Genomic DNA, 144,179 nt, shown 5'->3' on the forward strand with positions numbered 1-144,179 from the left:
GTGCATATGCATAGTTTTGTCACATATGTTACACCCTGTTGCAGTGCACACACAAGTTGTCATGTATGCAAGGTTAAAATCTATGTCTCACAGAATCACGTATAAAATGTAACTTTAATTATTTATATATTTGAAAAAAAAATAACAATCTTTATTAATGGGACAAATAAACAATTGCACTGTCTGTCCTTAGAGGCGCAGACAGTGACCCAATCAAGGCCAACAACCGGTTGGCTGGCTAGTTTACTGGTCTATACGTATTTATCTCTCTCTCTCGACGCATTTCTCCCAGACAATTACCCGGGTTCCTCAGGAGATTCAAGACCACAATAGAAAGGTATCAACAATTTACAATACACAACTGGTATAATGACCAAATAGATAAATCAGGGGGTATTAATCAGGCTATAGCTCTTATCTCCAATAATACACTTATTAACATATTAGACTGCAGTACCTGACCTCCAATCTCCAATAAATGTTGAAGTGTCATTCATACAGTACAATTTAAATGTAGGTCACTCAATATGTAACAACATGCTAGACGCATATATGAAAATTGAGTTATATCAGTCACCATACACCCATTCAGTTTGCAACATATGATCAGGACACCACCGAGAGTATAGATAAGAGACACCACTGAGTCCCTGCCAAGACTACCCACGTGTGACACCAGAATCAGCACTGGCACACGCGGGGGTGGGAGTCTTCTGATCATGCACTGGTCATCATATAGTTGTGTATTGTAAATTGTTGATATCCATCTATTGTCGTCTTGAATCCCCTGAGGAACCTGGTTAATTGGAAGAAACGCGTCGAGAGAGGGATGAATATGTATAGACCAGTATACTAGCCATCCAACATGGTGTTGGCCTTGATTGGGTCACTGTCTGCCCCTCTGAGGACAAATAGTACAACTGTTTATTTGTGCCACAAGTAGAATCTGTTGGCAAAATAAAAATTTGTATTATTGTATTTTTCTACAATAAAGGATTTCGTTTCAACGAAAGAGAGAGTACCAAATGTCTTTTTTTTTCAATTTTTCTGGCATTGAAGTATGTGTACCAAGAGAAATGGTTTGGAGAAAGCCAAGTGTATCCCATGCGTTTTTCAGTGTTTGGTCAAAAAAAAGGGGGGTATTTTAATGGTTCAAAAATAATGTATAACATAACTCTTGTAGTGTTGAACCTTCTTTCCTATTTGGGGCAAACATAAGAAGTTAACACAGAAGGAGTCATCTGGCCCTCGGCTTTTCTCAGTGGGAACTTAGGATAAAACTTTTTGTCATCTCACTAGGTGTGGTTCTGTCATCATCAGTATATTTTTGCTGGTTTAATGGGGTCTTATTGGATTTTAAAAATAAAAACATGGCTGCTTTCTTCCAGAAAAAGTACCGCTCTTGTACATAGGTTTCACATAGAATGGCAGTTTAGTTCCATTGAAGTAAATGGAGCCGAACTGTAATACCACACTCAGGTGGGGAGGAGGGGGGAGCCGCTATGTGTATTATCTTGAGCCCTCGTAACTTGCTGTTTGAAATTCCTAATCATTACAGGCTAAGGAGTCCAGTAGGCGGTGTCACTCAATGGACTGGACTCTTTAGCATGGAAACGTTAGAGATTTCAATCAATAGGTTGTAAGCCATGTACTGGGATGGGCTCCCCAGGATATATATTGTGTTGCCCAGATATATGTTGTATGAATACACACGCAAAAATTTTACCTACTAGCAAGCTCAGATAGGCCGGTCGCCATATACCTACTAATCCCCTAAATAAACTGAAACAATGATGTATGGGCACGGCTCATGGACGTTTATTGTGTAGCACAGCAGCTCACAATCTTATAAACCATTTACACAGTCCCTCAAACTACAAATAACAATATAAGAAGACAAATGGCCGAGTATGCTGTGAGGTTCCTTCCACAATATAATGTGGCCTGTGACAGACCATAGCCCTCACTAAACTATCTACAGGCCCAATATCTGTCCCAGAAAGTTTGGCGTGCACGCTTACTGAGCAGAGTCTCCTTTAGATAGATGGCTGATCACAGTTACTGAACGAGGGGGTCCCTCTTGCCAAAGTCATGTAACAAAGATGGCGGTCTTTCTCTCCACAACTGGATTTGACCTAGCTCTTTTGCTGTCTGAGCAAATCTCACAACAGGACTCAGTCACAGACTAGTATAGCTGCTCTCCACAGCAGTTATGGGATCCTAGAAGAAGGATACTTCATGTGGATGGCATCAGCTCTCTTATTCTGCATCTACTACAGCCAGCTCTCTCATCAAAATGGCTGCTCCAGACTTACCTCATCTTCTTCCCTCCGGTCACATCTATCAACTGTCAGGTTCGTCTCCCTTGACAACAGCAAAGCCTTAACAACACAGGCTGTGTACTGCAAAACAGCGACATCTTGTGGCCAAATGCAGAATGTCAGTTTAAAACCATATATCATACATATAATTATATACAGTTACATCTCTCTGGTTGTTTTACCATCTCACATGTACAAGTTATACTGAATCTTTTCCCATGAAGTTAAATAACAATCTGCTCAGCTCCTTTTTCTCTATAACATGATGCCAATAGCTTAGGTAGCATTTTCATGATGATGGGTTCCCTTTAAGATTAAGATAACTGCTAGATTAAGATAATAATATGATATGATATATAATATGCTTGGAATTCCACAGGATACCAGAAGTAGAGGTGACTTTTTTTTCATAGTGGAAATAAAGATAGTTTCTTTTTGTTGTTTAATAGGTTGTGACATAGCCTCGGAGCCCTTATCTCTGTGAGCATAAAAATTTAGAAGTTAAGTGGCAGAATGCACATTTAAGAGGAATTTTAGCTCTCTTTCCCGACTTTTGAGATTCTCTCGTGCAGAGATGCGTACAGAACTTCTGTGCACATTTTTAGGAGCAGAGGTTTACTCTAAAGCTGAGTTAACTTAAGGTTCTTCTTGTTTGTTTTTAACTTTAAAGCCTATGGCTACAAGCTCCCCCCTGACAAACGCATTATAAGAACCCCACAATATTGAGTTAGGCATTATAAGGCATTGCCTTTATTTTTAGCATAGAGTCAGTTTGGCGGAGAAGTCATCCACATGTTTTTGCCTCTAGTGAATGGTTTGTTGTGGTACCAAGTACAAGTCTTTAACCCCTTAACGACATCGGGCGTAAATTTACGCCCTCGCAGCCTGGTACTTAACGCACCAGGGCGTAAATTTACGCCCGATGTTTACCCGACCGCTGCGTGTAAACACGCGGCGATTGGGTAATGATGGCTGCTGTTACTAACACCACCATAGCTTGTCGGCTCGGGGGGGGGGGGGGGGGGGGTTAATCACCGATGATGGGATCGTTTGGGAACTGATCTTCCCACTGCTGGATAAAGGTTATCACCTGTACGTTGATAACTTTTATACCAGCATTCCCCTGTTTCGGTCCCTCGCTGCCCGAGCTACTGTAGCTTGCGGCACGATCCGAAAAAATCAAAGAGGCCTCCCAAGTCATCCAGTTAGAGAAACGATCAGAAGGGGGGAGAGCAGGGCCTATGCCTGTGAAAACATGTTGTTGGTCAGATATAAGGACAAGCGCGATGTCCTTATTCTGACCACAATTCACAGGAATAGCGTCACCCCTGTCACTGTACGTGGTACCACAAACGTGGTGAACAAACCTGATTGTATTCTAGACTACAATCAGTATATGGGAGGAGTTGATCTCTCAGATCAAGTCCTCAAACCATATAACGCCACGCGAAAAACAAAACGTTGTACAAAAAGGTGGCCGTACATCTGGTACAAACAACGATGTACAACGCTTTTGTGTTGTACCGATGTGCCGGCCACCTGGGGAAATTCCTTGATTTGCAGGAAGCAGTGATCAAAGCCCTGATATTCGGCAGCCACGGAGCGGGCCCCAGCGCTTCTGCATATGAAGGACCCCGTATCGTACAGGGACAACATTTTCCAGGTAAAGTCCCCCACACTGGAAAAAAGGGGAGATCCCAGAAGAAGTGCAGAGTCTGCCACAAAAGGGGCATCAGGAAGGACACCATTTACCAGTGTGACACCTGTCCTGATCACCCCGGCCTCTGCATAAAGGATTGCTTCAAGGCGTACCACATGTCCTTGGAGTTCTAAATTTTCAATATTCTGTCCCTTATTCTTATTTCAGGGGTCACGTTGATCCAGGGATTATTCTGATCGCCATTGTGGAGTCGGGAAGGAATTTTTCCCCTGTGATGAGGCTACTGTTTTCTGCCTCACGAGGGTTTTTTGCCTTCGTCTGGATCAACACAGGTTGGATTTGATGGACACCTGTCCTTTTCAACCTTATAAACTTCTAATTGGCCTAATACCCCCAAATAAATTAGAAAGGTCTATTTTCCCCAGCTAAATAGGTATGGCCGCCATTCCCATTAGAGGATGCCATGATGCAATTAGAAAGCCCCTGTGCGGACAGGACAGTACAAACCCCCCACAAGTGACCCCATTCTGAAAACTACACCCCGTAATGAATCTAACCAGGGGGGCAGCGGGGATATGGACCCCTAGTGATGGCCACATTAGTGCTGTGAAAGTGAAAAAAATAGTATTTTTCATCTTCACAGCACATGTTCTACATATGTGCCCATCACCAGTAGGGTCCATATCCCCACTGCCCCCCTCATTAGATTCCATATGGGGTGTAGTTTCCAGAATGGGGTCACTTGTGGGCAACATGGCCTCCATCCTCCAATCCAGCCTCTAAATGGCACTCTGTCCCTTTGGTGGCTTGCCCTGTGCCCATATGGCACATTATGTCCTCATGTGGGGTATTTTCGTATTCAGGGGAAATTACCCTACACGTTTTGCATTTATTTTCTCTTTTAACCCCTTTTGGAAATTAAAAAAATTAAGGCTGGACCAACATTTAGTGTAAAAAAAAATTATAATGTTTACACTAAATCATTGATCTAGTCTTTATTTTTTCATTTTCACAAAGGGTTAAAAGATAAAATAAACACAAAATGTGTAGAGCAATTTCCCCCAAGTACGGAAATACCCCACATGTGGACATAAAGTGTCATGCAGGTGCAGGGTAAGCCTCCAAAAGGAGGGAGCGCCATTTGGCTAGAATGGATGGTGAATGCCATGTTGCATTTACAAAGGCCCTGTGTTGCCAAGACAGTGGAAACCCCCCAAAAGTGACCCCATTCTGGAAACTACACCCCTCAAGGAATCTAATAATGGGTGCAGTGAGGATATTGACCCCTTGATGATGGGCACATTTGTGCCATGAAAGTGAAAAAATGAAATTTTTCACTTTCACGTCACATTGTTTCACATTTGTGCCCATCACCAGTGGAGTCCATATGCTCTTTGCACCCCTTGTTAGATTCCTTGAGGGGTGTAGTTTCCAGAATGGGGTCACTTGTGGGAGTTTACCACTGTCTTGGCAGCATAGGGTCTTTGTAAATGAAACATGGCCCTTGAAATTCATTCCAGCCAAATCCAGCCTCCAAAAGCCAAATGGCGCTCCTTCCCTTTGGAGGCCCGTCTTGCGGCCACATGGCGCTTTATGTCCACATGTGGGGTGTTTCCGTACTTGAAACAAACTGCTCTACACGCTTAGAGTGTTTTTCTCTTTTAAATCCTTGTGAAAAGGGAAAAAATCAAGTATAGGCCAACATGTAGTGTAAAAAAATTTTAATTTTTACACTAAATCATTGATCTAGACTTGTTTTTTTTATTTTCACAAGGGGTTAAAAGAGAAGAAAAAAAACAAAACGTGTAGAGAAATTTCCCCCGAGTACGGAAATACCCCACATGTGGACTTAAGGCACTAAGCGGCCGCAAGACGAGCCTCCAATGGGAAGGAGCGCCATTTAGCTTTTTGGGGTTGGATTTCGGTAGAATGGATTTCGAGGGCCATGTTGCATTTAAAAAGTCCCTGTTCCGCCAAGCCAGTGAAAACCCCCCACAAGTGACCCCATTATGGAAACTACACCCCTTAAGGAATGTAACAATGGGTGTAGTGAGCATATGGACCCCACTGGTGAAGGGTATAAATTTGGAACAATGTGGCGTGAAAATGAAATATTACATTTTTTACACTATAATGTTGGTCTAGCCTTGAATTTTTCATTTTCACAAGGGGTTAAAAGAGAAAAAAAGCCACAAAATGTGTAGAGCAATTTCCCCCGAGTCCGTAAATACCTCACATGTGGACATAAAGCCCCATGTGAGCGCAGCGCAAGCCTCCTAAGGGAAGGAGCGCCATTTGGATTTTGGAGGTTGGATTTGGCTGGAATGGATGTCGCATTTACAGAGCCCTCGTGCTGCCAAAACACTGGAAACCCCCCAAAAATGACCCCATTCTGGAAACTACACCCCTCAAGGAATCTAACAAGGGGTGCAGTGAGGATATGTACCCCTGGATGACGGGCACATATGTGCCGTAAAAGTGAAAAAATGAAAATTTTCCCTTTCACTTCACATTTTTCTACATTTGTGCCCATCACCAGTGGGGTCCATATGCTCACTGCACCCCTTGATAGATTCCTTGAGGGGTGTAGTTTCCAGAATGGGGTCACATGTGGGGGGTTTCCAGTGTCTTGGCAGCACGAGGGCTCTGTAAATGCGACATGGCCCTTGAAATCCATTCCAGTGAAATCCAGCTTCCAAAAGCCAATTGGCGCTCCTTCCCTTTGGAGGCTCGGCCTGCACCCAAATTGCGCTTTATGTCCACATGTGGGGTATTTCCGTACTCGGGAGAAACTGCGCTACACATTTTGTTGTTTTTTTTTCCTTTCATCCCTTTGTGAAAATGAAAAATTGAAGGCTAGAACGTTTTAGTGTAAAAAATAAATTTTTCTTTTTTCACGCCATATTGTTAGGAAAATCAGTGAAGCACTTGTGGGCTCCAGATGCTCACCGCACCCCTTGTTACATTCCTTGAGGGGTCTAGTTTTCTAAATGGTGTCCCTTTAGGGGTGTTTTTTACGTTTTGGCACCCCAGAGCCTCTTCCAACCTGAAGTGGTACGGTCAGAAATGACCAAATATAACGGAGCCATTGAAATTCACTAGGCGCTCCTTTGTATCTGAGGCTTGTAGTTCCGTCAAACAATGCATTAGGGCCACATATGGGGTATTTCTATAAACTGCAGAAACAGGGCAATCATTATTGGGGTGAATTTTTCTGGTAATAAGTTTATTAATATGAAAAATATTGGATTACAATAAAATCTCTGCACAGAAAATTAAAATTTTCAAATTTCTTACACACTTAGCTTTTATTTCTGTGACTCTCCTAAAGGGTTAAAACACTTTCTGGATGTGCTTTTGCAGAGTGTGGGGGTGCAGTTTCTGAACTGGGGTGTTTTGTGGGGCTTTCTAACATACAGGCCCCTCAAATACACTTTAAACCTAAACAGGTCCCTAAAAATATCTGATTTTGAAATTTTACTAAAAATTTGGAAATTTGCTGCTTATGTTTTAAGCTTTCTATTGTCTAAATAAATGAAAGATCGTTTAATAAATGCCGCCAACATAAAGTAGACATGTTGCTAATGCTATTTAATACATAATTAATATGGTATAACCACTTTCTGTATAAGCAAAAAAGTTTCAAAGTTGGAAAAATGCATTTTTTAGGGAGCAGGTGCGGCAAAGACCATGACGTTGTTAGATTTAATATGAGGCCTGAACTGATCAGTTGGGTGTATTTAATAACATAACAGAGCATATGAATATTAGAGCAGCCAAGTTAAATGATAAAAAAAAAAAAAAACTGGGTGTTGTACTCGACCGGTGAGATGCTGTGATGTTACTGGTGACGCCACTTCTGTGATGGTTGGTCGGTTGTGTTGTATAGCTCAGCCAGGGACGGTATTGTCATATTGCCAGTGCTAGTCCAGCACACAGGTGTGGTGTTGGTACCTGCTTTTAGTGTTGTGGCTGGCTGTACTTCCCCAAAATGGTTAGTGACCTGCTGGGCTGTGATGGGTCCCTTGGACTCTTATCGCGGTAGTCCTGACCTACCCAGACTAGTGGTACTGCCACCCACAGAAAGGGAGAAAATGACCCAAGGTGTGTCATTTGTGTATAGGTGCTGGTGCAAAGTAAGAGATGAGTCCCAGTGATAAAAATAGAACAGCTTTTACTGTGCAGTCTCTGAATAGTAGAAAACACTTTGGCAGCAAATAGATAATCTTGATACGGACTTGTGAATGAGAGTGATACTTGTACCTGTGTTTAGACCACCTTCTGCCCTACAGTGTCGAGCTTACCATCCTAATAGGGTGATACAAGCCCCAGCCATGGTTACCTGGGTGAAGTTAAGTGTTCGAGGGTGTCCTGGTTTCATCTGCACTGCAAGATGGAATATGTAGACCTTCTGGTAGCTTTGTTCTATCCAGGCTCGTTCCAGGCACTTTGTAGAGTTGTTCTCAGTGTGGGCTGCGTTTATCCCTGACTTTTCTTCCTCTTGTAGTGTCTAGCACTGCATAGTGGAAATAGTGTGTAGACTGGAGAAACTGAGTGTCTCTGGTTGCTTCATACACGTGTGTCTTAATAACTGTAACAATAATAACTGTAATCCTTTGCTTACTTCAGCTGTGCAACACATAACAAAGCTTAAAACACTGACACCTAGTGGTGAAACTATAGAATGCTACCTTCCTCAACACTGAGCTGAAGAGAGAACTTTACGACAGGTGCTTAGGGTACTGTGGGACGTCACATAAGCAGTGGCAATGACTATAGTAAATAGTGAGTGTGCAGTGATACTGGGGATTGGACTTTCAGAGTTTTATAATGAGTTATGTCTGAATAATTTTGAATAAATAAGATATCTGCATTAGGTTTCCTCAAAGGACAAAACATTGGCTTAGTTATTGAGGTGTGTACATCCCTCTTAAGTGATGTTAGCCATGGCTATAGAGAAGATATAGACTTTATATCCTTTAACCCCTTACATACCAGTACTTTATGGAGGTCAGTGCCTTCCTGCATTCCTACGTACTGGTACGCAATAATGCTCAGAGGTTCTATGAAGAGAGTTCAGGAGTTGAGAAGAGAGTGAGGACCGTCTGCTATCGACAGTCAGGTCCACACATTTCATGACAATCATGCTGCTGCCCGCCATTAACCCCTTAAATGCTTAAAGCCTATGGATGTATCCATGTTTTCCAGGCAGTCTTTCAAGCAGCGGGATTCAAATGCTGACGGTTTGAGTTCATGCAAACCCAAACTTTCGGCAGGCTCGCTCACTTCTATTCAGCACTGATGCCTACTTGTGGTTTGGTGCTAAACTAGTAATAGATTTTACTCTATCATAATAAAAACTACACTAAACTACAATGTAAGGGAAAGAGTCAAATTCGGAAGGGGTTAAATGAAAAATATCCGTCATTGTACGTGTGGTTGGATGATTGATTTCAGCCTATTTCCATGAAGGGTGGCGATAATCCCGGAGCTGATTTTATTTATTCACGTCCAATACAGATCTTTACTCTCTAAACCCCCAAATCTATGACATTCTAAATTTACCTTCCCTTTGAGATAACATTTAGTCATTGGAAAGCATGAATTATATATGACTTACGCCATTTTGATGTATGAATTCTTTGACTTGATGTCTTCCCTTAATACTACTGTAATATACAATGAAATTCCAATCAATAGATGCATAAAAATGGATTTGATAGGTGTGATTTAAAGGGGGGGGGGGATTCTGCCTTTGTTTAATCAAGTCAAATAATGTGGAGTTTCTGAGTGTAGGCCCCGGCAAATAGATGTATATTTCATGGCAAGTAGCTTTGATTTATTCAAATCCATTGCCATACTCTATGCATTGACTCGTCTCATGAGGGCAAAGAGATAAGCAGGTGTGGAATGAAGAAAATCAGACTTCCCTCCGGCATACTAGTGATTTCCTGACATTAGTAGAGCACAGCGGCAGAATTCAGTGACATCTCCTTTCTGCCCTTCAGTCTTCCAGATCCTCGCTGTATATATTTGTTCCTTCAGAATAGAATGCTAGTCTTGATTGGTTCCAAACTGCATCTTAAAACACTTCTCGTCTGCTTTGATATTAACAGGCATGAATTTATAGGAACAAATCTACGCTCAAGTGAACATCCTCGGAATAATAAGTATGTTATATTTCTTAAGCAACGTTGAATGGTGGAACCGGCTCTAGATTATAATCAGGAATGTGGTCTTATTATACCTAAGCTAAATGGGTGTGATGTTAGAGTCCACCACAGCCATACTCTTACTTCAGTTAAAGGGAACCTGTCATCACTTTCATGCTGCCCGAACCATGAGTCTTAAAGGGAACCAATCAGCTTAATTGGGCTGATATGGTCCCCTGGAACACTCTATGAAGCTCCTGTGCAGCCGCAACACATACATGCCGTGGGCTGCACAGGGGCTTTGTACAGTGCTCCAGGGAAATAATTGGGCTGATTGGTTCCCTTTAAGGGGGTTTTTCTAGAAAAATTAACTTGTCCCCTATCCACAGGATAGGGGACAAGTAAGAGATCACAGGGAGTTCCTGACGAGTACGGTACGGCACGAGTTCTGTGGCTCTATTCATTTGTATGGAGGTGCTGGAGACAGCGGAGTACAGTACTGTTCTGGCTTGGCCCTTTTCAGCAGCTCTGTTCATTCCTATGGAGGTGCTGGAGAGAGCCGATTAAGCGCTCTTCGGGCTAACTCGGCTCTTTCCGGCACATCTATATTAATAAATAGAGCCACAGGTCATGTGTCGTACCACAGAAACTAGGAGCTGATACAGAGATCGGCTGGGGGTTCAGAGGTCAGACCCCCTGTGATCTCTTACTTGTCCCCTATGCTGTGGATAGGGGACGAGTTAATTTTTCTTGGAATACCCCTTTAAGAGCAGTCACTTGCGGCTCCACCCAATAACCATATGAAGCTTCAAAGTTCAGATTGCATTATTTCCTTGCTGGTCCATCATATCGTGTTGGCAATGACATCTTGAGAATGAGAGAAATGTGTAGATCCACACTCACTGAATTGGCCCTTACACACTGAGCAATAGGTGAGAAATAGCAAGGAATTGAAGAGGAAAGTTTACCGTTTGAAATTCCTCGCCCATTCTGCTCTGGCAGAATAGGAGCAGAATTCAAGCGGAATTCAAGCAGAATTCAAGCTCCATTGACTTCTATAGGATTCCTCTAGTGGAAGCCACCCAAAGAATTGACATGTCAATTCTTTGGGCAGAATGCGGATTTGGGCAGAACGCGGAGTTTTCCTGACAGACATTACGCCATGTGAACAAATGAGCAGAAAGCCCATTCAACACAATATTAAATTGAAATGTTCATTTTTTTACAGGCAGAATTTTGAGTGGAATCCGCGTGCATTTGTACATGACATTCTGTGCGTATTCTGAGTGTAAATGCACCCAATAAGAGTATTCTTTGATATTATCCAGTCAGTCCAGTCTCTTTTAAAAACTATTCAGATCACTAGTCCCTTTAAGGCATACCGCCGGAGTTCTAATGTGTCTGGAAGAAACCTATGACATTTTTTCATTTTATTTTTTGTATATTTCCTCTAACCATCCTTTTAAGCGACAACATTAGAACAAAAAAATGTAATAGATTAATTGGCACCCTCCCCTCTGCCAAGCAGGGGGCACCTGATTAAATGATTGAGTCTCTCATTTACTTCAATGGGGTTCATTATTCAAGTAGAGTACTTGAGCATTTTAGTGGTTGCTCAACACTAATCTAGAGTCAGGCTGACTGCATTGTATCCCACAGCCGCAGGAGGGTGTGTGGGAAAGAAGACAAAGGACAAACATGATGAGGTGGTCTTAAAGATACTCAATTGGGGTCAAGTCGTGAAAATTTAGGGGCCAGGGTATTACTTGGAAGTCTTGTTCAGGCTCATCCAACCAATGTCAGTCATTTCTAGCTACGTGCCAAGTCACATTATCATTGCTGGAAGATCCCATCTGCCCCAGGAAAGACAATGAGCATGTATGGGCATATGGAATCTACAAGAATGTATGTACACTCTGCTTAACTGAGAGCGCCTCCATGTGGATGAGTGGTCCATAGAAGAGAATGCCAAGAAAACATTCCCCAGACCATAACGCTACCACCACCAGCTTGTACTCTTCCAGCAATGGCTGCAGGGTGTTTGTTCTATGATGTTTCTCGCCAAACATCGCGAACATCCATCTGCTCAATGAAGAAAAAAACGTGACTCATCGGAGAATGCAAACCTTTGCCAACCAGCGGAGGTCCAATTTTGATACTGCTGTGAACAGCGAGGACTTCTCTGCCAATGCAACTTGGTTAGGAGAGATACAGTGATCATCTTTCTATTCCGAAGCCCCATATTCAGTAGGTTCCACTAAATTGTTGTTTTAGACGCATGTATGGTAGCCCTCTGAATCATTTCACCATCATAGCCAATAGAGATGAGCGAACCGGGTTCGAGTCGATCCCAACCCGAACGTTTGGTATTTCATTAGCGGGGGCTACTGAACTTGGATAAAGCTCTAAGGTTGTCTGGAAAACATGGATACAGTCAATGACTATATCCATGATTTCCATATAGCCTTAGGGCTTTATCCAAGTTCAGCAGCCACCGCTAATCAAATGCCGAAAGATCTGGTTCGGATCGACTCAAGCATGCTCCAGGTTCGCTCACCTCTAATAGCCAACATTCACAACTCATATACAGCTCTGCTGCTTCCTCGTCACTTTTTCGCAATGCTGCCATTTGTCCATCATTACTTTCACCACAGAAGCACAAGAACAGTTCACAAACAGTGCAGTGTCAGAAATAGCACAACCCTTGGGCTAGAAGCCATTATTCGTCCATCATTTTTTTTCATAGACTGTATAATATCTTCACAAAGAAATGTAGCTGCACCAACGTTATATCTAGGGGATGTTATAATTAGTGATCCAATGTAATACAACAATAAAATATTGCTCTTCAACTTACATGTTGTAAATTGTAAATTCAAAGAAGAAACAGAAGAAACAGCATGTGCAGCAATATAGTCACCCCTAGATAATACTTGGTTGCACATCCCTTGGCATTGATGATAGCCTCCAAACATTTCCTGTAGCCATCTATGAGTTTCTTCTGGTATTTTCTCCCACTCTTCCTTTGCAGTTTATTCAGGCTCTTGAAGGTTTGTAGGGTCCTTTTTCCCAATGGCAAATTTCGGCTCACCCCAAAGATTTTCAACTGGATTGAGGTCAGGACTTATTGCAGTCTTTTTTTCCTTTCATTGTCATTGTCTTGCTGGGGGACCCATGATCTTTAGTTGAAACCAAGTTTTAGGTCATTTCTTTCTAAAATCTCTTGATAGTTCTCTTATTTCTTGATTTCTGTGATAGGGTCAAGGCCTCCAGTACTAGATGCAGCATGGCAACCCCACAGCATTATGGATCCTTCACCATGCTTAGCTGTTGGTAGGGTGTCCTTTTCCTTACAAGCTTCATTGCAATGTCTGTAAACAAGCTGTTGCTTTGTATTGCCAAAAAAACGTTTTGCCAGAAGGAATGTGGTTTGTCAGGGTAGTCTTTGGCAAAAATCACTTGTTCTTTTTTATGTATTTTCTTCAGCAATGGGTCAATGCTTGGCCTTCTCCCGTAACGTTCTGCTTGGCTTTGTGTGCGGCAAATGGTACTTGTTGAAACCATGGTGCCCAGGCTGTTCCAGGTTGGCCTTCAGGTCTTTGGATGTTTGACATGGGTTTTTTTTCAGGGTTCTCACAAAACTTCTCTTGCAGATTTTCCTCTTTTCCTCATGTCCAGGAAGGTTCTTGACAATTGCTTGCTGGCAAACTTCTTAATAACATTGCGCATTGTTATTATTAGAGATAGCATTATACCAGTTGGAAGTCTTGTGTTTGCCAATAATACCAGTTCTGATGTCCTGAGACAGCTCCTTTGTCTTCACCATTGTGACAAAGGACCAAGCCCTAATGTGGATTTTTTATACACTTAAAGGGGTTATCCAGCGTGGGGGCACTTTTTTTTAACACAAGCGAGCCAAAATGTGTTTTCAATTTAAATGTAAAGGGTACAAGTACCAATGCCACATTAAAGGAGAAGTCTGTCCATATTTAAAATCTGGCAGCCGGCAAGGGGGGAGGGGAATTTGATCAGGAGTAGGAACGTACCTCTCCCTATGCCCACATTGAGCGGCGAGACTGGCCTTGGGACTCCCACCTGAAGGCATTTCCCCATTGGACTTGGGGGAAATTCCTGTCCCAACTGATGGACTGGCTGCTCAGCCAATTAGTGACTGGAGCAGTGCCCCGCCCCGGTCACTGATTGGCTGAGCTGACAGTCCATTACCCGGGTCATGACATGTCAGTACCGGAGATACCGGAGCCCAGCGTGGGTCACAAAGGGTCCCCCCTGCCCCTGCCAGCTGCCAGATTTGAAAAAAGGCCGGACTTCTCCTTTTAACTTCACGAGATCCAATGTACCTGTGTAGACATCCTATTACTTACCATATATACCCATAAAACCAGTGCACCATGTGGCTTCCTTCATAAGCTACACGCTATTGACATGGAAAGTAGGATGTGGTCATAATAACGAGTCTTGACTGTGAATAATTACTAATAATGAGAATATTACACTGCATAATCTACATGCAGATACCGTACAGTACCATTTCATATCTCGGTACAGTGTCTCTGACAATGCCTCTTAGTAATAGGGACTACTAATGAACTAGATCGAGTCAAGGGTAAATCTGATAGGAGAAGAGAATAGCGGCGGATCGATTCATGTGCATTTATATTAGCGATATTTTAAGTACTTTACCGGTTGACTAAAAGACTTTTCACTGCGTCGTCTACGCGTCTATTCTCTTTCATCTGCCAATGCTGTCATTGTCATAAGTGCCTCAATCTACAATTATTCCTCCAGTGAAGTATGTCGTTTCAAAGGGGAATGAAATTACAAGAATTTCAATTAGATTTTCTCCTATATCTCATTAAATGCACAATTGCACATGGCATAATAAATTAGATTTTGCGTCATATTCCCTGCCTTTTCTTTATCAAGATGGAGAAGGGGGAAAAAAAAAAAGATAGACCAGCTTCTCCTCCCATCACTTAATTTCCGACGAAAAACGTGAAAACACATATTTGCCTAATGTTATTTAAGCCTGAATTGTTGTAGGCAGCAGGATGGGAGTCTGGCGACCGACCCAATTATCCATTCCAAAGCTCCTTGTGTATTAGAAGGGGGGGATGCTGGTTGGAAACTGCCAGAAACGCTAACTGGTAGAAAAGCCTGTCAGATTTTACAGTTGCAGGTGGCATGGCTCTTTATCTGGAGGTGGCTGCTCATGACTTTTTGAAGTTTAATATACCACTCTCCATTTCAAATAAATGCTGAAACTCCATCAATGTGCGCGTTACAAGGGCCGAACAATAGACTGCGGCACATAAAAGCCAGTCGCCAAGCGGGAGTTTTTTTTTTTTTTTTACTACGCTGAATTTATACTGTAAAGGTGAGAGTTAAAAAGAAGCATTGAAACTTGTGGGTTTTCGGGAGAAAAAAAAAAAAGTGCTCTTTAAATGTAAGCGTACTGATCCATGAAATAGACGGAGATGTGTGCCAAGTGCGGGCTCCATGGGATTCGTCGCAACAATCTGTAAAAATATGATATTTCTATACGATGGTTCAATACCCTCAAAATTATTTCGATATTGTGACTGTGTCTTTCGCCTTAAGAGTCAAATCTTTAGTAGAATATATATTTTCAGTGTTGTTTTAAGTACCAGCTACCATCTAAGATTTAGTACTGTTTAAAGGAGCACCTGTCACCAATCCCCAGTAGAGCAGGGCCGTTTCTAGTGGTGGCCCGCCCTATCAGCTGCCCAGATCGCCGCCACCCCGCCCGGCGTGCGCCCCCCCGGGCCAGTCCCTCCAGGCAGCCGGATCTAGTACAGTGAGCTTCCGGCACAGGCAGACACCTGCCCGGAAGCTCACTGCTGTAGCCCCGCAGTGCCCGGACTTCTCTCTTCTGTTTGGCAGTGGACATGTGACGTGATCACATGACCGCCGCTGAAGAGAGAAGTCCGGGCGCTGCGGGGCTACAGCAGTGACCTTCCGGGCAGGTGTGTGACAGTCTACCTGTGCCGGAAGCTCACTGTGCTTACAAGATCAGCTGCCACACAGAGGGAGACGCTGCCGCAGGATCCAGGAGAGGTGAGTGTATTTTTTTTTCTTCTCATAACTGCTAGAATGTGGGGGCTACAATCGGGCCAATAGTATGGAAGGCTACACGGGGGGGGGGAGGCTACATGGGGGGAGGGCTATACTATGGGGGGCTATTTGGATGGGGGGCTACTCGGGGGGAGCTATACTATAGGGGGCTACTCAGGGGGAGAACTATACTATGGGGGGCTACTCAGGAGGAGGGCTATACTATGGGGGCTACTTGGATATACAGGAGCACAGGGGGATTATTACTATGGGGTGAGCACAGGGGGGATTATTACTATGGGGATAAAGCACAGGGGGATTATTACTATGGGGGGAGCACAGGGGGGATTATTACTATGGGGCAGAGCACAGGGAGGGATTATTACTATGGGGGGAAGCACAGGGGGATTATTACTATATGGGGGCACAGCAGGGGATCCTACATACAACCCACATACCTACTGACTTCACTGCACATGACACAAAAAAGTGGAAGTTGTTGTAAAAATGCGGAGCCTAAGATGTTTGTCTGGCAGGTTCAGAAGAGATGAATTGTAGCTGCAAGAAATCATCATGAAGGTCTGGGCCAGAAGGAAAGGAAAAGAGAAGTGACGCCTCAGATCCAAGAAGATGTCACCTGTAAGTAACAGAATTACTTTTTTTTTGGGGGGGGGGGCGCTTTTAGCAAGGTTCGCCCTGTAGTCCAAATTACCTAGAAACGGCCCTGCAGTAGAGTCACTTGGATTAAGCATTTTACAGTCCACCTTAACACTACACAACATGTACGGTATTTGGCAGTCGTAACTAGATTTCCTAGATGACTTTTTTATGCTCACTTGTTTCTGGCTAATATAAAGTTTACACATAACCCTCTATTAACAGCAGACACCTTCTTTCCTGTTTTTAAAAAAAATACCCCTAAAGCCCTTTTAGAAGGGCCCATAGGGTGTAGATAACAATTGAGGGATCGTTGCCCTGTAGTTAGTTGTTAAAAGAGTACTTTGATAGTATTTCAAAAAAATGCATGTCTTCCAATACTTATCAGCTGCTGTATGTCCTGTAGGAAGTGGTGTATTTTTTCTAGTCGGACACAGTGCTCCCTGCTGCCATGGCATGTCCATGGCAAATCCCTATAGAAAACCTCTCCTGCTCTGGACAGTTCCTGACATGGACAGAGGTGGCAGCAGAGAGCACTGTGTCAGACTGGACAGAATATATCACTTCCTGCAGGACATACAGCAGCTGATAAGTACTTGAATAAAGTAAATTACAAATCAGCATAACTTTCTAAAACCACTTAGTTTGAAAGATTTTTTTTTTTACCCTCTGGAGTACCCCTTTAACCCCTCACATGGTCTGAAGGTTGTGTGACTGGCCCTTTAAATTCATTAATGTTGATTGCACAGGACGATGTGCTTCCAATAATAATAATTTAAATTGCCTCACAAAATATGCGATCAGCCAACGAACAAGGGTTCCCGATTCCCAATGTCTGTAATATATATATATATATATATATATATATATATATATATATATATATATACATATGCATACATACATGTTTTTTCTTTGCTAATTGTTCTACCTTGCACTTTATTCTTTCTTTTTATTTTTTAATCACATTATGAACTTATGTTAACTGGAATGTATTGCCTAAATTTATTTTATTGATTAGAGTCATTGATATTGAGACATATTATACTTTTGAAACCTGATCCTTTTTTCTTATTGTGATTATTTTATTTAATTTTTGTACATTATTATGGAGCAGACATCTTGCCTAAACAACAAGACCTATGAACATAGAAAACCATAGACATGAGCTGCTCTTTGATATGAATGGGAAATGTTATTAGGCATACTGTGTGACCTTTGAAGAGATGGAGGCTGAGCTGTGAGCTTCTTTTTTTTTTCCCATCCACCTATCATCTTTTGTCATTGTTCACTGTAACAGCCTTTCTATCCCAGGAAGTCTCAGCTTAGGGATAGGCTTAGTGGCCAGAAAGGAATCTGCACATTTTAAGGATTACTTTATTTTCATGTGTATAAGACTACTTTTAAACCTAGAAAAATCTTCTCAAAAGTCAGGGGTCGTATTATACGCCCGGTGTCGTATTATAGGGCGGGTTCTGAAAAACTTCGGAACTGGACTGGAGAATCTGCTGTGGACGCATATGGTGGGGGAAGCTAAAAAAACGGCCACATTACAGTCCTATGTGGTGACCGTATGAAGAGCAAAGCAAGGTGTAGTATCCAGGGTATGGAAAAAAGAGGTACGGTAGAGTGTGGCTGTGCCCAGAAAAACACACCTTCCTCTGTATCCTACCGTGTAGTCTTATATATCGAGTATATCCTAAACTCAATATTTTAACTGGGGTCGTCTTATACGGCCAGTCATGTTATATGCCAGAAAATACGGTATTTTAATATATAGATTGTAAAATGGAAAATAAGAGGGAAAAAAACAACAAAATTCTTAAAAAAGATGTGTTTAATAAAAATAAAAATAAAAACTTAAAGGTGTGGTGTCATAAAGCAAAGGAGGTCAAATCAGATGTGTACAACTACATACAGTATACAGTGGTACCTTGTTTTAAGAGTAACTTGGATTGAGAGCGTTTTGCAAGAAGAGCTCATAGTTTTTCAAAATTGTAACTTAGTTTGAGTACGTTGCTTTGGTTTAACCCTTTGAGGACCAGGCCCAAAATGACCCAGTGGACCGCGCAAATTTTGATCCCGTTTTTCCCTCCTCCCCTTCTAAGAGCTCCAGCACTTTCAGTTTTTTATCTACAGGCCATGTAAGTGCTTATTTGTTACAGGAATAGTTGTACTTTGTAATGGCGTCATTCATTTTACCATAACATGTATGATGGAATCCCAAATATATTATTTATGAAGATATAAATTGGTGAAATCGCAAAAAAGAATGCAATATGGTAACGTTTGGGGGGTTCCTGTGTCTACGTAATGCACTATATGGTAAAAGCGACATGATACTATTACTCTATAGGTCAGTCTGAACACAACCATATGCAGGTTACACAGATTCTCTAATGTTATATATTTTTTTTAAATGAAATCCTTTTTTTTGGCAATTAATTATAAATAAAATGGGACTATTGTGACGCTTATAACGGTTTTATTTTTTCACCTACGTGGCTGTATGGGGTGTCATTTTTTCCACCATGATCTCTAGTTTTTATTAATACCATATTTGTGAAGATCGGACGTTTTGATCACTTTTTATTAATTTTTTTATATATATAATGTAACATAAAATCGGTAATCCGCGCACTTTTTTCCCTCTTTTCGTGTACGCCGTTTACCGGTCGCAATGACGCTTGTTATATTTTAATAGATCGGACAATTACGCACGCTACGGTATAATATATGTTTATCTATTTATTTATTTTTATATGTTTTATTTATATAATGGGAAAGGGGGGTGATTTCAACTTTTATTGGGGGAGGGGTTTTGGGGTAGTGTGTTAGTGTTTTTAACTTTTTTTTTTTTTACACATTTGAAGTCCCTTTGGGGGACTTTTACATTCACTACTTTGATTTATACACTGATCATTGCTATGCCATAGGCATAGCATTGATCAGTGTTATCGGCGCTCTGCTCATTGAGCCTGCCTGTGCAGGCTTAGTGCAGCAGATCGCCGATCGGACCGCACGAAGGCAGGTGAGAGACCTCCGGCGGCCCGTTTTACCGATCGGGACCCCCGCAGTCACACTGCGGGGGTCCCGATCGGTAAGTGACAGGGGACGCGGCGGTCGCGGCGTTTAAGGAGTTAATGACACGTGGCAGCGCGATCGCTGCAGCGTGTCATTACCGGTGAGGTCCCGGCTGCTGATTGCAGCCGGCCCCCACCTGCTATGAAGCGCGCTCCGCTCCGGAGCACGCTTCATAGCGTGAGAAACACCCAGGGCGTACAGTTACGCCCTAGGTCGTCTGGGGACAGACTTCCATGGCGTAACTATACGCCCTGGGTCGTCTAAGGGTTAAGAGCGTCCTGTACTGGGTGGGAGTGGGGGAGGGGCATGGTCTGCATAGCAGGGTCTACGGCACTGTACTCTGACCCAGGAAGTCTCCCTCACCTTCCAAATCATAGCAGATCCACTTCAGGCTGGGGCTTGCATCAGAGGACAGGACTGTGGAGGTAATCTCTTCATAGCTGTAACCCCTCTCTCCCCGGACAGAGAGTGCTGCATGTATGTGCCCACATCTGTCCTGCTCATTCCTTCCTGCTCCCTGCAGTCTCTGTCCGCCCTTGTGTTTCCCATCCTCTCCATTACTGTACAGTAACTTATATCACATATTCTGCTGTTTCTGAATGTTTGTTTCATTTGTTTTACATGTTATTCAGAATAACAAATTATTATTTTTGGGGTGTGGAACCAATTGTCTGCATATCAGTGATTTCTTATGGGCAAAGGTGCTTTGCTTTAAGAGTGATTTGGATTACAAGCACCGTCCTAGAATTCCCATTACTTGCTTGGGAAGTGAAAATAAGCAAAGATATTACAATACAAAATTTTTTTTTTGAAAGTTTAACATTAAACGTGTTCTAAATAATAGGTCATTTTCTAACGAAAAAGATGATGGGGAAAAAAAGGTTAAAAAAAAAAAACTGCAAATGGAAATGGTCCAAAAGTCAGTAACACACTGAGTGAATCCAGCCTAAGGGACACTGTTTGGCTCAGTGACCGGACTACCCCTACCGCCATTCATTAATGTAATAAACACTCAGACACAGGCTGACTGGATTAAATGGATTATATGTCCAAATTGAAATTAAATGCAGGAAATCCAATCCCATCAATAAACGAGGTAAAATAAGTTATATCTCACTGCACAATCACTAGCACAATGTTCTAATTACTTGCACTTTTTAACGATTCTTTCCAGAAGTGCTGACACCAACAAGAAGAGCTCGGACTATTCAAGGTTATTCGGTAAGGCTTCAGCCGTCTACACAAGCTACTACGCTCTATGGGAAATTCTGAATGAAAAAACTCAGAATATACTGCTAGTATCCTATTAGATGATGTCTGGCATCATGAGCCATGGCACTGCCGCTAGGTCAATCCACCATGTGCCGCTAGAAGCGTGTGTGGTCATCATTCTTCAGGCTATTGACATCAGCGTTTCAGTAACAAGTGTCAGAGTATGGCGTCATCTATAGTATTGAGCGAGCACTAGAGTTATTTTTTTAATGCTCAATTGCTCAACTCGAGTAACGAACCCTATTGAAATCAATGGGAGATTTGACTGTTTAACCAGGTGCCCCCTGCTCAGTACCTGGTAAACCTGTTTATTTTTTTCATTAATATATTTGTATATCTCCTCCCTCAAAGAGATACAATTGCCGGCATACCACCGGAGTTCTAGTGTGTTTTACAGAAACCTGTTGCCTTTTATATTAAACATTTTGTATATTTCCCTATAAGGGATGAAATTTAAGAAATAAATTGAATAAAAAATTATAGTTTACTATGGCGGGAGATATAATTGACAGCCATTTGGCCGTCAGTTATTGAAGGTGTGTGGCCCCTTTTACCTGAGCACCTTGTGGATCGAGCTTGATGCTCCACTAAGCATGTTCGTTCAACCCTAGTCATCTACCTACATTGTTTTCTATTTGCAAAGTTGACCTGACTTTTGCTTGGTCTCTTATCCTCATTAGTCCCTCCACTGTGGTTAAATCTACTTACTTGTACTTATATATGGACCTTTTTTATGAAAACGATTGTGCACACTGAATAAGAACTTTGAGAACAGATATCATTAGAAAAGACATTAGGGAAAGCTGTCTATGTCAGTAGCGCTGCAGCTCCCTGTGGTAGAGCAAGCAGTTATCCCAGCTTAATTACATGCATTAGAATAGACACTTTGGAGGTAGACCCACATCTGCTTGCAGCAACAATAGTTACATGTGCGGCAAAGCAATAGGCGTTGCCATTGGCCAAGATATCTTTGGCGGTGTTGTGGCTGCTAGGTGGGTGTGGGGTCACTTGGGCACTTGTCACGGTAGCCTGGAGTGGCATTGGTACCCACCCCCGGTCAGACAGGAACTGCTTCCACAGGTTTGGATAACCCAAGTGTAACCTGGTGAGGAAGTGCAGAATGATAGACAGAGTCTAGTAGCTTAACCAGAATAATGTCCATTTCCTTAGGTTCTTCAGTGCAATATAAGAAAAATAAAGCTTTGGTAACGGCAGTTGAGGTAAGAGGTAGAAGAAGTTGTAACTATAGAACTGTGAGTAGAGGAGCGTCTTGAGGGCCTTGTCCAAGATAGTTGTGTACTCTGCTGTGAAAGCGTAGTTGAGAGAAAAAGAAGATACTCATACTCACGTATCTGACCGCCTAATGCCCTACAGTGTCGGGATACCCATCCTATTAGGGTAGTACGAGGTCCAGGTCACTGAATTGGGTTAAGCAGGCTTCCCGAAACTGTTCAGAATAGCTGTGTGTTACGGCAGGATACGTAGGCATAATCTGCAGCTTTGTCCCGCTGGGGTCAGGACCAAACTCAGGTATACTGCCCTGTATCTTGTAGAGAGTATCCCTGGCGTGGACAAGGGGATCCTTAGAAGACATCCTTTCCTCCTGAGGGGTCTAGCACCGCATGCTAGCGGTGGTTACTTGCATAAGAAGAGAATACCTCTTTTTGTCTCTGACAAGGGTCTGTCCTGGCCTAAGCCAAGCCCTGGCTTCACAGCAGACACACTGTCTATATCTATCTCTCTCACTGATCTAAAGAAAAAGAAAACTGTCCCACGGGGAACCAACCTTTTATAGGGGAAAACAAGCTTACTTTTGATTGGTGGGGCTATGTGGTGCAAAGAGAGAAGAAAGAGGATAGGACAGAAAAAAGAGACAAACATGCCTGCACCTGTGACAGGCGGAAAATAAGCATGTGAAAAACACAGGTAACCCAATGCTTCCTTTAGCTGTGTGCAACATAAAGCACAAAAACACAGAAGTGACCCCTAGTAGGGTAAAACACATAATACACTTGGCCATATCCCACTGTGGGAACCTGAGTGAGTTACTTTGCCTAGGTGCAATAAAGACTTAGTGGCACAACTGTGCTGGGACACTACACATGTACTTGCACCAGGATCAGGGCTTGAGCAGCCCTGCAGTTCCCAACACAGCCATTGGTGGCAGCAGAGGGGCTTTACTGCTGCCACTAAATGAAAAAATGCATCAGGAGATTCTCACAATGTACACCTCCAGCATGGATGGACTCCAGTGTATATACCTGCCACCCATAATCGATCATAGGATGTCTTGGATTATTAGGGTGTCTTGTATGGAATATTACAGTCTATTCCATATCAGAGCTAGCTAGCTACAAGTTGATACAGGCACTGCTTCCTAATCTTCCCTATAGGCTTCCTATAGTAAGAAAGTGAAATTATTTGACCTTAATTTTACCAGATACATGATACATAAGAAGATGTTATATTTTTTTTATTTTTACGTCAGTCAGTTTAAGTGATAATTAGTAATGAGTCTCAGGTCTTTATAGCACAATAAAGAGTTATACGAGAGCTATAAGAACATACTTGGATGGAATTACCTGTTTAATAACAGTAATAAAAAATACTTGGCTGCCTTCATTTATCGTGCATTTGATAAACTTTTATTCATCAGGTCCAATTCCATTTCATAAGAAAATTCAACGAACAGTATATACAACTTGTAAGAAGAAATCTGGACTAAATGCCTGCATTTTTCCTAAACATATTCTGAAAAACTTAAAGGGGTACTCCAGAGGAAAAAAAAAATTCAAATCAACTGGTGTCAGAAAGTTATACAGATTTTAAAATGACTTCTATTTAAAGAAGGAAAGCCTTCCAGTACTTATCAGCTGCTGTATCTCCTGCAGGAAGTGGTGTATTCTTTCCAGTGCTCTCTACTGCCACCTCTGTCCATGTCAGGAACTGCAGAGCAGGAGAAGTTTTCCTCCTGGATTTCAATAGTAATTACCAAAGACACAATAAGATGCCAGTACAGACCCCCATGCCAATATAATAACATGAACAATCAACATTTGGTATATTTTGTTGTCTGACTCTGACCTCACATACATAGCCGAGGCTGACTGTATCGTTCTGAGGTGTAATAAGCTTCACATTGTAAATATGTACAGGTTAGGCAGTGTCGGACTGGGGTACCCTGGGCCCACCAGGGAATTTGAATCTGGGGGCCAACCCTACAAACACCAGATATAACCAGCGCTAAACCTTTCACATTACTATAGTGACTTTGCACAGAGCTGTGTATGTGAGCAGCGAAGCTAGCTTACTGCTAGTAACTTGTTAGTCACTGTATGCAAACAGCATAGTGTGCCACTTACATTTCTTGAAAGAAGAAGTGAAACTTAACAAATCTCAGGCAGGGGGGTGCGGGAACATAATAAAGTAAACTTACCACCACCCTTCTGCGACTTCTCGAGCTGTAACGTCACAAATCGGCTAATGGATCGGCTGCTCAGCCAATCAATCACTGGGGAGGCACACCACTGCAGTCACTGACCGGCTGGGTGGGCAATCAATGACAGATGTGCAGCTCCAGAAACTGCTCCAAGGCTGCAATTTGCAGACTGCAGCCCCTCTCTCTCCCCTTCTTCTGTGTACCGACTGCCAGCAGCAGCACAAAGAACAGATGGAGGCAGCCTGAGAGGACGAGGTAGAGGAGAGCAGTGCTGGGGTATTATATGTCCTTCTGGAGCTGCTAAACAGGGAGACCTACCTCCTCCTCAGAGGCTCATCAAGGGGTAGGGCCCACTGAGGGATTTCTCTTCTCGCCTGTGGGCCAGTCCGAGTCTGAGGTTAAGAGATGTCAAGTACAAGGTCACACCTGCAGAACATTTGCTCTTCTGAGGGTCCCAAGACAATCCCTAAAGGAACTGTATAATATCTCAGAAACCGGAGTAACTGCTTTGATTGATATGAATTAGAAATAATTTGAAAGTAAAAAGGTTTTTTACATTTTTGCTAGAGCTCAGTCTCAGAGTCCAGTGAGTGGTTTTACTCCTTTATACATTTAGTAAAAAAAAAAATTATTATTATTTTTTTTTTTTAAAGTGTTCATTAATTTGAACCTAAACCCTTCTGTGTTGATCTGGAAGAATGTAAAAAAATCCTTTTGAGGTGAATCCTAGTATGAGGGTCAGGACAATATGAAGGTAGGAAGAAGCAGAGAGGACAGATGACCATGCCCCATTATAACCGCAGTGGCGGGGGATTGGGGGAAGGTGAGTATGGGATATTCTTTATATGCAAAGAAATTATTCACAGAGAAATCCTTTTAACATTGTTTTTCCAGGACTACTTGGAGTCTCTATATAGTCTAGGATTACTATTTGCTTTTATGTTGATATTTTATATGATGAATGCGGTAGTTAAAATGGTAACCGTGAACATTTTCAGCCATCGTAGACGTCTGTAAACGGTTAATGGAGAAGTGGTAACTGCTTTATGCCAGCCAAGTGAAATATGCTTTTAAATAGGGTTGAGAGACTTTGCTTGAGGGATCTGAAGTTAATGTTAATCTTTCACTGTAACGTGAAGGGTGCATCCCCACCTCTCCTTATAGTCCCTGGATTGTGACAGCGCTAAAATGATTCAGTTAAGTCGTCTTTGCCAGCAAGATTATTTACTGCTCATTTGGCCTCTGGGTTTCTCCTTGGATCTGTCCTCAGTTGCCATTCTCTTTTTCCTGCCTCTCTGACATTTTCTCCTTCATGGTTCCAAGCTATTCCCGAACCGCAAAGGTAGTTTAAATTCTGTCTAAAATACCAGCTCCCTCAGGCAAACAATCTGTGCCCGGACTGTTAAATGGGCCCCAACGTCCTGGATCTTTATCATTAATGCAACCATAAAAGTCCAATCCAATAGGTCACAGGAATAGATTTTAATGCTGGAAAGTTATAGATGATCTCATCTCAGCGCACAGAGATAACCACGGGGAGATCTTCTCTATTGATACCAAGTGCAGGGTCTGTATTATGGGCTGTTCAGGGCACATTCGGGATATATATTTAGCACAAAGTGTACTATATATATTTCATGTTTTTTTTTTTTGTTCTTGTTTTTCATTGTCTAAGTTGTAGATTTATATTGAAGACATGAAAAATAAGAAGGAATACATTGGAAATAAAGGGGTACCCCAGCCACATTTTTTTATATATATAGACAGGGGTACCTTGGTTTAAGAGTAACTTAGATTGAGAGCGTTTTAAAAGAAGAGCTCACGGTTTTTCAAATTGTAACTTGGTTTAAGAGCATCGCTTTGGTTTAAGAGCTCCCTGTACTGGGTGGGAGGGGGAGTGGGAGAAGGGCATGGTCTGCCTAGCGGGGTCTACAAGCACTGTACTCTGACCCAGGAAGTCCCCCTCACCTTCCAAATCATGGCAGATCCACTTCAGGCTGGGGCTTACCTCAGGGGACAGGACTGTGGAGGAAATCTCTCCATAGCTGTAACCCCTCTCTCTCCGGACATAGAGTGCTGCATGTATGTGCCCACATATGTCCTGCTCAGTCAGTGATTGCCTGAGAAGGTTGTCAATGCCGAGTCTGTCTCTAAAGTAGCAGCAGGAGCGTTTAGCGGAGGACATAAAGATCTCGCAGGAGGACCCCAGGGGAGCATAGTAAGGTAAGGGTACCTGTCATGAAAAATAACTTTTAACATGTCACCAGGCAGATCAAAAAATATTGATCACCAAAGTATATATTTCTACTGGTCTATGTCCATTCTTTATATTTACTGCTTCTTCTTGTTCTCTAGTAGAGTCTTCTTTGCAGCAATTTGACCATTAAGATCTGATTCCCGCAGTCCCTTCTGAATAGTTAATGTTGCGATGTGTCTGGTCCTTAATCTTTGTGAAGCATTTATGTGGGCTCCAACCTGAGGGGCTAGTAATTTTTGGTATCTGAGGCTGATAACTATCGGCCATCAGTATAAAATGTATGGGGTTTTCCTGACCGACCACCAACAGATGATGTTAGTGGAGATAGGGGTCGGACGTGATGAAAAATCACTGCCCAATTTCATTGTTCTGGGAGAGGTAAGAGCTCCCTGGCTGCAGCCTAGAACAGTAAGTGAATAAACACTGTATGGGACTGTGTTGCCATCTTACTTTTGCAAAGTTTTTGATGGTTTAAAAAAAAATAAAAAATTAAAGGGGACAAAAATCCCACAACGTAACCTTCAACAAGTGCTACTCAATAACTAAAAACCATTCCAGGTGACCACCTCTTGAAGATTATTGAAAGAAGGGCAAGAGTGTGTAAAGCCTTCATCAAAGCAAAAGGGACTACGTAGAAGAATCTAAAATATAAAACACCTTCTAACATGTTTATACCTTTTTGGTTTACTACTAGAGATAAGCGAACCGAACCTGCGAAACCCAAATTTGTTTTGAACTTTGCCAAAAACTAGATTATCTACCGAACTGAACTTTTTGCAAAGTTCGCAAGGGTTCGCCAAGATGGCGCTGTTCACGTAATAAAATAAAAAAAAAAAAAATTAAACATATACTCACTTGTCATTTGTCCCCCGGTGTCTCCTGGTGGCTCTCCTGTGGTCAAGGCCCGCTCAGCCAATCATTGGCTGACTAGGACAGGGCAGCAAAGCGGCCTGTGATTGGCTGAGCGGCCTCTAGTCCCTAGAGTGGCAGCCTGCTCGGCCAATCACAGACCTTGGTGCTTTTCTGTCCTAATCAGCCTTTAGATTTAAGTATAAGGAGCCGCCTTTAGAAAGCGTATTAAAACAGCTAAATACCTGCTGTCTTTCAGCTGTTTTAGTGCGGTTCGTTAAAGTTTGGTTTGGCACAAACCCGAACTTAAAATTAAAGTTTTGCGAACCTGCTCGAAACTTTTGAAAAGTTTGCTCACCTCTATTTAATACTCCAAATTTTCATGTCTTCAATATGAATCTACAATGTAGGGAAAATAACAAGCTATAAAATGAAAATGGTATCCATGATAGGGGTTAGTTAAGCAGATACTTCCCAGAGATGTTAGCTGCCATGAGATAAAACGTACAATGAGTGGTATAGGTTTTTTACAGTCGGTTCATAATGGTGACAGATGCCACTTTATATCCTCTGTCTTGGCCTCCATAACATATAAACATAAAGGTCTATACACTAAATAGAAGCTATAAACTTGCTGTGAACGGCCCCTTAGTGAGATTGCTTAGGTTAGCATCACTTTCACCTTTATATAAAGCAAGCAGAGGATCATACAGGGTAAAGTGCAACATGGTCGATTGTTTTATGAAAGAGATAAAATCTTATGTTATCTAATCAGTGCTGGGCAGTATGGCAGTATTGTATACACATATAGTCTACAGGGTAATGGGTCCTCTTCATTTATTAAAGAGGAACTCCAGTTTGACACAGTGCTCTCTGCTGCCACCTCTGTCCATGTCAGGAACTGTCCAAAGCAAGTGAGTTTTTCTATGAAGATTTGCTACTGCTCTGGACAGTTCCTGACATGGACAGAGGTGGCAGCAGAGAGTACTGTGTCAGACTAGAAATAATACATCACTTCCTGCAGGACATGCGCCAGCTGATAAATACCAGAAGACTTGAGATTTTTAAATAGAGGTAATTTTTAAATCTGTATAACTTTCTGACACCATTTAAGGCCCAAGTGGCCTCATCTGATACAAAGCGGACAATAGTTTTTTGGACAATTTTCTTTTTGTTACGAGGCTTATGCGGCTTTACTGTTTGTAATCCTAAATACAGGTCATAAAGCAACTACAGTAAAGGGAGAAGGATGAGCGGAAGTTTAGACTTACTGAACTTTCCTCTACAGTGTATACAGCCTTTTGTCTACATTTGGTACTTACAAACTACTGTAAACTGAGTATTGTATTTTAGACTTTCTATATAAAGTGTGTGGGAATACTTGTATTCTTTTAGATATTTAAAGGGGTACTCCGGCCTGGCTGTATTTTTCACATATGGCCGGGAGGGGGTACGGGGCACCGTGTTCCAGCACTGGAACCGGGGAGGTAAGTGACCTCCGGCATCCATAACCACCCCCTCCCCGGCCAATCTGAAAAATACGGCTGGGCTTGAGTACCCCTTTAATGTATAAAAGGAATATTTTAGAAATAGTTACCCCTCCCGTTCTTTTTCTGTTCTTGTGGGTAGTTATACAGTATAGTCTGACAACAGTAGAAATAGCTTTCTAAGATGACGTTGTTAAACCCTACAAAATTCTGCATCAATCTATAAATATTGAGTGAAGTGCTGTATATTATAGTAACTTACACAAAAGACTTGAAGATATTGTGAAATTCTGATATTATTGGAATGGCATCCTTTTTATTCTTTCTTCCAGAGGGAGGTAGAACAGAGGGATGTTTAAAGGGGTTATCCAGTGCTACAAAAACATGGCCACATTCTTTCAGAGACAACACTGCTCTTGTCTCCAGTTCAGGTGCGGTTTGCAATTAAGCTCCATTCACTTCAATGGAACTGAGCAGCAAAACCCCGCCCAAGCTGGAGAGAAGAGAGGGACTGTCTCTGGAAGAAAGTAGCCATGTTTTTGTTGCGTTGGATAACCCCTTTAAATATAGTGGGGTTTTTCTCTTCATCTCACTCTGAAGGTGGAGGTGTAGTGGTGTCTGTGTGTGTGTTGGTGGTGGGTGGTCGTGGTGGACAGTAGCGGATTATAATAGGTCCATTTTGGGTGGCAGCCCAAGGCCACGAGCTCCTGGGGGGCCCATGGCCACCCAAACAGACTTATACTTTCAGTGGTGTATTGTCTCTTGGCTACAGTTCTGCCATGATTTTCAAACAATCGCTGCTTTTTTACACCAATTTTGCATAATCAAGGTAAAACTGAAGCCAGGAGACAATTCAGTAACATTAGAGAACATACTGAAGGACCTAATCATGTGATTATGATGTCACCACAGGTCCTGTACAGTCTGCACTATAGAGGAAAAAGACTAAGGGTCCATTTACACAGAAAGATTATCTGACAGATTATCTGCCAAAGATTTGAAGCCAAAGCCAGGAATGGATTTGAAAAGAGGGGAAATCTCAGGCTTTCCTTTATGACCTGATATCTGTTTATAGTCTGTTCCTGGTTTTGGCTTCAAATCTTTGGCAGATAATCTGTCAGATAATCTTTCTGTGTAAATAGACCCTAAGGGGGAGATTTATCAAACATGGTGTAAAGTGAAACTGGCTCAGTTGCCCCTAGCAACCAATCAGATCCCACTTTTCATTCCTCACAGACTCTTTGGGAAATGAAAGGTGGAATCTGATTGGTTGCTAGGGGTAACTGAGCCAGTTTCACTTTACACTATGTTTGATAAATTTCCCCCTAAATCTAGTGCTGCCATAGTTACTGTGAGGTGGGGGGCCCAAGCTTGGTCAACAGCCCGGGGCCTATGGTAAAGTTAATCCGCCCCTGGTGGTGGTGTGTGTGTGGTGGGTGGGTGTGGTGGTAGGTGGGTGTGATAGTGAGTGTGTGGTGGTGCGTGTGTCTGTGTGTGTGGTGGTGGGTGGGTGTGATGCTGGGTGAGTGTGGTGGTGGAGGAGATGCAAAGTGTGTATGTGTGCAAACAAATATATGCACTTGTGTTGAGGAAGCACTAAAATGCTCGAGTGCTTGTTATTTGAGTAACAAACCCCATTGAAATCAATGGGAGACTCAAGCATTTAACCAGGCACCCTCTGCCCGGCAGAACCTGGTCTACTTTTTAACCATTAAATTTTTTCATTCTATTTTTTTCTATACTTCGGCCCTTGAAGGGATTTTGTAATGAAATATACAAAAAAAAAAAAAAAAAAAGAGAAGGAAAAAATGCAATAGACACATAAGAACTCCAGTGGAAGTTTTAATTCAGGACTCAGGAGATATAATTGGCAGTCAAATGATCATTCGGCCATCAGCTATTCGAAGTGCATGGTCATGTTTACCCAATCGCCTGGTCGAGCATCGAGCTCAACACTAACGTGCACACAATTAATTAAAAAAAAGGAGGCATCACCAAATAAAGTGGTTGACCAGGGAGCAGAAGGCGGCACTCACCCACAGAGATTCCATGTATCGGGAGTTATCTTCTGCTTCCCGGACAACCCCTTTAACTTCTTAAACTGGCTGGGATAGCCACTTTGCGCTAGTGGAAATTTAAAAAAAAAATCCTTGAAAAGGACCATCTTGATGTAGAATATTGGTTATCGTTAGATCATTAGTAACATCCAGGCATTAAAGAGGTTATCCAGACAGCGAGAAGGTCCTACCTCTTCAGCTCTCTGGCGTTCCACTTGCCCGTCTGTGCTTCTAACTTCTGCAGATAAATGGAGGGCAGGAGCATGTTGAGAGTATTGCTCTCTGGTACCATGGGGCATCTATTGATCACTGCCTGCATCATGCTTCCCCCCTCTCTCGTCAGTTCATATGGGAAGACAGAAGAAGTGCAGCGCAAGAGAACAGAAGTAGGACCTTAGGACCTTTTCTGCTCTCCAGATATCCTCTTTAAATAATTCATTAAAAAAACACGGTTGTGCAACAACCTACTGGTGACGATTTTTTTTTTATTATTAATTTATGAGGATTTTTCTACAACTTTTTGTGATTCCGTAATTTTTTCCCCAACTCTACTAAAAATACATGCCATTTAAAAAGAATTTTCCTTTGGTTGTAGTATGTTTCATTTTCAAACATTTTTTTGCCTCCAATTAGTGATTTTTATTTTTTTTTACTTGTTAGAAAGTGAAAACTCTAAGTAAACATCCTCTAATTGTGGCTAGTCCTTGATTTTTGTCAAGGATTGTAAATGAAATGTTTTCCGATTTTTTTCTAAACGATATCCTGCATGTTTTCTGCATTCCGGTATTTAATAAAAATGACTATAAAAACCCTGAAATTACAATAACAAAAATACAAAAACCCTCTACAATAACAAAAAGACATAATGCAGTACAAACTCCAACCTGCTTCTGTACATTTGACTCTTTATTCTTTATAATGGCCGCACCGGTGAACCTACAATTATATCCGCAGTAATAGTCCTCATACCCGCATAAAAGGATGTACCATTTACTAAGCTGCACTGAAAAAATAATTTGGTCCAAGCACGGTGTGAGGAAAAGAATGCTGCTATCACTGCTTGCATCGTACGTGCTCTGTTTATAAATGAGGGGATTTGCTTGAGTGTATGTTGTGGGGGAAGGTAGTATAGACTGAATGACTTCAAGAGAAGGGAGATATTTGTACTGTCACTTACAAATATGGATACTTTTCCATGGCGTCGCGAAGACAGCGACATACGGCTGTGATGATTTCACCACTCGGAGAAGGTAATTATAAAAAATTACATAGTAGACATGAAATAAACAACTATAAAGAAACATATTCCTATTTGGATACAGTTCTCAGATATGAGATGAATCTTGATACCTGTAATGTGGCTGCGTTAATCTAAACACATCTGAACGTCGATGCTAAACGATAACGGCCTGATCAATACCGTGAACGAGTGCAGATCTGCTAGATTGGCACTCGTTTACTGGGCCTATTACACGGCCGATAATCGCTTAGCAAGGGCTGCATGGACATCATTAGCGATGTCCGTGCAGCCTTTGCCCAAACAGTATATATTACCTGTCCACCTTAGCAATCTTCTCTTGTTCTCTTCTTTCCCCCTGGTCGTGCATGTGGCAGCTTCAGAGCGACTCGTCTTAGCTGACAGGGTGCTCAGCCAATCACTGGCTGGGACCACCGCTGAGCGGCCTGTAAGCTCGAATGGACCACTCTGAAGCTGTAGCACACGGGACCGTAAATTTCCCAGTACTACCAGTACAGTGCAAACATTTAGGTAAGTGTAGAAAAAATAAGAATGCTGTCAATAGTAGGGCTCTGTTCTTGCTTCGGGAACATATCTGGTAAAGCGGCAGTGATAGCCCACTCACTGACTGAGATGGGACAGCATCATTGCCATCAAAGTTGGTAAGACTCAAGTGGTCTTCTGCAGCCAAAAGGTGGAAGTCACAACTCGCCTTCGCAGAGCCTTGATCTCTAGATCATCCAGTTTCTGTGAAGAGGCAGAAAGGTACAAGTAAGTCTACATCCATATGAGGATCTGAAGTTAGTTCTTCAAGATGTCCAGAACAATCTCCCTGCTGAGTTCCTTCATAAACTTTGTGCTCGTTTCCTAGAAGAACTGATGCTGAAGGCAAAGGTAATACTGCTCTAGACTATTAGAGTCTCTCTCTGTTCAAAACTTTGACATGTTCTCAAAGTGTTGAAATTTTTATCTCATCCATACATTTCTTGTACATACCTTCATATGTCTCCCCTACTTCCAGACTTGGTGAGTACTGACAACTCTTTCGTTCTCCTCCAGATAAACTTACATTTCATCCATTTTTTTCTTCTGTTGTTGTCATGTCTGTGCCTCCTTTGACCTTGTTGTGGTCCTCAGCTCGTAAAATACGGACTAGACTGTACTTTTGGCTATGGTTCAAAGGTTGAATTCCATGTTTCATTTACTTCAGTCTGAATTTGATCTTATTCCAGTACTTGCTGTGTGGTGATTGACAGGTTCCACCACACCCATCTGGATTTCTGCTAGCCTTGTCCTGGAATGCAAGTAGTTAGTCTGAGTGGTGATGGACAGTTGCTTTCCCCACTTATCCTTTTCCTTGTCAGTCTGAGGTCTGTGTAGCTGGTCCAATCACAATCAGGACCGGGTTTACATCCCATGAACAGTTCACCAGCTCACAACTGTTTGCTAGATATTTAGTCGCACTGAGCAAGCCCGATGATTGTTGAGCGAGGGCTGCAGGGACACAGTTACCGATGTCCTTGCAGCCCTTGCAGCATTCCTTACCTGGCAGGACTTCTCCTCTGCTCCAACTTCCTCCCCGGGCACAGCATCAGCAGCTCTGGAGCGGCCTGACTGAGCTGTCAGACCGCTCAGCCAATCACTGGCCGCGGCGGTCCTGGCCTGTGATTGGCTGAGCGGTCTGACTGCTCAGTCAGGCTGCTCCAGAGCTGCTGATGCTGTGCCGCGGGACCCGGGGAGGAAGCGGAGCAGAGGAGAAGTCCTGCCAGGTAATGTATGGTGCTGCTTCTCAAATCGTCGGTCGCCCGCCGCGCACCACTATTCCACTGTAGCGATGCACGGTGGGGGACTGATGATTTTAGGTCTGGCCTTAAATAAACGATTGTTTTCTCTATTCCACCGAGCGATAATCGACCGAATGGGGCCGATTCGGCTGATTATTGCTCCCGTGGAATAGGCCCCTTAGTCTCAGGTAAGGGACTGTCACTAAGTTACCCGCAGTCACCTAAGGCTGTCTTATGGCAAGTAGGCAGGGACGGCCGGAAGGACCAGATCAGGGCTCCCTGCCCGTGTCTATCCTGTCCTCTTTCTGGTCGCTGTATTATAATCATGACCTCCAGTACATTACTAGAGTTCTTAGAGGCTCATTCTAATTGAAGACAATCATGCTGTATATCATTTACATGCTTTAGTTTTGGTGATGTGAGTGTCTTGCCCTGATTTTCTGCCTCGTTTTGTCCCATAACCTTACACGCTCTATGACACCACCAGTGGCCTTTATCATGCACTCAGATGCACATATTATACGACATACATGCATATTCAATAAGCATGCTTCTACTAGACTCTCTGCCTCTTCTTTTTGCCTTTCTAGTTGTCTTTTTTTTTATACAGACTCTACAGTGTTTTTTTCCATCTGTGAGATTATTGTGCATGTTTATATTTGTTTGTTTGTTTTTGTCATTCCTTTTACTTTGTTTATTACCATTTATGTGCCCTTTTTTACAGTTTGAGCAACACCTTAAAGAGTACCATAGTTTTCATACTTTCTATGACATAAGCTAGCTTCCTTCCTTAAAGCACTTCTACTCAAATGTTAAAAAAAAAACTGATGAGCACCCCATCGTACCTTCCTAATTTCTACTGCTGTTCATACTTGGAAAGACTTGGCTTGTTTTTCAACATGTACTTTTGTTTGCCACCTGCCCTGACCTTCTGCCTGATTATCTGTCTGCTGCCTGTCCTGACCACAACCTGTCTGATTACAAATTACACAGGGCCCTATTACACGGTACAATTATCATGCGAAAAAATCGTTAAATCGTTCAAATTTAAATGATAATTGTTCTGTGTAATTGCAGACAACTATCAAAAAATTGTTCGTATGTCGTTGATTTAGATCTGAACCTAAAATTATCGTTAATCGTTTGCTAATGGTTCGCTGTAATTCCACATTCAGTTCCGCATTTGTTCACTAATCGTTCAGTGTAATTGCACATTGTTCATTGTTTTGCTGGGATCAGAAGGAGTAAACGATCATAGTAATGATCACCATAACGATCGTAGTGACGATCGTAACTAACGATTATCGTTCTGTGTAATATGGTGAACGATTTCAGGTTAACGATAAACAATCTCATTCGCGATCGTTTATCATTAGTCGTTAATCGTTAAAAATTGCTCAGTGTAATCGGACCCTTACGGTCCGTTTACACGAAGCGATAACTCGCCCAATTGATCGTTTAACGATTTTGAAGCATAGATTTTACTTTTATAACGATCATCATTTAAATCGTTAGAAAAATCGTTATTGCGATTGTTTTTAAGGTCGCTTAAGCCCATCTCACACATAGGGGTGAATCTTTGAAAGACTGTTTACACAAAGTGATTTGCGAATTTTTAGCAAACGACCAACGACAATTTGAGAACATGTTAAAAGATCACAATGAACGATTTCTCGCTCTTTGCTTGATCGTCCGCTGTGTTTACACGAGCCGATTATCACTCAAATGCGACAGAACAGGGCCCGGACTCTCCCCATTGCATGGTGTGGTGGGTCGGCACTCACCATGCATTGTCTATGGGAATGCCGAACATACCCAAGCACATCCAGTTGATCGGTGCTGTTGATCGGTGAGTTTTCGGTGCTGGACCACCCTATAGATACTAAATTTAGTTTGCAAGGGCTTGGAATCTTTTAAAGACTTGATGGTGTTACATTGGCACGCAAGGCAAAACAGGTGCAGAATCAAGTAGCGATTATAACACATTTTGCCAAGACAAGGAAATGGGGGTAGGGATATCTAGAAGGTTAAGTTTTATGTCATGAACCGGCAAAATGGAGAATTTTACCTTACCTTTATTAGGGCAGATTCTAACTTTTATGATGTCTGAGGTAAAAACTAAGATGTCCCTTCACTATCGTCATTGAAAATAAAAGTTTGTATGGTGAAAATCTGCAACATATAACAGTACCAGCTAAGTGTCCTGTATGCCTCTATATAATAGTCATACAGTTACCAATCTGCAATCCTAGTTGTGATTGTCTTGTGTTACATCTGTGTCCAACTATGATTTATAGGTCATGGGGTCAATGGAGCGTAAGACTGTAGACTGTAGGATTTATGGACACTCAACGAATATGCCACCATTGAGGGGTTCTGCAATCTGTGGCGAGTTAGTCATCTTGCCTCATGGCAGATACAGCCCTGATGTCTATCCACTCTATGTAAACCAATAATGGTGGTATATTTTGTGTTCAATTACCCCTCCATGTTACAAATTAAATCTCCAACATGATACACAATGTTTCATCAAAACACTTATATAAAGAATAAAAATATTGCAGCTCTAGCTAAAAGGAAATAACTGCAATTGTGGACCAATAATAACTAAGAAATTCTTTATAAGGTTTCTGTAACTTTGTCATTATGGTGGGAAGAGATTTGTAGAAAATAGAGCACTGACTTGAAATGAAGACTATTAAAGAAAATCACTCAAAAGAAAAAAAAAATTGGCCAGTTTGCGGTATTTTGTCCATCATTACAATGTTCTTCCAGAGTTGCTATGTGTCCAGAAAAGACTGTTGCCACCACATGCTGTCAGGAGGATGGTTTCTTAGGCAACTACACATCCAAAATCCAGATTTCAGAGAGCTTTTGGCGTACACAGTGTGAAATGTTTTGAACATTACCATTTGATATCAACGGCATAATTCTAAAATTTTGATCTTATTGACAACTAGGTTTCCAATGAGGCGACTGCTGTTTTGATTATTCTGGAAAAAAGATAAAACAATTGTGCCGTGGCTTACATATTTTTATAGAATGAGGTGATTTACAGGTTAAAACACAAAGATCTAAAAAAAAAAAAACTAAAATATTTTAGGGCTCCATCGTGGTCAATGCCGGCAGCTTCTACTTGCAGAGTTTCAGTGTCAGGAGAGGGTGGGGGTGTGCGGCTCTCTGCACTGCACTCTCTTGAAGCACTGACAGCATCCCTGATCACTGGCCCAGCTAGTTCTTAGGGGCGCGCTGACAGCATCCCTGGTTATTGCCACAATTGGGGCCTCACTTCACCTGGCCAAACAGCTTAAAGCGACTCTGTACCAACAATCCCCCCCCCCCCCCTAACCGCTTGTACCTTTAGTTGGCTGCATTTAATCCAAGATCTGTCCTAAGGTCCGTTCGGCAGGTGATGCAGTTATTGTCCTAAAAAACAAGTTTTAAACTTGCAGCCCTGTGTCAAATTGGCATGGCCTAGAGTACACCTGCCCTAGGATTGCAACACCCTTCCGTCCCTCCTCCCCACCCTCCTCATTATTAGGAATGCCCCTGGAACATTTTCTCCTATTCATCACCTGTGTGAACAATGCACATGGGCTGGATCGTTAAGGCACCTGTGCAGTCTTCTGACAGGTGATGGTGAGGTAGAATGGTGAAGAGGGTGGGGAGGAGGAACGGATGGGCGTTGCAATCCTAGGGAATGGGTACTCTAGGCCACGCCAATTTGAGCATCCCTAGCCAAACGGGACCCCATGACAGATCTTGGATTAAAAGCAGCTATCTGACGGTACAAGTGGTTTGGGAGGGTCAGATTGTGAGTAAAGAGTTGCTTTAAGGTGTCTGCAATCATAGTAATGCTGACTGACAGCCAGCACTGCCAGTCAGCTCTGTTTGTGGGCTGGAGTCTCTGCCCCAATTTACGCCCTGGGGCTGGGACTCTAGCCTCCATAACACTATTGCTCCCATCATGCTCCTTTGCCTGCTTGTTTACTTGTTACTTGAGTTAATTGTGTTTGTTTGTTCTGTCTTTGTCTCTGTGTTTCACCAGTCCAGGTCAGAGACTGTTCCAGATTGTGGTAAGTAGTCAGGGACAGTGGGGCGGGTGCAAGTGCAGGGCCTCACCTGTACTGTGTCTTAGGATCCCAGCCTAACATCCAGACAGGTGAGGGGACTTTGCGCCATGTTGTATTATGCCAACTCTTTTTAAAAAAGTTAAGCAAAGTGTTGGGCTTTCAGGGGTATTTATTAAATTCTCCCTTTACGTAAGATTGTGTGTTTTACTCTAAAATGTTATTGCTATAATGGTAAGTTCCATAGATGTTTGCACCACACTTGCTATGCTCCTTGGCATTATGGTGTATGGAGAGCTGGCAGACAATTGGGAGGCAAAACACCACCAAACCATGCCATACGCGCTAGGAAACACAGTAACTTGAATCCCAGTTTGCAGAAGCTAGAGGCGCCAAATGTCAGTGCGGGCACATGCAAACAACCTACCCTGTGTTCCTGAAAATAAGACATCCACTGAAAAAAGGACCTAGTAGAGGATTTGCTGAATTGCTAAATATAAGGCCTCTCCAAAAGTAAGACCTTGTAAAGTTTTTGTCCGCCATTGTCTCCTACCTTCTCCATCCTTTACAGAGCAGCTCCATGCAGGACATGAAGACTGTCACCTGCCACCAATCCCGATGTTCCCTTCCATGGCCGTCACTTGTAAATGTGAAGGCAAGGCACCAAGAGGCCTGTTGCCTGCCCTCAGAATAAATAACCAACGCCGCATTTGATCATTGGCATTCAAACAATCCATCCACATCACATTGGACCCCACTATGTCCGCTTAAACTCTGCAATATATATAACAAGATGTGTGTAACGTATGAGAGATACCTTGGTACCTTGTACTGTAGCACGTGGATTCTTGTTCCTTGTAGCAACAGGAATGAATACTCAAAGGAGTGAAGACTTTAACTGCAAAATTCGCTGTTATCCTAGCGCCGGCTGCCATTAAGTGCGCTGTCCTTGCTGTGCTGTATGAATGTACTGTGGTGAGCTCCCCCTGGTGGCCAGAAGCCACCATACCTTACGCCATGTCCCTGCTGTGCATTTGACATGTGAATTCTTCTTCAAGGAAAAATAAGACATCCCCTGAAAATAAGACCCAAGAGAGAGAGACTGACCACAGTAGTGACACCCATGAGATTATCCATCGAAGAGCATGAAGAGGCCCTTGAGAAATAATAAAGTATGATCCCTGACTCCAATTCCCCTGGTTTCAATGTCTACTGGAACTTTAGGACCCTGATGTTTGTTTATCCCAACATTGCACTATAATTTCTACATCAAAGCTAAACAACCTTGAAGACAGTGTTTACACATGATGTTTTTGATGCATTTTACAGCAATGTTACAATAATATGCAGTGAATTACACATTTGTGGTAAAATAAATGACATTTCTTCACTGCACTGCAAAATAATTGCAGGGGATGTAGCCACACTCCGACCCTGGTGCATCATGGGTCTAATGGTCCCACATAGTGGAGAACCAGTGCTTGAGAGACCCTGCTGGATGGGTGTAAGGGTCTCACATAGGGGAACACCGAGGATTGGTAGACCCTGCTGGATGGGTCTAATGGCCAGACATATGGGAGCACCAAGGGTCTGGAAACCCTGCTGGGTGGGTCTAATGGCCTCACACAGAGGAGCACCAAGAGTCTGGAGACCTTGCTGGGTGGGTCTATTGGCCTCACATAGGGGAGCACCAGTGGTTAAGAACCCTGCTGGATGGGTATAATGGTCCCACCTAGGGGAACACCAAGGACTTTGAGACCCTGCTGGATTGGTCTAATGGCCCCACAAATAGGAGCACAAAAGGTCTGGAGACCCTACTGGATGGGTATAATGGCCCCACATAGGGGAACCCCAGTGTTTGAGAGATCCTGGTATAGATGTTATATAAAGTTGCAGGAACTTATAGTTATGATTCTGCATTGAGAACAACAATTTAAAGGGCATGTGCTACCTATTCTTGCTTTACAGCAAGCCTCATGGACATAGATAGAGAGTGGACAAAGTGGAGAATGCATGTTCTGGTAAAAATTTTATTAGACATAACATGTTTCGAAGCCATCTATTTTTTCCATATAATTAACAATAGACAGACTCTGTCCTCTTGAGATGAATGGGAAACATTACTGAGCATGCTCTGTGACTTCTGAAGAGGTCATTCCACAGGGAGACGCTATTGTCTGCTCTATCTACTGGTGTCACATGACGCTGTAATGCTGTACAGATCACTTTACAGCAGCCTTCTCTTATCACTACAGACACAACAGGAAGTCTCCGCTTAGTTTTAGCCCCAGTGGTGAGAATGAATACTGCACAATTTCAGGATTATTTTATAATATAGATAGAAAAATGGAAAATTAGAAAAAAAATGCCTGTCAATTAATTAATTTCCGCCATGGACAGTAGTGGAACGTTAGTGGATCAACGGCGTAATATCAATGTTCTCCCAGGACAGCAGTGGACATTGGTAAATGAGCACCCAGTGAGTTATTAAGATGGACACTGTGTTCACTGTGACTTTCTATAAAACACACCCAGCACCCAGTGACTTGGTATAATGCACACCCAGCACCCAGTGACGTCCTATAATGCACACCGAGCACCCAGTGACTTCCTATAATACACACCAAGCACCCAGTGACTTCCTATAATACACACCCAGCACCCAGTGACGTCCTATAATGCACACCGAGCACCCAGTGACTTCCTATAATACACACCGAGCACCCAGTGACTTCCTATAATACACACCCAACACCCAGTGACGTCCTTTAATGCACACCGAGCACCCAGTGACTTCCTATAATGCACACCCAGCACCCAGTGACTTCCTATAATGCACACCCAGCACCTAGTGACTTGGTATACTGGACAATGACTTCACTGCTACCACAGAAAACTACCCACAATCCACCCTCCTCTCCTCTCTGTCCCTATCTCTCTGTATTTCTCTTCCTGCTCTAACTGCCTGCTGCAACCTGCTCTCCACTATACACAGCCGACTGGCCGCCTCCAGGAGGCCATTCACCTTTTATAAAGGGGGGTTGCTGACATCACAGTGGGGTTGGCAGCTGATTGGACGGGAACAAGGGATTATGAATAATCCCTAGTTCCCGCCAAAAGACAGTTCTGTAAGATAACATGTGTAACCGCCATGTTTAGTGAATTTGCAAAGCAAATCTGGCAAATTCGAAATTCCCTAAAGCTGGGTTCACACTACATTTTTGCAATCCGTTTTCCGTTGACTTCCATTATAAAAAAAAGGATTAAAAGGGATCTGTTTTTTTTTAACGTACACAAAAATGTAGTCAACCTCCTTTTTGTGTCTGTTAACTCCTTCAAGACAGAGCCCTTTGATGCACAAAAGTCCGGGTCAAATTAATGCAATGTTCCTCCCCGCATTCTAAAAACCATAGCGCTTTTATTTTTCCACCACAGGGCTGGTTGGGGTGTCATTTTTATTCATTTATTTATTTTTATTTTTATAATGGGTAAGGGGGTCTTTTAAACTTTTATTGGGAGGGGTTTATAAGGGTTTTTTTAATACTTGTATAAAACTTTTTTTATTAGACTTTTTTTTAACACTTTTATCACTGTAATAGATGCAATCATTAGATTGCATATACTGATCTATGCAATGCCATAGCATAGCATAGATCAGTGTTATTAGCAATCTATGTATAGAGCCTGCCTGAGACATGGATTGACGAACCGACAGGACGGAGGTAAGGAGCTTAATCCCGCCTGTCGGCACATGCGGGTCGGGTCCCGATCACTCAGTGACAAATGCTTGATCTGTCACTGAACACCTTCAACTGTGATCGCTGTAGATCACGGCGTTTTAGGGGTTAATAAGAGTCAGCTGCGGGATCGCAGCTGACTCACATTCCCTCCGGCCCTTGACTCATGTGAGTCACTGATGTGAGTGGGATCGCTCTCCCTGCAGCTCTCCCGCTCACATCAACAACCCTGTCAGTCAGGAACGTATATATACATTCCTACTGCATGGGGTATGTGCAGTAAGAACGTATATATACAGATTACTGACGAGATGGGGTTAAAAAAAATGGATCCGTTTTGATCCATATCTTTTATAATGGAAGTCAACGGATCAAAATGGATGCACACAAATGCATCCATTTTTTTTTCATCAGTTTTTTTTTTTAATGAAAAAAAGGATAGAAAAACGGATTGCAAAAACGTAGTGTGAAGCCAGCGAAATTAATGCCCGATTCGCTTTGCTCACCTCTAGTATGAATATATTCCTATAGTAAGTAATGTAAGTTCATAATTCTTTGGGCTTCACATTCTGTTTTTGATACGTTTTATCCCACCGGGCATTGAGGGGAAGTAAACAGCAAACTAGGTGCACAGTAAGAACCCTCTTGTTATCATAGCACAACCTGCACATTACAGAATAACAAGGTCGGTAGCTCTAACCGCTCCCAAACCTCCGCCGGCACAAATGAAACGCGATTACTCCTCAAATATATTCCAAAAGCTCTGACCACTACGATGGCGAGTTTGGGAAAGAGTCATTTAATGGCATCCTTCCATATCCCATTGCCTGTTTCTTTTTTTTTTTTTCTTTTTTTTACAAATATGGATAATGGCAGTCCTGATGCTGCCAGTTACACATGCTTCTTGGGTGCGGGAAACAAAACTAACAGGTTCAACTTGCAGCCCTTGGAGGTTTGTCCCATGCATTATAAATTAAAGCTCCATTTCATTGTGTAAGTCACTGATCACAGGTCGTAGATGGGGGATGTCTGCCAATGAGCGTAACCTCTCATGCGAGACGGCAGAAGGAGGAGGCAGAAAGTCAAATCAGGCTTAAAGCTTTTCCATTTTTTTTTTTTTTTGGGTTTTGGAAATGCTGTTGCAGCCCCTAGCGTCCATCGGGGGAACAGAAGCAGAGGATTTTCTCTTCTGCAAGCCTATGCTGTATATAACATCCTGCCTGGGAATGAAGGCGTTTAGCTTATTGCTCTTCCAATTAAAGCGTAAATAAGCTGGAAGGAACGATCCTATTTTCTATAAAAAAGGCTTTGCTGATCTTCTGTTAGGATGTAGGAAACACTGGCTTCTTTACATGTATTTGTACCTATATTATTGGATACACTGTAATATAGTAATTCTTATGCATTCACCATATTCATAATATAAATGGGCGTACTTGAATCTGAATTTTCGTTATGAAGCCTCGCGGACGTTAGGGCCTCTTCTTGTCGCCTCTGTCCATGTTGCGGTGACCTTGCATTAGATAGGGTCTCCTCTTATTAGTCATATCCTGTTTTCCGTGTCACTCATAGAGGGTTTTCTCAGGGAGCAGATGCTTTTGCTCATGTGCCAAGATCCAGCGCAGATGTTTTAGCTCTGTCATGTGTGATGTTATATTTTATACTCTGCGGGCTCATCTACATTGAAATATTAGGATTTGCCTCTATTTAAGGAACAAACACGCGGTCTCTGAGAGCCTTTCTGCTCACTAAATAGACACTGTACTTAATAGCATTTTTTTACATGGCCAGGCAGATACAATAGACATACAGTAGTACCCACATAAGTAACATGCCCCTAGTATGTACTGTGTGTTCTACCATGGAAATTAAAGGGGTTATCCAGTGCTACAAAAACATGACCACTTTTGCACCACTCTTGTCGCCAGTTTTGGTATGGTTTGAAACTCAGTTCTATTAAAGTACTGTATTTTCTGGCGTATGGTACGTCACACTGCCTGTGCCGGGAACGGTACAGGAGGCGCGTCGGAAAAGGGCCCCAGGTGAGTTAAATGTTTGGGTTTTTTGTTATAATGGTAGCCCCATACAGTGGGGATAGGGCCATTTTTGAGCCCCCCCCCCCCCACACCATAAAGGGCGGCCATACCCCGCGTATAAGATGACCCCCGACTTCTAAGAAGATTTTTCTGGGGTTAAAAAGTCGTCTTAAACGCCGGAAAATATGGTAAATGGAGCTTAATTGCAAACCACACCTGAACTGGAGACGAGTGGGGAAAAAGTGGCCATGTTACTAGTATGTATTGCCAATGTTAATATTTAGAACTCTATTGTTTTTTAGGATTATTATGGTTTATGGCCCATCCTCCAAATAGGCCATGGATATCTGATGTGTGCAATTGAGTGTGGAATCTACAACAAGCACCCCCCATGATCGGCCTAATGCTAAAGCCATGGCACCCGCAACACTCAGTGAACATATTTAGCTGCAAGCTGATGGTTTCACACTTTGGCTAGTGGCCTTGATGGGTCACTGCAGCTCATGTCCTATTCACGTCAATGGGAATGTAGTGAAGGTGATCTATGCCCATTAGTGTAGTGCTCCTTCCAGTGAACATGACCAACAGGTTACCTTCTTTAGACAGTGTTCACTCTATTCTTTTGCTGCTGCCACCCCAGGTTCTGCCCATAGGGGGCGTGCATGCTTCTTTCTGATCTGATTACACCCAAATTCTTGCCTTAGCAATCACCTGGTATATCAGACAGCCACACCTAATCCACCTGTTCACCGGGGGTGGGGGGTGTAGTGTAGGTTTAGATTTCTGCTTGTTGACTGAGAATGAAAACATTCTAGTTCCATCCAGACTCTAAGAACAGCCGTAACACTTACAAATACACAAAGACAGGTACATGTGCCTGCATTCACTGACAGTAAGCAGAGGTAGAACTATAACTTTTCATATTACAGAAACCATGGCTCAGGGCACATGTAAGTCTATGGAAGCAGCACAGGTGCATGGAGATGATGCAGATGATATCTCCTGGGGGTCGGGTTACCAAGTCAATAGACAGCTAACCCAGCCCCCAGAGAGGAGATCACATGTCCTGTAACTACAAAGGGAGGGGGAAGGGGAGATAAGCATGGTCAGAGTGGACCCAGAGTAGAGGATTTTAGACATCCAGAGCATATAAGAATGAGAAAAAAAGGGAAAGGGTGCAAAATAGGTAATACATGTATATTAGACATAGGGTGGTAATGGGAATAGGGATCATTTAGAATATTGTTTTTGTTACCAAGATAACCCCTTTAAGCACATCTGACTAGAGATGAGCACAACTTGAGCAAGTCTAATCCTTCAGTGTTTGAATACTGGTGGTTGAAAAAGTTGAATATAGGCCTAGGGAGTCCTGGAGAACATGGACACAGCCACAGACCATAAGCAGTATCAATGTTTTCCGGGTTTTCCTAGGGCTGCATCCAACTTCTTCAGCCACCAGTAATCAAATGGTCTGCAATTGTAAAGGCCGTTCCTAGCAATGGGTCTTGATTATTTGTGTGCCCCATGCAACATGGCGGAACTTTCCTCATATAACCATTAATTTGATAGCTTGCTAAGGCGTTTGAGTGCATGTACTTCTGCACATGGCTCTCATACGCTACACAAAATAAAATTGATATTTAGTTTCTATTTTATCCCATATGATATTATATTGCATATCATTAACGTGTCTATCGATCATCTGATTTCCATCATTTCTCGACTTTTCCTTCTTGTTCTTACAATTTCAGTGTTTAGTAGTGTCTGCGCCAACTCCTAACAAACTATCCCTCTATACATAAATGTTTGTTCTATATATTGATACAAAGAATTGCTGGATCACTAGATTGGGCTTTACTGACAATCGTCACTTTCATCTTCGCAGCAGGTAATAATAGTAATGACTCCATTTATCCACAATTTTACACTGGATAATAAAGCCTTTTTACTGTAGAAAGCCCATATATCCTTTACCGAGATGTAAGAGCCGTAACATAAATAAAAATATTTTTCTCGAACCAGAAATTGCCAGCAGCTTTGTGGTTCTATGTGAACTGGTCACCTATACAGCTTCAGTACGGTCACAGAAGAAAAGTGCATTGAAGTTGAGCTAGACCGACATCCAAGTCAGGGTGCAAAATGGAACTTAGAGACAGGGCATCACTTAAAGGAAGAGGAAGATGAATCGAGAGATGGGTCTTTCTCAGAATGAGGATAATCAATGTTTACTTGAAAGAAAAGAAGCAGATGAGATGGGAACTTTGAACATTTCTGTTATGTTAGAATTCAGAGCTGGAGAAGAGCATTGAGAATTACAGAAGTAAGATCAAGGCGGCAAGTGATAGGACAGGAGCGGATATAAAGGGAGATGCCCCATCCTCGGCGCCTGCATCAACAAGAACGAAGGGAAATAAAAATACAAGGTAACCGTGTTTGTTGTAAGGGAGAATGTGACAATATTTTGTATACGAGTAGAGCAAGACGAATTAGAAAATTTCAATTTTGAGTTGACATTTTGGAGGGTTCAAAACCAATGACTAGTTTTCCGTAGTGCTGTGGTCTCAAGTTTAAAAGTTTCCTCAAAGCTATTTATTTTGGCGTGTAATTGGCATCAGTTTATGATATACAGTCTTGTGTTATTTCTTCTGAAGGGGCAACTTGTTTCTTAAAATGTCAAAAAATCTAGAGTTGCAGCCCGGGCTCCGACCAATAGGATTCAGGATGAACAATTGGCTGCTTAAAGGGAATTTTCCATCTCCCCTTTTTCAACGATTCAGCCCCCCGATGTCTCGTTCACTTAGGTTTGGCATTACACATGTCTCCAGAGACAATCCACACCCTGGGGACCCTTTTCAATTTGGGGCAAAAAAAAAGTCTTTCAGTGACTCACAGGTGATGTTGTCTTCTAAGGCGCCACTTTCCTTTTCCTCCCCTTCTGGCCTGGACCACCATGATGATTTCTTGCAGCAACAATTCGTCTCTTCTGAACCTGGCAGACAAACATCTTAGGCTCCACACTTACAACTTCCACTTTTTTGTGTTATGTGCAGTAAAGTCAGTAAGAATGTGGGTTGTCCCCACAGCCCCCTGCGGTGCCCACATAAAGTAATAATGCCCCCTGCTGTGCCCCCATACAGTAATAATGCCTCCTGCTGTACCCTTGTGCTGCCCCCATAGTAATAATCCCCCTGTGCTCTCCCCATAGTAAACCCCCCCTCCTATGCTGTCCCCATATTAATAATCCCCCCTGTGCTCTGCCCCCATAGTAATAATACCCCCTGTGATGGCCCCACAGTAATAATCCCCCCTATTCTTTCCCAAAGTAACCCCCCCCCATGCTGTCCCCATATTAATAATCCTCCCTGTTCTGTCCTATAGTAAAAATCCCCCCATGCTTTCCTAATATTAAAAATCTCCCCCTGTTCTGTCCCATAGTAAAAATCCCCCCATGCTGTCTCCATATTAATAATCCCCCCTGTGCTGCCCCCATATTAATAATCCCCCTGTGGTCTGCCCCCCATAGTAATAACCCCCCCCCTGTGCTGTCCCCATTTAAAAATTCCACCCCCCATGCTCTGCCCCATAGTAATAATCACCCCCTGTGCTGCCCCTATAATACCAATCTCCCTCGCTTTGCCCCTCCCCCCCTTATTGCCAAACACACACACACACAAAAAAAAAATGTTATACTCACCTTAATACATACACACAGCGAGTCCCTCTCTCTTCTTCTCCTCCAGCCTGTGAGGAGCAGACAGCCACCGCACCTGCACACATCTTCTCCCTCTAGCAGGCGCAGTGATGTGACGTTACTACATCTGCTGGAGGGTGAAGATGTGTGAGGGGGCGTCGGCCGCCACCTGACAGGTGATCAGCGCTCGGCTGGGGGGGGCTGCGGGCATTAGGCTGGTCTGGATAGATGATGGGGTGGGCGGGCGCACGGCCTGGGGGTGCGTGCAGCAAAATGAGGTCTGAGGGGTGCCACCAGCGCCCCCAAGCTGTGCGGTCGCCCGACCTCTAGAAGCGTCCATGCTCCCGCCCTCAGTCAGGGGGACGTGGTCGGGTTCCTGGGCAACTGGTGTGAACACGACAGCGAGACAAAGTGGTAAAACTTCAAAAGAAAGCGATTTTGCTAAGGCAATGCATTTGAAAAATTGCTCTTTTTTTCGGTGATGGGAATACTTACTTGCCACATATTTGTCCGCTAATGGACTACTTGAGATACTATACTATACATTTTTTCTCTTTGATGACATTCATTGTTTTGTTAACTAGTGATTCTGGTGGGAGATCGGTGCCCCCTACTGGTTTATGGCATAAAAGAAAAAAATTTAGGTAGATGTTAAATCATGTCTCTGAGACACACCAACATTGAGAGTGGTTGCCATCAGTGTACGGTGTGAATAAATCAGTCCTAGGCTTCTCCTTACTAAGCTCCTGGAATTGTCTATCGGCATACAGTACCTCCATGGAGCATGCTCACCCATGCTGGTGCAAACTCTATCTTGCTGCTAAACATCGCTCTGGCTCAGGTTGGGGGTCAGCAGTCTGGGTCATGCACAAGGCAGGCAATGAGATGCAGAGGATCAGGCAGAGATGAAGTTAAGAAACTGGCGCAGGAACCCTATAACCAGCGATCTTTTGCTATGTATTAACAAGGCACAATGCAGCCCATTCAATGCATCAATGACCTGTTCACACAGGGTGATGTCCGGCCCAAAACAATGCGCAAAGAATTCCCTGGAAAGCTCATTTACCCGATGATCAGACCATGTAAAAACACCATATGGAACCTTTCCTCAGCAAAGGTTTTAAATAGCCAATAGCCTCTGGTCATTGGCCAAGAACAGACTTAGGTGATGGTTCAATAAGAAACAGAAAGGGAGCAGGTGCGCCCCCTACAGGCAGAGCCAAGAACAACACGAACCAGGCAGTATGGGTTGGTGGTAATCCAGCAGCTGTGCATTTTGGGAGTAGTAGTAAACCAGCAGAGGCAGCCTCCAGTGTTAGACCCTGCACCACCATTGGTATTAATACTTTATATATGCAGAACGACTGTCACTACTTTGTATTTATGCTCCGCAGGTGTATTATTCTGCTAATTATTCATAAAGATGGGTACTATTACTGCATTTAAACACTGGTTGTTTTGCTGAATCTGTGCAAAAGACCTAAACATTTCAGACAATCACTGTACACAATGGATTTGCCATTGTAATTACCTATTAGAAAGCCCTTACCATGCTGTCATTTTTTTTACATGAGTCATTGCACTAAAAATGCCTGAATATCCTCAGCCTATTGCTTAGCAACAGGCACAAACCAGGTGACACAATACGGCTTTGTGACCCTCATTACAGGAAAATGGCTAGTGGCATGCGTTAAGATCCACTGAAAATACTTCCGCTCCAGTGACACCATGAGGAAGAGGGCACCAGTTTCAGCCTTCGAGAAAAAATATCCCATTAGGCGTGTATTTACTGTAAGTAGAGTCCCACACAAAGAAGCGTATGTTCAGGAAATGGATATGTGTCTGTGGTATTTTGAGGCATAAAGTCATTGTAACTAAAACAATTTGCAAATAGTTATGGCCAAACATACAGATAAAATATAAATGTATCAATGAGCTTCTGCCATGTGTTCAAAGTCAATTGATTCCTTTACTTGGCCTGGCCCATGTGGGGTGGTAATTGGAATAATTTGGGGTCATCACCCTTATAGAGTCTTACCCCAAGGTATGTCATGTGTTAATTGTGAAAATTTTCAAATTTTTCCCTATATTACACTGCTGGTTCAGGTAATCCACTGCAGCAGATAACATATTCTCTTGGGGTTAGACTGCTCTCTGTTCTCTTGGGGGGGGGGGGGGGTGTAAAGTAACACCCTTCCTTGCTGAGGCGGGGGCAGTGTGCTTTTTATTTGGGGGAAGTACTCATACTTACCTTCCTGGGTTCACATCTTCTCTATACACCAGACCAAGAACAAAGCACTTGCTGTGTGCCAGCTAGGCACCTGCAGTTAGCCAATCAGTGGCTGCGGTGATATCCCGCCTCAGCCACTGACTGGCTGAGAGGAAACTGTAGGAGCCAACCCTGCACACAGCAGTGTGAGTAGAGAACAGTCTGGCCCCCAGGAGGTTAAGTGAGGATGCTATTCTATGCATCCCCACTTAACCCCCTGAGAGCCAGACTGTAAAACCAGGTTTGTTTAGAACCGATTTGAGTCTAACCGAATCGGCGACCCAACAGTCTGCGAACCAGTTTACTCATCTCTACTTAGAATTTGTCCCTAATGCATACAAGCCCTTACATACGGTATATATTGTCAGTCATTTCCAGAAAGATTCATTAGATTGATTTATAGATTCCATGTTCAGTTCTTTCCCAAGCTTATTAAGACTTCTTCGAGTCTACTGTAAATCTCATGAGCTGTTTATTTTTTACGCTTCTGTCTTTAATTGGCCAAGCGTGACATGCGGGATGGAATATGTGTTAGATAACATTGGAAACTGGGCTTCCTTTTAGCTATGGAGGCACATGCCTGAGCAGATGTATTTATTGGAAACCTAAACCAATGTTTTGCTGCGTATAAAGAAGCTCTGGATGGCGAAATAGGAACATTTCATGCAGTAACACTTTATGGTTCAGTGTGTTCTTTTTTGATCGGCTAGAGTTTTAATTCTCCCACAACTACAATGGCAGGAAACACAATAAATGGTTTATTTGATTTTTCTGCCTGTTTATTTTCCTCTGTAAGGAGAGAGAGCGATAATTACGGATCTATGCGTCCTTCCCCCCTTTTGGAGAAGGACAATCCAACTGGCGTGCGTGTGGAGGGGATACGAGAATGGTTCATAGCAGCTTCTGAAGAGATGGGCAGATGTGATGGACAGATGGGTGGACTATTAAAACCAACTATATTATTAGCAGCTTTTCTATAGCTTGAATGTCAGCCAACAGAAAACATACTTGCCAAACTAGCCCTGTAAACCATCCCCTGGGGTGTCAGGAATATGAATTGTATGTTATTGTGGCACATGAATCAGTTGGATTTCTGTATACATCTGGAACATCCTCTGATCGTCCTATAGGCTTATTACTTGTACTAGAACATAAAAAAGAATTACATTATTAGCGTGCTCATAACATGGTCATAAAATACTTAAAATGCTCATAGTAGTAGAAGAAGGAAAACAGAGGACGGAGTTTCTCTAAGGAAATTGAATAAAGACTTGAGGAAATAGGCAGATGATAGACACAATGCTCACAATGTTGCGGCACAAAGCAGTATTTGTGCATGTAGAGTATATCACTCAAAGTAACAGCTAAAGCCTTACAATCTTACTTGTAGGTGTAGCTACCATGGAAGCAGATCACGCAACTACTACTGGGCCCATGCGGCAGGGTGTCCCGGCCCCCTCAGCGAAACCTGGTCTGCCTCTATGGTGGATATGACTCACAGCACCCACTAAGAGGGCTCCTTGCCCTGCCAGTCTCTCTTATGGCTGGTCGAGGCATTACACCTCCACCTACAAGAGGGCCCCCCAATGCACATACATAACCCGACGCAGTCTCTCAGCATTCCGTTCTTCTATCACCCCAGGACGCCAGTGACGTCACTCATGCTCTAAGTATCTGAGAGAACAGAACACCACATGACTGTATGGAGTATGGTGGGGGGCCGTACAGAATTCATGGGGACCCATGCCCTTATTATAGATAAGGCTATCGACTGGCATTCAACACTGATCGGGTAAGCAGATGTGGTACCATTTCAAAGGAGTTTTCTGGGCAAAATGGACTAATTGGTGGAGTACCAACACCCAGCACCCCCTCCGATTGGCTGTTCGACATCCTCACTACAAGTGATGAGGAACCAAAAGTGAACGGGGCCACAATCTGTATGTCTCCATTCACTGCGTAGTGGTATTGACGTGTAGGTGCAGCTCAGGTCCTATTTACTTCAACAGGAGCTGAAATGTACACATGGCCACCATTACAAAGCGAATGGCAACAAACAGCTTCTGGTCCCATTCACTGTGCAGTGATTACGTCAAACGTCGATCAGAGAAGAAGTGGAGAATTTATTAGGATTGGTGTATAAATATGTCAGTCTTAAAGCTTAAAACTTTCAAAATCTAAACAAAAAATTAGATGTGATATAAAGCAAGTTTGCAATTTACATTCTTTTTTTTCAGTTATCATGGAGCACATGGCATTTCCTGTTTTCTGAATCTTTTTTTCTTTTTTCATCTGAGCACTCAGATGAGAAGGCAGTCATGAGATTGATGGACATATTGTGTTCTGTACTGGCTGGAATTCCTGTGGTTAGTCTGTTTTTTTAACCAGGACAAGCCAAAAAATCTGCCCTTAGGAGACTGGACCTGGATTTCTGGTAAGTACAGCTTTGTTTTACAGCATGATAACAACAACAAAAAATGAATGTAAATTGCAAACTTGCTTTATATCACATCTACTGTTGATTTAGATTTTGAAAGTTATAACGACAGGGACATTTTAACACGAGAGCCCCCCTCCAAATCAACAATAGATTTATTAAGAGGTGCATATACTAAGGATGTCATAATTTGTATATTTTGTGAAGCCATAACAATATGGCGCTGACCTCCTAAACACATAGAAATGTTTACATTACTTAAAGCTAACGTAAGTAGACACTAGTTGTCGACAGATAAAGACCACCAGGTCCATCTGCCCTTTTAGCATTTACTTTCTTTTTATCTCAGGATAGATATATGTTTAACCCAGGCAGGTTTACATTCAGTTATTGTAGATATACCTACCACATCTGCTGGAAGTTTGTTCTAAGCATTTACTACTCTTTCAGTAAAGTAATATTTTCTTTTGCAGTTTCTGACCTTTCCCTTATTTCCTCCAAACTATACAGATTTAGATCTGGGTATGTTTTCTCAATACCCCTTTGGTGGGTCATTTTGTCAGAAATCACTACCCCTAAATCCTTCTTTTCTGAAGTCTTTCCTTGCACCGAATACCGATATGATACTCAAATAGAGGATTCTTCCTCTCAATTGCAGGAAACATTGCACTTCAGTGTTCATTGTTTTGACCCCATATCTAGTAATGCAACGTTTCGGCTGACCCTCAGCCTTTCTTGAGGCTGAGTGTCAGCCAAAACATTGCGGGAAGTAGGATGTTGCTGTCTCCATGCTTTTATTGGACTTTGTCTGGACGGTTGGGATCCCGTTTGGTTATGTGTGCACCCTGCAAATTTTTGCCTATTTGCCTAACCTGTGCTGTTCCAACACCAGTTGGTTTTGACAGGACACTGGAGGGACACTGAGCATCCCTCTGCCATCATCCTCTCCAGCAGCCACAGCCCGCACAGCTCTGGGAGTCGGGTCGTGACATCACCATATTATCCAGGAAGTGACATTACCATGTTATCCAGGAAGTGAAATCACCATTTTATCCAGGAAATGACATTACCATGTTATCCAGGAAGTGAAGCCTTGATGCAGTAATAAGTGCAGGGAAAAAAAACACTTTATAAGCATTGCCCATTATAAGTGTATATTGGTGATTTGTATAACTTTTCAGGGGCAATACAATACTTTAATAAAAAATTTCGCCGGACTTCTTTAATGTCTGGACCCCAGAAAAGCTTCTTGGTCTATTTTTTTTTTTTTTTTAACTTCATTTTGCCCATTCTGATCATGTATTAACCATCATAATGAAGGGAAAAGAAAATTGCTGAAACTCACCATTGTAGGATCGCAAGGACACAATAAACCACCAGCCTGGCTGGTAGAAACAGGCAGAGTCCCGAAACAGTCTGTCCCAGAAGTAGCACACCTGCTGATCCCCTTACCCTGCATGCTTCCTTGGAAATAAACCACTTGCTCCTACAAGGGTGAGTGCCAGCAGTTTTTTTCCCCTGCATTGTTGGATTCTATTGTCTACTCTGAGCACTGCCGCGATCTATTATTACTGAATCATGGCCACTTATACTTTCATCGGACTCTGTGCAGGGCTGGTGCGAGTCGTCTGTTTCTTCCAGCAGTTATTAACCATCATAATGATAAGGGGCCAGAGCGAAGCAAAAAGGATGACAGATAAAAACATAGCTTATTGTTAAGAAGATGAATCACACATGTACAAGAATCCATTGTGCGTTCGCTAAAGTTGAGAATCATTATACTTTAATCCTATGATGTAATCGCCCGTCTTTCAAATCATGAGTGCCAGACAATATTTCTGTAAGCAAAGACAATGATGTGAGAGCGATAATGACTAATTCCTCTAAATTACTTGAAGCATTACTTACTCCACACAGTGATAGCAAGACTCTCCTACAGCTAGAAAAGTTTAGTTAAATTTGTTGTTTTGTACCTAAATGCCGACACAGATGGGTTTATTGGCTTCCCATTGGCCCCCGGCACTTACATACCCTATCAGTCCTTCTAAACTAAACTGGAGGGATGATAATACAACCTTCTTGCTCACACAGACACACAGGGGGAGATTTATCAAACATGGTGTAAAGTGAACCTGGCCCAGTCGCCCCTAGCAACCAATCAGATTCCACCTTTAATTTTCCAAAGAGTCTGTGAGGAATGAAAGGTGGAATCTGATTGGTTGTTAGGGGCAACTGAGCCAGTTTCACTTTACACCATGTTTGATAAATCCCCCCCCCCACAGTGCGGAGAGAAACGCACTGCAGCAATGTCATCTTGCCGCCAGTTCTTCTGATCGGTCCCGGTCTGAACACTCAGAACGCTGATCAAAACTTTTGACAATGTAGGCTTTAACCATGGGTCTCCAGAGTTCCCCTTTAACACAAAAGTTCACTGACATTTTTCCCCTCCTCTGCGGATGTTACTGAATGTGTTCAACAAAACGCATTGACAACTTTTTGTGTCTTATTAATTTACTCAGTTTGCATTGGTCTATACGTCTTGTGTAGATAACAATCGGACTACTATTTAATAATAATCAATAATAATGAATAAATAAAATACACTGTTCCTTAAACGGGTTCCCTAGCAAAAAGAAAAATCTTTTTTTTCCCTTTTTTAAATCAAGTGGTGTCAGAAAGTTATATAAATATTAATAATTTACTTCTATTTAAAAATCTCAATTCTATTGTAGTATACTGTATATAAGATATAAGGCAATTTTTTCTTTCTTTTTTCAAATCCGCTAGTGTTATACAAGATTAGTTATACAGATTTGTGAATTTCTTCTATTTAAAAATCTCAAGTCTTCCAGTATTTATCAGCTGCTATATGCCCTGCAGGAAGTGGTGTATATTATCCAGTCTCACACGGTGCTCTCTGCTGCCACCTCAGTCCATGACAGGAACTAACCAAAGCAATAGCAAATCCATAAAAGACCTCTCCTGCTCTGCACAGTTCCTGACATGGACAGAGGTGGCAGCAGAGAGCACTGTGTCAGACTGGAAAGAATACACCACTTCCTGCAGGACATACAGCAGCTGGTAAATACTGGAAGACTTGAGATTTTTAAATAGAAGAAATTCACAAATCTGTATAACTAATCTTGTATAACACTAGCTGATTTGAAAAAAGAAAAAAATGTCATATATCTTATATATACTACAATAGAATTCAGGTTACACACCTCAGACATGTTTACTCCTCTCACATACAGACACTCTATATAGAGCAGAGCCATAGGCTCTCTATGAGCTACAGATAATTTGTCTCCAAAAGGCACTGTATTGTGAAAATATCCATTATCTGGGGGGGGGGGGGGGGATGTTAAACATATATAAAAAAACATTTATATACAATGCAAAAGAAAAAAATGGACGTCTATCGATGCCTTATTGTGGCTCGAGGTTATACGGAACATTAATGCACCTAGTGCACTTGAGCACTTAGGTTGAAAGAGCCGTTAGTTAGAAAATTCTACTTATCGTTCACTTAGGAAGCTAACAAAACCATCTGAACATACAATGAGGGCCCATTTAGATGGTCCACTCTCCGCACTAATATGTTACTCTGGCGGAGACTTGTCATAAAACAAGAAGAAAGACACCAATGGGTAATGTCATTTCCCATAGAATACAGATTGAATATGAGCAAGATTAAAGATTTCCGTTGTTTTGATCTTGGCGTGAGAGTTCTTAGCAGATGCAAGGGCATTGTTATAGAACACTAGCGGAATGATATGCCCGGCATTGTCACAGGTGTGCTCGGAATGGGACGCTACTCATGGCACATCCAGCCAATGGGTTGGAAACAGATTGTTGAGAAAAGAGGATGATGAAGGCTGACGGGACTTGTTCGGAGTAGCAGATGGGCTTCAGTGAAAGAACAGCTGAATGAAACAGTTATACTAAAAGACACTGAAAGGCAGATGATAGCTTAGGCCATGCCAGCGGAAACAAAGAGACGCAACGAAAAGGGACTGAAATACTTAAAGGGGTAATCCCACAAAAGATATGGTTTATAGTTAAACCCAGCCTCAAATTATGAATTCTTTTATAGGTTTATCTCAATAGAGGTAGTAATCCCGACACTACTATGGGGCGTCTAACCGTCTAACTCAGCTCAACTAGTCCACCATGTAGCAGGTCCACATCAATTCCTCGGGTGGTGCTCAGCATGTAACAGATCAAAATCCTGTGCAAGAAAACAACGTTGCGGCACTCACTGATAGAGGATAAGAACGACCTTTATTCTATAGCTGGGTCTTAGAGGGGAGACTCGGGCAACGGACCGTTTCATGCAACACCTATGCGCTTCATCAAGGCCCTAGGGCCCAACACCTTGATGAAGTGTACAGGTTTTGTGTGAAACGGTCCAAGCCCGAGTCTCTCCTCTCAGACCCAGCTATGGAACAAAGTTCGTTTTTATCTTCTATCAGTGAGTGCCGCAACTTTGCTTTATTGCACTGGTTTATACTCATATTCCTATGGCCAGATATTCAAAGACTATGCTGTAGCTACAGAGGTGGTGAGGCCAGGTGCCAGAAAGTCATACAGATTTGTAAATTACTTCTATAAAAAAACTAAAACTCAAGTCTTCCAGTTGTTATCCTGCTGTATATCCTGCAGGAAGGGGTGAATTCTTTCCAGTCTGACACAGTGCTCTCTGCTGCCACCTCTGTCTGTGTCAAGAACTGTCCAGAGAAAGAGAGGTTTTCTATGGAGATTTGCTACAGCTCTGGACAGTTCCTGCTCTTCCTGACAGAGTTGGCAGCAGAGACTAGAAAGAATATATCACTTCCTGCAGGACATACCGCAGCTGATAAGGATTGGAAGCGCTGGGAGACTATAGATGTAATTAACAAATCTATACAACTTTCTGACACCAGTGTATTTGAAAACTTTTTTTATTGGAGTTTCCCTTTAAGCTACTGAAAAGAAACAGCAGGTGGCAATATACCCATATTATTTCAAAAAAAAAAGTGTAATAACATAAAATGTTCATGGTTTAAGCTAAATTTAAAGGGTCTGTGCACCTTGTCCTGTGTAAATAGGTGATGTGTAGCCAACATTAATGATTTTAAAGGTACAGTCGTACAACTGATAAGACTTTCTAAACCAGTGCTTCTCAAACTGTGAGGCGGGCCTCACCAGTGAGGCGCCCCCTAGTTGTTGGTGAGGCCCAGCTGGGGAGGCAGTTTTCACAAAAGTGACTATGATCTGCACAAACCTTTTGCTGTTTCAAAAATATTAATTTTAGCAACAATATTAACTTTTTTTGTACTTGCTTTATTAGTATATAGAGCTTGGGAGATGGGTGAAAGGTAGCCCTAGCATTATTTTCAGCTTTTAAATGGACTTTTGCACAGATGGTGAGGCCCAGGCACCCTCTTGGTCAGTCTGGTGAGGCCCAGGCATCTCCTTGGTCTGTTGGGTGAGGCTCCAGTAAAAAAAGTTTGAGAAGCACTGTTCTAAACTATTCCCATTCCCAATACTATTCTAAACTATTCCCATTCCCAATACCACCCTATGCTCCCTGTTTTGTTTTTTTCATATTTACCCACTCTGGATGTCTAAAATGATCTTCTCTGTGTCCACTCTGACAATGCAATCTTCCTTTTGTAGACACAGGACATGTGATCTCTCTGGGGGGGCGGGGTTAGCTGTCTATTGACCTGCACCTGTTCTAGTTAAAATGCTGCTTCCATAGACTTACATGTGTCCTTGAGCCTAAGTTTCTGTAATATGAAAAGGTATAGTTCTGTCTCTGCTTGTTGTCAATGAATGCAGGCATATGTACCTATCTTTGTGTCACAGCTCTGTATATTGTAAGTGTTACAGATGTTCTTAGAGTCTGGATGGAACTTGAAAGGTTACTATGCAATAGTAATGACAGCAGTGGGCAGGAAAGAAAGCTAAGGGGGCGAGTACATAAATGAACCAATCAGGGAAATGCATGATGGGAAATGTAGATTTCCTGGCCGGCGCCATCTTGCATATATATCAGGTTTTATAAAAAACTTGTAACTCAGGAATGGCAGCAGCTAGAAAGATAGGAGATGGCTCAAAATACTCAGGGGGACTTGGTGAGTAAGACCAGGTTAGCATTTCATTTTTAGCTCTTAGGTGAATAACCCCTTTAAAGGGTACTTTGGTGGGAAACATGATTTCTCTGGAGTACCCCTTTAAGGTTGCGAGAAGGTGTCTAGTAGACTTTTAGTTGATAAGAATTTATCATTAAATTTTAAGATTCAGCTGACTTTATCATTAGCCATATACAGACATTGACTTCCTCTAATTATTTCCTAGGATAGCATGATCCATTTCGTATTCACACATTAGCTTTGAGCTTTATCTTTTGTGTTTACTTTTATTGCTACTTTGCAAAGTTAAAACGTCATTTCAGTCTTTGAGAATTTGCATAGAAATATTTGCCTTTTGATGCTTCATAGAGGATAATGCTCAATAACAAATTTTTATTATAGATAAGAAATTGTTTTCTGATATTCTTGTGAGGTTTATTTGGCTGTTTGATTAGAAGAAGAAATTAACATCAGAATAGCAGTGAATGCGGGAGTCTGTCTCTGGCTCCTCCAGATAAACCATTATAGGTCTATAGGAGTCACCCACCAAATACACCTGTATCAATGCATCAATATTTAACTATAACCATTCTAAATATATGACTCCCCGTTTTCATATTTGCCTATTGATATCGTTTTCTAGCTCGAGTTATTGTAACACGGCAGAAACAATAGACACTGCTATTCACGACTCTCCCAGATGTTCCTCAGAAGAAGGATTTAATTACAGAGTGTACAAAGCTATTATTTATATAGGCGGTAACAACCGGGATTTGTAATTGCAGGAAATACAAACAAACTATCACAATGTGCCGCAAAAGTAATAAATGAATCACTTGTTACATCTGAAAAACATAGTATATAACCCTAAATCCTAAAAAGTTGGAATGCCATGTAAACTGTAAATAAGCACCCAACATGATTATTTGCAAATCTCAGTAATTTCACCATATCACAACGTTTTTTTTTAACCTATTTAGAAATTGATGGCAGTAACACATTTCAAAAGTTGTAACAGGACCATGTCTACCAGGGCCGTTGCAGGCCCTCAGGCAACAGAGCCTCAGGGTACTATTACACGGAACGATAAAAACAGATACTGAGTGACACTGACTAACTGTGTTGACATATGGCTTCTTCTTTACTGCAAATATGTTCACAGACAATGAGTTTTTGAACCGTTTCTGAATAGTGTTGAGCAGAGAGGTCAAACTGTTCGGGTTCGTCAACGTTCTCTGTACTCAACCGCTATTCATTTGACTACCCACAGAAGTTGGATGCAGCCCAAAGAAGTTCTGGAAAACATGGATATCCATGGTCCTGGATAATTTCTGCAGCCACAGGGAGTCAAATGCCAAGCACTCGGGTTTGGAGAATGTTGCCGAACCTGAACAGTTCAGCCTCTGCACTCAACTCTATTCCTGGTGTGGTGCCTGAGAGCCAGTATTTCAACCAGCATCCAATATGGACCTTGTCCCCTGCGTACATAGATTTCTCCAGACTCTCTGACGCGTTTGATTATATTATATACTGTGGAAGGTGAGTTATTCAAAATCTTCACAATTTTACATTTTTTTTTCTAAAATTATTTCACAATGTTTCCATGCAGTTTCTGCAAATCTATGACCTCTGTCCATCTTTGTTTGTGAGAGACTCTCTAACATGTTCTATTTATACCCATGACCCATGTGACTTAAAGGGGTTATCCAGCGCTACAGAAACATGGCCACTTTTCCCCCTCTCTTGTCTCCAGGTCAGGTGTGGTTTGCAATTAAGCTCCATTTACTTCAATGGAACTGAGTTTGAAACCCCACAAGAGAGTGGGGAAAGTGGCCATGTTTTTGTAGCGCTGGATAACCCTTTTAAGCCCCTATTACACAGGGCGATCAGCAGGAGCAAGTGAGTGCCGACCTGTCAGGTACGCGCTCAATTGCTCCTCATTCTGCGCTTGCTGCCGGTGCTATTACATGCACCAACAGTGAGCGGGTTATTTAGATCATCCGGGGCGTCCATGGGAGATAGCGGCAGCGGAGGCACGGCAGTAGATCGTTGCCATCATTATCTTTAGTCTTTCAACATGTTGAAAGACGTTGAAAGACAATAATCAGCCGACATCATGTATGTTGGCTGATCATTGCCTTTTATTAGGGTCCATTTACACAGAAAGATTATCTGACAGATTATCTGCCAAAGATTTGAAGCCAAAACCAGGAACAGACTATAAACAGAGATCAGGTCATACAGGAAAGCCTGAGATTTCTCCTCTTTTCAAATCCAGTCCTGGCTTTGGCTTCAAATCTTTGGCAGATAATCTGTCAGATAATCTTTCTGTGTAAAAGGGCCCTTACACAAAGCAATTATCGAAACCTACAAGTTCTAATTGAGTAAATTTTTATGACATGGTAATATTTACTCACTTTTATCATCTGACACGTGTTCTATGTTCTGTTGTGGATATAATATTATGTGTAAAGTGCTCCATTTATTACAGGGAAAATTCTATCCTCATCTTGGGATCAGTGAGGGTCCCAATGGTTGGACCTCCACTGATTTGCTTGTTATTTTTTCAACTTTTTCAGTAATTTGTATATAGCTAATAGCATAAAAAAAATACCCACCCATCAGTAAAGAAGCCATCATCCAGCTACATCAATGGAAAGAGTAAAATGTTACACACTTAGAACACGGATTAAAAAAAAAAAAAGGCTTTGTCGTCAAAGCCAAAAATAGCTGCACCCTAAGGAGGTTAAATGGTATAAATACTATTATGGGCACTATAGTCACATGGTATGGGGTCTATGTTTATCACTTATTGTCCTTCTTCCTTATTGTGTCAATATCCAATATCCATATTCATCAATATCCATCAAGCCAAGTGGCTAGCGGGAAAATGCGGACCTATATTACACTGGGCACCAGGCTCCTTGAACAGTGTATATTATGGTAATAAAGGGAATCATGTTTGGCAAATGTAGGTATGATTCTTATGTTTTATACATGGCAAATTTATTTAATGAGATCCCTAAGGAAAAAAAAAATTCAGATTAATACAAGCATGCCCTTTTATGACAATATAAAAAAAAAAATCTGTGCTTTAAAGATATGCTTCCAAATGTTTCCAAATACAAGGAAGCTGTGAAACTCATTTAGATAAGGAGAAGAGATAAATTAAAAAGAACTCCAGGAAGCTCGAGATTCCATTTTACCGTTTCTTCTGTCACTCAAAGGACCCTACAGGGCTACTTCCTATGTAAAGTTTTATGTTTTACTAAGTAGTAAAGTAAACCCCATTGTTTGGATACATTATTTTGAATGTCCTATATACTGCATCCAAAGTACATATATAGGACATAAATACTGTATAATTTTTAGAGGTACTCCGTCAAATGAAGCGGACCTGCGGCCAACCCACATAAATGAGATGTTACTATCATTAAATAGTGTAGGGTGTCCAGATTACACACTTTGATACGTTTCGTCTCCCATTCCCAGGATGTGTGGCTTTATAATTTGACGATTCAATTAATAGTCAGATGGGCGTGAACTTAATTTTAATAATGGGAATGAGAATCAGGTTATGGGTGTGATTATACAGTCAGAGGGTGTGAATATTTTATATTGTTGGGTGTGTATGTCTGATACATACACCCATCACGTGAAATTCACTTACTTTCTTTAAATTAAGTTCACGCCTATGTGACTATAAACCCACATATCTCAGAACTTGGTGGCCTTATCATGAGACTGTAAAAAGGAGAGTGATGAGGGCATCCAATACTATTTAATGGTGCGTTCACACCTACAGGATCTGTAGCTGATTTTCTGCAGCAGATTTCATTTAAATAACTGAACACAGCATCAAATCTGCTGCAAATCTGCTGCACATCCTGTAGGTGTGAACGCACCCTGAGGGTATAAACCCACACACCGTATACGCAGCGTATTTACTGCTGCGATACGCAGAAAATACGCAGCAAATATGCAGCAGATTAGATCTAAATAACTGAACACAGTATCAAATCTGCTGCGTATTTGTTGCGTATCTGCTGCGTATACGGTGTGTGGGTTTGTACCCTAAAGCGAATCTGTACTCACCCCAACCACCCCCATTCCGCTAGTGCCGTTCCTTATCTTTAGTCAGTCCATGTCAGGTGTCGGAGTTATGGCCCCATTACATGAAACAATCTTCGTCTGTAAACGGCCGATATCGGCCGATAATCGCCCTGTGTAATAGAAGACAACGATCAGCCGACACTGATGTCGGCTGATCGTTGCTGTCGTTTCTCTTTCAACGTGTTTAACCTCTTAAGGACATAGGACGTACCGGTACGTCCTATGTCCTCACTTGCACTTCAAAGCGGGGCCGCGCGGCGGCCCCGCTTTGAAGTGCCGCGATCCCGGGTGCCGCGTGTAGCCCGGGACCGCCGCTATTAGCGGGCACGGTCTGATCGCCGTGCCCGCTAATTAGCTAATCGGAGGCAGCTGTCAAAGTTGACAGCTGCCTCCGATTACCGGAGGCAACGTTTCCCTGGTGTCTAGTGGGGGAGATCGCTCCTCCGGGACCTTGTCCCGGAGGAGCGATCTCCGTTACTGATGCCGGCCGGGGACGCGTCCAAGATGGCGCCGTCCTCGGCTCGGCACTCGTTTACTTCCGGCTGCAGCAGCCGAAAGCAAACGAGTGCCGATCTCATGGATCTCTGCAGCATATCTATGCTGCAGAGATCTCAATGAGAGATCACAGTGTATATACTAGAAGTCCCCCAGGGGGGCTTCTAGTATATGTGTGAAAAAAAAAAAAAAGTGTTGTTAATAGTAAAAAGCCCCCTCCCCTAATAAAAGTCTGAATCACCCCCCTTTTCCCAGGTTTTAAATAAAAGTAAACAAATAAATAAATAAACATGTTTGCTATCGCCGCGTGCGTAATCGCCCGAACTATTAATTAATCACATTCCTGATCTCGTACGGTAAACGGCGTCAGCGCAAAAAAAATCCCAAAGTGCAAAATTGCGCATTTTTGGTCGCATCAAATCCAGAAAAAATGTAATAAAAAGCGATCAAAAAGACGTATATGGGCAATCAAGGTACCGATAGAAAGATCAAATCATGGCGCAAAAAATGACACCTCGCACAGCCCCATAGACCAAAGGATAAAAGCGCTATAAGCCTGGGAATGGAGCGATTTTAAGGAACGTATATTGGTTAACAACGGTTTGAATTTTTTACAGGCCATCAGATACAATATAAGTTATACATGTTATATATCGTTTTAATCGTAACGACTTGAGGAACATGCATAACAAGTCAGTTTTACCCCAGGGTGAATGGCGTAAAAACACATTTCCCCCAAATAAAAGAAATGCGTTTTTTTTTTTCAATTTCACCACACTTCGAATTTTTTTCTGGTTTCGCAGTGTACTTTATGCAAAAATTCAGCCTGTAATTGCAAAGTACAATTAGTGACGCAAAAAATAAGGGGTCATGGGGGTTTCTAGGTGGAAAAATGCAAGTGCTATGACCTTTTAAACACAAGGAGGAAAAACCGAAAACGTAAAAACGAAAATGGGCCATGTCCTTAAAGGGTTAAATAAAAACGACTAATATCGCTCCTTAGAATAGGAGTGGCCGCAGCAGACCCCTGCTATCTCCTATGGGCTGCCCAGAAGATCCAGCGATCACCCGGGCAGCCCCCTTCCCTCCGTGCGCGCGGCTCCCCGCGGTCCCCCCTGTACTCACCTGCTCGCTACCGACGCATGCAATAGCAGTGGCAGCGAGCGGGGTACGAGAAGCAAGCGAGCGCTGATAGCTCTGTCACCCTGTGTAATAGGGGCTTCAGTTTTCCTCGTGGTATCGGTATTCCAGTAAAGACAGCTTTTATTCTGGTGGTGCAGGTCAAATAGGCAGGGGCTATATTATCTGCACCCTAGGCCTCCAATGCTTCGTTCTACTTGCTACCTGCCCGACATGCTAAAAAGAAGGACGAGTATCAAACAGACAGATATATGGCAAGGGTACAAGGGCAAGGTACAGATTTGCTTTAATGGTAGTAATATGTAACTTTTGAGAGGTTGGCCAAAGTTCCTCCCAAAAAATGGGGTAGGTGAAAACAATAAAATCCACTCCACTCCCCAGCTCCAGCGCTGCTGTCCGCATTCTGCTGCACCAGTGCCTGTTCGCTTCCTGGTCTGAGACTGGACTTGAGACGTGACGTGGAAGGCCCGCTAAGCCATTCAGTGGCTGTTACGGTGTCCCACCTCTGCTGCTAAATGGCTGGACGGGCCTGCCATGTCACAGACCTGTCTCAGACCTGGAAGAGGCTAGACCCTGGAGACGGTAACAGCGCTGGAGGTGGGGAGGTGAGTGGATGTTATTGTTTTGACCCCCCTTGGGCATTGTAAAAATGGAGCCCTGACCAGAGTATCCCTTTAAAACTAAAAGAATTATTGAATAGGACACATGACAAGACAGTAGGTGGAGTACGGTAGAGTAGGGCTAGGGAAGGACACAGACAATGTGCCCTAATCTGGTCCCACCAGCTGACCCTTCCTACTTGCTTCAACAGGTAACTGCGGACAAACGTGAAGACGGTCCCTACATGCGTTAAAGGTGAAGGACAAGGACAAGACAAACTTACACACAAGGTATAGTCAACAGGCCAGGGTCAAAAATCAAGGTACAAAAACAGAATCCAAGAGAATAGTCAGGTGAAAGTTTATCTTTGCCACAATCTCTTCTCCTCCTTGCCACTAAGGTTTGTATATGATACTATACCTATGTCCTTTCTGTAGGCATATCTTCATTAAAAACCTAATTTTAATCTTTGGTTGCCTTCCTGTTCGCATATTGCTTTCTATTTTCCCAAAATTAATTTCCATGGAGGCCATTGATGAGTCTTATCTAAATGAAATATTAAACACAAGCACAATCAATAAGGATATTTAATGGGATTTAAATAGATAGTTAAAATTCAATAGACCATCAGCTCGAAATTACAGATTAATTACTTATGTCATGGCAAGATGGGTCGTGCGCAGATATAAAGAATCGTCTATATACTGTGGAGAATACAAGAAAATAAGCGGGATGCCTGATTCGGGGGAGGGTTGGAGCTTCGTGGAAATATTACCTGTTTGGGCCTCAGGCACAAGTTAACATTTGTATAATACAGTATGCAAAGCAGAATTGTGATATGCACATAGAGAAAAATAATGAAGGTCATTTTAACCCCTAATACAATCCACAGGATGGCTGATCAGTCACTGATATGCAGGGTGCCCACTACCGGTACCAACAGTGATCAGCTGTTTGGTGGCCGCACTACAAAGTGCAGGAGGCCGGAAACAGTTGGCTTCATTCACTGTGTAGCTGCAGCTCAGCTCCCATACAAATGAATGGCAGCTGAGCTGCTTTAAGCAAGTGGGACCACTACACAGTGTATAGAGACTACTGCGTCTAGAAGAACCAGGGAAATCACTAGCTCCGCTTAGTCTTGGCCCACATACTGTATTGGGAGATATCTTTTTCATGGGAAGATATGATTAGTATTTGAGATTTTACACCATTTAGCCCATCAGGGAAACTTCTCTATATGTTCCATTAGGGAAAATGAACATTAGATTTAGGTCCATCTCTCGTAGACAGATCCATTAAAAGGGTACTCCAGAGGGGGAAAAAAGTAGAAGCATTTTCCAAAAATGAAACCTAGATTTAACTTTCTATTAAATGAACATTATTATTAGTAAATTACATTATTTTACTACCTTCCTGTGGTCTTTCATGCAAAATGTCTGCTCTGTTGTCTTCTGGTGTATATCCTGTTACTGACTTTCTAGCCTTAAATTCTGTCAACTCTATCTGGAAAGGGTTATAGTCAAGAAGGTATAGTGGCTACATTCCATGCTAGAGTGTACAGCAGAAATAGGAAGTCTGTTACAGGATGTACAACAGACAAGAAGTCAGGCTAAAGACAACATAGTTGATAGTTTCCATGAACAGTCATAAAAAGGTAGACAGCACCAGAAAGGTGGACAGGTAGTAAAAAGACTTTAAGGATATTTTACTTACTTAAATGTTGAAAACAGGTTTCATTTTCAATGAGCTTGAATGAGCATTTGGACAGGGCAATGTACATTAAGGGAGAAGTCCAGCGGTAAAAAAAAAATTGTATCCAGCAAGGGCAGGGGAGAACATAATAGGCAACCACGTCTCCCGGTGGCTTTGCAGTGGTGGATTGCTGCTCTGCTCTACTGCTGATGGAACGTCACAACCCAGTTGGTGGACTGCCTGCTCAGCCAATCGGTGGCTGTGGCGGGACGCTACTCCAGTCACTGATTGGCTGAAGTTGCAATCCATCCACCGGGTCGAGTATTTTCCGCCAAATCATGATAACATCTGCACTAAGGCGAAAATGAATTCTGGTGGTGGTCCTGGAGCTTGTGACGTGGTGTCTCCGGGGGGAGATAAGTAGTAGTTGTTTAATATGTTCCCCCTACCCCTGCCGGCTGAGTATTTTTTTAATTACCGGACTTCTTTAAGCCTGCACTGCCACACACAAAATCCCTTTGGGCACAGTGCACATCATTATACAGTACTGTATTTTTCAGACTTGTTTCTCTTCTACACGTAATAAGACTTTACCAATTCAAGCTCAACTTCCCCAAACAAAGCCCTAACACTGACAATGTGATTGACTCCCGGCAGCCATTCCAAATTGCCACCTTTGCCTCTGTATCGAGCATTCCATCTGGCAAAAGTAATCCAGCCTGTGACAGATTTTTTTTTTTTTTTTTCTCCGCTCTGTCCCTTAACGGAGATGGCTTTTTGGAAATAACCATTATGACTGGCAGCTGGTAGAAACAGGTGCAGGAGGTTCTATTTGACGCCTCCAATTCATTCTGCTTTGTATGAGCAGGTTTATTTTTCCTTTTTTAAAATAGTCCCAATTTTTTTTTTTTTTTTTACTTTCACCTTCTGTGAAAAAGAAATGTTTGGAAGCTCATAATATGTTGTGGTGAGGTGGCAGTCATAACCACTCTTTGTCATGTGTACGGTAATAACAGCCCGTGTTTGCCACCTCTCTGACAGCTCTAGATAGGAGGAAGAAATTGCACATATATTCATGCTGACAGGAAGCAGAATTATTCTACCTTCTGTTATCGTACACAGAAAGATCCGGAGCAATATTTCATATGTTAACATATTAGAAAGCCATAGGCGCTAGGTACAGTCAGTTATTGAGCTGTATAATTGCAGAGCTGCCTCCAGGAAATATTAGTGTTTAGAGGATGCTTGTTATCAATATATGCATTTAATGCATTCTGTAATACAATATAAAACCGGTCAAAAAAAAATAAAAAATTCCTTGCAGCAAAATTGTTTATCATAGAAATACAATTTATAATAGGTAAGCTGCGGAACTGAGTGACTGCTGACAAATATGATAAACAAATGGTATCAGGCATCAGATAAAAAGAGCTATTATTCAATATAAAAAGTCTATGGTAGGATAAAACCATCAAAAAAAAAAAAAATACTCCAGCCACTATGACTGTATAAATGTATATGCTGCACATGTTAGAGTTGATAATGGTTAATTCTTAGGACTTAGGACTAGAGATGAGCGAACTTAAATAAAGTTTTGGTTCATGAAAACTCAAACTTTTGGCAGGTTTGCTCATCTCTAGGCCACAACCACTTTGTTCTGCTGACTGGTGGGAGTAGCAGTAAGCAGACCACACCAATCCAATAAAAAGCTTACCCCAAGGAGAGGCCATTAATGCTTAAAGTGGTTAGCCAGGATCTAAAGGCTCTATTGCACAGAACAATTATCGGCCGTATACGGGCAATAGTCGCCTTGTGTAATAGAAGGCAACGATCAGCCGCCATGAACGATGTCGGCTAATCGGTGCTGTCGTTTGCCTTTAACATGTTTAAAGACAAACAACTGCCGATTTGCTGCCGTCGCACCGTGGAATAGGAGCGTCGGCAGCAGACCGCCGCTATCCTATATGGGCTGCCCGGACGATCTAGCGATCACCTGGGCAGATTCCCCCTGCACCTCCCTGCGGCCTCCCTTGCACTTACCCAATCGCATGCCAACTGGTAGATAAAAAAAATATACTGGCATACCTCTCTAAACAAACAGTCTGGCACTATGGAGACATGGCACCATATGGGAGGCACTTACCGTTCTGCAATAAAATACTGAAGGAACCTTGTATTATTCTGTGCAGGATCTTTATGAGGCCATTCTAGGAGAGTTACTTCTATATCACAATTCGGTTTCGGCAGAAATAGCCAATATGTCTATTTCTTTCAGCCTGAAAAGATAGACTGCAGTCATATAATTTCCATTACATAAGTTGATAAATATGATATAGTAATTTGTATTGCATGTAGGGTATCCCACCAGTAACAGCTGATGATTAGTACGACATTTGTTGTCGGCAATAAATTATTGTTTATCAAACGTTTAATGTCAATGTTACCTGGAGGCGCGGATTTTTTAATGATTCTTCCATAGTTTAAACAAATTCAATAAAAGTCTAATCTATTCCCTGTAAAGCACAGGAAGCCAGTTTAGTAAATCATGTTATATATAAAAAGTATAAAGCTGTTCTTAGGATATTGATGATTATAAAACATTTGCGGCAATGTAAGTAGATTACTGTCATGGCAACGACTTAATTCCCGGCTATTATAGAAAGTTTTTTTTGTATTTGGTAGGTCCACCTCTTGGTATGCCAGTTATTGACTCTTAATAAGACGCATAGGACAAACAGTATGATGGCAGGATCAGACTACACAGGGCTGGTTTGTAGTCTGTTACCATGGAAACACATAGATCTTAATAGCAGCTGTAAAGTAATCCTGTTACCTACTTTTTATGATGCTGATGATTCTTTATTAATTTACAAGGCATTGTGCAACCCCCAGCCTTTGTCTACATTTGTCAACTGAGGTCAGGGAAGGGCCGTAATGCATTAAGCAAATGCCGGGATAGCTGAATAGTTGACTGATTTATTTGCAGTAAATATTGCTAGGTACAAATTTTTAGCATATCAATTTTGGATGCACATGTGCTGAAAAATTGTTCAGAATTTTCCAGATTGATGTCAATTGTGCAGTCAGAATCCTCAAAAATTTGTAAAGAAAGTGTTATTGTTGTGGATTTTTGCTGCAGATCCACAACAGAATCTGTGCAATGGTGGATTTGTGTGTTTGTGAGAAACCATAAAAGTTTTGGTCAAGGTCTTGGGTTGGCTTAATAGTAAGGGAGGCTGCATTGGGGGATTGGGGCAGGTAAGTACAACTTTAGTTTCTTATATTATTCCATGGATCTCATAAAAACATAAAATGCACAAAAAGCATATAGGTGCAACCACTGATCTCCCGCAGATTTTTTGACACCTTTTCCGCTTGTCTACACTGCTCTTAACCCCAGATTCAAACTTTCACAGGTCGCAGTTCCCAGTTTTACACTCAGGAAACTACATCTCCCAAAATACATTGCACCTTAGAGTCAGCTGCCGGGTACCTTCCCACCACTGGCTCGTTCTGCTTCAGCTTTTCACAGTAAATACTGATAGGCATTATTCAGTTACAGAAGATGTGTTACAGCTTGCCTGGCTTACAGAAGAGAGGGGGATCACATGTTCCCTGTCTCAGAAGGGAGGGGGAGGACAGAGGAGTGAAGACAGAGTGGACCAGGCAGTGAGGATTTTCAGCAGCTTCAGGTGGTCAGGATGTGATAGACAAACGGTCCAACTCATAAAATAGAAACCTATTACAAACAAGCTTAGATTATCGGTGGGAATTGAACAAGGTTAAAGGGGTATTACACTCAAACATAACTTTTGATTTCTTGCTGTCCCTGGTGGGACTAACAATTCATTCCATACTTGTTATTATCTAGTCAGTCTCCTTCCCCCAGTTGTGAGCTGCTGCTTTCTGCTGAAGACACAAAAATCTGTGTGTAAGCTTTTTTCTTTGTTGCCCCCTCCCTTTGAGACAGATTATGTAAACAACTCTCTGACTGGCTTTATCTGCAACATTGTAGCTCTTTGTAATTTGTAATGCTGGGAGAGTTAATCTGAGGTCAAGTTGCTGATGAACCCACTGTGATTTTCCTTCCCAGCATTACAAAGAAGCTACGATGTTGCAGAGGGACTTGCCTGCCAGGGACTTGTTTACATTAGCTGTCTCAGAGGGCAGGGGGTAGGAGGGGAAGATGGAGGGAAAGGCTCATACACAGATTTTTGTGTTTTCAGCAGAAAGCTGCAGCTCAGAACTGGGGGAAGGAGACTGAATAGATAATAACAAGTATGGAATGAACTATTAGTCTTACCATGGGCAGCAAATTTTAAACTTTGCTAACCGGAGTTCCCCTTTAATGTTCCTCTTTTTTCTGGAAGCTCCTTCATATAAAACCAGATCACATACAATTTCAGAAGGAAGGGAATGACTGGTTCTTCATCCATTCCCATGGGCACATATTTAATAAATACTGCTTCAATACAAACTAGCGTCTACATGAGGGGGAACAATATGCTTCTGAGTAGGAGAATCATGGCAGGATAAACAGGATTTGGACAGATGAATGCCACATTACACGTTCCTGCCGGAGAAGATTCCTTTCTAGTCTGGAACACTGTTATTGCTCAATTGGATGTGATGTGACTCCAGATGGTGTATTATATATACATCATCTGATTTATTTGTCGTGGGTAGTGGGGCTTTTATGCCCTAAATTAAAAAAGGAAAGAAGAGTAGAATGCTCCGCTATCAGAGAATAGTGCGACTGTACGCATCCGTAAAGCAGCCTCCAGTGATCTACAGAAGAACTCTTTTCTATCAGTGCATTTTGATGACGGCTGTAGGATTTAACTCCTTATGAATAATACATAAATGTAAAGCATATACAGCTCTTGTTTAAAATTTAACTCTAATAAAAAATTTAGTTTCTATAAAGATGGCAGCTATTAAAATTCTTTTTTTTTTTAAATTGTGCTTTTAGAAAAAAAAATTGGGATACAATTTTATTTTAACCACACAAGCTCTGCATGGGTTCATTACTTTCTTTTTCCATAAGCAATTACAATATCTTCTGTATCATCAGTTGAAGGGGCAGGAGAAGATGTTTGGTGTCACAGCAGAGTTTGTAAATGGCACCTCCAAAAGAAGTAGCGGGCAAAGGTACAGTATAGTTTCCAAGATTATAGAACATAGAACCAAGATCATAACATATAACAGTATTAGAACTGATAAATATAGCACTGGCAAAACATATAGCACAACATAACAACCATAGAAACCAGACCTGAATTTGTAGCTTAAAGTGTACCTGTCGTTAGTAAAACAATTGACATGTCAGATGTTCAGACCTGGACCGATTGGGAGAAAGCGTCGGGAGAAGCCCATGCGCGTTGCATTGCTTTTCCGGCTTTGTGTCAGATGATCAGTCTGACTCATAATGTACGTCTATGAGCTTGACTGTTTTCACTGACATAAAGCAGGGAGCGGACTGCTTCTTATCACGAGCAGTAAGGGTATTAAACTCAGACCTGGACCGATCAAAACTTTAACATGTATCTCTGATTTGTCAAAAGTTTTTTGAAACAACAGTGGCACTTTAAATCCAGCACCATACCTAACCTCGGTACATAAATACAGACCCAGAATAAAGCTCAGTACATAAAAATACAGCATCGGAACTAACCTGTGTGTAAACATAGCATGAAATCCAACTTCACTACATAAATACAGTAACAGAACAGACCTCAGTACAGAAATGCAGCACATAACTGAGATCATGACATAAATACAGCCAGAGACAAGTTTAGTACATATAGTTAGCACTGGAACCAAGCTCAGTACATAAATGCTGCACCAGAACCAAGCTAAGTACATAACTACAGAACCAAGCTCAGTACATAAATACAGCAGTAGAACCAAGCTTAGTACATAAATAAAAAACCAGAACAAAGCTCGATACATAAATACAGAACAAGAAACAAGCTCAATAAATAAATACAGCACCTTAACCAAGCTTAGTACTGAAATATAGAACTGGAACCAAGCTTGGTACATAAATACAGAACCAAAACTAAGCTTGGTGCATAAATACAGAACTAGAACCAAGCCCAGTACATAAATACAGCACCAGAACCAAGCTCAGTACATAAGTACAGAACGAGAACAAAGCTCAGGACATAAATACAGCACCAGAACCAAGCTTGATACATAGAGAACCAGAACAAAGCTCAATACATAATTACAGAACCAGAACCAAGCTCAGTACATAAATACAGAACCAAGCTTTGTGCATGAATACAGCACCAGAACCAAGCTTGGTACATAAATACAGCACCAGAACAAAGCTTGGTACATAAATACAGCACCAGAACCAAGCTCAGTACAGAATTCCAGAACAAAGCTCAGTACAGAATTCCAGAACCAAGCTCAGTACATAAATACAGAACCAATCTTTGTGCATGAATACAGCACCAGAACCAAGCTTGGTAAATAAATACAGCACCAGAACAAAGCTTGGTACATAAATACAGCACCAGAGCCAAGCTCAGTACAGAATTCCAGAACCAAGTTCAGTACAGTATTCCAAAACCAAGCTCAGTACATAAATACAGAACCAATCTTTGTGCATGAATACAGCACCAGAACCAAGCTTGGTACATAAATACAGCACCAGAACCAAGCTTGGTAAATAAATACAGCACCAGAGCCAAGCTCAGTACAGTATTCCAAAACCAAGCTCAGTAGAGAAATCAAGTGCAAGAGCAGGTTCCACTCATTCCAGCTAGCAATATATGTCCATACAGATTGACTGCAAAAAACATTCTGTTAACTGAAGGTTTTTTTTAAGTGTGACGGTTGGCCTTATCATTTATTAACCTTTAAACAACCATAATTACCCTGATGTAACATTTGGAATGAAACAGCCACATCCAGTATCTGGAAGCATGAGATGCCTGCAGTTCCATGACCTTCAATTACTGCCACTAGGATCATGTGTACGATTGCTGGATTAGTTGTATGGCCCTTAACTTCATCATTGCCGGCATATGGTGATGTCCAACAATTATTATAGTGGTTGAAAAGCACTATATTGTAATCCGTATTCTTCTTCTTCCGTTTCTTCCAGCCATTTTTCTGCGCGTAATACAGCCAGAACTGCTTTGCGCACAGACTACGTTCAAACTGCGTTTCGAAGCCCTCGGTGGTGTGAGGTGTGCTATCTATTTATCGTTTCGATCGGATTTGTCATTTTTAAGAAATTTACGTTTAAAGACCCCTAATTTCCCATAGAAAATAATGGCCCATTGAAAATAGTGGCCACACTCTAACCGCTAACAGCCAATCACAGCACATATGCAAATAGCTGAAATATAGCAGCCAATAGGAACTCTAAGGTCTTGTCAGGCAATGTATCACACATCCACAGTCACATGTCCACTATTGGCCAATAGAAGATGTAATATATGGAAGGTCCTTAACGATTTTGTCTCACTGACATGAGTAAGATTGTCATGGTAACCGAGCAATGATCTTTACCATTATAAGTAGCAGAGTTCAGTCAGTAAAATAGCTGAGCTGAGGCAGGCATGTAGCAGGGACGGTACACAAGCTACTCTTAAAGAGACGGTACCCAAGCCGCTCTTAAAGGGACGGTACCCAAGCCGCTCTTAAAGGGACGGTACCCAAGCCGCTCTTAAAGGGACGGTACCCAAGCCGCTCTTAAAGGGACGGTACCCAAGCCGCTCTTAAAGGGACGGTACCCAAGCCGCTCTTAAAGGGACGGTACCCAAGCCGCTCTTAAAGGGACGGTACCCAAGCCGCTCTTAAAGGGACGGTACCCAAGCTGCTCTTAAAGGGGCGGTACCCTAGCAGCTCTTAAAGGGACGGTACCCAAGCCGCTGTGTAAGAGGAATTACATAAGTCTCTCTTACAGGGACAAAACCCAAGTCTTAAAGGGACGGTAACCAAGTCGCTCTTGAAGGGACGGTACCCAAGTCGCTCTTGAAGGGACGGTACCAAAGTCGCTCGGATGGTACCCAAGTCGCTCTTAAAGGGTCGGTACCCAAGTCGCTCTAAATGGGTCCCTTTAAGAGCGACCAGGGTCCCTTTAAGTGCGACCTGGGTCCCTTTAAGAGCGACCTGGGTCCCTTTAAGAGCAAAATATGTCCCTTTAAGAGCGACCTACTGTAGGTCCCTTTTAAGAGCGAAATATGTCCCTTTAAGAGCAAAATGGGTCCCTTTAAGAGCGACCTGGGTCCCTTTAAGAGCGAAATGGGTCCCTTTAAGAGTGAAATTGATCCCTTTTAGAGCGACCTGGGTCCCTTTAAGAGAGAAATGGGTCCCTTTAAGAGCGACCTGGGTCCCTTTAAGAGCGAAATATGTCCCTTTAAGAGCGACCTGGGTCCCTTTAAGAGCAACTTGGGTTCCGTTAAGAGTGAAATATGTCCCTTTAAGAGTGAAATGGGTCCCTTTATGAGCGACCTGGGTCCCTTTAAGAGCGAAATTGGTCCCTTTAAGAGCTAAATGGGTCCCTTTAAACTTGAAATTGGTCCCTTTAGGAGTGAAATTGGTCCCTTTAAGAGCGACTTGGGTCTCTTTAACAGCAAAATATATCCCTTTAAGAGCGACCTGGGTCCCTTTAAGAGCGACCTGGGTCCCTTTAAAAGCGACCTGGGTCCCTTTAATAACAAAATATGTCCCTTTAAGAGCAAAATGGGTCCCTTTAAGAGCGACCTGGGTCCCTTTAAGAGTGATCTGGGTCCCTTTAAGAGCGACCCAGAGCGATCTGGGTCCCTTTAAGAGCTGAATGGTTTCTTTTAAGTGTGACCTGGGTCCCTTTTAGAGCGACATGGGTCCCTTTAAGAGCGATCGGGGTCATTTTAAGAGCGACCGGGGTCCCTTTAAGAGCGACCGGGGTCCCTTTAAGAGCGACCGGGGGTCCCTTTAAGAGCGACCTGGGTCCCTTTAAGAGCGACCTGGGTCCCTTTAGGAGTGACCTGGGTCCCTTTAAGAGTGAAATTGGTCCCTTTAAGAGTGAAATTGGTCCCTTTGCGAAATGGGTCCCTTTAAGAGCGACCTGGGTCCCTTTAAGAGCGACCTGGGTCCCTTTAAGAGCGACCTGGGTCCCTTTAAGAGCGAAATGGGTCCCTTTAAGAGCGAAATGGGTCCCTTTGAGAACGACCTGGGTCCCTCTGAGAGCGACCTGGGTCCCTCTGAGAGCGACCTGGGTCCCTTTAAGAGTGACCTGGGTTCCTTTTTGAGTGACCTGGGTCCCTTTAAGAGCAAAGGGACCCAGGTCGCTCCTAAAGGGACCCATGTCGCTCTTAAAGGGACGGGAGCCAAGTTGTTCTTAAAGGGATGGGACCCAAGTCGCTCTTAAAGGGACGGCACCCAGGATTAAAGTTTCTCTTAAAGGGAAGTCACTGGTAAAAGGACGCTCTTTTCAAGCACTATGTATTTCCCTGGAAATGCAAATCTAGTTTCATTAGCCCCACAAAAGACACATCTGTTCATTGGCTGATCACTGTTTCTTTTTGGGGGGGCCAATTATCAAGAATGAACACTCCTATGAACCCTCATTCACCCAATAATAAACCAGTGGAAAATGCCTTTAGTCTAACCCATAAGACGACATTTTAATGAAGAAGTTGTTATATGACTACAGCACTGTCATTGTAACTGCCTACCATGCTATGCCTTATCAACACCTCCTATAAATATATATATATATATATATATATATATATATATATATATATATATATATATGTCGTCTAATGTATATTAAGGATGGTTCCATTCTACAGAAATGAGAGTTTCCATTAACAATAGACCTAGGTATGTTGACAGTCCGGATTTCTCCCGTTCTCTAAATAAACCTTGTGTTTTTTTCCAGAAAATGAATAGAAGACTGAGCTTTTTCCCTGACATTGCCGGAGAAGGCTTGAAAATAAAAGAAAGAACAATTTTGCTTGAAAGAGCAAAGCCAATGTGCTGCAGAGTACTATAGATGTCAAGAGGTAAAAAATATAGTAAAGAAGAGATAACAGTTCTGCTTCGAAATGAAAGACCAAGCTCATTCAGGGGTGTTTAAAATTCTGAGCTCATCCTCTCTCTCCGGCAGATGCAGACAGTGGCAAGGGCCAGAGATTTACAAACCGGAGCTGTGTAGATCAGAAACACAGTATATGATTATACCTAATTATCTTTAATGCCAAAATGAATCTGGATTGCTGCATTATACAGTAAGATGCTTATATGTTGCTGTTTTTTTTTCTTTTTCTATCCGCTGTCGCATTTAATACAATAACTCCCTGACCTTTCTTAGCTTTCTCACATTTAAAATACAGTCACATCAGTCTATGACTACCAAATAATGCTTTCAGTGTGCGTATCAGAACAGTTCTATTCGGATGGGTTGCCAAAGACTCAAATATCTATTGAATGGTTTTAAGGTGACCATACATTTTCAATAATCGTTGACTGAACTTGCCCTTGGCCAACAGTGGTGTCCCCATACACACAACTATTAAGTTCACGTGTTCTCTCTGGGGAGGTGAGGGGTAAGCCAAAGACTGCTCTGGCACCAGCTTATTTCTCAGAGAAAAAGAGGATTGAACAGTGAAAATGTAACACACCCAACTCCTCTTTTCACCAGAATCATCTGTTGGTAGAAAAACTTACCGGCGGCAGCAGGTTCTGCTGACTTTAAGGCATATAAAGTATATGAAGACCTTTAAAATTATTGTCTTAAATAGTTCCTGTCATTAGAAAAAACTTTTGCCGAACAATCATCAGCAGCAGAGATATCATGTAATTACAGCTTCTGCACAATTTCTGTGCTTTCCCCTCAACTCACCCCCTCTGGACGCTGTAAATCACCTAGATGGAGTCCACTCCCTTTTGCTGCTCCGTCCTTCTCCCTATCTTTGGACACATGGATGACATGTCCTCCCTCTCATTAATGGGCCGGGCTATCAATTATGACCCAACCCGCTAAAGAGATGGAGAACAGATATGACACAGATGACAGTCTCCCTTAGCTCTTTCCCGTGCTGCGACCCCCCAGTTGACAGCGTCCACACAGACAGCGGCTTCCTCCAGTGCTGCGACAGCAAATGGGGGGGTAAGTATGGCTTGTTTATTGTGTCACGCGCTGATGATTCCCTCCGCTCTACAGCGCATTGTTGTTGCAGATGTGAACTGGCAAGTCGGCGCACGGCCATTGGCAGCAACAGCGTGTGCGTGCAGCTACATGACTGGGTATTATTGAGTCCTTATAATACTCTAACCCTACAAATAAAGACGACACACCATGTGGATTTTAATCGGCCACAGCAGCCGAATTTTTATTACAAACAAGACATCCAAATAAATAACCATAAATAACAGTATAGCATCTGTCCAATAATATTCTACGGCGGATGTGGTCCTCGAAGCCCCAAAAAATGCCATTAGCGGTCACCTCCAATTACACCCACCCACAGGTTGGACCTCCAGCCGGTAAACAACTGCTTGGAGGCATAACATTAACACCTGCGGGCCCCAAAATTCCTTTTTACCCCATCCGGGGTTAAATTCCACAAGCCACCAGAGATTTCCTGTGACCACCAACCCACACTCAAAGTGCTTAACTAGGGAACCAACCGCTGGTTCCATTCCACAATTACCTCCACTCCGAATTATCTCCAACCGAATCCGAGGACCCCCCACGCCCCAGCTGCTGCGACAAAGCTCCACCCCGCTGCCCCGATCAAAAATCCACAGGCCCAGAACCCACCCCAAACCCAATTACCGAACCTGACAACTGAGCGGGCGGGTGCGGGATGTCAGATCTTTACAGTGCTAACTGCAAGTGAATAATCACACCCCCTTTACCTTCCTTTTTATATTAATCCTCCCCCCTTATCAACCCCCCCTTTTACTCTCCCCACCTTTTACTTGACCAATGCCTGGGGTTTTCCCCCCATAACCCCCACCCCCTGTTCCCTCGTTGCCATCCCAACCCACAGACCCTACAACGCCCTTCCATAAGTCCTCCCCCCCCCTGTCCAGAACTCTTCCCCACCGTCCCAATAAGCCCCAGTCATGCTGGCCTCCCCTGAGCATCCTGCTTCTGTACGGCCATTATTTGATGGCAATGGGGAGCAGGAGGCAGGCTAATAAGTAAATATGCATGAATATGGGGAGGAGAAAGTAGTGGTGAGGCCGAAGTGGGGCACAAGCAATGCGACTATTCCTCTTTGATACTTGGTTAAAGGTTTTTTGTTAAAAATCTACCGCACAGAGGTTTTCTAAACAGGGACCATGCATACAAGGGGACACACACCTATGCTACACTGTCAGCACCTCGGGTCCGGTCCGGGTGCTGACAGATTCCCTTTAAGAAATTGTATGCAGCCCTAAGGCTGTATCCATATTTTCCAGGGTTCCCTAGGGCTGCATCTAAGTTTTTCCGCCACCAGTAATCAAATGCAGAGCATTCGGGTTCGGACGAACCTGGGCGTGCTTTAGGTTGGCTCATCTCTAAATAATAAGTAATAAAATAAATTATAAATAAAAATAATAAGTAATACAAATATTATCCCCATTTCAGCCCACGAATAATGACAAAGGTGAAAATGTGATATGTCATTGATCCGCTGATAAAATATGTTACCTCCATGGACATTTAGTCAATACGGCACACTAATTCATAAAATCCTATAAACCACACATGTGGAAAATACGGCAGAAATACATTCAAGTCTTTCCAGTTGTACTAATAAATACTATTTCTATTTCTATTATTCATTTGTGCATTTACATTTTACACTTCACAATTCTGACTATTCTCCTGTTCGGTTTTCTTTAAATAATTAAATCATTGAAGTGATGGGCAATACATTATTTTTGAAACTGGGGGAAATAGTTGACAGTTTTCATATATTAAATATGGATCTACTTTGCATAGATCTGCGTTTACATTCATTTTTAATGGTGTTATTTTCCGCCTTTAAGTCAGTAGGGGAAAACATCAAATGGGGCACAAAATCGAAGAGACAGTAATTTAGGTACTTGGTCAGCACAACAACTGTCTGGGGGCATAACTAATAAGGGGCAAATACACTGGGTACTAGATGTCACTCTACCTTAACCAGTATATTTAGATATAGTCCAAAGGTGATGAAAAAGTAACAAATATCCCTATAAAGTTCTTCCCCACCATGGATCTGATCACTTCTTGATTTCATCTCTGAACTGCGACCTGCAATCCCACAATCCTCCTTGCTTGCACAATCCTCCTGTATTTATGGACCGTAATTACAGTAAATGTAAATGTAGCCTAACTGCTAGCATTAAAGGGGTACTTCACTAAAGAACTAAAAAATGAAATTCTCCCAAACCTTGCCTTACTAACCAAGTCCCTCTGAGTATTTTGAGCTATTTCTATCTGCTGTTGTTCCTGAGCTACAAGTTTTTCTAAAAGCAGGTCTATATCCAGACAGACAGAAACTACATTTTCCAGCATGCATTGCACCTCAGAGCCAACTGACAAGTATATGCCTCATCTTGTCGTATCTGCCCATTACTGTCTCAATCTGCTTCTGCTTTACACTGTAAACAAAATACTGTATCTATTAATATATCCATTTATTCACAGCCACTCTTATGGTATGGCAGTGTGCAGTGTGGGGTATTGTCAGTGTGGTGAGTTCTTTGAGATTCTGGGGGAATTGAGGGGGGTAGGTATCTTGGGTCAGGTCCCTTAAGTGTATCCTGTCTATAGCACACTTAATAAAGTTAAGCAGGCTCCACTGTAGTGAAGTTTAACAGGACTTATTCAGGTATATTCTGTCACTGTTTCTACCTTACAAACACAGGACACTGCTTTATTTTACCTCAAAACACACTGACTGGTCCCCACATAAGCTCCTTCTTTCCTTTTCCCTATACTGCTCAGGAGGCTGTCACTGTTCTGTTGCTTCCCTGCCCCTTGGCCAGATGCTCACTGATTGGTGTGATGTCAGTGGGTGGGGTTAAAATAAGGCATTACAGCTTCCATTGCAACAGAAGAGACCAAGTTCGCATGACTTTGGTCTCAGAAGGGAGAGGGGAGGGGGGCAGAGGAGCCGAGATCATGTGGACCAAGAAGTGAGGTTTTCCCGCAGCTTCACAGGGTGTAAGTCAGGATGTGCGGCAGACAAACGGTCCAATTCATGTAATAGAAACCTATAACAAACAGGCTTAGATTATGGGTGGGGAGAGAACAGGGTTAAAAGAAAGGGGAAAAAATTCAAGTCTAAATTGATACATATTTATTTACACCAGCTTTTTACTCTACACTGTTTGTTTCAGTCTTGAAGTTGAGCAACCTTATTTTTCTATCTTAAATAACCCCAACTTCCTTTCCTCTTTAAATCTAAGTATAGACACAATAGGGGAGATTTATCAAACATGATGTAAAGTGAGACTGGCTCAGTTGCCCCTAGCAACCAATCAGATTCCACCTTTCATTCCTCACAGACTCTTTGGAAAATGAAAGGTGGAATCTGATTGGTTGCTAGGGGCAACTGAGCCAGTTTCACTTTACACCATGTTTGATAAATCTCCCCCTATGTTTGTTGTTGTTGTTTTTTTCTTTTATAAGCTTTTAGTTTCTTTTTATACATTAAGCAAAACTTTTTCTATTTGGGTAATACCTTTACTATACCTATGACCACATCACAACACCAAATTCTGATTCATTCTGATTCAACTGCACAACAACAACAAAGAATAAAAAGTTTCAAGGATAACAAATATAATCCATTGATTTCTGTCTTTGTAAACAATGGTTTGCCTAAATCTAGGGCATGAGATTATCATGGGACTGGGGTTTGACATTGAAGGGTTTAGACTGTGCCAGAGTGCAGTCATGTACAGGAGTCGGCTGTCAGTTTGATACTTTTGACAGCCAAAGATTGCTTCTCGATGCCACCAAATTTCTTTTTAAAGGCTGAATGTGATTGGGATTCCATCAGCAGTAATAATATTGACTTCCATTCTTTTTATTACATGCAATAAAAACTTAACTTAAAAAAAAATTATGTCTTGGGGAGTGAAACAATATTTCTTCTGATACGGAAATCTGAGCGTCATTAATTAAATTTAAGAGCATCAAGAAATACTGTCAAATAAAGCAGTTTATTAGCAGAAAGCCTGGAAAACACAGAATGATGGTAACACAAGCAAAAACTAATGGATTTTTAAAGGGAAAAAAGATAAATCAATATTCATGGTTCATACATTCAGCAGAATGTCAAAGACCGTAATGATCAATAAATTATCAAAATTATCAGCCCAGAGATATAAGTAGTCCCATGCTGAAATATGTGGTCAATGTAAAGAATCAAATAAGTGGTCATGAAAAGAGCAAAGTTCAGAGTTACAATGATATACAATGATTGGCTGAGCAGGCCTATGATCTATGGACCTGGTGGGAGAACATATGGTTGGGGGGGGGTTGTACCCACCACCCTGAGCATCAGTATAAAATTAATAAAGGGTTATTACATCAAGTTATGTCTAAGTGTCAGGACAGGGAGGTAGGGATAAGATGAGACAGTAGGCTCTAGGTCTGAACCAACCCACTGTCCCTACCTACTTGGCTCAAACGGCCCTAGGCAGCTGCGGACAACCACGAAGACGTGCCCTATACTGTGTAAGTGTAACACAGAACAATACAGACAGACAAACACAACAAAGGAGAGTCAAAGTCAAGTCAGAACCAAATGGGCAACGCAGGACAAAATCAGGGAATAATTGGATAGTCAAAGGTCAGGCGGGAGGTCAGGTAACAAGTCGAGCAAGCAGTCCGGATCCCCATTGGACCGGCGCTCTGATCCTCAAGGTTCCGGACAGGCAGAGGAATAAGTCAATCAAAAGCTGCAGCAATCAATGGTAGCAGTGAGCAGTGTACCTCCTGCATTACCAGGAGGCTGAGAAGCAAGTAGGTGTGTCACACAAAAAGTAAAAACCAGGCCCGGTTCACACCGGGCTTACTGCACATTCCTGACACTAAGGCTCTGTGCACAAGGAGCAAAACTGGCGGAATTTTCCACCGCAGAATCCCACCAGCCTCCATGTAATAATGACAGTATATAGGAGGCTCGTATGTTCATTCTTCAGTGCAGAGAGAGGAGGCGCGCGAGCCTCCCATAGACTGTCATTATGACAGGAAGGCTGGCGGGATTCCGCAGAGGAATGACGCCAGTTTTGCTCCGTGTGCACTGAGCCTTATACCCAGGATAGGGGATAACTTGCTGATCAGTGGGGCACAACCACTTGATTGCCAGAACACCCTAATGTTCAGTCAAAACAGATCAGGCCACGTACATATCTGTGAGTAATGTCAGGGGCGTAACTAGAAATGGCTGGGCCCCATAGCAAACTTTTGATTGGGCCCCCCCCCCCGCCCGCCCCCTCTCGATCGACCACTACGCCATCAACACACTCAGCTCTACACAGGTCCTGTACATCATATAAATTACAGTACAGTTATATCAGGTGACTTACAGTTGACGTCTTTTCTGAGTTCTTCCCTTTTCATTTTCTTCTCCATCTCCTTCTCCGAGCTACAAATCCACAGAATCTGCCAGAAAAACATATTAGTCTCCTCACACTGGCACCATCCTCATCTCTCTATACTGCACATCTGCATTGGCCCCTTTACACCCTCATTTAGTGGGAAGGCTGACTCTATGTGATCCCATTTTATTATATGGCCCTCCTCTCTGTCGCCCCTCCTTATAAATAGCCCCCTTATCTTGCCCCCCTTATAGAAGCCCCCCATGCTGTCCCCCTTATAGATGCCCCCCATGTTGTCCCCTAATAGATGGTCCCCTATGTTGCCCCCCCCTATAGATGGCCCCTCCTATGTTGTCCTCTTATAGATGGCCCCCTCTCCCCCTATATTGTCCCTTTATAGATGTTCCCCTCTCCCCCAATGTTGTCCCTTTATAATATCCCTCTCCCCTATGTTGTGCTCCTCTCCCCTATGTTGTGCTCCTCTCACCTATGTTGTCCCCTTATAGATGGCCCCCTCTCCCCTATGTTGCCCCCCCCCCCTTATAGATGTCCCTCTCCCCCCCTTCCTTATAGATGTCCCTCTCCCCCCCTTCCTTATAGATGTCCCTCTCCACCCCTTCCTTATAGATGTCCCTCTCCCCCCCTTCCTTATAGATGCCCTCCTCTCCCCCCTTCCTTATAGATGCCCCCTTCTCCCTCCCTTATAGATGGCCCTCTCTCCCCCATTCCTTATAGATGTCTCCCTCTCCCCCCCCTTCCTTATAGATGCCCTCCTCTCCCCCCTTCCTTATAGATGCCCCCTTCTCCCTCCCTTATAAATGTCCCCCTCTCCCCCCTTCCTTATAGATGTCTCCCTCTCCCCCCCTTCCTTATAGATGCCCTCCTCTCCCCCCCTTCCTTATAGATGTCCCACTCTTCTCCCCATCCCCCTTATAGATGCCCTCTTCTCCCCATCCCCCATATAGATGGCCCTCTCTCCCCCCTTCCTTATAGATGCCCCCTTCTCCCTCCCTTATAGATGTCCCCCTCTCCCCCCTTCCTTATAGATGTCTCCCTCTCCCCCCCTTCCTTATAGATGCCCTCTTCTCCCCCCCCCCCCCTTCCTTATAGATGTCTCCCTCTCCCCCCCTTCCTTATAGATGTCTCCCTCTCCCCCCCTTCCTTATAGATGTCCCCCTCTCCCCCCCTTCCTTATAGATGTCCCCCTCTCCCCCCCCCCTTCCTTATAGATGTCCCCCTCTCCCCCCCTTCCTTATAGATGCCCTCTTCTCCCCCCCCCTTCCTTATAGATGTCTCCCTCTCCCCCCCTTCCTTATAGATGCCCTCTTCTCCCCCCCCCTTCCTTATAGATGTCTCCCTCTCCCCCCCTTCCTTATAGATGTCTCCCTCTCCCCCCCTTCCTTATAGATGTCCCCCTCTCCCCCCCTTCCTTATAGATGTCCCCCTCTCCCCCCCCCTTCCTTATAGATGTCCCCCTCTCCCCCCCTTCCTTATAGATGTCCCCCTCTCCCCCCCCTTCCTTATAGATGTCCCCCTCTCCCCCCCTTCCTTATAGATGCCCCCTTCTCCCTCCCTTATAAATGCCCCCCTCTCCCCCCTTCCTTATAGATGTCTCCCTCTCCCCCCCTTCCTTATAGATGCCCTCCTCTCCCCCCCTTCCTTATAGATGTCCCCCTCTTCTCCCCATCCCCCTTATAGATGCCCTCTTCTCCCCATCCCCCTTATAGATGGCCCTCTCTCCCCCCTTCCTTATAGATGTCCCCCTCTCCCCCCTCCCTTATAGATGCCCCCTCTCCCCCCTTCCTTATAGATGTCTCCCTCTCCCCCCCTTCCTTATAGATGCCCTCTTCTCCCCCCCTTCCTTATAGATGTCTCCCTCTCCCCCCCTTCCTTATAGATGTCCCCCTCTCCCCCCCTTCCTTATAGATGTCCCCCTCTCCCCCCCCCCTTCCTTATAGATGCCCCCCTCTCCCCCCTTCCTTATAGATGTCCCCCTCTCCCCCCCTTCCTTATAGATGTCCCCCTCTCCCCCCTTCCTTATAGATGTCCCCCTCTCCCCCCCTTCCTTATAGATGCCCTCTTCTCCCCCCCCTTCCTTATAGATGTCTCCCTCTCCCCCCCCCTTCCTTATAGATGCCCCCCTCTCCCCCCTTCCTTATAGATGTCCCCCTCTCCCCCCCTTCCTTATAGATGTCCCCCTCTCCCCCCCTTCCTTATAGATGCCCCCTTCTCCCTCCCTTATAAATGTCCCCCTCTCCCCCCCCTTCCTTATAAATGTCCCCCTCTCCCCCCTTCCTTATAGATGTCTCCCTCTCCCCCCCTTCCTTATAGATGCCCTCCTCTCCCCCCCTTCCTTATAGATGTCCCCCTCTCCCCCCTTCCTTATAGATGTCCCCCTCTCCCCCCCTTCCTTATAGATGCCCCCTTCTCCCTCCCTTATAAATGTCCCCCTCTCCCCCCCTTCCTTATAGATGTCCCCCTCTCCCCCCTTCCTTATAGATGTCCTCCTCTCCCCCCCTTCCTTATAGATGTCCCCCTCTCCCCCCTTCCTTATAGATGTCCCCCTCTCCCCCCCTTCCTTATAGATGCCCCCTTCTCCCTCCCTTATAAATGTCCCCCTCTCCCCCCCTTCCTTATAAATGTCCCCCTCTCCCCCCTTCCTTATAGATGTCTCCCTCTCCCCCCCCCTTCCTTATAGATGCCCTCCTCTCCCCCCCCCCCTTCCTTATAGATGTCCCCCTCTCCCCCCTTCCTTATAGATGTCCCCCTCTCCCCCCCTTCCTTATAGATGCCCCCTTCTCCCTCCCTTATAAATGTCCCCCTCTCCCCCCCTTCCTTATAAATGTCCCCCTCTCCCCCCTTCCTTATAGATGTCCCCCTCTCCCCCCCCCTTCCTTATAGATGTCCCCCTCTCCCCCTTCCTTATAGATGTCCTCCTCTCCCCTCCTTCCTTATAGATGTCCCCCTCTCCCCCCTTCCTTATAGATGTCCCCCTCTCCCCCCCTTCCTTATAGATGCCCCCTTCTCCCTCCCTTATAGATGCCCTCCTATCCCCCCCTTCCTTATAAATGTCCCCCTCTCCCCCCTTCCTTATAGATATCTCCCTCTCCCCCCCTTCCTTATAGATGCCCTCCTCTCCCCCCCCCTTCCTTATAGATTTCCCCCTCCTCTCCCCATCCCCCTTATAGATGTCCCTCTCTCCCCCCTCCCTTATAGATGCCCTCTTCTCCCCATCCCCCTTCTCTCCCCCCCCCCCCCCCCCCCCCCCCCCCCGGAAAGCAGGTTTAAAAAAAAAAAAAAAAACTCACCTTACAACGCGCTCCCCCGTCGAGCCTTCTTCCTGTCAGTCCCCGTCTGATGCGCGGCTGCCGGGGGTGTCGCGTCCTATCCCCAACAGCGCGTGTATCATAGAGCTCTCTGTGGGCTTGTGCTGCGGCCGCGACTTCCGGCACACAGAGAGCTCTATGATACGCGCGCTGCCGGGGATAGGACGCGACACCCCCGGCAGCCGCGCATCAGACGGGGGACTGACAGGAGCGATGTCGGTCGATCACATGTTCCTCCTGGCCCAGTGACTTCTTTTCCCTATGGTTGGGGAAAGGAGTCGCCGGGTCAGGAGGAGCACGGGACACGCGTCACGGGCCCCCTGATGCGGCGGGGCCCCGTAGCAGCCGCTATGGCTGCTACGGCGGTAGTTCCGCCAGTGAGTAATGTCCATTCATTCTCTATGGGCTTTCTGAACATCATCGAGTTCTGCATTTGACAGTGTTTGGAAAGCTGTAGGGAATGAATGGTAAAGTGACCGAGTGGAGCTGTAATGTTATGGCATTCTAGGGATCACAGGTGACCCCCCCTAAACTGATGCAGAGAAAAGGATATAACTTGATGAAATGATAGTACACCTTTAAGGGTACCAATACTTTGACAGTGTAACTTAAAAAAGAAACTGCTGAAGGTGGCCCATTAACAAGGCCAGACAGGAACTCAAGTCAAAGCAAGAGAGCTGTTCCTATTCAAGTGTGCAGAGTAGTTCCTGGGGAGATTGTGTGTTGTTATGTGAGGCAGTCTTCCCTTTGTGTGTAAGAGAGGGAGCTGCTCTGCAGAAAGGGAGACTATCTGCTATAGGAGCTGCTCTGCAGAGAAAGAGAGAGAGAAAAAGAGAGGCTGTTACAGGAGTTGCTCTGTGGAGAGGGAGACATTCTCTTGGTTGAACAAGACTCTTGTCCTTCTTTCAACCTTATTGACTATGTTACTAACCTGCTACAGGAGCTGCTCTGCTGAGAGGGAGACAGTCTGCTAAAGGAGCTGCTCTGCTGAGAGGGAGACGGCCTGCTACAGGAGCTGCTCTGCTGAGAGGGAGACAGTCTGCTAAAGGAGCTGCTCTGCAGAAAGGGAGACAGCCTGCTACAGGAGCTGCTCTGCAGAGAAGGAGACAGCGTGCTACAGGAGCTGCTCTGCAGAGAAGGAGACAGCGTGCTACAGAAGATGCTCTGTGGAGAGGGAGACAGTCTGCTAAAGGAGATGCTCTGCAGAAAGGGAGACAGCCTGCTACAGGAGCTGCTCTGCAGACAAGGAGACAGCCTGCTACAGGAGTTGCTCTGCGGAGAGGGAGACAGCGTGCTACAGGAGATGCTCTGCAGAGAAGGAGACAGCGTGCTACAGAAGATGCTCTGCGGAGAGGGAGACAGTCTGCTAAAGGAGCTGCTCTGCAGAAAGGGAGACAGCCTGCTACAGGAGCTGCTCTGCAGACAAGGAGACAGCCTGCTACAGGAGTTGCTCTGCAGAGAGGGAGACAGCGTGCTACAGGAGATGCTCTGCGGAGAGGGAGACAGTCTGCTAAAGGAGCTGCTCTGTAGAAAGGGAGACAGCCTGCTAAAAGAGCTGCTCTGCAGAAAGGAAGACAGCCTGCTACAGGAGCTGCTCTGCAGAGAAGGAGACAGCGTGCTACAGGAGCTGCTCTGCAGAGAAGGAGACAGCGTGCTACAGGAGATGCTCTGCGGAGAGGGAGACAGTCTGCTACAGGAGCTGCTCTGCAGACAAGGAGACAGCCTGCTACAGGAGTTGCTCTGCAGGGAGAGAAACATAGGGCCACATGTATCATCCGGCGAACGGATGATTTTCGACGGAAAGTGCCGATTTGCGTATTTTTTTATTCGCAAATGGCCGATTTGCGAATAAAATATTCGCAAATCGGCACTTTCCGCCGAGTACGCCAGGGGGGCGGAAAGGGGGCGTGTAGTGGGCGGAACGGAGGGCGCGGACTCAGAGTCCGCGCTATTTACCATCCGTTCCGCCCAAATGTACGCCGAAAACCTACTCCAGTCCTCAGCTGGCGTAGGTTTTCGGCGGTGCGCACCGGCGCGCACGGGATTTATGTAGAGGCAGTCCGCCTCTACATAAATCTCCGTAGCGCCGGAGCTGCAGGGGCATTTATAAGTCCGGCGTAAGAAACGCCGGACTTAATAAATGCCCCCCATAGTGTCTCAGAAGTTGCATCTGATGAGTAGATGGCCTAGAACCAGAGATTACATTGAGCGTGAGTATGCAGGAAATGTAGACGAGAGATCCTAGTATAAAAGATATAAATGTTAAAGTAAATACAGGGATCCATTATTACAGAATTTGTCCAAGAAACATTCACCACTAAGTTGTGCTGTTCCGATAGTTCAGCTTATAACCTGTTGCTGTCACATGGAATTATTTATATGCGGAGTGTTGCTGCTATCACCCTGTTCCAGCTGTTTCTTGTAATTCCTCCAAGTAAAACAAAAGTTAACCTGTAACTTCTAAGTCGATTTGTCGCTCATCAACCTGCACTTTACAGCACAACAAATGTTCAAGAGATAACACAGTTGGCTTCTCAAATCTTTCAGCTGTTCACATCGAGACTTGTGAGGATCCTGTAGATTTTCTAACAGTGATTTGTGGGCATTGGGAGCTGAGTCTTTGTGACCTTTGTTTTTTGACTCTTGGGCCCAGTGCAATGAGTTGCCTCTGATAAATGGTTTCTTCGATTCCTGTGAAGTGTCAGTAAGCTTTAATTAATGTAACCAGCTGGTAAAGAAGAGAGACTCACAATAAGATTGTTATAGTAGTATTGCTTGAGATTGCCTGTAGCAGTTGTGGCCTGTCCTTGCACCACTGGGTCCCTTCTCTTCCCATTCTAGAGTTATCTGTGTGCTACCCTACTCTGTGGTGAGTCTGTCCATAAGATGGCTGACATGTAGGAGTATGTGACCATGCCCCACCTCCAGTGTCCTCCATAGGCATATACAGGCTCAGTGTTGGACACTGGGGAGCAGGGCATGGTCCCATGCTCCTCTTTGTCGGCCATCTTTTGGACAGAATCACCACAGAGCAGGACAGCACAGCCTGAAGGAAAGGAGTCTGACTTTAGCTCTTTGAGGCATACAGGGAGCTGCTGTCAGTAAGTGCAGTGAGAACACTTACTAAAACTGTATACTAAATAATTTTACTATAAAGGTGCCTTTAATATTAATATATAAAGCATGTCATATTATTATGATTTTTCATTATTGTTCAGTATGCCAGGTATTATCTATGCTAATAATTTTACTGTTTATGTGTTCCCTAGTTTTTGCCCCCTGATGAGCCTTCATTACATTGGGGGAAACACGTTGTAACTCAATGTTACTGTTATTTGTGTTTAGTGCCCATTGGACCCAGTTTACTACATGTATAATCAACATGTCTTTAGTAGTTACCCATTAAAACATATGCTTTCTTGACATACACTTTAGTTAATTTACCTGGTCTTTTTTCCTATCAGTATTTTATTCTCTACTGTGATACAAGTGTGCTGGCAGTATGAGCTTGAAAGAGCAGTATTTTCACTCCCTCATGAGTGGCTTCAGGCAGGTCTCTGGCTGCTTGCCAAATGGCTGCTGTGTCCACATAGCGAAAGGAGACCAGATATCACATTGTGAAGAGGTTCATTAGGGGCTGATTCTGGCCTTACTGCCATGTAATCGCACTCAGTGGTAACTTTTTCCTAAGTGCTTTTCATCTTGTAGAGAAGTGAAAATTTGTTTGGCTACCGAAGGTAAGGCTATGTAGGTAACACTCCCAGGGAGGCCATGCAAACAAATGTTGTTTCTCCTGCTATGATTTTTTTTGGTCTTCAATCATCAGGTAGATGTTGAGGTACTGTTACTGAAATACCGCTAATGGTATCTGTTCTGGCAATTTAACCCTGTGGCCTATTTGCTTTATGTCTTCTTTAAATGCGTTATCCAGTGCTACAAAATCATGGCCACTTTCTTTCAGAGACAACACAACTCTTATCTCCAGTTCAGGTGCGGTTTGCAATTAGGCTCCATTCACTTCAATGGAACTGAGCAGCAAAACCCTGCCCAAGCTGTAGAGAAAAGAGGGGCTGTCTCTGGAAAAAAGTGGCCATGTTTTTGTTGTGCTAGATAACCCCTTTAACATCTACCAGTTCTTTAAAATGGACCCACCAAAAGAACTGTGGTGTATGTGGTAGCTCTGGTGTTAGCTTAGCCCCGCTGAGAACAAAAGGGTCGCGCAATGAAACCCGTTGCACCATTTTTTTGGTGGAGTGTCGGGAAGCTTACCTACACATTATAATGTTGGCCAAAGCCTGAAAATTTTTAGTAGTTTACCGAAAGAAGTTTACCGAAGAAGACTTTACTCATGGTAATGGTCCTTTTACCCAGAGCGATAAATCACTCAATTTATCGTTTAACGTTTTTGAAGCAACGATTTGGTTTTCAGGCAAATCAGCGTTTAGACGAAGAGATGTCATTCAAAAAAATCATTTTTACGATCGCTTAAGGCCATCTCACACACTAGGGTAAATCTTTGAAAGACTGTTCAAACAAAGCAATCTGCGAATTTTCAGTGAGCGACCAGCGACGACTTGAAAACATGTTGAAAAACCACAATGAGCGATTTCTCGCTTGTCGCTTGATCATTAGAGAATATTTCGATGAGTAGGCTTATAGGCACTGACTCCAATTTAGAAGAGAAATCCGGTAGGGAAGTAAAAAATCATTAAGGGCAGGGGCTTGGGGGGAAATGAAAAAAAGTTATAGTCGCCTGTTTGGGCGCCTGTGCAGAGCTGTGTCCCGCACGTGGACTAGCTCTCTTCTCAGCATGGGCTCCAGGAGCGATAAGCATAGTGTACTTTTTATTTTCCCCCCATTCCTTGCCAGTAATGATTTTTTACTTCCCCACTGGACTTCTCTTTTAAGCCAACAAAGACTTTACTGGTGCAAGAGAGTCCCTGGGGAACTGATACCTCTCTTGGCTGGCCAATTCCCCTAAAAAATTGTTTGAGTGGAACTTACCTCTCTGCTGGGGGCTCCCATACATCTCATACACCATCAGAGGGTATAAAGTGTATGGGGACCTTAAGGCATCAACATCAAGATGTAGAACATTTTCTGGTCTTGTGTTTATCTAAATGCCAAACTAGCTTGTGCAAATTTAGCTCTTGCTGCAGTAGTGCATTGTGGGAAAAGATTTGGGTGTGTAGTATACTAATCTGATTTACAGTTGTTAAAGAAAGTAAGTGTAAAAAAAAAAAAAAAAAAATCTCCACACTATAAGGTTCACTGGAAGCCTGAAAACAAGATGGCATTCAGCATAACCCCTTAGCTGGTGTATATCTAGGCAGCCAATTACTCTAAGCTCGGTATGGTTTGCTGCCTCCATCCCGAGCCATTGAAACAATCTATTTACAATGACTGTTCTGTATGCAAACGTGAGTCAGCAGCTGAAAGCTATAAAATCATAATTTAAAATTAGCTTGGTCACAAACGCTGCTTTCATTTTATTACAGAAATGTGTTATCCTCTCCCTAATGGCTCTTGTGAAGACTCCTAATTTAACGTTACCATCCCTCAGCATTCCTCATGCGTTGTCTATATTTGGGTGCAGATGCTTGGTTTATTTTCGTACACCCCCGCTGGTGAGGCGAACATATCCCTTTTCATAATTTCCCCTCTTCTTTCTGAAACCACAATATATTTTCATATTTCATTGTCCTTGAACCAAGAGAAACAATCTCGAAACCTAAGCACATGAATTGTCCTTCTTTAGGTAAGGCCATGGCTGGACCATGATTGCATACATACCTTTCATTTGTTAACTGACCCCTCTGACTTCAAGATATCCCTAAAAAAAAATTTTCATGATCCCTAAAGGCCGACCCCACTCTCATCACCTCCTCTACCCCTCTAAATGACAGCCAAGAGGCTGTACTGTAATCCCTTTCTCCACCCAGAAATCCCTCCATAAGGAGGAAGTGATGAGCAGCAAGGGGGACATGAATAAGCGAAGGGGCCAAACTGTTCTGGGCTTTGACAGCTGTGGGAAACGCACCGGATGGGTCAATTAAAGGGGTTGCCAAGGAAGCAGAAGAGAGGTACAGCCTTGAGCTTCTCACCCCTCCATGACCCAGAAGGGATACTTCCAAAACACAGAATCACAAGAATTAGGATCAAGCCATCTTCTGCTTCACGAACAACTCTTTTAACTAATGCGTGGTATGTGCACATTCAGGGTCAAAAGTCCTGTCCAGTCCTGGCCTTACTTTGCACCATAAAAACATGATAACAGGTCCACTTTAAAGGCTATGTCTGCCTCCACAACCAAAATTCTTATTAGTATCCAAATGAATCCCAAAGAAACCCCTGTGTAGTCTTTACCTTTGGTAAGTTTGTAGGAATAGCCAGGTAAAAGCATAGGTAAGGCTTTATGCACACGTTCCGTGAAGTTGTCTCTGATCACGGACAATATTATAGTCCATTGCTTTGTATTGAGCTATTCACATTTTCTGTTTTTTTTTTTGTTGTTTTTTTTTTTTTTCACGGATTTGCAATCCATTCCATAAAAAAAAAGTAGGACATGTTGTAACTCGGATGAGATGACGGCACGGTTTATGAGATCCATGTTTTTCATGGATTGCATGGATCTGACATCCGTGCAAAACACGGATGTGATGTAATCAGCGTAATTTAAAAGCTTTAAACAGATCCGTTAAAAACACGGAAACGGATGCAAAACGGTTGCAGTCAGTGATGGTTTTTTATGGATCATGGAGGTAGATTGCGGACTTCATCAGTGAACGTGTGAATAGGGCAAAAAGGAAAGAAATGTCATAAGAAACGAAAGTAGCACTTAGACGTTGAAAAAAACGAATGGCACCAATTGCAGAACCCACAGAGGTTGTTATCCCATAATTTCATATAAACAAAATGATATTTTCTTCCAGTTGTCTATTTACCTATGTTTTGGTTTTTTTTCGCAATTTTCATTTAAGTGCTATTTTGTTCATGCCCTTTAAAACACATCAACAACAGCTTCACACAAGGGCATACTGTACTGTACATACCTTATGGGTAGCCCACAGTCTGGGGCACAGACACTCTAGGCCACGCCCATTTGACACAGGGCTGCAAGTTTAAAAGTTGTTTTTTAGGACAATAACTGCATCACCTGCCGAATGGACCACAGGACAGATCTTGGATTAAAATAGCTATCTGACGGTACAAGCAGTTGGGGGGGGGGGGCAGATTGTGGGTACAGAGTCGCTTTAATATCCGCTTGACAAATGCAAGATTTCTAGTCCTATTAAGTTATTCGCCAAGAGACAGGAGCAAAATTCCTTTTTGTTTCTCTTCAAGGAGAGTCCACAGCGAAACCTCTTTTTTCCAAGAAGCAACTACGAAGGTGGATTTTTTTTGTAGTTCGGAGCTTGTGTACAGTCGGAGGTTCCTTTGAACTGTGAAGCCGTTTTATTTGAAGAAATAGATGAGATAAAACTATTCTAATCTAATAATAAGTAAATTTCCAAGCAGTGTGCTGCATGGCCTTGGAGTAACAAGCAATAAAACTTGGTATCTGTAGCCGAGTCCTCTGAGGTCAGTAAAGGTTTGATTCTATCACTTAGACTCTCTTTATTGTGAGTGCTTTGAAACCCATCAGGTTCCTAATGTGGTAAATCAATCGAGTTTCCTTTTTATAGGCCTTCTGTGTACAATACAGCACTCCACAAAACTATTCATTGACTCAGTCTGCAGGGGAATTTGCATTGTGAGCGTTTTTATTTTCAGGCTTCCAGATATTGGCAGGCGAATCAAAATATGTTTTAAGCTTGGAGTGATAAATGGCGAGCTCAATTAATTGCGGCTGGATTGCCTCTGACGATCTGCTCTATGATAATTAGTTTTTATACATCTGGGTAATTTCTCAGGTTTATTCCACACCAGTTCTATAGCCTGGCTGAAATGTTAACCGTTGCAGGGCATTGCTGCATGCTGGGTGATACACTGGAGCCGAACCGCAGCTGGTGACATAGAGAATACCCTACAGCAGAGATAAGCCGCTCTTCTCGTTATTTATAACCTACTTGTTATGGTTCTGCTCTATTTTTACAGTGTGAGCTCATTGTTGCCCTGAATCATGGTGACTGGATGAGAAAACAAAGGAACGTATTACCCTACTACAGGTAACATGCAGAACGGTAACCATAGAGAAAGACATCTACCAACACTTAAGATCATAAAAGGACGATGCAAAATTCTATAGTGGGAGAGAGAAGACAGCACTCCAGTCCTCAAGGTGGCAAAAACGGCAAAAAAAGATATCTAAAAAAGAGCCCGGCACTCACCAAATCTTTTTTTTTTTTTTATTTAGTGCAGAATATTACAGCAGTAGGTATTTCGGCCAAGCATGGCCTTCATTACCTTTGCTTGGCCGAAATGCGTACTTCTGTAATATTGATGCATTGTGCACTAAATAAATGGGGAAAAAAAATATTTGGTGAGTGTCGGTGCTAAATTATGGCCTCAGTATTAATACCTCATATTTGTTACTGTGAAAAAACACAAACTAAATTCTATCTATACACTACAAATGTGTAGAATGATTTCCATTGGTGACAAAGCAGTTGTCTAGACCAGTGCTTCTCAATTCCAGTCCTTATGGGCCACCAACAGGTCACGTTTTGAGGATATCCCATACAAAGAACACTGTGATAATACCTGATGCACTGAGTATAATTATATCACCTTTGAAATACTAAGGAATTTCTCAAAACATGACCTTTTGATGGGCCATGAGGACAAGAGTTGAGAAACAATGATCTAGATTCTAGTCTAGATCTTTGTAAACATTTGCCAACATGTCCTCGGATATGGACTCCTCCGTTTTAGCTGTTCTAAATGAGGTTTATGCCGTGACAGAAATGCTGAACAGATCGTGTATTTCTTAGATCATTTTGTTTAGCCGTTCTTCCGCTCTCCAGCTGTTGATTGACAGTTGATATACATGGGTGTTTGCACAAAAATTCTAGTAACTGTTTGTCCACTGCGCAGCAGACCCTGCCTGCACCAGAAGTGTTGGCCGCCTGTCAGCACTCCATCTATTGCCATAAACAGGACTATCTGCTAAAGGGGGGGGGGGCTACACAGGGGGCCATATACTATAGAGGGAATACACATGGGACCATGTACTATAGGGGAGGATACACAGGGGGCCATCTACTAAAGGGGGATCTACACAAGGGGCCATCTACTATACAGAAGGACAAGCAAACAACCTCCAGCCACCAACACGAGTCTCAGGGAGCAGGTCCGACACAGGCAACCATTAGTATTAGTATCCAAACTTTATGTTTATATTTTATGTTTGGATACTAACCCTCTTGGTTGCCTGTGTCGGACCTGCGCTGTGAGACCCGTGTTGGTGGCTGGAAGAAGTTTGCTTGTCTTTCTATTATCCCTTGGTGGAGATCAGGAGTGGCTGAGGTCCCCTGTATATGCTTTCACAAGAGCTGTGCCTCCTTTGACAGCACAACTCAAGCAGATGAGGGTTGCCATACACAATTACCTTACCTTACCTTAGTTGATCCTCTCCATGGAGCGCTGTCCATTTTTTAAAAATTTACTATGAAGGGAATACACAGGGACCACCTACTATAAGGGGGGTACATGGGGGCCATATTATATAGAGGGACCTACATGGGGGCCATCTACTACCGGCGGCTACTTACTTTAGGGGGACTACACAAGGGGTCATCTACTACATAGTAGTATATATAGTATAGTATTAGTAGTAGTGGTTTGCAATAAATTAGAATATCAACAAAAACATTTTTTTTCCCGGTAATTCATTACAAAAAGTGACCTCATACATTCTATAGAGTCATTACATACAGAGAGAACTTTTTCAAGCGTTTATTTCTGTTAAAGTTAATGATTATGGATTACAGCCAAGAAAAACCCAAAAGTCAGTATTTCAGAAAATTAGAATATTATATAAAACCAACTGAAAAAAAATGTTTTTAACACAGAAATGTCAACCAAATGAAAAGTCTGTACAGTACATGCCCTCAATACTTGGTCGGGGCACCTTTTGCATGAATGACGGCATCAATGCAGCAATGTGGCATGGAGGCGATCAGCTGATGGCACTGCAGAGGTGTTGTTGAAGCCCAGGTTGCTTTGATAGCGGCCTTCAGCTGGTGTGCATTGTTGGGTCTGGTGTCTTTCATCTTCCTCTTGACAATACCCCATAAATTCTCTATCGGGTTAAGGTCTGGCGGGTTTGCTGGCCAATCAAGCACAGTGATGCTGTGGTTAGTAAACCAGGTATTGGTACTTTTGGTAGTGTGGACAGGTGCCAAATCCTGCTAGAAGATGAAAATTCTATCTCCAAAAATCTTTTCAGCACAGGGAAGCATGAAGTGCTCTAAAATTTCCTGGTAGACGGCAGCGTTGACTTTGGTGTTGATTAGAGATGGTCCGAACCCTCCGAGGATCAGGTTCGTACAAACCGGATTGCTCGCCATCAGATTCCCGCTGTCTGCCCGCTCAATGGAGCAGGTGGATCCAGCGGGAGGACCGCCTGGAAAACTGGGATACAGCCTATGGCTATGGCTGTATCCCAGTTTTCCAGGCGGTCCTCCCTGGAAAAGCGGGCAGACAGCGGGAATCATTATCGAGAGTTCGGGTTCGTACGAACCCAAGCCGAACTTGGTTCGGACCATCCCTAGTGTTGATGAAACACAGTGAACCTACACCAGCAGATGACATGGCTCCCCAAACCATCACTGATTGAGGAAACTTTACACTAGACCTCAAGCAGCTTGGATTGTGCTTCTCCATTCTTCCTCCAGACTCTGGGACCGAGATTTCCAAATAAAATGCTAAATTTACTTTCATCTGAAATCAGCACCTTGGACCACTGATCAACAGTCCAGTTCTTCTTTTCCTTGGCCCAAATAAGACGCTTCTGGCGTTGTTTATTGGTCAGGAGTGGCTTGATGCATGGAATGCAAAACTTGTAGCCCATGTCCTGTAGACGTCTGTATGTGGTGGCTTTTAAAGTACTGAAGTCAGCAGCAGTACACTCTTTGTGAATCTCTCCCAAATTTTTGAATGGCGTTACAATCCTGTTAAGACTGCAGGTCTCCCATTTGCTTGTGCACCTTTTTCAGCCACACTTTTTCCTTCCACTCAACTTTCCATTAATATGCTTTGATACAGCACTCTGAGAACAGCCAGCTTCTTTAGCAATGAACTTGTGTAGCTTACCCTCCTTGTGGAGTGTGTGAATGACTGCCTTCTGGACATCTGTCAAGTCAGCAGTCTTCTCCATGATTGTGTTGCATACTGAACGAGGCTAAGGGACCTTTTATAACACTAATGGTGGTTTTACACGGAACGATTTATCGTTCGAATTTGAACGATAACGGTCGAATTTGAACGATAATCGTACGTGTAAACTCAGCGAATGATCAAGCGACGAGCGAGAAATCGTTCATTTTGATCTTTCAACAACTTCTCAAATCATCGTTGATCGTTCGCAAAAAATTTGCAGATCGTTCCATGTAAACATTCTTTCAACGATGTCACCTATGTATGAGATAGGCTTAAGCAAAACGATTTTTCCGTACGATGTATCGTTCCGTGTAAACGCTGATCGTTATAAAAAAAACATAGTTTATTCTAAATCGTTAATCGTGCGATCGGGCGAATTATCGCTCCGTGTAAAAGTACCATTAGGAAGCCATTGCAGGTGTTTTGGGTTAATTATTCTAATTTTCTGAAATACCGACTTTTAGGTTTTTCTTGGCTGTAATCCATAATCATTAACTTTAACAGAAACAAACGCTAGAAAAAGTTCTCTCTGTATGTAATGACTCTCTAGAATATATGAGGTCACTTTTTGAATTGAAATTTCCATAATAGTTTGGTAAAATTGAATTAACTGTATTCATTCTGCAGCTTCTGAACCTGTAATAAGGTTCTACAAGATGTTCTTCGAGATTATAAGCAGACTATACACCTTATCGAGTCTAATGATCATCAGCTATTGATCTCCATATTGATGCTCCTGCCGCCCAAGCACACTTCTCCATTAAAAATAAAAAAGCCCTTTTTTCAGCCTTGAGATGTGTTTTAGCTAAGTAGTATTTTTCTGTGATGTTTTCCTCTGTGTTTTTCTGTCCTGTTTTTGTTCTAATTATAGCAATGATTTTCTGTCATGTTATAATAGGTTTCCATATAGAATTTAAGAAACGTGAGAAATAATGCATGTTACAGAAGTAATACATTGAAAAAATAATGCTTGGAAAAAATGCTTGAAACTGTGTTTTTCTGAAGGACAAAATGCTGAAAAAAAAATGTACAATTTTTACATGACATTTTTCATTGATTTATTTATGGATTGATTGTTATTTATTTATTTTTAAAGTTGCAAAATTCAAATCTATAGTACAATATTAAAGGGGAATAAACAGCAGGTTAGACGAATCTAACCTGCTGATATGTCCCTGGTGTGCAGGAGATGCCAGGGATGAAGATATTAGATAAGAAAATCCCGGCACTCGCCTATTGAAGTTATGTTTGTTTATTTATGTGCAAAACATAATAAAGTACAGGAGGACACGTTTTGGCATATAGCCTTCATCAGCTGATGAAGGCTACACGCCAAAACGCGTCCTTGTGTACTTTATCATGTTGTGCACATAAATAAACAAGCATAACTTCAATAGGTGAGTGCCGGGATTTTCTTATCTACTATGTCTGGGATGCCATCCCGCCACGAGCACCACCACCGCAGAAGTGCCGTCTCCTTTACTATACGAGGATTAGAGATGAGCGAACCAGCCGGATTTCTGGTTCGTATGAATTCCCTCCGTGCAGCTGGTGGATACATTGTAAGGAATGCCTGGAAAACTGGGATACATCCATTGGCATTGGCTGTATCCCAGTTTTCCAGGCGTTCCACCCGCTGCACGGAGGGAGCAGGCAGCGGGAGTCAGCCGCCGAGATTTCTTATTCATACGAACCAGAAATCCGTCTGGTTCGCTCATCTCTAACGAGGATGAAGGTGTGTCTTTTACCTTTATACTTGGTGCCATTCCGGTGCAGTTAGTCGTTTGCTCCATGGGTCGGTAAGACCTTTAGGAGCATTGCCCCATACCATCATATTGACGAACCGGCCTGCCCCCAGCCAGCTTGCCCCATTGATTATCATTAAAAAGGGACTGACCAGCCAGAGATGGATCGGCACTATGGGGGCGGGACAGTGCTCCTAACAATGCCCCTAAGATCTTACAGACTGTGAAGCAAATGACTAACTGCACCAGAAAGGCACCAAGGATAAGGGTAAGACACATACAGTACAGACCAAAAGTTTGGACACACCTTCTCATTCAAAGAATTTTCTGTATTTTCATGACTATGAAAATTGTAGATTCACGCTGAAGGCATCAAAACTATGAATTAACACATGTGGAATTATATACTTAACAAAAAAGTGTGAAACAACCGAAAATATGTCTGATATTCTAGGTTCTTCAAAGTAGCCGCCTTTTGCTTTGATTACGGATTTGCACACTCTTGGCATTCTCTTGATGAGCTTCAAGCGGTATTCACCTAAAATGGTCTTCCAACAGTCTTGAAGGAGTTCCCAGAGATGCTTAGCACTTGTTGGCCCTTTTGCCTTCACTCTGCGGTCCAGCTCACCCCAAACCATCTCATAGCACCCCATCACTCTCCTTCTTGGTCAAATAGCCCTTACACAGCCTGGAGGTGTGTTTGTGGTTCTTGTCCCGTTGAAAAATAAATGATGGTCCAATTAAACCCAAACCGGATGGAATAGCATGCTGCTGCAAGATGCTGTGGTAGCCATGCTGGTTCAGTTTTCCTTCAATTTTTAATAAATCCTCAACAATTTCACCAGCAAAGCACTCCCACACCATCACACCACCTGCTCCATGCTTCACGGTGGGAACCAGGCATGTAAAGTCCACCCGTAACCTTTTCTGCATCGCACAAAGACACAGTGGTTAGAACCAAGGATCTCAAATTTGGGCTCATCAGACCAAAGCACAGATTTCCTAATGTCCATTCCTTGTGTTCTTTATCCCGAACAAGTCTCTTGCTTGTTGCCTGTTCTTAGCAGTGGTTTCCTAGCAGCTATTTTACCATGAAGGCTGCTGCACAGAGTCTCCTCTTACCAGTTGTTGTAGAGATGTCTCTGCTGCTGCACAGAGTCTCCTCTTACCAGTTGTTGTAGAGATGAGTCTGCTGCTAGCCATCGACCTGGTCTCTAATCTGAGCTGCTGGTAACCTTCGATTTCTGATGCTGGTGACTCGGATGACCTTCTCCTTCGCAGCAGAGGTGACTCTTGCTCTTCCTTTCCTGGGCCGGTCCTCATGTGAGACCGTTTCCTTGGAGCGCTTGATGGTTTTTGCAACTGCACTTGGGGACTCTTTCAAAGTTTTTCGGGCTGAACTTAATTTCTTAAAGTAATTATGACGACTCATTTTTCTTTACTTTTTTCTTTTTTCTTGCCATAATACAAATTCTAACAGTCTTTTCAGTAGGACTATCAGCCGTGTATCCACCTGACTTCCGCACAACACAACTGATGGTCCCAACATCATTTATAAGGCAAGAAATCCCACTTATTACACCTTACAGGGCATACCATTTCCGGTGACTACCTCTTGAAGCTCATGAAGAGAATGCCAAGAGTGTGCAAATCCGTAATCAAAGCAAAAGGCGGCTACTTTGAAGAACCTAGAATATAAGACATATTTTCAGTTGTTTCACACTTTTTTGTTAAGTATATAATTCCACATGTGTTAGTTCATAGTTTTGATGCCTTCAGTGTAAGGGTACAAACCCACTTGGCGGGTCTGCAGCGAGTCCCGGCCCTATACTTTTAATGGCAGACAAACACGCAGCAGGGATGTACATCCCTGCTGCGAGTTTGTCTGCAGCCCGCCTCATTAACCCCCCGGCCGCCGGAGCTGATACTTCACCTGATCCCGGCTCCGGCGGTTCCCGATGTCTTCAGCAAGCTGGAGCGGGGACCAGGTGAGGTATATGCTCCAGCCAGCCGCCCGCAGCCCCGGCCGCCCGATCGCCCCCCCGCAGCCCCGGCCGCACGATTGCACGCCCCCCCCGCAGCCCCGATCGCATACTGCCCCCCCGCAGCCCCGATCGCACACACGCCCCCCCGCAGCCCCGGCCCCTCGATCGGGGGGGCGTGCGATCGGTGCTGCGGGGGGGCGTGCGATCGGGCGGCCGGGGCTGAGGGGGGGGCGATCGGGAGGCCGGGGCTGCGGGGGGGGTCGTGTGTGCGATCGGGGCTGCGGGGCGGTGTGTGTGCGATCGGGGCTGCGGGGGGCGTGTGTGCGATCGGGGCTGCGGGGGGGCGTGCGGGGCTGCGGGGGGGGGGGCGTGCGGGGCTGCGGGGGGGGGGGGGCGATCGGGCGGCCGGGGCTGCGCAGGGGCGTGCGATCGGGCGGCCGGGGCTGCGCAGGGGCGTGCGATCGGGCGGCCGGGGCTGCGATCGGGCGGACGGGGCTGCGGGGGGGCGATTGGGCGGACGGGGCTGCGGGGGGGCGATTGGGCGGACGGGGCTGCGGGGGGGCGATTGGGCGGACGGGGCTGCGGGGGGGCGATTGGGCGGACGGGGCTGCGGGGGGGCGATCGGGCGGCCGGGGCTGCGGGCGGCTGGCTGGAGCATATACTTCACCTGGTCCCCGCTCCGGCTTGCTGAAGACATCGAGAACCGCCGGAGCCGGGATCAGGTGAAGTATCAGCTCCGGCGGCCGGGGGGTTAATGGGGTGGGCCGCAGACAAACTCTGTACATCCCTGCTGCGTGTTTGTCTGCCATTAAAAGTATAGGGCCGGGATCTGCAGCGAGTCTCGCTGCAAAAACGCAGCATGGAGACTCGCTGCAGATCCGGCAAGTGAGTTTGTAACCTACAAATCTACAATTTTCATAGTCATGAAAATACAGAAAACTCTTTTAATGAGAAGGTGTGTCCAAACTTTTGGTCTGTACTGTACGTTTCTCCTGGCGTCTCCTGCACCATAGGGAACTATCAGCAAGTTAGATTTGTCTATCCTGCTGATCGTTTACCTTTAAAGTGAATCAATCAGCTAAAATTCTTTCAGAAACTCTTTTATCCTATAGTAAAAAGCCTCAAAGAGGCGTTCCCGAGCTCATGAAGTGCAGCAACCTGTAACACCCCCTTACTCCCCCCCTGACCCTGCTAGGGACTCAGCTTCCAGGTGTCAATCAAGCAGGGAGGGGGAGAGAGGGGAGACATTCCACCTTGCTGCCTATCAGGAGTTTGGAAAAGCCTCTTTGTCTGCCAGAGAATAGAGGCACTCAGACTCCGACCAATAAAAACTTTTGACATGTCTCTGTGAAATGTTAAAAGTTTTTTCTATTGACAGGTACGCGGGAAAAGTGGTCACATCTAGGAGGTTTTATAGTATTGTAATGAAATGGTAGGAAAATCATAGTCAACTAAACTTTTTTTTTTCACAGCAAAAAAATATATATGTTGCATACCATATTGCATATGGGTGAGATTTATCAAACATGGTGTAAAGTAAAACTGGCTCAGTTGCCCCTAGCAACCAATCAGATTCCACCTTTCATTTTCCAAAGAGTCTGTGAGGAATGAAAGGTGGAATCTGATTGGTTGCTAGGGGCAACTGAGCCAGTTTCACTTTACACCATGTTTGATAAATCTCCCCCTATGTTTTTTAGTTGAATGAGGGTAGTTTCTGTCTCATGCAATACAGTGTATGTCTTTAAAGAGTTGCAGATTTTTGCACAACCCAAGATCTGTGACATTAACCTACATACACTATGCTTGCTGAATGGGCGGGGGGGGGGGGGGGTCGTCAACAAGGGAAGAGGAGGCATGGCTTCTTCCCACAGCTGGTTTGTCATTTGTGAGACATGGGGGCAGAATTTATGCAAGACTGGTGTACAGGCACGTGGTCTTGAAAAATCCACCATCAACCCCCCCCCCCCCCCCCCCCCAGAAGTGAATATTGTCTTACACTCAGCTCCTTCAATTTTCAAAACAGAACGAGTGCTAGCTCCATGATTGTTTACTTGAATGTTATTCCATAAAAACTATTGTACGTATGATGGTTCTACTGGGTGTTCTGGGAAGGATAGGTCAAGACTTATTAAAAGGGTATTTGCTTGTCACAAAATAATAGCTTCCTTGCCCCTTTTGGCCTCTTTGCAGTGGTCAGTAAGCCAAAAAAAACCAGTGCAGCTAAATGAAAGGACAAGTGCCATGAAAAACTTTTTCCCAGTAATTGAAGCACATTACAAAGTTATATAACTCTGTAATATGCTTCAATCACCTCTCTGCCTCCCTTCCCTATCTTTTCCCCCCTCCACCCCCCACCAGGAAGTGTCCTGACTCACACAGACCTGATTACTGTCGTCACCGTCACCAGGCAGCTCTAGGTCCCGTTACACCAGCCTCCCCCTCCCCCTCCTTGTCAGGTGACTCTGCTTGCTCAGCTTATCTTCTCTAGTGACATGACTCCTTCACTGAGTCCACGGCAGCAGGAGAGAGGGTATGAGGGGAGGGGGGAGCTGCCTAAGTGCCAGAGTCAGTCTGAGGGAAGATAAGTAAGTGAGATGTGACAAGTGATGGCTTGCAGTTGTTCAGCCAATCGGAGGTGAGCAAGCCTGTCACCTGACAAGGCAGGGGAGGGGGGAGGCTAGTGTAACAGGAGAAGGAGCTGAGAGAAGAGCTTGGTGATGGTGACGACAGTAATCAGGTCTGTGTGAGTTAGGACACTTCCTGGTGGGGGGTGGAGGGGGGAAAAGACAGGGAAGGGAGGCAGATAGGTGATTGAAGCATATTACAGAGTTATATAACTTTGTAATGTGCTTCAATTACTGGGAAAAAGTTTTTCATGGCACTTGTCCTTTAAACAAGTTACAGTGTATGGGTATGTCCACACTACGGAATCCCGGATCACCCACCGCGGATTCCGTAGTTTGCGGCCGCACGCATATCCGCTGGTCCCATAGGCTTCATTCTTTGATTTGGCAGATTCCACCGTCTGCCTGAAGAATGAACCTGCTCATTATTTGGGCAAACCATAGAATGGAACCTATGGGACCAGCGGAGATGTGCAGTCTATACCCTATAGCTCCCATTGACATTAATGGGAGTTACATAAACGGCATTGCTCAGGGGCTACACCGTTTATACAAATCCCATTAATGTCAATAGAGGTGAAACACTCATCATACTCTGCTTTGACAAGTAACAAAAACCCTGAAATGGCTTTCTACAAATGGGTAACTTTCCAGCCCCCAGCCAATTTACACCTCAGTCATGTTTTAAGGCTCCTTAATAGGGGCAAGCATTTATTTAAAGAGAAGTTACTGTACATCACAAAAGATGAAACCTAAGAATTACTTAACATATCCTATAAGTCTTTTGATGCCCTCCTCGAGTAGAATCAATACCCCCATGATCCGACTCCCAGCACAGCCACCCAAACCACCACCAAGAAATTCATAAAGGTTTCATTCATATTTCTTACCCATTAGGTTGAATGTTTGGAACAATATATACAAGTGTCCTTTATGTTAATATCAAGCCGGCGTTTTGTTTTGTTTTTTTAGTTTTTTTTTTCTCCAATGGCTTACACTTCCAACCACAGACTAAAAATGAAGCTGAATGGAGACATCGCCTGAAGAAGTAACATCAGCATAGAGCAAAGGGGCCGGTGAGAACCGTCTTGTCAAAGTTGACTTGAACAATAATCGGAGATACGTACATGGTATTAATGCGGGCACCGGAGCAGGTAGGAAATTTGCAAAAATGTTACTGACTTCTCTTTTAATAATTGTATTTTTTTTTCTTTTATGCCGATGCTTTGAATCTTATGATGCTCCAGCCTGCTGCATAGTTTGAGTGGCAGCTCGTAGCCCTGGCAGTCTTGTTACCCCTGCCTCTCACAATGCCTCCAGTCATGATTTAATTACCTTTCCTCGCCCCTGCACATCTCCTTTGTCTCTTGATCTCAAACACGGTGCTAGGCAATCAATTCTCAGTGCCTCGGAATAAGCCATCAGGCTCCCATTAGAAGCCTCTGTGCTGAGGTTAACATATCCTCTCCAGCACTAATTTGCTGGAAAGTCTCAACAAATAATATGAAAAATAAAAAAGAATTAAAGAATTGGAAAGGGGATTATGCCTTCAGCATTTCATGTAATGTTCTGTACTAAAGACTCCGGCTTTATACCAGACTGTGTCCTGTTTCACTTGCAGGTTTTAGCTGTCAAATATCTTGTGGGCTTCTTGCTGAAATATAGCTGTCACCTCCACCAGGGTAAAATTGAAGTTTTTGTCTTTTCATTATCAGTTATGCCATCTTTACCCATCGAATCAAGCCTGGATATTGTGTGAGACTGTTGCAGTAAGGCTGTGTTCAGCGAATAACCGGCAAAAAAAAAAAACATGTTTTTTTTTGTTAAAAAAGGGGGGGGGCTTTAAGGAGGATGTACCATCGGGTACATCCTCTTTAATATATATAACCCACGGATAGAACGGCACCGTCACGGGGAAGCTGGTGCCGCAGTCCGGTTTTTTAACAGCAGCCTGGTTCCCGTGTACGGCGCCATTCCATCCAAGGATACTGGGCCGGGGCTGAAGCACAGGAGGCGGGCCGGGCCGCCCCCAGTGGGAGGGAATTTCCTACCCTCTATGACGCGGCTCCATTAGAATCAATCGAGGGGCGGGGGATTACGTCCACTGGGGGCAGGCCGGCCCGCCTCCTGTGCTTCAGCCCCGGCCTGATACCCATGGATGGAACGGCGCCGTACACGGGGACCGGGCCGCGGTTCAAAAAACGGACTGCAGCACCAGCTTCCCTGTGACGGCGCCGTTCTATCCGTGGGTCATATTAAATAGGATGTACATCCTGATGGTACATCCTCTTTAAAGGGGTATTCCCATCTTAACTAACATAGTCAAACTTTTAGAGATGTTTTTAGAGCAGAGTGGTGGTCTGTAACCTACACAACGAGCTGTCAATAATGGGAGGATAAGAGCGGGAATGTTCATGAATGTATTCACAAAAATATTTAAAGGGGAACTCCAGACAGCCTTGTTTTGAAAAAAAAAACTTACCTAGATTCCACCTGACACTTTTCATGTGGTTTTGCTGTAGTCCCGCTCCTCTGATGCAGTTTTCTGCCTGTTCCATCTCTCTTGATGTTCCTATTCTTTCGCACTGCTATCAGACTATGCTTCCCAGTAGTCTTTGTGATGCATGCTCAGAACATCCTGTTTCTCCCAAAGCCATGACCCTGCCCTCTCCTGCCAGTGCTCCTCCTAGGCCCACCTGCCCATGCCCCACCCCTCTCCACCCAAAACCAGCCCCCTTCCACCCCTTGTCACTTCTACATTCTCAGTCTGTGCTCAGCAAACAAACTGAATGTGAGACAGTGGTCACATGATCTTTGTCTCCTGAGAGGGAAGCAGCAGAGAGAGCAAGAGACGGAGTGGATTTCTGGAGGCCAGTTTTCTTTACTTCCTGGATGTCAATCAACTACCAGTGTTACAGAACTGTACAGACACTGTAATACATTATAAAGAGACATCTATATAACTATATAAAAAAATTACTTTCCCTATTCACAGTTCACCTTCAAGTAAGTAAACAGGCCATAAAAATATTTTTAGACCTGTTCATAGAAAACACATTTTACTTTTTTTTTTCTTTTGTTTTACATCGCAGTAAAGTCAGCAGGGAAAAAATAACGGTAAGGCATCATGCACAAAGCAGAGCGAGGGCAGGAGGTTCCATACTAATGCGCCTTGGGCACTTTATGGACCGTAATCTGCTACTCCACACAGCACTGCATCACAGAGTTGTCCTATTAAGCGATGCTTCTTGGGGAGAATAGAGCTGTAACACAGCGTTTGATGGTCTATGCAACACTGTTTTTTGTTTGTCAGATTCATAGGGAAAAAAAACATCTGTGTACCTCAGAATGATATCAGAGGCAACAGAACTACAGATGTCCCACAGAAGTCTATGGATCAGCCCTGAGGCTGGATTCACTCACAGGATTTATAGCCCGTTCTGCTGCGTTATTTGGAGATGTTTTTTTAATTTGTCATAAACAAATCCCTGCGACTTGATGTTTGCCGCTATCCGATATAGGAGGATCTCAGAACATGTTGCACTTTGATTTGTTATTTTAGTTTTTTTTTAAATTTATTTTTCTTTTTTTTTAACATATAGACATCAAATAGAACAAAACTGACAGAACACACTAACGGTGTGATGTGACATTTTTGGCATGTTTACATGGCGTTTTTCGTGTGTTGTTTTGGTCAATATTTTGCACCAGTATTTATAGGCTAAAACTAGGAGTGGATCCTAAGCACAGAAAAAAAGGTGCAAATCTTTCCATAGATAGATAGATGGCTAGGGTTGTGGGAAAATAATAAAGAAGTAATACTCACCTTCCCTTATCCCCCACACCTGCCGTTCTAATGGCTCCTGGTCTCTACAGGAAATGCTGGGTCCTTAAAGTGAATGTACCAGCAGTACGGTGCCGGCACGGGGAAGCTGGCCCGCCCCCAGTGGGAGGAAACCCCCTGCCCTCTATGACACAGCTCCATTAGAATCAATGAAGCCGCATCACAAAGGGGTAGGGGGCAGGGGTTTCCAGGGGGTGGATTGGCCCTCCAGTGCTTCAGCCGCGGCCTGTGCCTGGAAATAGAATGGTGCCGTACATGGGAACCACTCCGCGGGTCAAAACAAGGAACGCAGCACTGGCTTCCCTGTGCCGGCTCCGTTCTATCCATGTAAAAAACTTTAAAGTGAATGTACCAGCAGTACACCTGAGGGTAATATGTCAACCACAGTTACAGGAAAAATTTACAACAAAAATAAATACTGTAGTAATACTGTTAAATTGTTTTCTTGACTTCATGGGGGACAAAATGTGTAGAAATAAAAAAATAAGTTGGGAAAAAAAATAAACATACTACAAAACATTAACAGTAACAAAGACATTCCCCAATTTATGGAAACTATGGAGACATCCAAACACATACACAGTTAACATCCATTCGACATTAGGTGAAAATGAGTACAATGCAATGTTTTGGCCAAAGGTCGGTCTTGGCTTGGCGACGACCCCGTTGGGTCAAAACGTTGTATTATACAAAAAAACAAAAGGTGCAACAGCAACCCACAGGTGCAAGGGCTTACCGTGTATACTCCTCCCAGTGTACACACGGCAAACACCTGCTCTGTAGATATTAAAAAGTGAGGATCTTAGCAAACTATTTGATCAAACAGAGTGTATCATGTCACCACGTTAAGGCGTCCTCGAGACATGGTCCCTACTCTAGCATTTTCACTCTAGCAACAGCCTCTCCTCTTGCACCTTCTGTTTGTTTGTCTGTACTTAAAGAGGACCTGTCACCCACCGTGGAGGGGTGACAGGCTTCCGACCCCTCGCTAGAGCCCCCTATACTTACCTGATCGTGCTCCTGAGATGAGTCCGACGCTCGTAGAGAATGAATGGAGCGTCGGACTCACCATTCATTCTCTATGAGCGTCGGACTCATCTCAGAAGAAGCGGGACCCGGCGCGATCAGGTAAGTATAGGGCGCTCTAGCGGGGGGGTCGGGAGCCTGTCACCCCGGCACGGGGGGTATGTGAAAGGTTCCATTTAAGCCACAAGCAGCATGCAACCTGCAGTGTGAACAGAGTCATAGATGTGCTGCCAATTTTTCCTTTTTTTCTGTTGAATGTGTGTGGGGGGGGGCTACCTCATGTTGGCCTGCACTCCACCCATGTCTCAAGGGTGCTATATAAAGAGATTTGGCTGATTTGGCTCCTATCTGCCCAGTTGGAGGCTTATTCAGCCCAGGAAGAGGCCATTGCTAGTGTGAAAAAGCTAGAGTAGAGACCATGTCTCTGAGGACACCTTAACGTTGGTGACATGGTACACTCTGTTTGATCAAATAGTTTGCTAAGATCCTCACTTTTTTATCTGTACTTAAGCCACAAGCAGTGTGCAACCTGCAGTGTGAACAGAGTCATAGATGTGCTGCCAATTTTTCCTTTTTCCAGCCTATGGGACCATTTCAGCCGCACAAACAGAAAATGGGGAGGGAAGTGCTCTTTTCTGAACACTTAGGGGGGGATTTATGTTCATATTAAGCCATGTCCCCTTTTTCACGGCAGGATTCGCAAAGAGGTACACGCCTCGTAGCGAATCCGGCCGGCCAGGCGCCTGAATCTGCGCCCGGCGTACCAAATCTGCGTCAGGATTTACGCCTGCGAGCAGGTGTAAATGATGATAAATGAGGCATGGGTGGAGGCCACGCCTCTTCCCCATCTCATCACGCCCCCCCAAGCTCCCCCAGCCCGCCCATCGGGCGAGCGGGGCGTACAGATGGCGTGTGCAAGGAAGAAGGGGCGAATCTGCACCTTCTCCCTGGCGTACGCCTCTGGCATAATGTTCATAAATGTCCCCCTTAAACTCTAACTGAGCAAAACTTTGACAACATACCAAATTTTTATATTTTTTTTTAAAGTAAAAGAATACAGATGATCACAACTCAAGTCTGATCGTTCAGGAGATGAATACTGGAGGCTGAATAAGTTGGAGAGGCAAAAATAAAGTTCACATGTACTAAAAAAAAGGTAAAAAACTAAATGTACCTGTAATGAATGGGGGAAAATGTCCTAGTCTTGAACTAGTTAAACAGATAAAAAAAAACATACTGCTGTAACCCTGTAAAAAAAAAAACTGCATTGTCTGAATAAGAATTTCACAAATTCCCATTAATTAACCGTCCACATCTGACTGAAAAATCTCCCAGTCTAACGTTACACTACTATTATTTCACCTCATGAATGCAAATGTGTGATGCTCAGATCTGCCGCGGTTTAATTGATTTTATGGCAGTAGTAAAAATTCATATATCTTTCTGGACTTCAACATGGCTGAGCACAAAAAAATTAAAAAAAAAGTAAAAAATTCTTCATAACCGTCCAAGAGGAGAAATGCCAGCTGGAACATTTGTACGGAGAGCGCCAATAAAAAAAAAAAAAATGGACAAGTTTTAATTGCCCAAGCCAGATTTATATTACCGTACTAAATACTAATCAAGAGACTGCTATCTGTAGAATGAATAATGCCGGTGTCTGTCCGTGGGATTTGCACTGTGTTCGGGGTTTATGGTCTGTGAAGGACGGCGGTTATTGCGCTAAGGTCCGTTCTTTGTTGCGTAACTGTGCATTCCATTGGTGCAGAGTATGTAGAGAATGAATGGGGAATCTAATCACATAATACACATGCGGCAAACGTTTTAATTTTCGACATGATATTGATTGGGACCTTTTGTATCTGTAGCAAATCGCACGCTGTGCTGGGGATAATATCTGATTTTCTACAGGGCAGACATCTAATGTTTGAGTCGTGAACACTAAAAGGTTGACTAATCCAAGGAACAAGCATACAAGCCAACATTGTCAAATCATTTCCAGAGGCGTGCTGCTGCCGAGCAGGTAATCTCAGCGTTTTGCAGTCTGCTTTAGTACAGTCTCATGCTTTAAAAACCCTATTAGGACTTGTAGGGGGGAAAAAAATGTAACCGTTTTATGACGATGTGACTCTCAAACAGTCCCTTAAAGGGAAATGTCAATAAAAAAGACACTCTGTGAGCCTATACGTCGTTCGGCAGTGCCTATATTAGCTCAGGCTGCTGCCTAGCAACTGGTGAAGGTGACCACGCTGAATATGCATGGGTTCTGCAGGAGATGATGTCATCGGAGCCCAGAGCTCGAACCAGGAGCGAGGTAAGAAGATTTTTTTTCCTGTACTGATTGGTGTAGAATAGAACAGAATTGAACTGTAGAAACGAAAAAAACACACAAAATGTTTTGGATATAAGGTGTTTTTCGATTTGTTTTGTTTTTTTATCACTCAGCAAGGAATAGCGGAGGCACTCACTGATTGTAGCAAAATGTAAATTTCTTTTTATTTCATCATCAGGCAACACATGAAGTTAGCGGATGAGCACTAGGCAAGAGCTGTTTCGCACGTCACAGCGTGCTTCGTCAGTAATACTGTACACTGGCCTATTTTACTATAAAGTGGCCAACCCCTTTAATTATCCTTCATCAAAATTAGAGATGACAAAATTTACTGTAAGTTCAAGTTCGTGAAACCCCGAACGCTGGTTATTTGACTTTTGGTGGCTGGCGAACACAAACTTACTGTAAATGTGCTCCTCTATAATCAATAAACAATATGGGAGCCAAGCCTCAGCCTCCAGGAACCCACTTACTGTACAATAATGCTCTGTCATTGGCCGCCTTATGGCTCAATCATTCACGTGTCCGTCCTTGGTTGACAACCACACAGTATTCCAAGCACTAAAGTGTATCAAATTAATGTATTTAGTATAATATGAGCTTGGCTCATATGTCTGAGAATTGCCGACAGATGATTTTTATGATGTATTTGTCATGTGTTCTGATATAGCTCAAACGTCATTTAAAGGAGAAGTCCGGCCACTAGTGAAAAAATGTCAAACTGCATGGGCAGAGGGGAACATAACATACCGTCCAGACTAACTGTTCCCCGTGCCTCTCCAACGCTGGATCGCCGCTCTGAGACCCCCGGAATCTCCTGCACAGCCGACGTCACGACCCAGTTGATGGACAGCCCACTCAGCCAGTCAGTGACTGGGGCGGGATGCCGCTCCAGTTACTTATTGGCTGAGCAGGATGTCTAGGCTGTCCATCAGCCAGGGTGGGCATTTTTCCCCGAGTCATGATGTCATGACCCGGGGTTGGTCAGATGGCACAGAGACAGGTAAATAAAGCTTAATTGCTATGTTCTCCCATGCCCCTGTTAAATATTGACCTCTCCTTTAACTCTTTCCCCTCAGTGAGCTGTGGCAGTTGCACAGTCTCCTACTGTTATTTATACAATGCTGGAGTTATAATGCTGTAAAATAAAGCTATACTTACCAGAAATCCAGGTTCAGTCTCCGAATATAGGAAGTGTCGTGTTTTCCGTAATAACAAAAAAAAAATTTAATTGCAAACTTGCTTTATATCACATCTACTATTGATTTAGGTTTTGAAAGTTATAACTTTTTAAAGTGACATTTTAAGAGATTTATGTGGGCCTATGGTCAATTATGGATCATTACAATCGTGGACCAATCATCATTTTGTACACAATGTCCGATAACATTTTCTTACACTTCCTGTTGACCTAGAAATATTAAAGCGGTTATCCAGCGCCACTTTCTTCCAGAGACAATGCCACTCTTCAGTTCAGGTGCGGTTTGCAATTGAGCTCAATTCACTTCAACGGAACTGAGTTGCAAAACCTGCTGTCCAAGACAGGAACCGTCCAGAGCAGGAGAGGTTTTCTAGGGGGATTTGCTGGACAGAGGTGGCAGCAGAGAGCACTGTGTCAGACTGAAAAGAAAAAAAAAACACTTCCTGCAGGACATACAGTAGCTGATAAGTAGTGGAACACTTGATATTTTTAAATAGAAGTAAATTACAACTCTATATAACTTTCTAAAACCAGTCGAAAGAAAAAGATTTTCACCAGAGTACCATTTTAAAAAGAGCATCAGCCTGCATGTTCAAAACCTGCTCCATTCAACCAAGGTATACAGGGCTCCCATTGTCGTTAGTCAAGGAGATGCTGAACGGAATGATGGGTCACTTATAGAGATGAGCGAACCTGGAGCATGCTCGAGTCCATCCGAACCCGAACTTTCGGCATTTGATTAGCGGTGGCTGCTGAACTTGGATAAAGCCCTAAGGCTATGTGGAAATCATGGATATAGTCATTGGCTGTATCCATGTTTTCCTGACAACCTTAGAGCTTTATCTAAGTTCAGCAGCCACCGCTAATCAAATACCGAACGTTCGGGTTCGGATCGACTCGAGCACACTCAAAGTCCGCTCATCTCTAGTCACTTACATTATTCTGTGCAACTGATTCCTCCTCCTTAATAATGAGGACTCTGAGCACCTCATACTAGTCCTCTCCATTTTGTGCGTGTTCTCAGTAGTCCTTAACCCCTTAAGGACCGGGCCAATTTAAATTTTTGAGCTTTTGCTTTTTCCACTTTATGTTTAAAAGGCCATAGCACTTGCATTTTTTCACCTAGAGACCCACATGAGCCCTTATTTTTTGCGTCACTAATTGTACTTTGCAATGACAGGATGAATTTTTGCACAAAGTACACTGCGAAACCAGAAAAAAATTCAATGTGTGGTGAAATTGAAGAAAAAATGCATTTCTTTTATTTGGGGGGTATTTGTTTTTACGCCATTCCCCCTGGGGTAAAACTGTATATAACATCATACCTCCCAACTTTTGCAAAGAGCAAAGAGGGACATGTGCGCCGCGGTCCCAATAGCCACGCCCCCATAGCGACCCTCCATAGCCACACCCCCATAGCAACCCTCCATAGCCACGCCCCTATATCAACCCTCCATAGCCACTCCCCTACAGTCACCACATGCTGCTGACTGAATAGTGCCCTATACAGTATCCAATCCCGCCAAAAATGCCCTATATGGTATCCAATCCCCCATTATAGTGCCCCACATAGAATCCAATCCCCCACATAGTGCCCCACATAGTATCCAATCCCCCACATAGTGCCCCACATAGTATCCAATCCCCCATTATAGTGCCCCACATAGTATCCAATCCCCCACATAGTGCCCCACATAGAATCCAATCCCCTACATAGTGCCCCACATAGAATCCAATCCCCCACATAGTATCCAATGCACCCATATAGTGCCCCACATAGTATCCAATGCCTCATATAGTGACCAACATAGTATCCAATCCTCACATAGTGCCCCACATAGAATCCAATCCCCCACATAGTGCCCCACATAGTATCCAATGCACCCATATAGTGCCCCACATAGTAGCCAATGCCCCCATATAGTGCCCCACATAGTAGCCATGCCCCCATATAGTGCCCCACATAGTAGCCAATCCCCATATAGTGCCCCACATAGTAGCCAATCCCCCATATAGTGCCCCACATAGTAGCCATGCCCCCATATAGTGCCCCACATAGTAGCCAATCCCCCATATATGTCCCACATAGTAGCCAATCCCCCCATATAGTGTCCCACATAGTAGCCAATCCCCCCATATAGTGTCCCACATAGTAGCCAATCCCCCCATATAGTGTCCCACATAGTAGCCAATCCCCCCATATAGTGCCCCACATAGTAGCCAATCCCCATATAGTGTCCCACATAGTAGCCAATCCCCATATAGTGCCCCACATAATAGCCAAACCCCCAGAGTGCCCATAGTAGCCAATGCCCCCATATATGCCCCACATAGTAGCCAATTCCCCCATATAGTGCCCCACATAGTAGCCAATCCCCCATATATGCCCCATAGTAGCCAATGCCCCCAAATATGCCCCACATAGTAGCCAATGCCCCCATATAGTAGCTAATGCCTCCATATAGTGCCCCACATAGTAGCCAATCCCCATTTCGTGCCCCACATATTATCCAATCCCCCCACATAGTAGCCAATACCCCATATAGCACCCCACAGAGTAGCCAATCCCCCCATTAGTGTGGCCCCAGCGGCAAAAACAATAAACCAGTAACTCACCTGTACTCCGGTCCCAGCAGCTCCTCTCCCGGCAGAGCGCGCACTCCCGTCATCCTCCGGGGCGGGCAGCTGGGTATACAGTCACTGACTGTACCGGAAGTGATTCATGAGCAGGTCACTTCCGGCACACTCAGTGACTCTGTACACCCCGCTGCCTGCCCCGGAGGATGACGGGAGTGCGCGCTCTGCCGGGAGAGGAGCTGCTGGGACCGGAGGACAGGTAAGTAACTGATTTATTGTTTTTTTTCGCTGGGGCCACTTAAAATGCGGGACACGGGGGGCCGTTCCGGGACCGCGGGACAGAACCCCGAAAACGGGACTGTCCCGCGAAATCCGGGACGGTTGGGAGGTATGTAACATGTATAACTTTTCTTTTATCAGAGCTTGCAAAAAATTCAAACCATTGTTAACTAATATATGTTCCTTAAAATCGCTCTATTCCCAGGCTTCTGGGGGACTTGTATATACACAGCACTGATCTCTCATAGAGATCAATGCTGTGTATATACACAGCTAAATCATTGTAATCGGTGATAGATTGCTATGGCCTGCTGCAGGCCACAGCAATCTATTACCGAGCCGAGATCAGCGTCATCGACGCTGAGCCCCTGCACGGGCAGAAGAACGGAGATCCGACCCACTAGACACCAGGGAGATTATTAATGAAGCACTTCAATGCAGCTGTCAGGTTTGACAGCTGCATTGAAGTGCTTAATTAGCCAGCACGGCAACGGGCAGATTGCAGCCGGGAGCGGTGCCGTTCAGAGCGGGGTCCCAGCAGGACCCCTCTCTGAAACCCCCCCGCAGCACCATGACGTACCAGGTACTAAGGGGTTTATTTATGAGCACCAGCTCCCTCTATCCACTGTCCGCTGCCGGAGGGTGGAGGGAGTGGCGCAGCACAAAGCACATTCTCCTGCATATGAGGAGAACTGCTGAACAGAATGATATCAGTAATATAAGTAATACACCATCCTGTTCAGCATTTCTGTCACTAGTTCATACTGCCCTGATTTAACGCAGCATAAACCTAGTGACAGATTCCCTTTAACATTATCTCCTACTAAGGACCAGTAACTCTACTGTGGATAGTCTTTTTGCATTGAATTGTTTTGAAGCTCTACATGATAAAAAATGGTAAGAACCTCTGAAGTGATTAGAAGTTGTAATGATGACCTAATTATACATTTATTATACTGATGAATATTACAAGTCATTATTAAAGTAGTCTTCATCGTCCTGTTATACTTTCCCGTTTCTGCACCCATTACAAAAAGTGCGACAAGTAAGTCAAATGAATTTCTAGTAGGCGATGTAATGATCATTACCATTCATACATCTATGTATTACAATGATTAATTCACAAACAGTGTACTCCAACCCAATGGATTGCTTCAAAGCTGGGCCGATTAAAAAATCACCAGTGACATCAATCCGGCCCGTAATTCAAGCAGGTACTTGCTGGAGAGCTGGCTGACAATAATTAAGAACTGATGACAGTAGGGCCATAAAAACACAGGCCTGCAGCTGATTAAGATGATACATGTAATACTTATTTATTATCTAATAGATTTTGGCCGTGTTATTAAGGCTTTTTGTAAGGTGAATGTCGTGGATGGTATTAAAGGGGTACTCCAGAGAGAGAAAAAAAACAATGTTTTCAAATCAACTGGTGTAAGAAGGTTATACAGATTTGTAGAGTACTTCGATTTAAAAATTTTATGTCTTCCACTACTTATCAGCTGCTGCATGTCATGCAGAAAGTGGTGTATTCTTTCCAGTCTGCCACAGTGCTCTCTGCTGCCACCTTTTCCATGTCAGGAATTGTCTGAAGAAGTAGAGGTTTTCTATGGGGATTTGCTGCTGTCCTGGACAGTGCCTGTCCCTCCTCAGTCGCCAATTGGCTGCAGGGCTTGCAATGTCACGGCCCCAGAATCCGGAAGTGTCCGCACTTACAGGGCAATAACATAATGGCAGTGGTGCAGGAGCTAGGGAAGCAAGTGTGTTTTTTTTTTTAAACAAGCCATTTCTGGGCATGTTTAAAAAAAAAAAGGCCCTTGCCTGGAGTACCCCTTTAAAAATTCACCATATAAAAAGCATAGCTTTGTATCCAGATAATAGCTGGGAGTCAATAGTAAAGTTTTAAATGCCATACCTAGAATGTTTTTTTCCACCACTACGGGTGTTTTTTATGTTATTTACACCTGTCACAAAAGCTTTTTCTCCAGGTTAAGTGGTGATGAAAGTATTCTATAGTTTCACCACAAGATGTCAGTATTTTTTATGTATGCTCTTATGTGTTGCACAGCTGAAGCTAACAAAGGGTTACTGTTTTGTGTATACAATGTGCTTTTCCTGACCTATAGGAGATGCTCTACTTTCAGCATATCTCTTTCTTTCTCTTGATGTGAATAGGGCCAGGTATAAGCCCAGCAGGCCAGTAGGTTCCCCTTTGATGGTGAAGCGCAGGTGAATTCAAAGATAGCATGCAGTGTGCATAACCACAAGTAATGTCATGAATCACTGATGGGTAGGAAACATGGGTATTATAGCAATAAAAGACGTAGTGTTACCTACCCATCGGTGATTCATGACATAACCTGGTTATGCTTACTGTATGCTATTTTTGAACAAGCACGTAGTTACGTGTGAAACAGCTGTAAGCCTGATACTCATCTGCTATTTGCGTGTTGCTATGTGAAGGAATAAAGTTTATTCACTACTTGCTACAATTTGGTGAGTGCCTCCACTGTCTTCTCTGAAGCTGGACTATCTTTGAATTCACCTGTGTTTCACCATCAAAAGGGAAATCTACTGGCCTGCTGGGCTTATACCTGGCCCTATTCACATTGTGATGTACACCACGTCACTCTGAGTGGTGTCCCCGGAGGAGCTGCGGTGATATTTTGGATTATATGCACTATATAGAGTAGTGCCTATACTGTTGCACAACTCCATCAGGTGAGTGGTGACATGTACACTTGAATCAGCACGGTTTTGAGATATTGCACCCAGAAGCACCCCTACCTGTCTCTTTTGTTTCTTTCTCTTGCACACATTCTTTTCCACCACTCACAGGGTAGATAACACATCCCCTGTAGGAAGTAGTTACTTGGTGGGAGGAGGTGTAGCTTCAGTCTTATCCAGATTCTCGTGGAAGAAGGACACACAGAGCAGACATCCCTGCTGTAGCCAAGCCAGGGCCTGGCACTGCCAGGACCCGTCTGGGACAAGTCAGTTCAGTACAGTGTGTTCAGTGAGTTGGTGAAGAGAAGCAACCAGAGACACTCAGTCCTTCCAGTCTGCCTACTATATCTATTATGCAGTGCTAAATACTGTAAGAGGGAGAAAAGTTGAGGATCATTCGAGCCCACGCTGAGAACCACTCTACAAAGTGCAGGGCAGTACCCTACTACACAAGAAGAGGAACTAGCCTGGATAGAACAAAGCTTTCAGAAGGTCTACATTTTCTATCTCACAGTGCAGGTTAACCAGGACACCCTCGGCAACTTAGCTTCACCCAGGTAACCAAGGCTGGGGCTTGTATCACCCAAGTAGGACGAGTGCCTCGACACTGTAGGGCGGAAGGTGGTCAGACTATAGTCTAAACATGGGTTCAAGTATTTCTCACTCTCAAGTATTCTCTCAACTTCCGGTAAAGCACAGTCCTACATTGGGTCAGGACTCCCTTGACAAACTCTTCTCCTCTACGCTACTCTACTCTAAACTTTCAAGCACTGCTGCAACTACCTCTAATCTACTCTACACTTTCAAGCATCTCATCAGCACCAACCAAGCTAAGCAATAAAATCTGTACAAAGATTATCTATTTCTGCAAAGTATTTTGTATTTTCAAGAGACTGTACAGTAAAACTGTTCTATTTTCCCATCCCTGGGTCATCTTTTCCTACGCACCGGCACCTATACACACCTGTTACACACCTTGGGTTATTTCTCCCCTTTTTGTGGCAGGCGGTACCGATAGTCCAAGTGGGTCAATTGCCACTCAGGACTACCGTGACAAGAGCCCAAGTGACCCATCACAGCCCAGCAGGTCACTGGCCATTTCAGGGTAATATAGTCAGCCATTCTACAAAGCAGGTACCATTATCACACTGGCGTCATGACAATTGTAGAGATGAGCGAACCTGGAGCATGCTCGAGTCCATCCGAACCCGAACTTTCGGCATTTGATTAGCAGTGGCTGCTGAACTTGGATAAAGCCCTAAGGCTATATGGAAATCATGGATATAGTCATTGGCTGTATCCATGTTTTCCATGTATCCAGCTTTATTCAAGTTCAGCAGCCCCAGCTAATCAAATACCGAACATTCGGGTTCGGATTGACTCGAACCCAAACCCGGTTCGCTCATCTCTAGACAATTACCATCTCTGGCTGAACTGTGTCATACCACTGATAACATCTCCCTTCCAGTGTTCACCACACTATGGCCTTTGTCACCTAGTTTTAACTCCCATATGAACCTCTATAGGTTCATGACCGTCACATGACCAAATCAGATGAGAAAAAAAAACACAAAAACACTAGACAAAAAGCATGACTGAAGGAAGCCTTAGGCTATATTCACACAGTAAATTGGAACATTCTTTTCGCCATTAAAACAGTTTTTACGGTATAAAAAAATACACTGTTAAAATCAAAGGATTTCCTTGTCATAATATTTTCTTCTGTATCACATGAAAAATCATCCATTATTGCACAAATGAGAAAAATTATCACCCGTACTGCTGTTAAATTAACTGATGTGTCATTGATTACAATGCGACCAGCTTTGATAGCCATTAAAAAAATGGCCAATTATTATGCAACAATTGATAATTTTCCAATTAAAAAAAAGACTGTCGCAAATAATGACCAAAACCTATCTTTGGTCTTGCTTTAAGACCCTATTACACAAAGGGATTATTGGCCGTGTTCGGCCGATATCAGCCGCTACGGCCAATAATCGCTTTGTGTAGTAGAAGATAACGATCAGCCAACATGTACGATATCGGCTAATCGTTGTCTTTCAACAGGCTGAAACTAAGGATGGTCCAAACCTGCCGAGGTTCGGGTTCGTATAAACCCGAACGCTCGGCATCAGATTCCCGCTGTCTGGCCACTCCGTGCAGCGGGTGGATACAGCGGGAGGACCGCCTGGAAAACTGGCATACAGCCTATGGCTATGGCTGTATCCCAGTTTTCCAGGCGGTCCTCCCACTGTATCCACCCTCTCCACGGAGTGGGCAGACAGCGGGAATCATTGCCGAGAGTTCGGGTTCGTACGAACCCGAACCTCAGCAGGTTCGGACCATCCCTAGCTGAAACACAAACGATCAGCCTAGCAACGATCCGCTGCCGTTGCCCCGTGTAATAGGAGAGGCGGCAGCAGACCACCGCTATCTCCTATGGGCTGCCCGGATGATCTGACGATCGCCCAGGCGCTCCCTTCCCCCCCGCAATTCTATGATTTTGTAATCTCTAATGTCATAAAATTTCTGCAGCAAGAAAAGGGATAAAAGGGGTACTCTAGGCAAACATTAAAAAAAAAAAAACAGGGAGGGCAGAGGGTGGTGGGAACATAACAATTAAGAGATAGCTATTCTGGTGTCCCTGAAGGCCACTATTCAAGATGACCAGCAAGTCTCCTGTATCTCTCATTTTACCCTCTCAGCCAATCAGTGACTGCAGAGGTGTCCCGCCTCAATCATTTATTGGCTGAGTGGGCGCTACTAAGCAGGGCCATGATGTCACAAGATCGGGAGATACAGGAGACTAGCGGGTGACCGTGAGCCGTGGTGCTGTGCTGCGGGGGCAAGGGGTCAGGTAAGTATTACATGATTGTTATGTCCTCACCACCCCCTGCCCTCCCTGTTTTTTTTACATTGCCCAGTGTACCCCTTTAAAAATAACCGGCCGCGTAGAAGAAGAGATGGGTGTAAAAAGGTTTAATTAGCTTTGTTCTATACTCTGATGGAGTTTATTACAAAAGTCAATGTTATTTCCATCCTAAATTTTGTATAGATGGCCGTGAAAAAGGACTATACATTCTGAAGAGGAAGTGAGGTTAAGAAGGAAAATCAATATGAGCCTAGTTATTTATACCAATGATTGCCAGCCTGTCAGACGTGGCACAAGGGCTCCTCTGAGCGCAAAATGACCTTATTTTTCAAGGAGAGGGCTCACTTGTCAAAAATGGGTCACATTTATTTAATTGAATTACAAAACTCCCAGACCGTAGTCTGAAATAAAACCTCAGAATAAAAACATGTTCAGTGATTTGTATAGAACTCACCTGCAGAAAGAAAGATCGTGGCCCGTTGTCTGAAGATTTGTTGAAGTATGGACAGCTGGAAAATAAGTACCTGTATGGATGAATGTGGTTTGGTATAGGTTTTGTTATTATTATGTTTGGGTTAAAGGGGTTATCTGGGTAACAAAAACAATATTCTAAACAATCCCCCTTCCCAATACCACCCTATGTCTAATATACATGTATAACCTATTTTGTACCCTTTTCTCGTTCTTTTCTAATTTTTATCGGCTTTGGACATCCTCTACTATAGGTCCACTCTGACCATGCTGAGCTCCCTCTTCCCCCCTCCCTTTGTGGTCACAGGACATATAATCTCCTCTCTGGGGGCGGGGTTAGCCGTCTATCGACTTGGTAACCCGACCCCTAGGAGGCATCATCTGCATCATTTCCATGCACCTGTGCTGCTTCCATAGACTTACATATGTCCCTGAGCCTAGGTCTCTGTAATATGTAAAGTTATAGCTCTATCTCTGCTTGCTGTCAGTGAATGCAGGCATATGCACCTGTCATTGTGTCTCAGTTCTGTATATTGTAAGGGTTATGGATAGAGATGAACGAACCTTTCGGACTTTTGGTCCGAAAGCAGTTTGCTCAATCGTGATGCCTGCGATCCTGGGTGCATAGTTGCGATCCCGGGAATGTGTGGCCAGGATATTCCAGAGAATGGATCCATTCCCTGGAATATCCTGGCCGCATATTCTCGGGATCGCAAGTATGCACCCAGGATCGCAGGCATCACGATCAGGAAACTGCTTTCGGACCAAAAGTCCGAAAGGTTCGCTCATCTCTAGTTATGGATGTTCTAAGAGTCTGGATGGAACTAGAATGTTTTCATTCACAGTCAGCAAGCAGAGATCTACACCCCCCACCCCAGGTGCAGATGCTGTTATGCAGCACACAGCTACATCATGCGTGTGTCAGCTCTGATACATCATCAGCTAGTATGGAAAACATACTGGGGTGATGTTGTGGTGCCCCGTAAGGGTGTTACTATTGTTTACACCCTGTCTGTACTTTTTGTGGTCTTATTGCAGCCAAAGTAGTATTAAGAGATGACCACTAGATGTCGCTATGTTATGTATTGAAGTGTAGAAGCTGCACAGCTGAAGTGTCTCAAAGGGGTATTGTGTTTGTATGTACCAGAATCTGTGGACCAGTAGGATTTCCCCTTTCCTCTGTCCTATCACCTCTTCTCTCTGCTCTTCTGTTGCACTCTTTTCACCCAACCACAGCGCTCCTTACACTCTCTGTCAGTTTCCCCCGTAAAGATGAGGAGTAGTCTAAGTCAGTGCCCTGCATGGACAGTGGTCCAGGACGCAGGACAGTGCTCTGCTACAAACTAGTACACGCCATGGACTAGGAGAAACAACAGTGCAGGACAGTATCCACTAAAGAGCCAAAGAGCTAGGAAGTTACTGTAAAAGTCTATGAACTCCTTCTTGCAGCGCGAGTGGCAGTCAGCACTCTGCTCATCCCAGGTAACAAGGTCTGGGGCCTGTGTCACCTATTAGTACAGTTCAGCCAACGCTAGTGGGCATAAAGTGGTGTGAAGACTCTAGAAAGGTCAATACACAGGTATAGGTTTTCTCATTCTTCTTCTAAAAGTATTCTTCTATATACTCCAACGTCCGGGTAGAGCACATTACTACTTGAGTTGAGACTCTCACGGCACCCTCCTCTCTACTACGCTACCTCAGTACAACTCTACCAACACAATACATCCTACGCAGCACTTCAGATCTGGTGGTTCTATGTTCAAGTATTTATTGGAACTTTATCAAGTGTATAACCGAGCTCATCTGTATTCCCTGTTGCACATTTGCCAATAGTAAATCAAGTCAACGTTATCCACGGAGTCTGTGATTATTCACTACCACCTACACAGCGTATACACCGTAACCTTGGGACATCTCCCCTTTCTGTGGGTGGTGGGTCCTACCATTCGGGAGGGTCATTACACCGCTCTGGCCATCTGTGACAACATCATCTGTGACTACACTATCCCAAGGGACCTGGTGGCAACCGGACAGGACACTGACCAAAGGGGAAAAGGGTACAACCGCCCTTACACCTTAAAAGCAGGCGTGCCATCACCTGTGTGCCCACCTGGCACTGGCATCAGGTGACAAGATCTTTAGGTCCAGCTGTATCTCGGCCATCCACCACAGTAGTGGCGTCACACTTCCACCTAGCAAGTGACCTGCCGTCCCACCGCTATAACACTATCCGGGGGCTCACCACAATGTGATGCAAAATCAGTGGGAAAAAAACAGTCCTGTGTTTACTGTGCAATAGTAATGACCGCAGTGGACAGGAAAGAAAGCTACAGTAAGGGGGCCAGTACGCAAATGGACCAATCAGAGAAATGCATGATGGGAAATTTAGTTTCCTATCTTGCTTATAGATCGGCTTTTAGAAAAACTTGTAACTCAGGAATGGCAGCATCTAGAAAGACAGAAGACATCTCAAAATACTCAGGGGAACTTGGTGAGTAAAACCAGCTAGCATTTCATTTTTTCGCTCTTAGGTCGAGAACCCCTTTAAATGGAGACTGTGGATCCATTACTGAAGAGATGGACAATGCCATGGGCGGAGACAGAAAACACATGACCCTGCTGTCTGCTCTTTGCACTTGCTATTTGTCGGGGATACCCAGGAGAGATAACTGTCGGGCAAATTATTTTTCGGGTGACTGTAATTAAAGTTGTATGGTCACCTTAAGTCTTTAAGGTGCCCATACAACTTTGACAAATATCAGCCAAACCCATTGACTTTGGTAGATTCAGCATACTGTCTACAGTATATAGTGATCTCCTGACTCTTTCCTGACTAATGATGTAGAGGCTGAGAAGGACTCAGCATGTTGCATTCTAACTTCCCGACACTATTATTCTGGGAGATATAAGTTGCTGCCAAAGCCATTTAGCTGCGGCTTACCCCTCCTTTCTCTGTGGCTGTTAGCCAAATGAACACCTAATGGTTAGCTGGATGGGCAGATTATATTTTGATGCAATGTCGTGGAAGCAAGAAGCTACAGAAGAGCAAAAAATCACCAGACTGGGAGCTGTAGTGGATCAGGGTAGTATGAAAAAAAAATATTTTTTTTTGCAATTAATTTAATTTAACCCCTTTATGACCACAGAACATCAGGAGGCGAGCAAAGGTAGTCGGGCACTGGTCTCCTGTGCAGAATATCATGGGAGCTCAGCTGTTGTCTGACTACCAGAAGCAGACAACCCTCCAATTCTTGTACTTTGGTCATATTGTGATGGTGCCATTTAAGTGGTTTCTGGGTATCTGTCAACCTATCACTGGATGAGTACAGGTTTCCATGGCGGCATAGGGTAAGGCCAGTTGGGTTGGCTATCGACATTAAGTTGACAGGATAATATATTGCACTACAGTAGCTGAGCAGTGTATACATGAGCAATCGGAAGATTGCATTTCAATGTTCCCTTGTGTGAGTAATAAAAAGTAAAAGAGTAAAATTTCAGGAAATATAATTTTATTATATTAAATGAATGTGGTCAATTATGGTTCTATATATTCATGCGATGTTTGATAAAACTGGGCTGCTTTATCCTTTGAATTAACTCCTTGAATCAGTGTTCTCATGGGAGTAAAAGCTGGCAGAGGTTGCTTGGGCACAATGGAGCGAGACTATGCTCTAGTTACGTTTTTTAGAATCAACATACAGTATAACAATGGCGGATCATAATGTGAGCAGTTTCCTGGGGGCCCATGGCCATCCAAACCACCTACATTGCAAGTGGGATCCGTTGATCCTCCAGTGAGCACAGACTGATGTGCAGTCCTGCAGGGTTGTCCCAGATTCCAGGGCGAGCACACTATTTAATTGTGTGTGCACCTTTAAAAAGTATATGTAATTGGCGGTGCACTGACAAGCAGTCAAGACTTCCGGCACAGGCCAATGTCACTAAACAGAAGAGAGGAGTTTGTGGTGTGATTTGCAGCAATGGGGGAGCGTGTGTTAAGTGAATTTGTTTGTTTTTCTTTTCATCATGGGGCCAGCTATTTACTATAGGGCAACTACACTGGGGCAAACTACTATAGATGGACTACACAAAGGACATGTACTAGAGGGAGACTACACAGGGGACATCTACTGTATGAGAACTATGCAGGGGGCCATCTTCTAAAGGCGGACTACACAGAGGGCATCAACTACAGGGAGACTACATGGGGAAAATCTACTTCAGGAGAACTATACAGGGGACCATCTACTATAGGGGGCTACACAGGGGGAAATCTATTATAGGGGACTACACAAAGGGCATGTACTACAGGGAGACTAAACAGGGGGCAACTACTATAAGAGAAATACACAGGGGCAATCTACTACAGGGAGACTACATGGGGGGCATCTACTAATGGGAGACTACACAGGGGAACATCTTCTGAATGGGGACTACAAAGAGGGCAACTACTACAGGGGGAATTTTCTATAGTAGAAGTTCACAGGGGACCATCTACTATAGGGGCACTACACAGAGGACACCTTCTACAGGGAAATTACATGGGAGGGGGCATCTACTATAGAAGAACTACACAGGGGACCATCTACTACAGGGGGGCTACGCAGGGGGAAATCTAGTATAGGGGACTACACAGTGGACATTTACTATAGGAGAACTACACTGAGGGCCATCTACTGGGGACTTCACAGAGGGCAACTATTAAGGGAAGACTACACATGGACCATCTACTCAATGGGGACTACACAGGGAGAGCATCTACAACAGGGAGACTACACATGGGGCATCTACTATGAAAGAACTACACAGGGGGCAGCTACTATAGGAGAACTACACAGGGGATCAGCTATTATAGTGGGCTACACAGGTGGAACTCTGCAAAGGGGGACGACACAGGGGGTATCTCCTGTAGGAAAACTACACAGGGGTCATCTACCATAGGGAGACTACACAGGGAGCAATCTACTATAGGAGGATTAAACAGGGGTCTATCTACTATAGGGGAATGGCACAGATAGGGCGTCTACTATATGGAAACTGCACAGAGGAGGGCACTTATTACATGGGGACTTCACAGGGATGTCTTATTTATTTAGCATTTTTCTTCTTTTTTTTTCATGACATGGGAGTGGTCGTGCCCAAGAGGGAGTGCAGGTTGGGTGGTCAGCTAGGGGCCCAGGGTACATTTAATCCATTAATATACATCTTACTTTGCTGACCCTGCTTCTATTGCCTATATGTGGAATGGATTCATTTGCTTTTTCCATCGTGCTTCCTATTGTTATCTAGCACATAGCTATTTTACATACAATATCATGTAAAATGCAATATTGTCTAATGCAAATGATACTTATACATATATATTTTATTGGTAAGGTACTAGCCTGGCGGGTTCAAAGAAGCCTGCTCTCTGAATTCTTTGTGAAAAACAAGGTCACTGTAATACATTTTACATGTCACTTGAGGCTTGATGTGTTTTACCAAATACCTCAATCTATATGCAGCTCTGTGGCTGGGGGACGTGGCATGCACTGAATGTAAATGCTGGCTGGCAAGCTGCAGGGTTGCAGACTTGGCAGCCATTCCCGGCAGATGATCTAATCAGACGGGTAATATAAGCTCTATAAGTATATGGACATCATTGTCTCCAAAACTAAAGGATCTTATGTGTTCCCTTCCACCCCCAACCCCTTACACCTGTAGCACCGCCATACAATGTCACGAATCAAGGACACAGACTAACAACATAGCCTGGAAACGCATTCCATACCGGCAAACTATGCGAAACGGTTGAATTTACTATGATTAAGTCAGCAACAGAACGAATTATTGTTATATTATAAGATAGATCGAGAGGGTGACGGAGAGTAGGGTGCAGTACGTTTCAACGTTCCTTTCCAACAATGAACATTTTAATTGTGAAGTATAAGAGCAGAATGGAGCCGCTCGGAGGTGAATGGGTTAATGTAAGCGGTACTCCTGGGGACATTTCCTCCCCTTCGCCAGACAAGTAATTTATTCCTTTCTCTGCAGAGGCATCTCATTTTCCAGTGTATTTATCTTCTGTGCACAGTGCTGTCATTCAGCAGGCAATGGCCTCCACAGAGCGTACGGCTCCTACAGAATATCAATGAGTTGTCTGCAACTCCGCCCCAGACCGCAGAGGTGACGTACTCGCCAGTGTTACCAGCAGAGTCCTCCCATGTTTAGGACATGGCAGGTCTGAGCTCAGGTTCCAGAAGGGGTTCCCCTTTTACCGTTCATGGAGTCCCGTCGACTCGATCCTATCGGGTTACTTTAACCCTTCCAACAGCTGGAAGCTCTAAGCTCTTTGCAGCAAACTCGATCCAATGAAAATCCCATCACTGTCTTTAAAGATAAATATGATGGATACATAACAAAATCCATTCATGCGACTAATCCCCTTAAGATAGAATCCCAGGGAGATTGCCGCAAAATGAAGACATTAATTCATCCCATAAACCCTTACAATGACAAGCTTACACAATATTTGCATTGTTTCTGCCTGGTAATGATCTCTAATTCATTTGTATGTATGTAAGATTTTAAGCAATTACTGCGACTCCGTAAGTCTCTTTTTCTTGAGCTTTCTTGAGGCGACGGAGCGATGCTTGTCTTCTATGGATCTATGTTATGTCAGGCTGATGGTCGCATTATTATCACGTTATGATTGATCCATTTAAAGCGTGGTCACGTTTATTGGTAAGAGAGTCACGAAACTTTTTAGTTAGAAAAGGGCACTGTCACTTTAAAAACAAAACTTTTTACATATTTTAAAGACATGTCAGAATACAGGTGATCTGTATACAGAGCAGGAAGAAGTGTACGACAAGTCGCTTCATTTGCAGGTTCCCTGTCTGTTCCTCCTGCTTCATTTCTATGGGGCTGATTCTCTGCAGAGAGATAGAGATTGCAGGGAGACAAGGAGTGAAGCGCTTAGCGGATCACTTGTATCGGTTTTTACCTAATGATCTGACTGTAGGCTCAAGCCTTGACCGATAAAAACTTGTCTTTAGGAGCTGTCAAAAGTTTTTTAAACTGACAGGGGCACTTTAGGTTACATAATGGAATACCCCTTTAAAGCGACTCTGTACCACCAATCTAACCCCCCCCCCCAACCGCTTGTACCTTCGGATAGTTGCTTTTAATCCTTGCCGATGGCTTAGAGTACCCATGCCCTAGGATTGCGACACCCCCCGTCTCTCCTCCCCACCCTCCTCATCATTATGGACGCCCCTGGGTAGTATTTTTCCTATTCCTCACCTGTCTGAACACTGCACAGGTGCCTTAACGATCCAGCTCATGTGCAGTGTTCCCACAGGTGATAAATAGCAGAAATTGTTGTAGGGGCATTCCTAATAGTGGGAGGGACAGTGGGGTGTCGCAATCCTAGGGCATGGGTACTCTAAGCCATGCCAATTTGACACAGGGCTGCAAGTTTAAAAGTTGTTTTATAGGACAATCACTGCATCACCTGCCGAATGGACCCAGGACAGATCTTGGATTAAAAGTAGCAATCTAAAGGTACAAGTGGTTTGGAGGGGCAGATTGTGGGTACAGAATCACTTTAAGGACTGGTCTGATAGTCCTATAGATTTTACTCCACTGTTATAAATAACCAGACCTTCACATTACTTTTGGCAAAAAAATTTTAGCATGTGACTTCAATCAGTCACATTGAATACAGTGCAGAGAAGCCTGACAAAATCTCACTCTGTATTCCTCAAGCTGGTGCCTGCTTGCCCCTAGCCCCAAGCACAGAGGCTAGCCCCCTGGGCAGCTGCTAGACCTCAATCTGACTTTTTGTAATGCCCACTCCATGGCAACAAATAAGATTGCAGCTTTTTTTTTTTCAGAGGCCTTTTTAAAAATGAAAGCTGGAATCTGATTGTTTGCTATGGGCAACTGCTCCTTCACTATAAACCCCCGTAATGCTAACCAAAAAGCCTTTGTCCCTGTGGGAAATGCTTGCTCAGCCAATCAACAACAGAGGTGGTTAGTGATTGGTTGAGCAGGCTGGGGGGCAGTAGAGGGTATAATACGGACAGGGAGCGAAAGGAGCTGCTGCATCTCACACCTATGGCTGACACTAATGACTCTCGGCTACATTAAAAAACTAACGCCAGGATGTTGGTATATAATTCATGTACCACTCATGTATCATGAGTCCCTACGCTAAACCAACACCATGTCGGTCAGCGACCGCCAACCCTGTAAAGCTAGCGCAAGCAGGGAAGGGAGGCCACAGAATGGCCCTGCAACCCCACTGTCACAGGACCAAACCCCGAGGGCCCCCTAAACGCCGCAGGCGCAGATGGCAGTCGCTGACCGACACAGTGTTGATTTAGAGTAGGGACTCATGTGGGCCAGGGGACCTGCACGTGGTACATGAGGCAATATGGTTTGATCAAATTATATACCAACATCCTGGCATTGGTTTTTAAATGTAGTCGAGAGGCATTAGTGTCAGCCATAGGTGTGAGGTGCAGCGGCTCCTTTCTCCCCATGTCTGTATTTTACTTTTCTCTCTTTTCCTGAGTGGCTAGCACTCCTCTTGGTAAGACCCATGTGATCCCAATAAGCAGGAAGCACTTGTGCACACATGGTAAGTACCTCCTAGTTTTCCCATTCTACCTTCGGTGCAGTGTGAGTAGTAAGACCTTGTTCACACATGTGTTGCTTGGTGGCCTCTTTCTCCGCCAGCGGTGTCTGCTGGGTTTCGGGGGGGCCCTTGGGGATTGGTCCTGTGACAGTGGGGTTGCAGGGCCATTCTGTGGCCTCCCTTCCCTACTTGCGCTTGCTTTGCGGGGTTGGTCGTGTGAGCCAGGGGACCTGCACATGGTACATGAGGAAATATGGTTTGATCAAATTATACACCAACATCCTGATGTCGGTTTTTAAATGTAGCCAAGAGGCATTAGTGTCAGCCATAGGTGTGAGGTGCAGCAGCTCTTTCCTCTCCATGTCCGCAATAGTGGGTAGAGATGACCCAGCCCTGTTGCAATGGCAGCTGTTGGGCATCAGGGCACATGCATAAACTTGCTTTATGTTAAATCCACCTAGACCACCTTACTATACAACCTTTGATACAGCTGGAATAGCCCTTAATATTACAATTCTAGAGTAGCCCAAAAGATTCCAGTGCAAAAATACCACTACTTACCACAACATAATCTATGGCAGCAGTGAGTGACTTTTCTATGTTTATAAATGTTGGATTTTAGCATTGCATTGTGATAGAGCAATTAGTACAGGAGAAATGGTGCATAAGTAGCCAGGAGAGTAGTGTTGAATGAGCACTAAAATGCTCAAGTTGAGCATTTTTCAATCTAGTGCTTGACCAGAGTAATGAACCCCATTGAAATCAATAGGAGACTCAAGCAGTTAACCAGGTGCCCCCTGTTCCTTAGAATGGACGGTACCTGGTTTTCCTTCAAGGGATCTGTAAATGAAATGTACCAAAATTAGGGGTAAGCCTTCGATTGACAGCATGATGCCGGAGTTCTAATGTGTCTTGCAGTAACCCGAGCACGTCAAGCATGGTTCTTGGTCAAGCACCCCCGATGCTCAATAGAGCTTGCTTACTCAACACTACTAGATAGTAATTTTTCTTATTGGATTGGATCCAGCTTTTCCCGGCACTAGGGGTGAAGTGGCAGGGAGCGGAGCAAAGGCCGGTGAATCAATGAGCGGAGCGCTGATCAAATGAAGTGCTTGCTTTGTTTAGATGAGCGATTCACTTATCTCTAACAGCAACCATATCAAACCGAAAAACCAATAGCACAAAACTTTGAATACTTAGGTACTGAAGGTATGTAGCTATATGCCTATGTGAATGCATTCGTCTGCCTTCCATTATAAATAGATAAATATATATATTTTTCTTAACATTGAGTTCTATTGAAATGTATATCAGGACATTTAGTTCTAAAGCCAACAAAATATGTGAACAGGTTTTTACACGTTGGATAGAGTAGTCGACTACATTCTATTGCTATGATGAAGAATGGATATACAATGGATATTAGGCCATATAGGGTGTATCTTTCACATATTTTTGCCCCCCTCCCCATTATTATGGCCACAAGCCTTGGCCAGACCATGGGTCAAGTCTATGAAAGGTCTGTGATGGCGTTACTTTCAGTGATTATCTGTAAATGCCCCCGTATTATGTGAATACGGTCTTTACAGGTGAGTCACGTGCAAAGTGATGCAGGGCACATAAGGGTCAAATGTTTTTCTAATTAGGAGAGTCTAATTGTGGGCTACACATATATTATGGCAGCTTTTTTTTTTTTTTTTTTTTATCCAATATACAGTACCTTGTGACTAAATAAGAAAAATATATAGCAGCTCAGTGCACTGTGTGAACCTGGCCTGTGGAAGAAGAAACCACAGGCTGCCTTTGAACGGCTCCTTATAGCAGTAAAAAGTTTTCTGGACTATATAATTTAGCACTTACACACACTTGAGTTCTGTACAGGGGATAAGGTTATGGTCTCCTTTACACAAAAGCCGTATGGTATGACCCTAAAGAAAATCTGCTTCTTGATGATTGGTTGTAAATGTTGGCTATAATAATAATCATGTATATATATAAAAAGTCACACTTTAAATAGTAAAAATCTAATAATTTACAAGGTGTTGGAGTGTGGACCCTGACAAGTTATTCAGATGAGAGAACTTGCTGAAACTTGCGCAAACCCAAGCGATCAGAATTTGTATCCCGCTGCCTGAAAAAGGTGGATGCAACCTGAGAACTTCCTGGAAAACATGGATACAACCTAAGGCCTATGTCTGTATCCATGTTTTCCAGGCAGTCCTTGGGCTCTTTCAACCTTTTCCAGACAGCAATTCGGTTTTGCGCAAGTTTCAACAATTTCGATGATTTCTACCCTCATTATCTACATGTACAACTGTGTCCAGTCTTACCTTTCCTTTAGTTCAAGTGTGCCTGTCACATTACAAAAGTTTTGATGCATCACACAGTTATGTCAAGAGTTTTGATCATTGGGAGTCTATGTTAGTGTTCCTGGAAAGGCTGGGGATACAGTGTACCTAGATAGGGAGGAGTCTGTGCAATAGTGTAGCTGAATAGGGGGACGGCTGTGGATATAATATAAATATAATGTGTATAGGTACAATATATCCACAGAACCCAGGTGCCTAATTTGCATATGGAATAAAGTAAAGATTTCCGAAAAAGGGTGATGAGGATCAAGGTAAGAACAGCCTACTTCAGGAGCAGGCTACAGCCATCAGGGCATGCTCACATTCCAACATACATATGTTTTGTAGCAAAACTTGTAAAGCCAGGAGAGTTACTCGCAGTGAGGTCACCAGCAACTTGACCTCAAATTAACCCTTCCGGCATTACAGAGTGCAGACACAGCCAGCCAGGGCCAGAGACTGCCGTCCATCTTGGAAGGGAGAGAGCAAGAAGAGAAATCAGAGTGGAGATGGATTGAACAGCTCACACACAGTTTTCTGTGTCTTCAGCACAAAGCACCAGGCTGAGAACTGGGGGGGAAGGAGACTGAAAAGATAATAACAAGTATGGAATGAATTGTTAGCCTCCAGGAGGAAGAATGATTCCACATGTATTAAACCCTTTAAAATTGTTTAACGTTAGCACAGTTGTCCCCCCTGATGTCTACTTTTGCCTGTATATCATCCAATCTTATGGCCACCACAGAGATTGTTCTTTGATGAACATTATAAAATCAGGATACAACGAGTTAATAATCTACCAAAGCAAACGACACAGCAACTCAAAGCAAAACACTAATGGACATTTTATTTTTATAGCAGCGTTTTTTTTTTACTGTGTGTTTCCCCCCCCCCTAATCTCTTTTATTACCATTTGCTCACTGTCACCTATTTAATTAATTTAGGGAAGTTGATATTTGCTCATATTGATTCTTGCGCATTCATTTGTATTTCATTTGTTATGGCGCTGGCATTTTAAGCATCTTTTTGTTGCTCTGTGGCATTGTAAACAGTAGATTGAATATGAAATATATGCACATGTAATTTGTATGCTGTGTCTGCATAATGTGCCGAGTTGCAAATTGAAGACAGCTTGTCTGAGAATAGACTGCCCGGGGAAGAGGGAATGAGGACAGGAAAGCAGTAGATCATAGGGCGATGATAGCGGGAGTAGGAAAAGGTAGTGGTGGGTGAAAGAAGGATAAGAGGGGGGGGGGCATCAAGTAAGAGGGTTTCATCAGATTCCTTCATCCATGTAAGACAAAGAGTTAAAGAGAAATAAGTACAAAGCCTTCAGCCTGGTTTTGGTGCTAATGGTCGAAAAATGCACGACAGGTAGTCTTTTGTATCTCCCGGCTTCCTCAGCTGTCATTTATCCAGCATCACCTTCTGCCTGGCACTCCATTTAGAGGAAAAGCCATCTTTTTGCTCTGCCATTATTCTAGCCGAGCCATCTGTCCCTGCAGCGATGAAAACCCTGATTGCTCCGCGACGGCCTTAACCCACCGTCCGCTCTGCATACCAGAAAGGAACACGTTGGCTGTCAATACTTTATCATCACTTTAAAGGTCAACTGTCCTGTCTGACCTTTTAGCACATCTCCAGTTTACACAGAGACAGATGTATCAATTGTTCAATACGGCTCGACCAAACACTCCCGCCGAGTGACAGTACCACACACGGTCTGCTCTGCCGTTCCCGAGACAGGTTGAGCGATACACTTCCAACACCTTAGATTATAAGAATACATAGGAGCCCGGAGCTCCTCCCAAAGCAAGGTGACATTTCAATGCACAAAGAACAGAGAAACGGGTGACAGGAGTGACAGCTGCACATTTTATGATAAGGAGTGGGTGGAGATCCAGACAGGTGCACAATGAGAGATTGCTGTGCTATACACCATACCCTGGAAAGCACAAAGAATGGAGAGCAAGGAAGCCATGCACGTGTGCTGCCCTATTATGAATGATTGGGTTCCTTGTGGCTATAATAGATGCTAAATTATTAACAGATAATTACATCGCTTAGCTGCTACTAAAATATTAAGACACACTTGTCCCCAAAGAGGCAAGGTGCCAGCGAAATATCCAGTAATGAATAGCTAAGGGGAAACTAGGAAGGAGGGTGCTACATGTCACAGTATCAGGGTAACTCATTCACTGCTGGGGCCACACATTGCATCCATATTGCATCCATTCTTCGCTCTCTGTAATTTCCAGCTAATGTTAATCTATAGGGCTAGTCACGTGACTACATATTTTGGAAACGAAGCGTGCGCTACTTTACTCCATTCTACAGGATGTGCCCGTTAAAGCAAATGCACCATTATGAATAGTGGTGCAGTCCTTTTTTCTAAACGTTGTCTGGTTCCCGCTCTTGCCTCCATTCTATTCTTGTGCCTGTGCAGCGAAGCAATCGGGGTTGCCATTGGCAGGACTAGCTTTGGCGGTGTTGTGGTTGCTAAGTGGGTGTAGGGTCGTTTGGGCACTTGTCAAGGTAGCCTGGAGTGCTGTTGGTTAGGGATGATCCAACACCAATCGAACTCGAACCTTGTTGAACCTTCCGCATTTGATTCCTGATGCCTTCCCGGTCTGTGGGGAAGGAGGAGACAGCCCGAGTACCGCCTGAAATTCTGGGATACAGCCTATTACCTAGGCTATATCCTGGCATTTCAGGCGCTACTCGGGCTGTCTCCTCCTTCCACACGGAACGGGAAGGTATCGGAAATCAAATGCGGAAGGTTCGACAAGGTTCGAGTTCGATAGAACCTAACTTTTTCCAGTGTTCGATCATCTCTAGTGCTGGCACCCACCCCCGGTCAGAAAGGCACTGCTTCCGCAGGTTTGGATAGCCCAAGTGTACCTGGTGTGTAGGTGCAGAACGATAGGCCTAGTAGTCCAATAGCTTAAAAAGAATAAAATCCGTTCACTTAAATTCTTCAGTGCAATACAACAATAAGGCTTCAGTTACTGCAATTTCAGGCAAGAGGTAGAAGCAGTAGTAACTGTAGAAGTGAGATCCCTTATAGATCCCTTACTTGATCTGACCACCTTATGCCCTACCACCTAGATGCCCGTCCTGTAAGGGTAGTAAGAGGTCACAGGTCCCTGTGCTGGATTGAGCAAACTTCCTGTAACTTTTCAGAATGGCCGTGCATTACAGTAGGATGCAAAAGGAAGTTTCAGCTTTGACCTACTGGGGTCAGTACCTAATTCAGGTATGCTGCCATGTGTCTTGTAGAGAGTATCCCTGGCATGGACAAGGTGATCCTCAGTGGAAGTCCTCTCCTCCTGAGTGGTCTAGCACTGCATACTAGTGGTGGTTGCTTTCATAAAAATAGAAAAAAGTCTTTTGGTCCCTGACAAGGGTCCTGGACTGAGCCAGGCCCTGGCTTCACTGCTGCAGGAACTGTGTCTTTGTTTGATCTCTCTAACAGAACTGACTAAAGAACTCTTCCCACCAGGAGCTAACCTACCTGTTATAGGGACCAAACTAGCTTACTTGTGAATGGTGGGGCTGTGTGGTGTAGAAGAGAGATGAAAGAGGATAGGATAGAAAAAGGAGGGAAAACACCTGCACCTGATAGGAGAAAAACAAACATATGACAAATAACAGTTAACCCAGTGTTTCCCAGGTGCATAAAAGACTTGGTGGCGCAAGGAGGCGGCACTGGAGGCAGCACTCCCAAGTGTAACATTATCACCTTCCCTCAGTGATGCAGCTCCAGTAGAATCAAGCATGGCCGTATCACCAAGGAGACATTGTGACAATGGGAGCGCTGGGCCCACATCCAGTACATAGAGCCAGTTCCCATGCTCGGTGCCGTTCTATTCTTGTGCACGGACCTAGCTGTATGCACTGGAGACGGGCCAAGCACCCAAAAAGGTAAAATTATCTCCTTCCCTCAGTCACACGACTTAAATCAAGCATGGCCGCATCACCAAGGGAGGGGGGTAATGTTACACTGGGGGCACTGGGCCCACCTCCAGTGCATAGAGCCAGGTCAGTGCACAGGGAGAGAATGGTGTCAAGCATGGGAAACATTTGGCGGCATTTTGAAAAAAGGACCCTACCACCAGGGAAAAAAGTCAGTGGGAAAAAAAAGTCACTATTCATGACATTCACTTAAAAATCTATGGACAGGGATTACAACTCTGGTCCAATAGGGACCAAATGCATCTATTTTACATCTGTTTTTCAAAGTGTATTTTCAATTTCCTATCCAGAAACTAGATCATCATTATTAACCCCTTGGTGATCACTCATACATGTTTTTTTTTCAGCAGACACTGAAGGGTTTTATGACAGGCCACAGCTAACAGCTCAATGTCAAATAATCAGGGAAAGGGATGGGAGGGGGAGAGGAGGCATCACAGGCACTTCAGGAGCTTGGAAACTCCTCTTTGACACTTTGCACTTGTATATGTTATGAAAGCAGAGACAGATATATGACAGGTACCATGTGTCTCCAAAAGTCTGATTTTTCCCCATTGCAACCAATGACAGCTCATTCTACGAGAACATTCTGTGAATGCTGAGCTGTGCAATGGTGAAATGGGACAGTTCTTAGATAGATGTTAGGGTATTACAGCAAGCTGTATTTTTCCTGCAGCTGATGATGGGTGCCAAATTTGTAAAATGTTTTTTTTATTCTCAACCAGGTGCCAAACAGGGGGGCCAAACTGCTGAAGTGCTACAGCTTGCCACGCCTTCTCACTCCCCTTCACCTCCCAGAATTCTGCATCTGTGGGTAATGTCGACTAACTGGCACAGCATGGCTCAACGTTCATGTATTACCTGTGGAGAGGGATAATCCACAACCAGACTGCTCTGATACCAGCTAATTTCTCTGAGAACAAAGGGTTCAGGCAGTGAAAATCCAACCAGATAATGTCAGTGGAGACTCAGGAGGCCCCCATACACCTACTGATGGCCGAACAAAAAGAGGGTCCACCAGGTAGCTTTAAAGAACCTAAAACTTCTGTATAACATTTAATTTAACTTCGAACAGTTGCCATAACTAAAGTGGTGGTCAATCTAATATTCTGACTTTAAAGGGGTTATCCAGTTCTACAAAAACATGGACACTTTTCCCCCTCTCTTGTCTCCAGATTGGGTGGGGTTTAAAACTCAGTTCCATTAAAGTAAATGGAGCTTAATTGCAAACCACACCTGACCTGGAGACAAGAGAGGGGGGAAAGTGGCCATGTTTTTGTAGCGCTTGATAAGCCCTTTAAGCAACTCTGTACCGGCACCTTGCTGGGGTCGTCCTGTCTCCCAGTGCAGGTATTTAGAAGAAAAACTACTTTTATCAAACTGACGTGGCCTAGAATATAAGTCCCCTAGGCCTGCGGTGCCTCTCTCCATGCTTCCATCCAGCCCAGGGGCTTGCTGAAAGTGAAGTGAGGCAGGGAGAGAGGTGCCGCAGGCCTAGGGCACTGATGCTCCAGGCCATGTCAGTATGCCCACCCCGCCGCATTGATCAAAGTCCTCTAAATACCGGCACCGGGAGACAAGCCAACCCCCACAACCAACAACGTATTGCCGTTGTTTCGGGGTGGCAATGTGCCGGTACAGAGTCACTTTAATGTATTCACACAGAGACCATTTTTTGGACGATGACAGCCACTACTCCCTGTTCTGACGCTCTTTGGGCAGTCGTTTCCATGAGTACACCGCCTCATCGCCTTCCGGAGCTGAATACTACCATTTTAATGAATGTATATAAGCGAGAACTTTGGCCTCTGTATAGCTCGGCACTTTTGTTTTGCTCAAGGCTGCCATGTATTTGTCGGATCTCTCTGTATATAAAAGGTTGTGTTGTAAAGTTATTAATCTTCTCACAGCCGCGCTGAATGTTTGCTATGTGCAATTCCGTATTAGATACTCTTTAGATGTGTCCTTCGCATTATTTTTTACCTCGCATGCCCTTTCTTTACTGCATCCACGGTCTATATGTTACAATTATTTTTCTATGTATCCTTTCACAAACATAAGTACTTTATATTACGAAAACACGGTTGTGGTGCCAACAAGAGGATGGGAGGAGTAGTCCAGGGTAGCTGAGGGTAGTAGTCCTTTTGGAAAAGTCTATAGTAATGTCACAGATGGCTTTATGGCTGGCTAACCTTGTAGACCCCCACCACCACCACCACCATCACCACCATCAGTAGACCCATGCAACTTTTGTAAGAGGGGGGTTGCACAATATAAGAAGCCCCTGATCCCGGGATAGACTTGAGTTAGGTGTCTGGAGAGGTATATGTGATATTATGTCAATGAGATTGGTGCTCGTTTGCACTGCCTTCACACAGCACAATTACAATTGAACACAATCGAACAGTTGGGCCTCACAAACGATCCCTGTATCATTTGTGCAGTCAATAAAATACACTGCCGCACTTCCCCTGTTTACACGAGGACATGTGCGGCCAATAAAGAATGATTTATAGGGTTGGTTGAAATATGCAATTAGCCGAGGATCAGGCGTTTTCCTGCTCCTTGGCTGATCGTTGACAATTTTACATGGGCCGATTATTAGCCAAATGAGTGTTTCTAGCAACTTGTTGCTAATAATTATAGAATATAATCGGCCCCTGTACAAACTGATAACTTAAAAAGAGGTGTAAATGTTGTTGAAGTGGAACTATCAGCAGACAAATGTAACCTGGTAGCTCCCTAGTGAGCACAAAGCGCTGAGGATGAAGGTATGCCTCTTACCTTTATTCTCAACGCCGTTACCATGTTGTTAGTTGTGGCCAGTAAGCTGTGCTGTCCAAGCCCTGGGCCAGCCCCTTCCATTGATAATCATTAGAGGGAGCGGGATGGTCGGGGGGGCCATAACGCTGCCTCCATGTGGCCACCAACCCCCAGACAGCCCCTTCCATTGATCATTAGGGCTAGCCAGGGGTGGATTGTCAGGGGGGCTCTGGTCCTCTGCCGGCCCACCGCAACTAATTATTATCAATGGAAGGGAGTGGCGTTGGGGCGGGCCAAATCGATGCTCGGAGGAGCAGTAGCCATGCCCCCAGTGCTCCTAACGGTTTACCGGGCACAGCTAACAGCATGGGAACAGTGCTGAGGATAAAGGTAAGAGACATACCTTCATCCTCCGCACCCTGTGCCCACTAGGGAGCTATGAGCACATTAGATTTGTCTACCCTGCTGCAAATAAAAGACAGTACATTCTGCTTAAAGGAGAAATGCCAACAAATTTAAATAAAGGAGGAAGCTGCCAGGAGGGGCGGGAGGGGTGAAAATAATAAATAATCTAAACTCACCCATGCCTGTTTCTCCATTGCGCTGCTAACCTGCTGACCAATGCCGGAAGTAATTTTCGTCTGGTTGCGGCTCTCTTAGCTGCAACGTCACGGCCCAGCTGAAGTATTGCCCACTTAGTCAGTCAGTGACTGGGGCAGTCATTGATTAGCTAAGGGGGGTACATGACATTGCAGCTAGGAGAGCCGCAGGTCACCGCGGTGGCTGAGCATAACTGTACTCGGCAATCACGGCTGAGTAGCTGATGACGCGGCAGAGGTGGGCCGGCATGAGGAACAGCTGGAGCGGTCTGGCCAGCCTCCCGAAGATGACATTGTTCGACCCAAAATGGCAGCCGTGGTCGACAGTAATCTGGTGAGTATACTGCACCACACTTCCGGGGTAGGGGGACACGGGGAAGGGGGCCATTCACTTACATAACACACATTACAAAGTTGTATAACTTTGCAATGTGTTATTTAGTGAATAATTTTTAAACGCCGCACTACCCCTTTAAGCGATGGCAGAAGAGTCCTTGCTCAGCTATTCCCTCTTCTGGCCAGACGATTCCCCCTCTAGGAGAAAGAACAGGATTTGAGGGATTTTATACCCTCCTTAGTGTGAATCACTGCAAATGACCCGGAGCTACCTCAGGTGAACATAAAGGGGAATTCTCATGACCTAATTTTTATCAGGTGATAAATAAAAAAAAATAATAATTTGGGCCCTTTTCTCTTTCCCTATGGTTATCAGCTTATTACCTAGGTTACCGACCACCATTTTCCACTCTGATGGTTGGGCTGGGTTGTGACATGACTTGGTGGGAGTGGTAAGTATGCTTTTAACCCTTCTATTTCTCCCTCTGAGATCCCATACGTCTCCAGGTCTTATAGATTGTTCCTGGAGGTGTGTGTTATTACATTGGGGGACACAGAGATGCCGAGCTGAATTAGCTCAGCACTCCTGCATCCCATCCTCACACCCCCACACCCCTTTCTGCTGCCAAACCAGAAAGTGAGAGTGGGGAGGTGAGAATACCCCTTTAAGCAACTGGAACTGCGTGAAACTCACCAACAAAATCCAGGACTTGGTTATCTTTCTTGCAGCAGTCTGTTCACATCTCTCTAGGCCAAATTACCTAGTTTAGACTGATTCCATCTTTCTTGTGTTGGTGACACGTGCTGGATTACCTGGCTGCACCATGGTACTGCAGTTTAGTTATCCAGGAGCTGAGAGGGCACGAGCTGCATTACCATGCAGAATCACATTTGTATGAATGTATCACCCAGGCTTTACATCTCAGGGTTCTGACTTTAACGGTCTTCTTGCAGTCCTACCTATGGATGGTCAACCTGAAAAAAAATCAATTGAAAATCTCGGAAATCCCTTTAAATGTGTCACTTCCTTCAATGCCCAAATTTACAGATATAAAATCTTAATCGAGGCAATAAAAGTATATTATCCATTGCCTCAAACATATTTGGACATTGTCTTTTACTTTTTTCTCATTCTCTTCTTGTACTTTTTAAATAATCAGCAAGAACTGGCATGTAATCCTTACGTGATATATACTACAAGAATAATGGACGCTGTCGTCCCTGGTTAGTGATGTGCGGAGTCTGCGTTCACTGCATTTACTTTTCTTCTGCCTACGTGTTAAGTGTTTATTATCACTAGTGTTCACAATAATCTTCTCTGGTCTCCAATTTACTGGCTGACTCAGTCCTTGATAATAACATAGCTCACATCTCTAGCCATCTATCTTCCTGTGCAACAGAGCCAGCCCTGCTTCTAAGTCTGAAATCCACCATTCTGCATCACTCATGTGAGTCTAGCCTGACAATATGTACAGGTACAAAGAGAGAAGAAAAAAAAAAGGTACCCCCAGAATATTGCCCCCCCTCCCCCCACCAAAGTCTTACCATCCTTTGGCTCCTCATTGTGGCAGCTATATGTAGAGACATGCAGCAGCTAGACTTCTGTTCTTCTAAGACCCAGCTTTAGTTAACTTATCTAGCACCTAGGACTTTACTGCATTGAGCGCTGTAACCAGCAGCCGGCGATGTATGGTGCTTGTGAAATCATTGGTTGTCCGACGTACATCGCTATTCCATGCGGCGATGCGCGGTCGGTGCCCAATGATTTTAGGTTTGAACCTAAATAAACAATCAGCGAATAACATGATTATCGGCCGATCATGTCTCTATTCCAGGGAGTGATTATCGCTCCATGGAATAGACCCCTTAGGCTCTACTAGGCTACTAGTGCTCCACACCGATGAGGGGCAACACCCCGAAACAGCTGGTTGTGGATGGAGTACCCTAATACTTGAACGAGCACCAAGCTCAGACAAGTATGTTCGCTTATCGCTAATATGTGGCCTTGGTTTTTCCCTTGCCATTACATTGACTTATAGGGCCACTTAATATGGTGGTTTCCCTACAGGAGCCGCCCCTTGGCTGGAGGGATATCTGGCTAGTCCTGTGTTTCGAGGCTCCATTGGCTCTTTTTTTGTATATCTAATAGTTGTCATCCATTCTAAAGAATTAGCATCATCCTTGTTTCTGCCCTGTAGCTTGCTCAATAATCAAATTACAAGCAATACAAGTCTATGGAGATTGGTGGAGGAAGATGGGAGGACAAGCGCCTGGGGACACAGGCAGAGAGAGACAGCAAAGGGACAACTAAGAGATCTCGCCCCAGGGCTTTAAACACAATTATGAGGCCCCGAAGCAAGCAGGAGCCTGGAGCAGGTGATGTATGCTCCTGGGCCGTGGGCGTCAACGGCGCTAAGTTTAACATACGCGCAGCGGGATGAAAATCCCGCTGTGAGTGTGTCAGCCCATTGAAAGGCATGGGCAAGTATCCACATCGGATTTCGCAAGAAATCCGCTGTGGGGACGCTTTGTGTGAAAACACAATTGAAGCATATCCTCTTCTGCCCACCAACACTGTAAGAGCTGAAAATTACAGATTTATGTTGCAGAGCAAAAATCTGCCCTAAGGATTGACTTCTATAAAGGATCCCATACATTGCACATACACAGAAGAGGAGATGCTGCTCCCCTGTGTTTCTATGAAATACACTCTGAATCAGCAGCATTAAGGACATTATAGAGCAGTAAGAGTTGTTTAAGCTACTAAGTTACGAATCCAGCCACTGGTGTGAGATCTAACACTTACTATAAATTGCTGTAGTCTCTGAATGTCTCTGTCTTTCCCTGCTTCTCTACACTCTACACCCCCCTTCCATTTCCCATTTTGATAAACTTGCATGGAAGCTGTAACCTGATCCCTCAGTGAGCTGAACTATCTCTAAATGGAATTGAGCTGTTTTTTTTAGCATGAATGACATTAGGAGCTGTGGGGACATTAGGAGGTGTGGGGTCAGGAAAGGAGCCTTATCAGTTGATAAAGAGACATTTTTCCTCGTGGCATACACACAGGATTATTATATAAGCTTGTACTGTGGATTCATAGTGTAACCGTCCTTTCAAACAACTAGTACAAGCGAATATAAGAAAGTCTCCTTCTGTACTCATGCACTTGCTATGGGACCTGTGGGACAGGGGGCCTGGGCCTCCATCGTCAAAACATGGGTTCTGCCTCCATGGTACTAGCAGGTGGCAATGTCAGCTCACTCACCAACAGCACCTTTCTCCCCCAGAGAGACAGTGGCTCGACATGGCAGTGACAGGAGCAGGCACTGCCACCACTGGCTGCCGCTTGAGCTTCCTGCCCTCATGTCGGTACCCCCCCCCCCGACCGGACAGTGACAGCTGGAGAAGATGCCCTCCTGCCCTCCCGTTGGCACCCTGGCACATGCACCCCCAGAAAGTAGGGTCAGCGCGGCAGCACTGCTGGCACACTTTTCCAGAACCTTCCCCCCCCAGCACTATTCTCCTTTGGGTCATGTGAGTATGTCCATGGGGGTGGGGGATGTACAAGATTCATGGGAACCCATAAAGTCTCTTGCCATGGAGCCCCATGTATCCTCACTATGTCCCTGCTGTCCCCCATCACTTCTTCTCTGTTCATTATCAAAGAAAAGCCCTCTACATCACAGAGCAGCAGAGTTGGGAAGGGTTTGCACTAGAGATGAGCGAACCGGGTTCGGGTTAGAGTCGATCCGAACCCGAATGTTCGGTATTTGATTAGCTGTGGCTGCTGAACTTGGATAAAGCTCTAAGGTTGTTTGGAAAACATGGATACAGCCAATGACTATATCCATGATTTCCACATAGCCTTAGGGCTTTATCCAACTTCAGCAGCCACCGCTAATCAAATGCCG

The sequence above is a fragment of the Dendropsophus ebraccatus genome, chromosome 13 (assembly GCF_027789765.1).
Source record: "Dendropsophus ebraccatus isolate aDenEbr1 chromosome 13, aDenEbr1.pat, whole genome shotgun sequence".
NCBI classification, from domain to species: Eukaryota; Metazoa; Chordata; class Amphibia; order Anura; family Hylidae; genus Dendropsophus; species Dendropsophus ebraccatus.